Here is a 144,179-nt window from a genome sequence, read left to right on the forward strand (position 1 = left end):
CTTCAGTTGATCTCACTTTTGCCGCTGTCCTTCTTCCACCTGTCCCTTTCCCAGTGCTGAGTTTGCCCCTGTGTGTTCCATTAGCACAGGAACCTGGCCAGGTCTGATGACAGGCTGTCCTCCTCATTACAGCCTGCCAGGGGATGGGAATACACACTGAGCTCATCCCAAGACTGCCTGACTGGTGACAGCCACAGCATAGTCTCCACAGCAGCTCTTTCACCTTCAGTGCATGCCTCTGGCTTGCCCTTGATTCATTCAGCTTGTGTGCTTCTCTCTCCTTTCAGAAATAATCTTGAGTGATTATAATGTATCAACACAGAAATCAATTGGATTAGTCCAAAACCGCTGCCTCTGTAAATCTCACCTTTATCCCTCCACCTCAGTGCAGCATTTAAACATAGCAATCGCCGTCAGTACTTTTCCTCTGAGGCGAAGGTTGCCAGATTGGACCTCGTACATCAGGGCAAACTTTTCCTCCAACTGACAAGAAGGCGCTTGACTCTGTTATTGTTTATGAGGAGAAAGCTGGGGTCAAGTTCACAGGCTGGGAGAGAGACAGAGGGAAAGAGAGAGAGAAAGTCTGTTCCAACTCCAGCCCCATGAGAGACAGCATAACTCAGCCGTGTTTGTGCTTCCCTAATTCCTTTTGATTTAGCAGAAAATTGTGAGCTAAGCTGCACCGCACAAATATTCACCAGGGCTTAGTTTCTTTGCCTCACCTCGCGGCCTCTCACAGACCTGTATCCAGCCTTAGTCTGTGTGTTTGTGCCTGTTTCTGAACACATTTAAAGGTGTGTGTGTGTGTGTGTGTGTATGTGTGTGTGTTCCGTTCTGACAGAAGCCTAAGCAGAAATACAAATGTCTCTAAAAGGAGCTTAGCTTTAACAGCAGCTTTGGCATAAACACTAGAGCTGCTTTCACAAGCTTTTGATGAAATAGCATTTTGCGACAGCTATAGTTAATTCTAATAGTTTCAATTCCAATAGGGATTTTCCTGATTTGTTTACTTGTTTGTTAGTATTACTGGGTCAGCTGAATCAACTGTGGTATTGTTAATCCAATATTGCAAACTCCCTAGAGAAGTTCAAGCCTACGCTAATAAAAACAGTGTGAATTGGTGTCTAAGGAAAAAAAGGCAAGCAGTTGTTTTTGAGTTTGGGAAAGGTCTTTGGATACTTAAAAGTAGTTTTTAATCGCTCAGGAGCCATTTGAGGACAAAGGGAAATATCAGAGATTTGATGACGGATGATAGCGCTCTGCCAAGCCTGAAGGCAACCTGAAGACGCACACACACGCATGTGAAGAAAGGTAAGGATGGTTGCTCTCCAGAGACAATGTACAGTGTGTGTGTATGTGTGTGTGCGCATGCTTTATTCAAGGGCCGTCTCAGCACTCCCTCTCTTACACATGTGGTTCATATTTAAGCCATAGCGCTGTTCCACTGGACGATCTTGGCTCTGTTCTCCCAGTCCCACATTCCCTGCTTTTTTCTCTGACTTTCATTTCTGCTGCTTTGGGTGGTGCATGGCTGCAGGCATGACAAATATTTAAATAAGTGTTGTGTTAATAATGATAACTTAAACAATGGTACAGATAGACCTTCTCATATACAGCATATCTCTATCATGGATGGCGCACATTAATGCACAGCCCCAGGACAGGTGACATGAGGAGTGAATATGACAGAGTTGATTGCCATTTTTAATTACTGACGATAATAATAGATATGTTAGAAATAATCTAAAATTTACAATTGCATTTCCGACATAATAGAGCACGTTGAGGTCTCGCATCATCTGTTTATTTATTTATTTTTACATCTACATGATTGCATTTACAGTTTTTATACTAAGAATGAAAAAAAAACCCGCCCCCAAAAAAAAACAAAAAACAACTTTATAATATGAAAAACCACATTTTAGATGTGATTTAATTATCCAGTTTTACTGGGTTGTAAAATGACGGCGCCATCATCGGTTATCATAATTTCTGTCTGTGGTTACAGATGAACTCCTCACAATAGGACTGTGCCGACCTCAACGGCATCATCATCCTTCACTCCAGCAGCAACACACACACACACACACACACACACAGAAACACACCTCTCTCCATCCATCCCTCTTTAATAGCTCCTTCCTAGTCAAACTCTGTAACCCCTGCGTTTGCCCAATGGGCGAGAGGAGCTGTCAACAGGAGCCCTCCCTCATCTCCCTCTCCCCATCTCTCTCTCTCTCTCTCAGCTCTGACTCTGTCCGCAGCGCACTGATAAAGGACAGGACCCGTACGAGCATCCGACCCAGCACAGAGTCACAAAGCCGACAGAACTGCAGCGAGATTCGCGTGTGCTCTCCGGCTCCAGCTGTGATTCGGATCCTCCTTCTGCGTCTGAACAAGGCAAGAACAAGGATAGGTGTTTGGGGGACTGACTGGAGAGGCGAAACAGCCGACACTTGTTGCTCGTCTCGTCAGGTAAACCTCCTGTTGGCTGCCAGCAGTGCTGAATGCAGAGTCTGGTGCGCACATGGCACTGAAAACGCGCCCCTCACACTCCTGACAGTCGCGCTAAACGGAGCCACAGACTGGATAATGAGGCCTACCTGCTGAATGGGTGCTTAACCTAGTTCACATCAAACTTTGACTCTTTAAGTTTTGGGGGGTTTTTTTTCAGATTTTTTGTCCTTTGGAGGAAGGGGTGCTTCTAGTTAGTTGAAACCCTCCCCACAAAAAACAAAAAACGCAGAGCCATGCTGGGTTTAAACAGGATTCTGAGCCTCCGGACAGCCCGGATTCGGAGCTGTGGTTTGCCAGCCAGTCCCTCATCTCGGTCTCCTTCATGCCAAAGCGCCGGTGCCAGTTCGAGGATTTACTGTGCGTGTCTGTTGCTGCTGCTGCTGCTGACGCCTCGGGCAGACTCTTCATGGTGGTGAGTACCGTCCGCATCCATCACACCTACAGGCCTACCTGCCAGCCAGCAAAGTATACGGCAGCTCAATCTGTAGTCTGTATTTCCTTTAGAAAGAAAAGTTTAGGCTTAACTTAGTTTCGGTTGCTAAATAATAATAATAATGATAATAATAATAATACCATTATTATTGTTAGAATTAAATCAAGAGTCTTATTGTAAATGGAAAGTAAGAAAATGCCACACAATTTGAACTCTCACCATTGATCATTTGAAACTGAGCTGGGACTACTGCCTAGCTTTGGATCTTTCATTAGAGACTTTAGGGATTCAAACTGCCAACGAATTTAACTTATGGTGACCATTTTAATAACCACTTTCCAAAAGCGAAAGCAAAAACCGTTCCAATTAATTCGGTGCAGCGGTTTTCCAACAGCAGACAGACAAGGCCATGATGAAGGCTGAGGGTTTGTATCAGTTAATTTATTATCTCGGACTCGCATACAGCCGACGATGCTTTTCTCATCAATGTGGCTGCTGTGCGAGAGCTGCCGTTTTTAAACGTTATCTTTCTTGTTTTTATCCGTGCATTTTTGCTGCAAATAATCTATATGCACTTATTTAAAAAAAGAACAAAAAAGAACCTGATAGGCCATTATCTGTCACGAATGAGTGCATTGCCTGGTAATATTTATGAGAAAATGACAGCGAAGAAATGCATTTTCCTGTCATCATCATTTAATTTAGCCTATAAGTTGAAATGATCTACTCTTGACAGATTAAAAAACTGCAACATTAATAGTGTCACTAACTTAAATTACTGGTTGGTGAACGATATGTAAGCTTCTTTAGGATTTTATTTCTAAAAGCGCATTTTCTTCGTGTCAGATTGTTGGCCTGCCATATTGAGCAATAATAATAGAGCGATAAATGTAATTTATGTCGGCGCTGTTGGCTGAGCGCGTGTTCAGCTCAGCTGGAGCCTCCAGTCGACAAGGCAAAGCAGTCATTAATTCAGCAGGTACCACACACACACACACACACACACACACACACAGAAATTACTTTACTAAAATACCCCAAAACCAGCCATCTAGAGCATAGGTGAGGGGTGAGAAAATATCTCATAGCCTGCGCAATAACATACGTGAAAATGTCCATGTGTGTAAGTGTGTTTATAGGAGAAGTGTCTGTGTGTGGGCGGGCATTGGGGTGATGGAATGCCTAATAGTTTGTGTAGATTAAAAGCAGTTATGGGGAGGAGTGGGAGGAGTGTGTGTGTAGAGGCTTTAGCTGGGCATTATTGGCTTTGAGGGGAATTTAGTGCAGGAGATAGAATATATAACTGTTAATCAAAAGTGGTGATGTGAACAGATCTGGGCCTTTAACGCCCCAGAGGGGCTGTTAAAATGATTACAGGATGTTCCAGCCATTTGAGAAATGTGAAAAAAGCATGCATAAGATAATACAAATAAATTACAATACATTCATTTTCTAAATGTAAGCATTTTTATTTTGTGAGCTATAAAGAACACCCAGAGTTTCCGAGTATTTGTCAAAGGTAACAGAGTGGGAGTAATTAATGTGCAGATCTTTGCCATAACTTTGACCTGTGTATTGTTGTGTTCAATTTTAATTGATTATTTAAAAGTAAACTTGTTTTGATGAGCATTAATCGATGCATCTTTAGCAAATTTATCATAAAATCACCGAACTGAAGTGGAATGATTTCTTACTGATAATGCCAGTGTGAATGATTATTATCCTTTGTGTGTGTGTCTTGTATGATCTGTGTGATCTGGGTTCATGAAGATGACAGGGCAACAAAAGGCAAATGTAACATAGGAGGAGTGGCTGCGTCATCAGAAGTCAATAGGAGCCTTCCCTATTTGTCTCCCAGTTGCCTTTGCTCTGTGATTCACAGCAGAGTTGCGGGGCTTTACAGCGTGTTGTTTTAGACCTGTGGATAATGATTTATTATCCTATAAAGTCCTCTTGACTCTCAGATAGAGAGAGACACAGACAGAGGAAAATTAAGTGTGAATTGCTGCTCTGGCTCTTTGCTTTGATGAGCACTCTGTTCTTATTCCTCCTCTCTAATCCCACTCTGGGGAGCAGAGAGCCTCCAGTCTCCGTCGTCTTGCCCGGCCTCGTAAAACCCGACCACACAGCCACACGCTCCCTGACCTCCCCTCGCTGACCTGCCACAGCCCTGCAGCCCAAGAGCTGCAAGAGGTCTCATGCACATACACACACACACACACACATGCACAGCGGCACATAACGATTAGACTGTACTTTGGGCAAGCTCAACGCAGAATTTATCAAGGAAGGATACTGCAAGAGTTTGTGTTATTAGAGCGAGAAGAAAGAGTGGAAGAAGCGTACAGGAGAAGTGTGAGTAAGATGAGAATGAGAGCGAACAGGCAGAAGACAGAGGAGTTAAGTCAGTAAATGGGGTCTTAGTTTGACAGGGTTATTGGAGGCCCCAGACTCTGTGCTCTGATTTGTGACGACATGATTTCAACCATCCCATTGGGAAACATTTAAACACACATACACATGCAAGTCTTGTGGGGAGAGGTTAAGTGCTTATTTATTTGGAGAGCGGAGTAAATGGTTTCCACTCCCCTCCTTCTCACAAACCTTAAACTGTTAAGTGTAGTGAACTCTGACTCACAGAGGACAGTTACTGCAGCTCTCCTTCATGCCACTCACCACCTTTGAGTGTGTGTGTATCCACATGTGCATACACCTACTATATGAAGGCACCTGTGTGTGCTCATCAATTGCAGATGCCATCAATCACTGCTTGTGCTTTGTATTGCACATATGTATTCTTCTAAGTGAAGATTCAGTTCAAAATTTTCTGGTGTTTTGTTTTTTGCATGATCAGGTACATCGGCGCACTAGGGGCCCGTGTGATCTGCAACAACATCCCAGGCCTGGTGAACAAGCAGCGGCAACTGTGCCAGCGCCATCCAGACATCATGCAGGCCATCGGTGAGGGCACCAAGGAGTGGATCAGAGAGTGCCAGCACCAATTCAGACACCACCGCTGGAACTGCAGCACACTGGATCGTGACCACACGGTGTTTGGACGTGTCTTGCTTCGGAGTAAGTCCATGTGTGTGTCTAAATGTACGGCTGTCTGATTAGTGACTGTGTGATCAAAGGGTATAGATACTTAGCCTGAACCCGAGTCCCATCTGCTACTAATCTCTCTCCTCATTCTCACCCTTCTTCACTTTTACTGCTTTGTATCTCCCTTCTCTTTTCTGTCATTCTGCCCTTGCTCTGTTCTTTCTCTTTCCTTCTCATGCTCACGTATGCTGGCGCTCCGTGTTTATAGTCGCTAATGGACTGTTGCAATGCCTTACGCCTCGTCAATAAACATACAGGCTTCGAGGCATGGACTTGTCATCATTTTGTTTTCCCACTCCTGCCAGACCTCTCTGCTTTGCAACAGATTCATGCCTGTTACATGTGCACACAGACACTCATGTGTGCTAACATGCATATTTTCCAGCTGAGCTGTCTTTGTAGCCAGTGCATATACCCTTCCTCCTCTTGTAGAGGTTTATAACTGAAGACAGTCTGATACATGAATATAAATAACAGAGGGATAGGGGCTCTTCAGTAAAAACACCTGATAGCCAAACTACTTTGGTGTCTTGGGAGGAAGCTGTTTTTTGAATACACATTAAATGATAATTGTTCTGTAAGTTGTCTGTCACATAATATTTTGTGAAGATATTGCTGTAGCCAGTATGGACCATTAGTGATCCATTCTGAATGCAGAGCATGGATACAGTGATGCACCTGTGAGTCACTGTTGCATGCAGTGCAACTCTCTCGACGCTCCACATCTTCCCTCTTGACTTGGCAGCCTTTTGTGCTGCTTCATTCACAGCAGCTCACAGTAGTGTGTCTGAACTCAGGTTGCACAAAATAAAACGTGCGTCTGAACAGGCAGTACCTGACGTCACTGACTCTCCTTGGCTTGTTACTGTAACTCTTGCAGCTATCCTAAGCATGTGTGGGGGGCCAACAATGCATGGAAAAAAAGAAGCAGATATGGAGATAGAGGCTGTGTGTGTGCGTGGTGGAAAGGAATAAACAGTAAGGTAGATGTAAATATTTAGAGTGATATTCTCACTGTCAGACAAACATCGCAGGTTTGAAGGATGACCAGCAATGCCCTCCTCCATCCTCCCACACATACACCCCCTCAACAGCACCCACTGCCCCCTTCTGCTCTCCCCAGAGATGGAACGGGACATTCCAGTGAATACAGAGCAGGTTGGGTCACACAAGCTCTTCTGGCCCGGGTTCAGATACATTTGCAGAATGTATCTTGTGCCCCACCCGTAGTAATTTATAATCAGTAATATTTGAGTTAGTTTTGTGATGTTTTGAAGTTCTGGTATTTGAGTTGTTCCATTTCAGAAAACAAAATATTTCAGAGGGAAACATTGCTTCACTCATGTTTGTACGTGTTACATAGGACGGATTCAATTTCACAAATATTAATACATGAAAAGCATTAATATTTATCCTCGTCTACAGGTTATGGAACAGTTTGCCACAGCATTTAAACACTTGTTATAACTTGAGTTTGTGATCAAACCAAAACAAGTATTTGAGAGCATTGTTAGAAACAGAGAGAGTTCAGTGGACCCAAGAAACAAATCTCCTATGCACATTTTGTGAAAATGCAACTGCAAGCCAACCTAATATAAAACAAGATTTAAAGTCTAACATCCTGTTTACACAGGCTTCATGGCGAAAGCAGCGTGTCCGCAGCAAAGCAGATTTAGTCCTCTGTCAGTGTCTACGGAGGACTGAAGCTGAAGAGTTCAGTCACAGTGCTTCTACGTGGTCACCCATGTTTCAACGGCGCTTTTACACAGTTACATGTGTAGTGCAAATGAGACATGAGTCATTATGCAGCCAGTATAGGCAGCTGTGTTTTTGTCAAGCTTGGTAACAACAGATGCATGTGAGCCAGAGGATTAGAAAATGCCATTGAAACACATCCTAAAAAATGGTTTATCCTCTTGGGAACTGAGCTTGGGTACATTGAAAATTATGCAGAAATCTGCCTATTATATATAACACATTTTGTACGCAGAGGTAACATTTCTGCCAGAAGACTGTGTCTGAAGGAAAGCTCAATTTGGGTCCAGAAAAGAAAGAGTTAATCCTCTTAGGAGCATGAATATGCTTAGCGTAGGTAATCTTTAATTGATTATTTATTCAAGATTGAATTTTTTTGAGATGCTGAAGCTTTTTGTGTGAATGTCAAACAATTGGGTGGCTGGTGGCACAAAATAAAAAGGTTGCATGTTCATTGAAATCATCAGGATTTATGTTCTGAGAACCATGAATATATACAGCAAATTTAATATAAATTCAGCCAACAGTTTTTGAGATGATTTGTCATGTTTCAAAGCACTGGTTGGCATGGACAAGTTCTTCTGCCTCTTGCTGCTATGTTGTTGTTGTTGTTGTTTTTTTTTTAAGTAATTTCTTTTTTCTTTTTTGGGAGGGGGGGGGTTCTTTTTGCAGGATCCATGGAAATGGGTGTTGCAAAAAACAACTTTGACCAAATATTAATTCTCTATGTATCTTTGGCCACATAATAGATGAGTCTACATGAGTCATACTCTAAGCACCAAAGGAGACCAGAAAAGCACAGCAATGGTAGAAAATGCTGTCATGACATCATCCCGGCGCTGATTAATGGGGTATCACTGTGTCTGTAGTTAAACAATTTATGTGAGTAGAGGAGAGCCCCATAGCTAGGATTATTTCCATGATAATATTTAAACAGAGCTGTCCTATACTCCATATCAGGCCTGATATGCCCCCCATCAGCTACACCTTCACGTCCTGATGGCTCACACTCAGGCCTGGTCATGGCATTATCTGTATCTGTGTATTCATGTTAACATTTGGGCTGCACAGTTTTCAGTCTTTAGGTCTAATCTACTGTATTGCATTACTGCATCATGAGTAAGTTTTTTTTCTTTGCTTTTGTGCTTTCTTTCTCAGGCAGCCGTGAAGCAGCATTCGTTTATGCCATCTCCTCAGCAGGAGTGGTGTATGCGCTCACTCGGGCCTGTAGCCAGGGGGAGCTGAAGATGTGTAACTGCGACCCGCACAAGCGTGGACGGGCCAGCGATGACAGAGGAGAGTTTGACTGGGGTGGCTGTAGTGACAATATCAACTATGGGATAAAGTTTGCCAAATCCTTCATAGATGCCAAAGAGAGGACTGTCCGTGATGCACGGGCGCTCATGAACCTACACAATAACCGCTGTGGCAGAACAGTAAGTGTGCAATTACTGCAGCATCAGTTTTAACCAAATAATGAAAAAAGAAAAACATATGTTCTCACTTACAGTGGTATATCTGGCTGTGCAGACTTTTGTTTTATTATTAAGATTTGAACACTTTTACAACTGTTATTAATGTGCTAACTGTTTCTGGCAACATTATGTAGATAAAAATCATGGGCCCTTGTGTTATACTTATTTTTTCGATTGTGACTAAATCTCCCTACCCAAATCATGTAGTTGGAGCAAGTGAAATAGTGGAATATTCAGATTTAGGTGACCTATTAACTTGTTGGAACCAGACTGCCTCCACACGAGACATGACCAATCCGACAGCATTCCAAATTGAAATGTATTCTTTGAGCATTTTAAACCTGTCGCTATATATGTGAAAATCAAACTGCCTTTCTCAAGAAGGAAAAGATTAAAAAATATCATCTGTAATCATCGCTTCAGTTTAAAAATCATCAGTGTGTAAGCCTTAATCTGATCACTGACTTTGTAAAATGCAATTGCCTTGAAGGGTTAATTCATCACACAAGTGAAGCAACAGAGGCACCACGAGTTAACAAAAATTTACACGATTGCTGAGTCAAAAAAAGCTAGCAGGTCAGGAAAGTGGGGGGCACAGTTTTTAATGCAAAGCACCGACATATATTAAGATGGACGAAACGTCTCCTTTTCCTCCTACTATACAAAAATGAAGCCATGAAGATATCCCGGACACGATCACTGCCATCTTGTGCTGGTGACATCATCTGGAGCCAACAGTGGCGCAATAGAGATCGAGTTCCCAAACACCTGCCCATCCCATCTAGTAACATATAGGGAGCGGGGTTTATGATCTATACTGGAGCCAGCCACCAGGGGGCGATCAAGATATTTTGCGTTCAATTTTCGGAGCTCTCATGTCATCCATCTTTATATGCAGTCACTGGGACAAACTAGAGAAAGAGTTAACAATGTTAGCAGGCTAACCACAGTATCTAATAATCTGAATACGAAACGCGTGTCAAGAACTCACTCGCCATCCCAGCGAGGGTCAGTGGAATGTTGTTTGTGGTGCTTGCTGTGTTAAGGATACATTTGGAGAATTTGACAGAAACATCATGTCCATAAATACCATAATTTCCGGACTATAAGCCACTACTTTTTTCACGCGCTTTGAACCCTGCGGCTTAAACAATGATGCGGCTAATTTATAGATTTTGCCTCGAGACGAAAGTGACATTGAGAGCGACAACGAAAGAAAGACTGACAATTGGACACCTGCGGCTTATAGACAATTGCGGCCTATATATGTACAAGTTTTGTTTTCTTTTTAAATTTAGAGGGTGCGACTTATATTCAGGTGTGTTCAATAGTCCGGGTATTACGGTAGTGCCCCCATGTGTCCAAAGACTTCACCATAAACTGTTTCAATGGGGGCTGGTAGAACGTAGCTAATCAAACAAAAAATGTTTCACCTCTGTTATATCTGTCTATATCTGTCCGTGGCAGAAGAAAACAAAAATAATCTGCAAGACCGCATATCACTAAAGGTATATTAAGTGAGAAATATTCTTGAAATTTGGTTAAACCACACTTAAAGAAACCCACTTTTGCACTGCCTCATTTTTAGAATATGTAAATCTAAATTTCAAGACGGATAAAACACACAATCCTCACTTTTCTCTGTGCATTTAGGCTGTGAAGCGATTCATGAAGCTGGAATGTAAATGCCATGGCGTGAGTGGTTCTTGCACACTGCGGACATGTTGGATGGCCATGTCAGACTTCAGGAAGACTGGTGACTACCTGAGAAGGAAATACAATGGAGCCATCGAGGTGACGATGAATCAGGATGGGACAGGCTTTGCTGTCGCTAATAAAGCCTTCAGGAAGGCCACCAAGAATGACCTGGTGTACTTTGAGAACTCTCCAGATTACTGCCTCCAAGACAAATCAGCAGGTAAGACGGCAAAAAAGGAGAAAAGAAGAAAATGGTGGACTGGACTGAAAGATGCAGAGCGGCAGTTTCTCATGGATGTTGATGGATTGCCCTGACTGTGTTATGTTTTAGGGGTGCTATGTGTATGTTGTGTATATGTTCATGCATGACTAGTGTGTTTGTGTGTGTGAATGTCAGTGTGTGTGTGTGTGTGTGCAATGGTAGTCAGATAACGCAGCGGCCCTCCTGTGTGATGTCTGTGGAAGCTAATATCCTTGTACCCTGGGGACATGGTTGTTCTGTGACCACCTGACCTCTATCAGTCTCTGTCAACACACACACACACACACACACACACACACACACATACATATACACAAATCTATGCTCAAAAAGTGTTGATCAGCCGTTACACAATTCACCTAATCAGTGAGGACTGTTTCTGGTGGTTGATGGACGACACTGTCAAACAAATTTTTACAATATGTGACATCAACACTTCCATCGCACAGGAGCTTTTTCCAGTTCTTCCTCATCCTCACTCCTTTTGTCTACCTCTCACCCTGTCCCCTTGTCCATCCTCCCCCTCTTTCTCACCTTCCCAGTGGAATCCACAGCCTAGGGACACAAGCAGCTAATTTAAAAAAAAAAAAAAAAAATCACTTCTTTCTGTCTGTCACAGTCTCTCCCTCTCTGTCTGTCTGAACTAAGCGTAGCTGGAGGGCAGAGAGGGCCTCAGAGTGTGAGAGCCTGTCTGTCTGTCACGCTCCACTGTCCATTTAACCCTCACATACAGGCGCGCACACACACACACAAACACACACACACAGAGTGGCTTCAAAGGGAGCAGTGGCTTGGGAAAGGCAGTGTAACTATAGGCCACTCTACCAACACTGCATAGTTGTGTGTGTGGGTCTGTTGTTCTATGGGCAGCTTGTTGTGATAGGTAGCAGTTCAAACAGGGAGCTTCTCACACGAAACACCAGCACTAATCTCAGTGGGGATGACATTCACATAAGACATAGACAATATGCCACTGCATTAGGTAATAGCTGAACTGCTAAACTCACCAATACATTCAACAATGGACATTTGGACACATAACCCAACTTACTAAAGGTCCAGCCATGAAGCTTAACATGTTTACAGTATATTCACTCCATTTGTACAGACAGACACAGTGAATTTGATGCCCTGCTTAGTGTTTCTGTTTTAGCTGTCTCTAACGAACACCATTTTTGACCAGCAATTTGTCATGGATTAATGCCATCCTTACATCATGTTGTCAAACCGCCGACAACATGGCTGCTAACCATCACTCGCAGCTGCAAACAAAGTCCAACTAGTGAAACAGCAACTGATGTACACATCACATTAAGATTAGGGTTACGACTGAGGATCGCTAACCTTATTGTTTTCTCAATCAATTGTTTGGTCTATAAAGTGGCAGAAAACTGTCAGAAATGTCCCAGTTTCTTGAAGCTCAAGGTACCATCTTCAAATCACTTGTTTTGTCCAGCCAATAGTACAAAACAAAAGGAATACATTTTCAGCAAATCCCCATCACTGAGAAGCTAAAACTAGGTAGTAATTGGCTTTTGTGCTTGGGAAATTACTTTAGCTCTTTATCAATTATTAAAAGTGCAGATTAAACAACGAATGAAGTAACTAAACAATTAACCATGTAATCGTATCAGCTCTAGAAGGACTTTCTACAGAAATGAGACCACCAGTTATGTAAACTTTTGGCTTTTGTGAGCTAACTCTTTTGTACTTTTGCACAGGCTCCCTGGGCACAGCTGGGCGGGTCTGCAATAAGACTTCACGTGGCACAGATGGCTGTGAGGTCATGTGCTGTGGGCGGGGCTACGACACCACAAGAGTCAAGCAAATCACCAAGTGTGAGTGCAAGTTCAAATGGTGCTGCGCCGTGGAGTGTAAAGACTGTGAGGAAGCTGTGGACATACACACATGCAAAGCCCCCAAACGAGCTGAATGGTTGGACCAGACCTGAGGACACAGTCCATCCACTCCTTGTGATGCAAACCCCACCCCTTTCCCCTTTCCAGGACATCCTGTGGAACATGGCATTCTGGGAAAGTTTGTCTGAAAGTGCTCTGCGCCTCCGCCCTCCCCTACCCCCACTTCGGTTCATCATTGCATGGCTTTTCTACCTGTCTCTGTGAAAGCACTAGAATTCAGTACCCATCAATATGAATTAATACCCAATAAACCCTGCTTGCGCTTGGCCCTGAGACTGAGCTGCTGGGATCAGATGATCAACGGTGATACAAAAACACTTTGTGGTCCGAGTTGATTGGGCTTTTATCAAAGAATCGGTCCAGACAGCCTTTTTGCTAGCATGTGGTTCTGGGATAAGAACGATTTGCTGCTTTCATGATGCTTTAAAGACACATTTTTACATTAACTGAGCCTTCAAACATATCCAGTATTATTACAACAACATCATATACTCACATAATTTTCTTTCTTTGTTTTCGGGGAAATACACTTTTATCTACCAAAAACAAATACTTGGTTGGACTTTGGGAAGTAGCTTGACAAGTGCACTTTGAGAAGTGGACATCTAAGCGCAAGTTTGGCTCAGTGTGGCCAAACAGAAGTCCAGGCAGAGGACTAAAAGGGAGGACAGGGAGATGGACACAAGATGAATAATTGGATGGCTGCATCAATTGAACTTTGAATGCAACTGTTAAAAAAAAAAGAAAAAGAAAAAAGCTGTTTAAAGTGATTTATTTAAATTTTAAGTGTTGTTTCATTTCTCATCTGCGGATGGGACTGCACTACATTGGCTGACGCAAGGAGAGAGAAGAGCACTCCCATTATTATGATTATACAGTGTACTCTAGTTTTCAGCATGTAAGACGACAAACTGCCGCTGACAAGAGGATGAAGAAGAAGAAGGAGGAGGCCTGGATGGTCATACAGTCACACATAACCACAACATCGGACAGATTTCACCTCTCTGCTCTCCAGCTTGCTTGTATAACATTGTGTATATTGCCTTATCTAAACAGATGTTCATATGAAATATATGGTGCATTAGTATGACACCGGAATCTTTGTTTTTTGTTCAGACAGACATACTTAAAGGTTTAAGGCAAGAAAGAGATAGTGTTGACAGAGCAGAACCAATCACTGTGAACAAATAAAGGCCCTTTCAGACACAACATGATATTGGCACCACAGCGCTATGAAAACTGTTATTTCCAATGGCTTGCACTGCGTCATGATGGCTTTTTGCTGCATTGAGCACTGTGTTGAATACCTATGAGGCCAACAGTACCTAGGCAGTAAGCTGCGGCAAGACGGCAAAATGGTGGAAAGGCTATTATTGTGTGTGTCTGTATCCCCTGAATTGTACAATTCAAGTTTTTGCTCATATGAAAACAAGACCTCACGAGGAAATCCCTATAAATGTTGTCAACCAAGTAGGTATGTCAGGTGTGTTTAAACAGGTAGATTGTATGTGGGCAATATGTGCAGCCTACATGATAAACATATGACAGGACTCGTGCTAGCATATGTTTCTTCACATAGGATAGATGCATCTTTGTTGCTTGCAACAAGAAAATAACATATTGCGACTAGAAGTTTTGAGAACTCTGCAACTTTCCCGAACAGCTACTTAGATGGGTGCTGAACAGAGTCTAAAAGTGCCTTAAGTTCTGTTTTATTGTTGTCATAACCTGCCATGTTACTCCCATCACTCATATACATACATATAAATACTTATATTTATATGGATACACAGTTGCATCACCAGCATGAGCTGACAGACACGAGGGCAGTAATAATACAATCTATGTTAGTAACAAAGGCTGATTCAGTGTAAGTTGAGGTGGAGTGTGTTATATCAGTCAAGGGGAGGGAAGTGTTTGATTAAAGGCCCAACCTAAACCCCAACCCCTGTTGGCTTCATCCCACCCCTTGCTATGTGGAATTCCAGGTGGGTCCCAGACTAATGACTAGATGGCTGTAATTACCCGAGGCTGTTGATAGCTGGTGATTGGACATGGTCGTGCCACAGAGGACCTAGTGTGGGCTCCTGCTGGGACCACATTTAATCAAAGGCTTCTTGGCCGGCTTATCAAAGGGAATACTTTCCAGCAATCTTCTCTGCCTCAGCCCCCCTCCTTCTCTCCAGAGTCTCAGTCCAGTTCAGTCTCTGTTACATTAGAACCCAGAGACTCCAGATAATCTGAATTCAAAAGAATATTGCACGCAATCACAAACTTGAGACAAAAGCATTGCATAAGGGCAAGCTGCAAGGGTGCCTTTTTAGAAAAGTTCGAATGATACAGGGTTAATGTATTGCCTCTTTTCTCAGCAAACCTGCACTGTGTTGATGCCTGACATTTATTTTTTTCCAACCCTGCGTGCTGTGTTGGTCAATAAGCTCTGATGATAAGATCATCTCTCCTTGCTCAGTCTTAGAACAGGATGCAGCCATGTTCAGGTCTGATTGGACAGACCAAGTCCATGACACAGGAAATACAAGGCATCTGCCCTGGAGATACCTTAAAGCAGTAAGCAACTCAGATACAGCAGCTGAGATGAAAATACAAAGTGGCTCTCCGTAGTCTTTTCAGTCAGTACAATCTCTTTAATATCATACTTCTTTACAATAAAAGTTTTTAAGTATTAAGCCACTCATGGTTCACCTTTCAGTCTACCCAATCTCATCTTCCAAAAAAAGAGTCCACAACATCCTAAAAGTGGTCTTTTAATAGCCATGGGAGGCTCACATCGTTAGATAAGATAAGCTTTATTGTCCCACAGGGTAATATTATGAAGCAATTCCAGTCATGGAGACTATTCTAGTACCAGCTTCCTATGACCGATCTATCTGTGTCCTGGATGCCAGGCTGAGAGCATTCTTGCTGAAGAGTATCACAGGCAACCCATTAGTCTTCACAGCTCACAGGCAGCGCTGTTGGAGAAGGAGACTGTACTGACTCAGGGAACGGAAACGGCATCAAACAACAAAGAACGTCTAAAGCATGATTCCAGTTTATCACCACTCAGATACCTTTTTGTAAGGTTGTCTATCAGTTATATTGCCGATGACAGCATTGTATTCATCAAGTTAATGACTGAGATGTGGGAATGGGAGTGGCAACATTATCTGGCAGGGCAAGAAACACAAGCAATCAGACAATCATGCAAGTTTTAAACAGACTGCTGGGTGAGCTCAAGTTATTTGGAAAAGAAAACATTGACAAACAGTAAAAGTATTGGTCTGTAAACATTACTGACTGACTTTGTGGTCCATCTTTAACCTGCAGTACTTGTGGTAGTTGTGCATGTGCACAGTTTTTGTGTGCAATGAGGGATTATTATGTACTTACAGACATTACAGGTGTGTTAACCTATTTTTTTCTCCAAATAAAGTGGTTTAGATAATCTGTTGGCTTGTTCACAACCTCTCTAAAAGTCTTCTGTTCTCCATTCTAGCAATATCACCATGCTTTTTTGATCCCAGCAATTAACTTGGTGCTTATGATGTTATCATAACCAACAGAAACAATGGCCAAAGCTACAAAACAAGATCCAAATTGTAATAAATTAGTATTATCCTTTAATTCCACAACAAGGCCAAGTAATCTGACTGGAATCACTTCTCAAAGCAGAGCAGCTTTGTGGTAAAATCACAGACACAAGTACTTCAGATCAAACTGTGGTTCAGCTGAATTGAAAATTATTATTATTTTTTCATTTTTTAAGATATTTTGGAGACTTTTTATCTTTGTTGCATAAGTGAAGAGCCAGACAAGAAACAGATAAAGAAAGGGTTGTGACATGCAACAATGGTTGCTGACTAAAACTTAAATTATGAAATGACTAAATATGACCTTTTTTTTCCCATGACTAAGACTAGACGGCACAGTCACTGTGTGATGTCTATGACTATATTGGCATACAATATTGTCAACACAAAAAGGAGACTTAAATACAGTTAGTAAGTAAGTAAAGTAAAAACTTTATCAATTTTTTGGGGGGCATTTACATGTTTTGACAGAAAAGAAGAGACAAAATATTGTCTGTTGCCTTTTCAGTGCAGTAGTTCCATTTACGGTGCTGCAGGGGCCATATCAGGAATACCCTGGCAATACACAATGAGCAGTAGGGACTTGGTTTCAAGTCATTTTATCGCCTGTGCAGCTCTCATTGTTTTATAATAGCGTGTTGGCTCAAAATAAATCTGAAAACCAGAACATGTGCATAGACTAGAGATTTGAAGCACATTGAAAAACTGCATTCTTAATCATTAAACCAGTTTTTCATCACGTCATGTTAAGCTAAAAGCTTATGTGAAAGGCGTTTGACAGTTTTGGTTAGAATAGATTGAAATGTTCAAGACAAAAATGTCAAAAGTTTTCATACTAAAATAGGTGTCATTTATCATTGTCTTCGACTAAAGACGTTTAGTCAACTAAATGAGGTTAACTAAACTTGATAAAAAAGCTAAGAAGGACATTTGACACAGGACAAAGACTGAGAATGAATATAAAAAGTAGCTGATAAAATTAACAAAATCAAACTGATAACAGTTGCAACCACATGGCTACTATGGATCTGCAGTTTACTATATTTTAAATGGCCCGGGTTTTTAACACTTGTGTGACAAACTTGCCCACTGTCTCATGCTGCTGCAGTATCATTATATTTGCACACATAGCTGCAATCATTGATGAAAAAGCATCAGTTATTCTCATTTCTCTCTCTCCCTCTCTCGATACTGACAGTTATGTAGATTTATCAGCCTTACGTTCAGGGTGTATTGTGTCTCAGTCTGAGCTCTTGTTGCTAAATGACAAGAAGCCTGAGAATAGAGGATGAACTTCACTCTGACAGGATTGGGCCCAACATCCAGATGGTGTGAGAGCTGACTCTCACATCCACCTCCAGCATTGACTGAGCAATAGAAAATAAAGGAAGGGTGTGAGACAGTCAGTGAGTCCAGTGGATGTATGAGAGCAAGAGAGAAATGTCTAGGGTTACTTAGAGACCTGGCGGGAATGTTTATCAGCAGATCTTAATCTGAGCAGAAAGAACAGCCTTACTCACAATTCATCATCATTACCCGCTCCACCTGCCACTTCACGCTGACCATGTCCCTCCTGCTCCTAGCTGACAGAGCTCTCTCTCTGTGGGGAATCTAGCCAGAGACCCCAACAACAATCTCCCAACAACATTTACCTTGGGGTGGTCCGGGTGTCAGCCATACGATCTGTTTTGTACACATATTCACATTTACACACCTGCAGGCTAGGATGGGACCTCCTCAGTGTCCCCCGAGCTCACCTTTCACCTGTCTGGTAAAACTCTCAGTATGTTAGCGAGCCTTTCTACTCTGTCACTCACTGTTTTTGACCAAAAGGCGTGTGTGTGTGTGTGTGTGTGTGGTGGAATGAGTTTACCCCTCAGAGCTTTTAGAGCCTGGGTACTTCTTTCCCAAAGGCTGGAGGAACAGACTGGCAAGGTCAGGGGTCATAAAGTTTGGATGTAACAACAGAGAACCTTCAGCACTATGAACGACTGCCACTGATGTGTCGCCTGTTGACACCTCCGAAACATAAACGGCTTGATCGTGTAACTAAGCTCTTCTCTGGCTAGCCAGAAAAGAGGTGAGCTTATTCAGAAGAACACCTGCTCTGCCGGATTAAAATCTGGCCTACAGTGTAGCTGCCTATAGTGTCAACTCCTCCATTCATCTTTCATCCTTTCGCTCTGCCTCTATCTGATGGGGTGGGTGTCAGCCATTAGGTATTTGGTGCAGCTTTGTTGGGAACAGGTTCGGATTGGGAGGCTGTGGGAGCAGTAGGAGGTACAGATTTATTAAGGAGCTCAGACTAATATTTACATGACCTGCCAGGACCCGAGGAGTGTAGAGACACAGAGGGAGAGAAAGTGTGGGTATGAAGTGCAGTGCACTGTGCAGGGGATTACAGAACAAAACGCTTATCTCCTGAGACCTACAGCGAAAAATGTTCAGCCCACAACACCCACAACCCATTTCTCCCTGTCTCTAAACCTTCACTGGCTGCCCCCTTTGCCCTGTCATTTCCTATAATGGTTCACATTTTATAGTCATCACAGTGTACTATCACAGCAGCAACTGCAGTTCTCTTTTCTAAGTGACTCAAAATATTGGTCCAACAGGCAAGTGGCTGCCAAATCAATTCTTTGATCTGGCAAAGAATAAATCTGGAATTTTCCTAACGATTCCCCTTCATTGGCCGAGTAGTATTTTCAGCTCTCACCCACCGTTACATGTAAAACATTTCCGGTGGTTCTATAATTGCTCCAACTACTGACACGTACAACCACATGTAGGTTGACCTCAATGAATTTTCCATGGGTAAAAAGCTGGTGTGACCTGACACAGGACCAATTTGTCACCCATAATTTATCTGTGATATAACTCACTCACTGTTAGGCCAGAAGTCAACCTTAGCGCTGGATAGCAGAATATCCCGCAGGTTTGGCTTGCTGACAGCCACCGTGAGGGTTAAGGGATAAAGAGCGTCGGCGCTGACCCTGAGTCAGACATTTAGACGGTTAGTCCCAGTGAATTGTTCTCTGCACAAGGTGTAGGCCACCATGTGACAAGGTTTGTATATGCATGTGGCAGTGCGCGTGTGTTTATCTCCTGCCCTGTGTGGGAATCTACAGACACACCTCGCAAGGCACAAACAAGAGTGACCTGGAAAAATAGTCGAAATTCCACCAACATACCAGGGAATCTGGGGGTCTGGGCTGACAATACACACTGACACACACAGACAACGAGAGACAGAGGTGTGGGAAACAGGAGAGATACAGGGTCAGGGTCAAATTGTGTAGGCCTCACAGTGAGTGATACCAGCTGACACACACTGATGCTGACACTAACAGTGATACCATGGCTACCTGGGTGACATTGATGGATAGCGCAGAACCATCCAAGCACAATCAAACCAAAACTCAGCTTGTTCCTGTGATTTTTAATCAGCACATACTACAAAAAAGGGATGTCTCCTCAAACCTCTGTCACAGAGGAAAAAGTTCTGTGCACCATCCCTACCTTAAAGGGGCTGAATGAAAAATACAACAAGGCCATTACGTCTTAAGTGGCCAGTGGATGAAAGGTGAAAGCATCTAATGAAGTGCCTACCTGTTCTCAAATGTGTTCACAACTGCGTGTTTATTGTTGCTTCAAGTGGAGAAGATGTGTTTACCACATCATTGGAGTCAATGTCCCACTCCCAGTCTGCTAGACTCCTCACCTACTTTACTAACACAAACCACTAAAGATACACATAAAATCAGTCGTACAACAAATTCCAAACTCACACCACACACACAAACAAACACTCTCCATGTGGAATGTAGAAGACCGTCTTGTTTGTGTTTGGGGTGCAGCCACTTTCACCAATTTTCATTTTCCTGCTCATCTTCTCAGAATATATATGTAGAATATATTTTTTGTAATTCTTAATTGTGCCAGTGAAGAATTAGAAAAAAATTGGGATTATCTTTGTCTTTATATGTGTCCTTTCCCTGTCAGTGTGCTGGTGACTACAGCCCAGTACAGCAGAAACAAGCCTCCACACAACCCAAGAATGGGCTTCACCTTCTACCAGGACTGAGATAACTGATCAAGAGCAAGGACACAGTACAGTAGCCTCAGTCACTCAGTAAACACTGGTAAACAGAGCAAGCGGTCGGCATGAAATGGACGAATACTCCACACGAAACATTTACACAGAGCTGCCACAGGAACAATATCATTTCAGTTTTACAATAAAGTGCTGGTGTAACAAAAACACCAGAGGGGAAACTCATCTATCCTTCTCTCCATTCAGAGTTGTTTATGCTTGGGCCCCCCTACTTTCCGTAAAGAGATAATTCAATCAAGCATCGAAGAGCTTTCACACGGGCTTAACCCACTTTTAATGATAACAAAACCCAAATTTGGAGCCTGATGTCGTATATGTAGAGGTTGTTTTTTTTTATTTTCCTGCATTGTGTTTTCTGCACTTTCTTCATGCAGATATCACCTTACACTTTGAAACCTGAGGTAAGTTTCAAATGGGAAGCACAACACGAAAATTATGCAAAAGGTGAAGCAAACGTTTTCTATTTTAAAGTTATTTTTTTTACTGCAGATTCTACTGAATATCAAGGGGCCATAAAGACACTACAACAGGATAAAACAGGTAAAACAATTATGACACACTACACTAGATATGATACACTCCGCCTTGTCTTGGCAACGCGATGCTGTGTCCACCATCTCCTCCTCCTCCAGTACCTAAAGCCATCTACTCTACTGACTGTGTTTTAATGTTCCTCAGAGTGGAAAATGGCTCCTCTCATGCAGAGACTGGGAGCAGGTAACAGCACAAACGTCACTGTACCAGGTGTACATTAAAGAGCATACGTCCATCACTGGAACATTTGTAAATGAATATACGCATGCATGCACTGACACCAGGTACACACATACATATCCTGTATACAGTGTTATGCACACTGTATACAAACACTAAAACAAACTCAGATGCTTTTTAAAGGCTCTTCGTGATGAATACCTTGATATAAAGGTATAGTATGATGAAAAATTGATACAAGACACCTGGAAAAAGGTTTTCATCCTGGCTACCCAGTACTAATATGTATGTATGTATGTGTGTGTGTGTATGTATGTATGTGTTTTTGCATGTGTACACATGCAAAACATGGGCAGCATGATTTTTGTTCTCACTATATCTCCATTATTGGCTTGGAGCTCCATCTCTGTCAAGTGTTTGAACCGGGATAGTTTAGGGGAGAGTAAACAACAGTCTAATGTGTTTATCAAACACTAAAGCACACACCAACAGCTGTTTACCACACAGAGAGCCGAGCTGCGTACAACAACAACAGCACGAGGAACATGTAATCGGATGGAGGTATATAAGGGAAGGTGATGTTGATGGGGTTTGTGTCTTGCCTTGGTTATAGGAATCTGGCAATATGGCCACCCTGTATGGCAGGAAATCCAGCTGCTGAAACAAGCTGCCTCATCCTATATTTGAGCGTCAACAAGCGAGAGTGAGGGAGACAGAACCAAAACTGTTTATGCTAGAAAAGCCTCCCACTCCTGGGAAACAAATCAATAAACATAGTTCCACTTTACAGCAATACACCATCCCGGACTAAACTACAAGCAGTGACATACGTAGGAAACCTACAGAAACAGTTAACCACCGTGGATATACATGTAAGGATGTCATCACCAGGACAATTCACTGCTTTGTTATGGCAGACCAGTCCCACAGTTTTCACTAAAATCTAATCAGTTCATCACGAAATTCCCTCCAGGCACTGCTGAGATATTGCATTCATGAGAATGGGATGTACTGATGGAAGAAAAGCAAAAACTCAATGCCTACTGGCCAAGGCTGTCCCTGGGACGGAGACATAAACACAAGCAAGGGATCATTTAAAGGGATTATACTTAACACAAATATTAAAACAACGTATGAAACATGACTGTAAGTGAGGTGGTCATGAGGTCCATGACACAAGTAGATGTAATCCTGCAACTTCCTACTTGTCCTCACACATAAACAACAAGGAGAATCACAGCATGCAGTCTGATGTGTTTTGCCTGCTACACTGGATGGCTCTAGCATTACTTATTTCGATTTGCGCATTTTTACTGTCAACACTGTTTGAGCGTCTTGGCCAAATGCATATGTGTATCAAAATTCTCTGAAACAGATAATTAATTTCACATAGCACATCCATGTTTCCATGTTCCTTTGATCTCCAGGTCATGATCTGGAAAATAATTAAAAATACAAGATTTTTTAAAAAAAATATTTTGGCATTTTGGGAAATATGTTCTTTCCCTTTCTTGTTGAGAGTTAAATCAGAAGGTTGATACTGCTGTCAAGCCAGTATGGTGAATATGAAGCCAGCGTCAGCAGCTTGGTCGCTTAGCTTAGCTTAGCACCATGACTGGAAACAGAGGGAAACATCTAGTCTGTCTCCATCCAAAGGTTAACAAAATCCTACTACCAGTACCTCTAAAGTTCAGTAATTAACCCATTATATCTTGTTAACTGAAACCATACAGGAGTTTGAAATGACACATCATGGTCTTATGTTGGTTTGCTGCAGGGACTATTTCTTGGGTGGGTGTAGCAACTTCTGTGATTCTTGGCAACTTCATGGTGACAAGACCCCACTTTAAAGCATCTAATGTTTTTACACATTGGTTTTTGTTCAGATTAAACAAACAAGATGAAATAGCATTTGATGTGCTATTTAATCCTGTTTGTTTAATCTGATGTACTTGTTTTAGTGTTTGTATATAGTATGTGTGTGTGCATAGTGGAGCAGTGGACAGTTGCAGTATTTCAAACATGTATCTGAGTTTGTGTCATGGGCAGACCTCACGCATCGCTGCCGGCAGATATATTTTTTCATTATTGTTTCATCCTCATGTTAGACTTTATTGGAACTCTTATTTTTATTTTAGATAGCCTTTAGTAATTGAATGTAGTATGCGTGTATTATGAGTGCATAATGGAGTTTATGGAAGTCCATTTGCATTACCTCACCTTGAAGGGCAGGTCCATTATTTTGAGGTTTTTCAGAATCAGAATCAGAAATACTTTATTGATCCCTAGCAGAAATTGGGTTGTCACAGTTGCTCCAACCAAGATTAGAAGTCTAAAGGCCAAGGAGTAATAATAAAAATAGAAATAAGAGAATACTGTTCCAAGTTAACGTTTTCTGACGTGACTTGACGTTGCTAAATATAAACCACCTCGCTTGCCTGCGCCCTTGTGGCTTTGTGAGCCTCAGGTATGTGTATGTCTGAACATGGCGAGAGGCGCCATTTAAACACACATGGACACAGGGTCAGACCCGAGAGCAGGAAAAAGCATACATTTGGACTGTCCAGCAATGCTGCAGCAATGACTGTTTTTGTGCTTTTGAATGCAACCACCTCGAAACATTTAGAGTACAACATTGCACTGATTCACTGCTTTGTTCCCTCTCTCTATTCACTCTATGGCTTGCTCAACTGCTGCTGCTGTCAGTCTGTCTCCCTCAATGAGCCGGAGAGTAGCTTTGAATCGTGTTTGCACAAGCCACGATCGTAGCCAATTGCTAAGCAGCAAGCGTTCAGGATTCATGCCTCTCTTCCTGATTATGTGTCTTCACGGTCAACTCAGAATTTGCATTACCTTTAGTGGCAGCATCCGTTTTACTGTCAAAATCATCACCATCGCCATCAACTGTCTAGTCTTCACACACACACACGATCATTACCTTGAGTAGCATTCATCATGCAGCACCAACTGTAAGGAGGATGTGTGGTTGAGGGGGTCTACAGTGCAGGACGGAGCCAAGAAGAGAGAGGCCTCTCTGGTGTGAGCAGGGCAGGATGAATGTGGTGCTCAGCCCTCATCTGGATCCAGGAAAGAGTGAGATGCAAGGAGGCATGGTAGGAGATAAGTCCACTCCAGTGATCTCAATAGGATACTTCAGTACAGGCACAGCTCTCACCCTGAGCACTGTCTGTCTGCCTGTAATGACAGAGAGAGACAAGGAGAGAGGGACTTTGATAAAATCAGCTTGGATTGAGATTCTTAATGTGATCACAACTAAGTCCAACTAAAAACTACTTGCTTTAGTCAGTCATTACTGTCACTCTTTGTCTGGCTGGAATCAAATACACATTAACAAAGCACTGGTGTGATATCAGCATCTAAAAAAGGTAACGTCACAGTGTACGAGTGTTTGTGTGTGTGTGTGTGTGTGTGTGTATGCAGGCTGCAAGTACAGTGACAAAGACAGATTGGGTGTCTGAGAGGGACAGATAGCCTTACAGCCAACCTCCACTCACTCATTGAGTGAGATAAAGAGGAACACGAACACACACAGACACACACACAAACTCCTCCACTGGCATCCAACCAATCGTGTTGAGAAATAACTCAGACCTTAACATGGACAAATAGGTGTGGATAAGGCCTGCAACGGGTCTGCTGAAAATTGCCGATTCATCACAAATTTCAAACAAACAGATTAGGAGAAGACTGTTGTGGTACTGAAATGGACTTATAGGATTTGTCGGTGTATACACTCTGCCGTGCTCTGTGGGACCAGGGAGGGTATGCGAGTATGAGAGTGTGTGAGGGTGCCAACACAGTGACAGGCCATTCTTCTACACACAGGTTTTCAACAAGCTCTTATCTCTCCTCTGCTCTCTCCTCATCCATCCCCTTGTTCCTTCCTCTCCTGGACGAAATGCCCCTTTGATTAACATTTCCATCACAAATAGGCTTGTTGCATGCAGCCTATTTGTCAGAAAGGCAGTGTTATAATAGGCAAGAGCCTTTAAACAGATGCAGTGCATCGCCAGAAAACTGGGCACAAATAGAAAAGCAGTGTGGTGGCTTTGTGTTCGTGGGAGGGGTGTTACTGTGTTTCCTTGTGACCTCAGTGGCCCAGGCTGTCTGTCTATTAGAGCAGGGGCTATTAGACCATCAGAAAGTGGGAGCATCCCCTCTCAACATCGTGATAAGATCAAGGCATTCCGTCGGCCAGAGCGGTCATTACCCTGCTCCCTAGTCCATAATGTCCCTCCCATTAAAACACCCTGTTGTAATGGAAATCCAGCTGTGATCATTTAGGTAATTTCTTGGCCCTGCTGACTCTCTGGATCATTGACACGCACACACAAAAACACAGAATGCATCGACATGTCGTCTGATAAACAGTTGTACATGCACACTGCTGTTTGGGGCACTTGGTCTTTCTCACACGCACAAATATACATGCAGAAACAAGCTCTGCTGTCTGTGCGTGAGTCCGACTCATGTGGGGTCATGGCCGCCAGGACAGCGAGATGATCACGGAGTCACAGTTGAAGCAGCAGGACTCATAACAGAGTGTACAGTAAGACAAACCGGACAGCTGAGTCATCACGCAGTCTGACAGAATTCAGCTTCAAACACAAACATGGATAAGCAGAAAGATAGGAGGCTGACAGAAAGACACACACAAACAGACACACGCATAGCACTAACACTGATCAGAATAAACAAACACCTCTGGTTGTTGTGAAGATTTTTTGTCAAACACACTCATCCCCTCGTTCCCCTAATCTTCATTTCACCTATTCCGAACTTTCATCAGAGTCATCAGTAGACACCTCCTATGTTCAGATACAAATACACACAAACCTCACAACACAGCATAAAGACTTACCAAACTGTCTACTTCTGAACACTTAGTTTGATTGTATTTGGTGCAACGACAGTAAAATCTTGACACTTGAAATATGAGCTAAACCTACCTGAAGTAATACTATCATGATAACTATTATGGTAATTTTTCTCGCTTCATCGAATCCCCCTTACTTCTTACTGTTTAACATCACTAAGGCCATAAGATAAAGCAACTAACAACAACTAAGCTTATTTGACAGGCAGCATCTCTTTTTCTTTTATTTCCTGAGGCTTTTCTGAAGACATTCTTTACTTCATGTGACTGAATTTATTTCTCACTTTACAATTAAAACAGCAACCCATACTGGTCTCTTCATGTGTAGACAAAAATTTCACAAATATAACAAATATATTAACCCAAAACAAACTGAAATACTTATAGAATTATTGCACTGCTACCAAAATAAAGGGGCCAAGTCTGTCAAATCAAACATAATTTTATATACCACCTGTTGACACTGCAAACAAATTATCTCAATAATAAATTACAAAAGAGAAAGTGCAGGTTACTATAATGTACAGTAGCTAATGATAGACCTACCTACCAGACATTACTCAGAGTATTTTACAGCCACAAGTATCTACTTAAACAGGTTGGGCTAAACTAAGTCTGCGCTGCCCCCTAGTGACTAAAGTTTGAATTTAAGAAACTGAAACGTTAATCAAGTCAGCTGCTTCAGGGTCAAAGCGTTCCTGTGCTTTCACGCCCTTTCTCACAGGGGACTTAATCAAGAGTAAAACCTTTACTCTCCTTCTCATGTGGTCCATGTTGTGCCTGTGAGTCTCTCAGGAACCGAATTGTGAGTGACGCGTTTTGCGCCACCTCTTTAAAGTATGCCAGAAGTTGAGAATAATTAATTTTGGCGAAGATTTTGGTCATTACAGCTGTTCATTTCGTTCACGCATGCGCGAGAACACAACGTTCACTTTTGATGGAAAAACTAATCGAACGTAAATCGCAGAAGAAGCACGTGGAAACTCTACAAGCTGCGTCACATGCTGTTGCTAGGATACACTCAGCCTGGGAATCTGATTACCTTCAAATCAAAGCGTAACTCAAAAGTTTAAATCCACATTGTCAGCCTGGTTTCCCATGCCGCTACCTGTTCACCAAAAAGTAAGATAATCCAGCTTTACTGTGTATATTTGGGTTTGTTTATTTGACGTTTATTTCACATTTGTCGCCTCTCCATTTAAGCTAAACTAGTTTTGATAAGAGGAGGAGTGGAGGAGTGACTGCTTATTGCTTGCAGCAGTTAATTGATTAGCATAAGACTTATTTGTTAAGCACCTCTGAGTGTTTTGATGGAAGGTTTGACATTACATGTAACATGAGTGTGTAAAAAGCCAGAACCTCTGGGATCAAATAACTGATGAAATGCTAATGTCAGTACCAAGGTTTTAGGGATAATCACAGTATACTCATACTGCAGATAGTGGGTTGACAATCCCCTCTGTTTTTTTTGTACCATCAGGACCAAATGAGCTTTCTCTACAAACAGGAAGAGCAATCACAGATGTTGCCTGCAGTATGGCCTGCCAGCGCCAGGGACACAGTACCAGGAAGTTCTGGTTACCAGGATGGGCCACACCATACATCTGTTGCCGAAGTACAGGCTCAGCAGGCACGCCAAAAAATTGAAGCCCGTAAAACAGTGGCAAAATTATTCCAGCAATACAGGTAAGAAAGCCTTCCATTACAATTCTGAAGCTCAGACAGATTTAAAGTTGTATTCTGTGTAGATTTTGCTTCATATAGCCTGTTGTCCACCATAACAGGGATCAGCTAATCTCCAACAAATATGAGGTCACCGTGACATCAGATCCTGTGTCAACAGAAGAGAAGATCTGCCTCACTGTGTATGAAAATAAGGTGAGACTTACAAGCCATGATTTTTAAAGTCTAACCAGGATCCTGTTGAATATACACACTTTGTATGGTATTAACTCTTAATCGAGACCATTTTAATCCTATATAGTAAAATTTATCAAAGCAGGTTTTTTGATTGGTTCAAAAACATGACAAAAACAGTTATTTGTTTGTGTGGACATGCATTTTTTTCATGTCTGTAGTGATAATGCTGACAGTTTGCATATAACATATTTCCTGTCCAACAGAAAGTCATACATTTCACTGTGAAGAACTCTGGTGTCACAGCAGTTTATTTAACTTTTTGGTCCGCTGTCCTTGTAAAGAACATTTTCACTGTTAGAGACTGTCATGGAAACAATATCAAGACTATCAACAAACACACTCTTCAACCAGGTATGAGTCATGTGGCCCACCTACAAGACAGTCTATACAGTTTTCATTGGTTGTTGATATCGATACCAGTGACGAATGAGCCATTTCCAGTAATAGTCCATATCATGTACACCATTCTTGATTGTTGATTCACAAGGAGAAAGAATACAAACAGCACAAGCATAGTGGATAACCTACCTTGAATTGAGGATTTTGTAAAACCAAAAACAAAGGCTCATCTAATGTCCATAATATGTCAAGTATGTAAAAGAAATATGAAGAGGTAATTCAGCAAATTCAAATGAAACAGGAGGTGTCACTTGCTGGCCCTAAATAGTCAAAATTCTGAACAATTAAAATATTAAGTAATTAATATTTTCTATCCAGTTGTGACAAGTTATTCTTCATAACCCTCTTGCAAAATCCACCAGAAAGTCAGGTGTAAGGCAAAGTCTAGCATATATATAATATATATGCTATATATATAATATAAATCCTACATCTAGCATGTATAATAGAAAACAAAGATGGTTATTGTGATTTAATGTGTTTATATTTAATACATGACAAAAATCCAGTTATTAGAATCTCTCCAGTTTGGAAAAATTTGCTATTTTAATTCATTTTTCACAAAGCAACATTACTGCATATAACTAATTTCTTCATCTTTTTTATTTCTTCCTATGTCATTTCTAGGAGAGACATATGAAATCAAGGTCCATTTCCACTCTCTCCATGCAGGCTTCTATGAACAGTTATTAGTCTTTAATTTTGAAACATGCCAGCAGTTCTCAGATACCTTTGAGATCATGCGCCTCTTGGAGGTCATACATCTGACATCTCTTAGTGAAGAGCCCTCCCAAAAAGCCACAGACTCATTGTGCCAAAGTGTATTGTCTAACCTTAAGAAAGGGTAAGTAAATATCATGTAATAATTATGTTATCTATTATGCTGTACATCATTACTTAGTGAATTTACAGAAATTACCACGAAAGGCTGAATGATCATTTATACTGTCATCTGATTCCCCATTTTAATTTACATACTGCAGATTGCAAAGTGTATTGGTCATCTAAGTTAGTGTTGTCCTGTGTTCTGTCTTTGTTTTTCCACTCCTGTTTTAGAATGAGCCTACTAACTTCTGTCATTCCTTTGAAGAAATATGGGATACCCCATGGTATAAAATACAGTAAAGAAGACGTGTATGTATTTTCATGTGCACACACAGAGAAGGTGAACATAATTTGTACCAATTTACTGTATTAAATTAAACCAACACTGTGGCATATTGTATCATGCTTCAATGAGTCAAACATGAGATCACAGTATAGTATATAAGATTTTTACCGCTAAGAAAATTAAAATAAGTCTATCATTAAATAAAGATTCATCTTCAAAATAGTTTCATTTCACCCTGAGCAAGGAGTTGTTAACATTACATAAACAGCACTCTGCTGCTGTGATTGGAAAAATAAAATATAACCAGTTCTTTTCAGTATTTTTCATCTTTACAGCCATTTTAAATGTGACGGACAACCTTAATACAAAGACAAAAAGATCAGCATGTTAAGGTTACTAGTTTGTAGGGTACATATGCAAGATTCTGAACTTTGATGAGAAAATTTCAGGGTCAAGGTGTCCAGCACAAAGCTGACCTACTGTAAGTAAAATGCAAGGAAAATTCACCAACAAGCCATATGCTTTCAGTGCAGGAAACACAACATTAGTGGCCTAATGTTATAACTTCACACGTCTGCCATGGCTGTTTATGTATTAATCCAATTTTTTCAATTTTTCAATTTTCTCTTTAGGGACCTGCTGGGTCCTCTGAACTGGGAGAACTACTCCCAGAGGTTTCACATGCTGCTGCATCTGGAGGAGCACCAGCAGAAGACAAACATTGAGAAATACAATCAGGATAATGTGCCCCTGTTTGCATGCAAAAGCACCACTGACCTTGTAATTATGCAGGTGATGCTCCTCACTCAATAAGAAACCACTGTCACTGTGGAACTCTCACCTCAACAACTGAGAATGAAACAGTATGTTACACATAAAATTTTTGTGTCATCAGATTGCAGGTGTCTCTAAAAGTACAGTACTGAAGCCATCCGGGGTCCGTGTGCAGGTGGTTCCCTTGGTGGTTACCAACTTCGAACCTGTTCATTATTACACTGGATGGCTTCAACATGTGGAGGGGGAGCTGATCTACCTGCAGTTCGATAAAGAGTAAGAACAGATAATTGTCTGAAAAAAGTGGAAAATGGGATTTAATGATGAATCGACTTAGACTTTGACAGAAATTATTTTTTTGTTTGGTGGTATATCTGTCCATTTAAATTAAATATATATGTAGATATATCACTGTACTGCTGCAGAAATATATTAATCTAAATTATTGAGAGACAGATTTGTATAATAGCATGTGGTTCCAACTCTAGTGTTTTCCACTTGTTTTCATTTTGAAATTCTCTTGGTTCACAACTAGTCTAAGCTGCAAGTTTAATTTACAAGTTAAAGCTACTTTAAAGTTTAAGGCTTGACTGACATAGGTTCACACCTTTTGGGTTGTTGACTCTGTGGCCCTGGTAAATGTGAGGAAAAGTAAGATACATGTTTCAGTGACACCGACGAGCGGTTCTTCTCTTGGCAGGTGTGATTAAAAAGCAGGGGAAAGTAGTTGTCCTGTTATTTCAAGCACTGTTCAAATTTCAGATGGGGCATTAACAATGCCTCATGGTTTCAATGTTGTTTGAAGTTCACTATGTTTTTTTGTTTCTTACGCAATGTGCACCGGTTGAATTTGTTAAATTGTTCAACCCGTAATACCACAAATGATTGTGTGTGAATTTGAACGCAGTTTCCTGAGGTGTTTCAAGGAGGGCATGAGGGTCCGTGCTTTGTTTGCCATCAACCGCATAAGCCTACGACTTCAGCACAGAGCAGCAGTGCTGATATATGAGCACAGACTGAAGGAGGTGCTGTTCCCTACTGGACAACATTCTGTCAAGCATTCACATTTACACAGGTCAGAATAGCCCAAGGTCATCAGTACAGGGAAAACATTCAAAACGTGATACTCATACTTGAGTACTGTCTTAGTGAATCTGTGTTCTTTTTATCAAGTCTGTCCCTAAAATTCTGTATTCTCTGTGCATGTAAACACCAACTCCCCTAACTGCCACTTAACTGCACCTCTGTCCGTCTCTCATCAGCCTACCAGGGGTTGAGGGCAACCCAGAACAGTGCACAGCTGTTCATTACATTGTAGCTGGTACTGCAAAACCTGCCCCTTACCTGGTATTTGGTCCACCTGGCACAGGTGCTGTATAAGCATGTGTGAGTGTGTGTGTATGTGTGTGTGAATTCCCACTGGTGTCTGAGTGTTGATTTTATTTACATTCAGAATGTATTTTCACATGTGTTTGTCAGGCAAAACAGTGACTTTGGTGGAAGCCATCAAACAGATAGTGAAAACCCAGAATTCGTGCCACATACTGGCTTGCGCTCCTTCCAACAGCGCAGCTGATCATCTGTGTGAGAAGATTCTGGAAAAAAAGATTCGGGGAGTGTTTCGCTTGTATGCGTTCAGTTTCCCTGTGAGAAATATTTCCCCAAAAATAAAGGTCTGGGTTATTCTTGTTGGGTTTTTTTTTATTTTTCAACTTCCTTCCACACACAAATGCGGACACACAGCAGAACTGCTTCACCTACTTTTAGTAACACCTATCAATCTTTGATATCCTGTTGTTTTAAGTAAATCCTGATTGTATTATGTCCTGCCCCAACATCTATGTCTCGCTAGGGAAGTAATGAAATTAGTGAAGAAAGATGTTTAACTGTGTATGTAGTATTACTTAGTCTCGTTCAGTCTTATCAAATTCTTGCCTCTGCATATCTATGTACAGTGTATATGTGTTTGTGGATAAATGTATATATGTTCTTTGTTCCTTCCATAGCCACATTGCAACCTGGACATCAGTAACAACAACATTATTCTTCCTCCTAAAAAAGTGCTGTTGAGGTATAAGGTCATGGTAACCACCTTGATTACCGCTGGAAGGTACAGTAGCTAAAGCAATGAATTACTATTTGATTCTGAAATTCTATCATACTATTAAATTTACAACAAAAATACGTTGTAACGCTCGTTATCATTGATTATTTTGATGTGTCACAGCAGAAAGGTGTAATTAATACTATTGTAATAGAATTAATATAACTGTAATAGAATTTTGAGTGTACTACACCTTTAGACTTTGTGGAAATGAACTACAGTACCCTAATGTGACAAAAGATGCTGCTGTCCTCAGTGGGTTCCTTATCTGCTGCTTGAGCCGCTCACATGGACACTCAATGACCACTCATGCAGTCATTATTAGAGTGCTTTCTTTTGTAGGTACAAGCTGCAACTGTCTTCATTGCAAGAAGGTTCTTGAGCCTTCATGTCAAAAACCACTTGTTAATACAACTGTAATTCCCTTATCTAAATATTAAAATTCACACACTTTTTCTCTTTCCCTATCTTTTCAGGCTAGTGACAGCAGGGATTAATCCAAGTCATTTCACTTATATCTTTGTGGATGAGGCAGGCCAGGCTATAGAAACAGAGTGTGTCATTCCTTTAGCAGGTAGCAATTGCCAGGTGGCATTTTATTACTGTAGTCTTTACATATTTGATATTCTGTATAGCGTGTCCCTTAACATTGCTTTGTTTACCCCATAGGTTTAATGAAACCACACACATGTCAGGTAGTGCTGGCCGGAGACCCTAAACAGTTAGGCCCAGTCATCACATCCACATTAGCAGAGGAAAGTGGCCTGGGTGAGCACTGTGTTTTAAACAAAGGGTGTGATGTTTCTAAACAATCTAACAGTTACATCAACTGTTTGATGTAAGGTTTAACTAATGCAAAATCTGAAAATAACAGTGAAAGTTCAAGATCTATTGAGCTACTAAAAGATGTTGACCTTTCACCTAAATGCCAGCCAAATACTTATTATTGCTCTCACATCAGGAAGTTAGAAGACATTTGCTTTGCGCAGGTTTGTCCTTGTTGGAGCGTCTGATGAATAACATCGACCTTTACAAGTCACATGACGGGTTCAACAACCGCTTTATCACCAAATTACTGAGGAACTATAGGTGTGGTAATGGTGATGCATACATTTTGCTTTACGCCACTCTTTGGTATCTCTGTCCATTTGCCCATGAATCATCTAATCCTGTCCCTTGTTTGCATTTTTCCATGGTTTATTTTTCCTCTTTTCCTCTTACGCTTTCTCAGATCCCATCCTGCAATTCTGAAAATTCCCAATGAGCTCTTTTATAAAGGAGAACTTCAAGCATATGCAGATAAAAAGAGATGTAGTTCATTTTGCAAATGGGAACACCTGCCCAAAAAAGTAATGTAGTCAAGTACACATGCACACATTTTTTTTCTCTATCCCTCGCCATCTCATTCTCATTTCTCTTTCCATGTTTCAGGGTTTCCCTCTGATCTTCCATGGAGTGGCAGGTACTGATGAACGTGATGCCGACAGTCCCTCTGCTTACAACATGGCAGAGGTGGAGGTGATAAAGGAGTACTTAAAATCCCTTATTGACCATTTTCACAAAAATGACATGGCCACAATTGAACCAAGAGAAATTGGCATCATTACCCCATACAGAAAACAGGTATGTTATTTCGATAATCCAACAAAGGGCAAATAGGTTTTTGTCTGTTTGAATTGTGCCATGAATTACATGTGATCTTTGTTAGCTTAAAAGCACAGTTGCTGTTCCGTCCAAGAAATCAAATTCAGAATAAGAACATGTTTACAAAAATCAGGGAAGTCGATGAGGCAAAAACAATGTGTATACACAAACACACACACACACATTGTTTTTGCGCTGTTTCCAGTTAAGTAATTGTCAAAAAGGATGAATTAATTATCACCTATTTTATTTATGTTTTAGACAGTGTACCAATGTTTTCATAATATGGATTGTACTGTTGTGTACTGACAGGTGGAGAAAATCCAGAATGCCCTCAAGACTGATAAAGATCTCAAGAAGGAAAACCTGGAAAACATAGTGGTATGGAGATACAAAATTATGTCTAGTCTGTATTCTTTGCAAAACACTTTTGAGAGAGATTTTGGAACTGCATTAACGGACCTTGTTTGTGTTTTCATAGATTGGCTCAGTGGAGAATTTTCAGGGTAAAGAGTTTAGCGTGATTCTGTTGTCTACGGTGCGTAGCACTCCCAAACTGAGTGCAAGTAAGCAACAGTTCACTCTAGGCTTTGTTGATAATGAGAAGGTGAGAAACACTACACAAGCAAAAAGCACATTCTTATTTTAGATTTCTGAGAACCTTGTTGTTTATCATTTGTTTACATCCACACGAATTGAAATTATGTCATCAGAGGTTTAATGTGGCACTGACCAGAGCAAAATCCTTACTGATTGTCATTGGAGACCCCAGAATTTTGAAAACTGACAAAATCTGGAACAAGTAAGAATTTATGACCTCATCAGTCTAATTCTTGTTCTTCAGTGGAAAATGAGGGGTTGTACAAATACAAATCCTCTACATGCCTCATACACTGACCTCTCTTTTTAGATTTGTTAATTACTGCTACAAAGAAGGGGCTTACCGAGGTATTGCAGTCTCTGATGAAGAGGAAGAGGAAGAGGAAGATACACTCAATAATGTACACTCACAGAACCTCTGGTAATTTGCATATTCACACAGATTCACACACATTGCACTGTATGGCCTTCCTTTGTCTGAAAATAGTCTTGAAGACTAAGGGCTGTTTGGGTTCTTGGTCCACCTTTGATCTAGACACCATATGGGAGAGCAACAGCTGGACCCCTGTTAAAGGAACCGAAAGATGACACACACTCATCTTTAGCTCTGGTATTTAACATGGAAAAAGAATAAAGAACTGGATGAAAACTGAAAGCTAAGTGTGCAGTAACTAATATCGTTTTCACTCAGGTACATAAAGACAGATTAGACTAGATCAAATTAGATTATGAGTTTCCTATTAGACTGACGTCACTGGCTCACGAGGGGATGTTGGGTCTGTGATTTAAAGAGCATGGTCTAGATCTGCCCTACATGGAAAGAGCCATGAAATTACTTTTCTTCTGATTTGTTGCTAGATAAATAAAACTAACTTGACTTCACTTTGTATCATTCATATCCAACAAATCAACCAACATCATGAAATACACTTAAATTCATTTTCTGCATGCATAGAGATAAGCCTTATATTTTGTTACGACAGCCCTAATGTAAACAAGATTGTTTCACAAAAATACAGGCTAATTTTCAAACCTAAAAAGTTTGCCACCCAATCCATAGTCTGTTTTTAGGCCTCTGACTCATCACCTACACCTCTGATTTTTCTCAGAAATTTCCAAAAAAGTTCCATAAAAGCAGTGACATCCCCAATGCACACCCACTTCTCAAAAACATCATATATACATACTGAGATTGTGAAAGAGCAGTTAGAAGTACTGAATCAATATTGATCTGGACATATTTATTCTCAGTATCATCTGCCACCAGTCAGAAGATCAGGTGAGACATTCAACAGATTGTTTGCACTGACCACCTGGCTCTCAGCTGTACCCTTAAACATTCTACATAGCGTTTTTTAACTGATAATAATACAAACTATGCTTATAATCACTTATTTATGCTTGATTCCAAAGAGCATAAATATACACAGTTTGATTTGATCAACTTTGACTTCTCCACATGTGTCCTGATGATGAGCTGATGGTCACCAAAACTGTCTAATGAAGAAAAATACCTGTAAAGTCTGTATAACCTTACATTTACTCCTGTTGGTTTGTTTATAAAAATAAACACAAATAAGCACAACTGTACCAGAACTAAAATGCTACAATCTAAAGTTCCTCCTCCCCATTTTGGTGCAAACCAAATGAACCAAACTACAGGCGTGAAAGCAGTCTAAGACTATTACAGAACCAGCCTATTGTAACCATAAAAATACATCAAGATTTAGAGGATTTAAAAATCCTCTTACTATGAATGCATGGAGATACTACTAATTATTATTATTATACAGCAATAATGTAGCTATGACTCTCTCATACAGAAGGGGTTGTGGTTTCATCTAATGTGGGTTGGAAAAGAGAGGTGTGTTTTTACGTCTCACAGGAAAAGCTTTATACAGCCTAAATAACTCATCACGGTCACTGAATGAAACATCAAAATCATCAAGGGTGTTCTTAGCTCTGTTGTTATCCAAATTGTTTGCAGTTTCGCCATTGTCAGTTGGGTCAGTAGGGATTTTCTACCAAATTAACTCTAACTGTTAAATTTAATTTTGGGGGTTTTCTGGTGACACTCATTGTGGGAGTGCTTGGGTTGACTGCACCCTTGCCAGTGTTGGCGTTCCGCATCATCATTTCCTCCGAGCAAATCTGGTGTGAGCCAAAGAGACAAAACGTTTCCCCCTTGAATAACTTCGATCATATCAGTCTTTGATTATGGATAATAAGAAATTAACTTCATTCTACGAGACTGGTCTCAATTTTTTTGATTTTTTAAAGGAGACTTATCAAACATCCATCACAAACAGATTTCAACTTCATGAGATTTATGACCAAGAGTTCAGGACCAGGTGAGTTGTTCTTACTACTATATTTTATGCCATAGATCTTTGAAAACCACTGATACAGGATATTGCCAATGATTAATCAATCACATAAAGCAATGTAAAATGACCAAAGAATAATAATATTCAATGATTAGGCTTATTTTTATTTAGGCAGGAAAGGCAATGCGGTTCAAGGATGGTGTGAACTCTTTGAATGTGTTAGATGTCTCTGTTAAGACGCTTTTCAGGAAATAATGGAGGACCAAATTTGAAAAACATGCTAGTTGAAGCGTACGGATAAAAAAAATGATGTATTGTTGAGTCTAACTAAACAGCTGTGTTCTTTAAAGCAGCAACAATGTCTTTCAGACAACATGAGTGCTTTTCTCACTTCAGATCAGATGCTGTTCAGACATCATTTCTGTTTTATTGTAATCTGACGTTTTGGGAACAAAGTCTAATTTACACTGAACTATGAAAATATATATATTTTTATTTATTGAGCTGCACTGAAGATTTTGTTTCCTAAGATTTGTGCTTTCTGGCTCAAGCAAATTCACCTCCCGCAGTATGTTTGACAGTTTCCTAAATGTTTCTGTAAATATGTTTTTGTTTTTATTTTAGGAACCATGGGATCAAATCTCCCCACTTCAGATCAGTCCTCTACGGCCTGACAATGTTCGACATGATAACAACACAACAAGACAATATCTACTTCAAGGTATGCAGTTCCACATGCTATTTAGGGAAGTTTAGTATTTTTGGATTTCGAGATGTGCAACATTAGGTTTTCATTAGCTGTTTTATCGAGATCAGTGTCAAAGTAATGAGTCACTGTATTTCCCCTTCTGATGGCATGTCTGTTTGTCCCAACTGATGTCACCAGCTGTTTGTTTGTCAGTTGTGGTAAATAAGCGGAAATGCAAACTCATTTTTGTAGTGTGTTTTCTGGCTCCTGCATTGCATGTGACTCGTCTTGGTTTAGTTGCACAATATCCAGATAGATTATACAATATTACAATTTCAAAATAATAAATAAATAAAGTTGTCATGCAGATGAATCAAACAATTACTGTTACGGAAAGGCCCCTTTTTTAATCAATTGCTCTAAATTAAGTATTCATGTAGGCAAAAAATGTATTTCTGTATTTGTATAAACAAAAGTGAATACTGTATGTCATGATGTACACTAGCTTCATCAAAGAAAAAAAAAATCATAATGGAGGACACTCAGCTACTTGATAGTGAAGTTTCTAAAGGAGCTGTTTATGTGGGTCAGTGCCATTCAGACAGGCGTCATCAGCGAGAGCCTGCCAGTCCCAGGACAGTACAGGTCTTTGTCTCTGGAGAAGAAGCCGAAACAGCCCGGGGGAGACTGGCCAGGTTTTTGAAGGAAGAACTGAAGAAAAGCAGGTAACAGAGACCTCCTTTCCATAAGTCATTTCTCTGACCATGTTTGTTTTTAACTTTTAACTTTTGTTTGAGTGCTGCAGAAGGAGTCCGTCTGTACTGTGTGTGGCAGAAAGTATTTACTGCTGATATTATTCCAAGGTTGCCCTTCAGTATGGAAAGGCCATTTAAATGAAACAATCTTGTGAGAAGCCCTTATCTTTATGCTAACTCATAAATATGGAAAATCTCGCTATGGAGGCATAAGGAGGGATAAGACCTCATTATGAGTGCTGGTATTGTTTAAGCAGACAAGGATGAAAGTATTTTGGTCAGGAGTGTAACAGCTTTCACCTTTTTGTCACTGCTGGGAGAGCAAGGAGTAAAAAAATCAATGTTTAATGAAGTTTTTTTTAAATTAAGATATAAGCCCCTTATGCACACAAATAACTAATATGCCTTATTACGGAGATTTCTACGACGCAAGCATGTCTAAAGAGAAAATGGAGTGTGTTTTTGTTTTATAGTGTTGTGGTTTTTACCTTTACTAAGTTAAAGTTTCATTGTACAACTCAAATTGAAACTACTAGGAAAATCTCATTACCAAAGGTTCCAAAGGAAACTTCTGCACAAATCAGTGGCAGACGCAGACTCACAAAACACTTGAAGACTCAGAGATCTTCAGTCAGTGCTGGTTTATTTGGTTTATTTAAACACCCAAAAGGCAGCAACATTTATTGAGACTTGATATCAAGGTGAACAGGAAAGCAGTCATTGCTCTATTCTCAAAATCTGGTTACTGGGTCTCTGCTTGACGCGTGTTACCAGACATGGTTCACCACATTCAACCCCTTTCGGGTAATGCAGACTGGTGTTCTGCAGTATTGCTAGGTTCCAGCCAAACTTCCTGTCTTGTAATTGTCTTTGCTGCTTTTGCAGAACTCCACATCCTTCTCCTTTTATGGGTGTAATTCAGCACCCCTGCATTCATAAATGGTTAACAAAGCTCATTCAGGATATTTTCATTCAGCATATAACACTATATTGTGTTACATAATATCTAAATGATCACCCTAACACATTTATGCAACATTCGTCTAAAAGGAGTTTAGATCATCGAGATACTATATACTTCTGTATAATAACTAATGCATTTTTGCTGGTGATTGTTAGAGGATTATTGTAACCTCATAGAGAGTTAGAACCCTTTCACAGAGAATTATTTCTCCCTTCATCCTACAGAGCCCTTAATCTCTTTGTCTTTGAACTCAGAGTTCGAGGTTTCCTTGAACTTTAGATTTTTAATCAATTTTATGTGAGAGCTCTGCTGAGGAGTTAAGTTGTATCCAGCTGTAATCTCTGACGTGCAGGGAGAGATCTCTCAAAACCAGATTCCTTATTGATATAGTCAAACTCAGACATGGTAAGGCAAAAATAGTAGGAATTAGTTACCAGTCTTTGTTCTGTTGATATTCTGTTTGTGACAGCAGTTTGTTGTGGAAACCTCGAACATTAATGAAAAAAGGAGCCGCTGGAGACGTTGATGAAGTATTTAATGACACTTGGTCGAAAAGAAACGGCGTGGACTTAGAACTGATGTTACTCAGTGCATTGCCATGCCAGTTCTGAAGTCTCCCCAGTACTCTTCCAGTCTAGGTATATGTAAACTTTAGACATTAGTTGCATACCATCATTACAAGACCCTGCTGTCAGATATATCATTGTCTCCTGCTATGACACATGGTAAGATCATAATGCATAACTAGTCTATACACCATGACTGTTGGTACAACTGTGAGATATTGCCACCCAAACAGTGGAACGCACTTCTGAAGGGAATAGAGTGCATCTGTGAGCGATACAGATAACAGGGGAATGTTATTATTTCCTCTCACGGAGTTAGCCTTGATATGACCAGTTACAAAGAAACTAAGGCCTCCATAGGAGGAAGGAAGATATAATAATTCTCTATGAAAAGGTTATAACTCTATATGAGTTTACAATAATTCTCTAACAGTGATGACTTTGAGAACCATCTGTATGAGAACTAGAAGCATGTTGACTTTGCGTGTGTTCTTGAACTTTTGCAACACAGATTATAGTTGATTGTGATTTGGAACAGAACAGACATGACACTTCGGTTAATTGGGTTCATGCAGGTTAGAATTTTCACAATGACACTTTCCTTACACCTTCCTTAGCAAAACAATTATAACAAAAAGTGCATTTCTCCCTGAATACAGAATAAACAAAAGTAATTCAGTGGTAATCAACAAACAAAATGTCCTGCGGAGTTTAAGCCCACAAGAACAAGCTTAATTTAACTGTGTGATGTGGAGGGGGAAAAAAAAAAAATCAGATGAGACAGGAAATAGGGTCGTGTTCAATCTCATTTAGTCTTTAAAGTCACACACTAGTTGGTTGCCTTCACAACCTTATCTCTTTGCACCCACAGAGCTCAGCTCATCTCTGCCAAAAATGGCATCCGGATCAACTCTGACCCTCAGTTTGAGAATGGGAAACTTTGCTTGCTTGTGGAAGAATGCGAGGTATGATCGTTATGAAACTGCAGTGCTCTCTGATGATCATTTGCTGAATGAGATAAGCCGAAGAAGTGTAAAAACTTTTCTTTTCCTTTTTGAAACAGTGTTTGGTAAACCTGAAAGTGGAAAACTCTGGAACAAAGCCTGTGTATTTCACCTACTACACCCCACTGCACTGGCTGAAGTACTTCACTCTAAAGGATGAGAGCAAAGTGACTAAGACAAATCCTTTGTGTCTACATCCAGGTAATATGGTGATGCCATGTTTGCTCAACTGAACGAGAAATTATGAGCACTATAAACAAATATAAATACAATAAACATCATTACCTGTTATATTCTTTTCCCAGGTGACAGCTATGAGATCCAGGTTATTTTCCACTGCACTGTGGTTGGTTTCTATCCAACTACACTGGCCTTTGAGTTCAGACAAGACCTGCAGACCTCCGATGCGTTCTACATTGTACGCTTCATTGAGGCTCGGTGTATAACTGCCTTAGGACGGGAGCTGGCACCCACAGCACCCTACAAACCTCGCTCTCTCCCTGCCTGGATCCGTAAAGTTGATTACAAGATTGTGGATGGACAGCGACCTGAAGGGTATCACCATTTACTCAACACACTGTTGAACAAAATGCAGCAAATGTAAATACTGGAAAGGTGTACATCTCTGTGTGTATCAAACTTCTTCTGTATTGTCTCCTCTTACCAGACTGTCAAAAAGGGAGCTAGAGAATGCAGTTATGCTAAAAGAGTATCGCATGCCGGCATACATGAACTCGTTCATCAAATCACTGGAGAAGCCTACCTTCGTCTCTGATAAAAGGTAAATTCAGTTCAGTTTGATTTGATGTCCAGCAATAGTTCAGTAGTGAAAGGACACCACTGGTGTAATGATGATGGAAAGGGTAGCCTCACTGATGTGTTTTGCATGTAAGGGACAATGTCGAACAAAGTGTCAAATGGTTATTTACCAAAGAAAAAAAATTTAAAACCAATATTTTTTGTTGGATGTGTTTTGCAGTCAAAATTTAAAGTTTTTCCACAAGCTTCAAGTCTATAACTTTAAGTATAGTTGTTTATAGGGAATAGGGAATTTCTTAAAAAATGCAGAGTTACTGGAGTTATATCAAGGCAGGTTTACTTCTTCCAGCAAGGAGACAAGTCAGCACCGGTACAGAGTTGTCTGAAATCATGGCTAAATGCCTGAGTTTTTATAGAGGAAAATCTGAGCTGCTGTCATCACCCACGAAACTGCTCTTAGCCTCTGCCTATAAATAAAGTAGAAAGTTATATTGCGTTTAATCATGATGTTCTTTTAACACTGTATAACTGATACATTTTTCTAACAATAGTTAGAAAATGGTTTCCCTGGTAACTCCTCAGATTTGATTAATAGCTGAAACAATCATTATCATCCCATAAGGTTCTTATGCAGTGGAAACCCCATTAAAAAAGACAAACCTTAGATATGACCTGGCAGCGAGAGATATTTCCATTCTGCTCTGCTCATAGACCTTTTTGTCTCCGCTGTGAGCCAGAAAGCTAGTGTTATGCTAGCAAGATTCAAAGTCAATAACGTTGCGTACTGTTGACACAGAATCAATATAATTTGGCAGTATGTTTAACAACAAAACTGTCTAGCAGTCCAGCCATGTTACTGTCCCCAAAACAATATCTAGATTTTCAAGGTCATGTGCTTTACTTGTGGATTATCCACCCCACCCACATCGTTATGACTCCAGTATGGTAAATAAATGTTGCACTTGATTCCACCAATATTTACAAAAGAAAAAAAACAATCTGTACACAACATCCAGGCTGCAATTATATTGCACAGCAAAAAATAACTGGAAAAAGAATTCAGTAATTTAACATAAACAGTATAAAGGCCAAAAACAATTTGTAGAGGGTGAGCTAGCTAAAAAACAAAACAAACTGATATCACTGTCTATTTAATGCAATCACAATCTTTTTGAATGCAGGTACTTGTTTCCTATGTATTTATTCTTTCAGAATGCACATCCTCCCCTTTATCCTTGTATGCTCTGCACCCTCTATATGCTGTTGCTGCTGTAATACTGTAATTTTTTTAATTCATTAATTTAAGTTAATCCCAAGATGGGAAATTTCTTCTCTGCATTTAACCCATCACTGATTGAAACACACACATGCAACATGCAGTGAAACACACAGGAGCAGTGGGCTGCATCAAGCAGGGGTTAAGTGCCTTGCTCAAGGGCACATCAGCCAGCTAATGAGGGGTGGGGACATTATCACTCCACCACACTCAAATTTTTCCTGCCGTCCAGTGGGGGAACCGAACCAGCAACCTTCCGGTCATAAGTCGCTTTTCCAACCTCTAGGCCACGGCTGCCCAGTAATGAGACCAATAAAGGATTATCTTATCTAAATTGTGATTTTGAATTTTTTCAATTTTGAAACACCCATAGCCTGTAACCAGACCTGAAATAGCCTATAAATGTCAAGATATTGCATTATAGTACAAAGTTGTATGCACAGTAGAAGAGTAAGTTTTACAGTTTGTCTGCAATATCTCACCCAAAGAAGAGCCATGCAGAGTAAATCATCCAATCAGCTTGCCTGTCTGCTTAGCTACACATCACTCTGTTGGTTTGTTCATGGATATGCAAGAGTGAGGTTATGTGAGGTCCAGTAACAGGAGTAAGATGACATTAAATAGCTCTATGTTTTGCCTGTTTGTGGACAGCGGCAACATCAATCACTATCTACAGCATGTACACTGCCATACGATTTGTTTTTTTCCTTTGGTGTGTTCAGAAGGGCCTTGCTGGAAAGCCCCTTGAGCCGGAGTAACTACTCAGAGAAGTTTCATCTGCTGCTGTATCTGGAGGAGCAACAGATGGAGGTGGACATCAAGAAATACAACATCCCTAACAGTGAACAAGAAGTGGCCATCATGACCAGAGATCCAGTCAACAAGAAACTTCTCGTTCTGGAGGTTAATATGTGCTTATTCATTCACCCACAAAATCACTCCTTCCTTCACTTTTTTCATTCTCTCTCTCACATAGAGAATTTTGAAGGTAATTTGCATTGGCCGGCAATCTATACAGCATCTCTAGTGCTGGAGGAAATGTACAATTATTTTAACTAACAACATATTCACCTGCATATTCAGGGACATAAAAGTAATTCATACCTTTTTCACCTGCCAGGTACCTGGTGTGTCTGAGAACCGCCCGTCTGTACTACGAGGGGATGCACTGCTGGCGTATCCTGTGGGAGAAAAGACGATTAAGTATCGCGGCTACGTCCACAGTGTGCAGCTGAACAGTGTCAAACTCGGCTTCGGCCCAAAGTAAGCACATGGCTTCACATTAAGAAATAAAAATTTTGATTTCTTTGACTCATGTTTGTTAGAATATGAGATTCACAAACTCAATCAATTTGTTTGCAGATTGCTGGATCGCTTTGTAGATGGCATGAAGTTTAATATTGAGTTCACTATCAGCCGCCTGATTTTGCGTCTTCAGCACAGAGCAGCAGAGCTGGCACCTCAATACAGATTGGAAGATGTGCTGTTCCCTGCAGCACCCACCTCCTCTCAGCAAACTGAGCTTCCCCAACTCAGGTTAGACATGGTAGCAAATAAAATGTTTATAACTTTGGATAAATATTACAGCACAGAGGTCAGTGAAATTCCATCCTCTTCCTGTGATGTAAGTTATTGAGCTGCAGATCACATACACTAATCAGCTAAGTCTCGAATTATTGTTCTCCCAACAAACATGGAGAAAGTATTGGTTGAGCCAACTTATTTCAGTAGGAAGGCAACAAAAAACACAAAAATGTCATATTTGTGTTATGTCATGTTATTCCATGTCAGAAATGTGCCAGTTTCTTCAAACAATTCCCATGCACACAAGAAAATCATGTTTCAGTCTTAAAAAAGCATGAAAATTACACAGCCTCAATAACATTTTCCAGGATCTTAAAAAGGTTTCTTATCGAGTCTTTACAAGAAAAAACGTGTCAGTCTGTCATTTCTGAAACAAAACTAGTTACTTGTGTTACCCAATAAGATGATCTGAATGTGCATGTAAACATAACAGCTGTCTCTCTCTACCTGTGATCCTCTCTCTTCTTGTCCATAGGCTGTTTGACTCAAAGCTGGAGAAAAACACAGAGCAGTATCAGGCTGTACAACATATTGTGGCTGGCTCATCCAAACCTGCCCCCTACCTGCTGTTTGGCCCACCTGGAACAGGTACAGAAAGTACCAGCATATTACTCTGTCTTGGTCTTCACTGCTTAAGCAGGAAGGTTTGAACTGTTAACCAACCAATCCCTCACAAAGTCAAAGTTATTCAAATGGTTCTTTGTCTGTTCAGGCAAAACTGTGACTCTGGTGGAGGCCATCAAGCAGATAGAGAAGAACCAGGCCTCCTGCCACATCCTGGCCTGTGCTCCCTCCAACAGCGCTGCTGATCTGCTCTGCGAGAAGATACTGGACTCTATGGATCCTAAGGATAAGCCTAAAGTATACCGCATATACGCCAGCAGCAGGGAACCAAAATCTGTCCCCGACGGTCTCAAAGTGAGAAGCGTTTGTTTCAGATGTGAAGCACATCTTTGATGCAGGAAGCAACTTATATACATTCACTCTGTCATTCACAGTTGGATTATCTACCCCCATTCGCTTGCTTTCTCTCTGCAGTACTGCTGCACTTTTTGGTGCTTTACATGTTTTATGCTGTTGTGGGATTTTTGTTTAGATTTTGTACATGAACATTGTGGTTCTTTCACAGGCATGCTCTAACCTGGTCGGGGATTGTTATTTTTATCCTGCTAAAGAGAAGCTGATGGAGTATAGGATCATTGTCACCACCCTGCTAACTGCTGGAAGGTAGTGAAAAACAACATCAGAGCAGTTTGACTATCAAAAAAAGCTGCATTTCACTCTTACACAGTACAGTATTCAAATCCTGTCTGTTTTCTCTGCCAGTCAGAATACGACCAGTCAACTCTAATGAAGAAGTTCTGTGGCAATACTTGTATGTACTTTCTTATCTCTACAGGTTGGTCACAGGAGGCATCCCTGCAGGTCATTTCACTCACGTGTTTGTGGACGAGGCAGGACATGCTGTGGAGACTGAATGTTTAATTCCAGTGGCAGGTAACAAAAACAAACAGCAGTGAGTTTTCTGTGATTGTACTGAACTTGTTTTATGTGTTGGCTGATTTTTGTCATTCATGGAACAAAGGGCTGCTCCATCCAGAGTCGGGTCAAGTCGTTCTGGCTGGGGATCCCAAACAACTCGGACCCATCATCAGATCCCCTTTTGCACTAAAATACGGCATGGGCAAGTACAGACACGCTCACACACACCGTTTAAAACACTGTAATTTGAAGCAATGAGGATACTTTGTTCTGGAGTTAAAGGGCTCTGCTGTCTGCAGGAGTGTCCCTCTTGGAGCGCTTGATGAAGGATTTTCCTCTGTACCAGAAGAACGAGGGCGTGTTCAACAATCGCTTTGTCACAAAGCTGCTGCACAACTACAGGTGTGGCAGTAGAGACAGTTGTACTTCAACTCTTGAAAGAAACAATGTGTTTGATTTTCTACATCGTCTCTTCATCGTATTATTATTATCATTTATTGAATTTCCCTCGGGATCAATAAAGTATCTATCTGTCTATCAATTTTCATGTGTGTGTGCCCTGCTAAGGTCCCATCCTGCCATCCTGAAGATTCCTAACGAACTCTTCTACGATGGGGAGTTGCAGGTTTGCGCGGATGAAATTTTACGCAACTCCTGCCGCAATTGGAAATATCTCCCAAGGAAGGTAACAATTACAATGATAATTAACAATCTTTCAGCACACACAAACTGTACAGTGCATGTGAACAGAGAGTTTACAGACGTAACCCCGGTTCTCTGATAACACAAGTCAGGAATCCCACTACATGAACTCAGAAGCCCAGTGGCTGGCAGTCGTGAGGACTGCTTCAAGAAGAGGCACGTCCTCTCCCTATGAAAGTGGGTGATCTGCCTTGATTGGCAGGGTTGGGCCAGAGGCAGACAAAGTCAGTCAGTGAAAGGCTGACCCGAATCAACTTTAGTAAATATTTCTCTTTTCTTGTAGTTTTTTCCACCCCATAATGGCACAGTATTGAAAAGAATTTCTCTCAAACAATATACAAAAACCCTAAACATTTTCTTGAATAGTATGTATGTTCTGAAATATTAAATAGAGCTCACGTATCTCTCAGGGCTTCCCAGTGATCTTCCATGGGGTGGCTGGCGTCGATGAGCGAGAGGCCAGCAGTCCTTCGTTCTTCAATGTAGCAGAGGTGGAGGTGCTGATGAACTACGTCAGGAAACTGCTGCAGACACACGGCAAGAGGGGCCTGGCTACCATCTCACCTAAAGACATAGGCATCATCACTCCCTACAGGAAACAGGTTACAATTAATACAGTTTAAACACACAGGATACAGCATCTTAGTATTGTTGCAGATTACTCTAACACAAATGTACACAGGTAGAAGAGGAAACATGTTCATCTCAATTATATTAAAAGCTGCAAATGTTTTTTTTCTGGGTGTTGTACAGGTGCAGAAAATCTGTAAGGCCTTGGACAAAGTTGGGAAAGAGCTTAAAAACAAGGAAATGGACAGCCTTGAGGTAACTACACATTTCACACTTAAAGAATTGAAAAAACACAGCAGTGTCTTAAGTATATGAAGGAACATACATATGTGTGTGTGTGTGTGTGTGTGTCAGGTGGGTTCAGTGGAGGAATTCCAAGGTCAGGAGAGGAGGGTGATCATGGTGTCGACAGTGCGGAGCAGCCCCAATTATGCAGAGATAGACCAACAGTTCAACCTCGGCTTTGTCAAGAATGAGAAGGTAGATGACGCAAACACGTGCATGTGTGCTGTGTATGTACACACAAAACATCATTCTGACACACTCTTTTCTTGTCCAGAGATTCAACGTGTCTGTGACTCGAGCTAAAGCCCTGCTGATTGTGGTGGGAAACCCCAGAGTGCTGAACACAGATTCGACCTGGGCCCGGTATGTGTCAGCATATTATAACTGTATTCATTTAAATTCAAGAGAGCAGTCCCAGTTAACTTTGTCGTTTTGATCTCCCCACACTCCTGTCTGCAGCTTCATCCAGTACTGTAAGGATGAAGGAGGCTACACTGGTTTTACTGAAGCAGAGGAAGACGAGGACATGCAGTTGAGACTTGCTTCCCTCTACATCGCCACTGAGCCTAATGGTGAAATATATTATAATAAGTATCCCCTCAAAATGAAAATCTTGAATCAATGTTTGATTTCTTTATGGTTGTGTTTATTTCAGCAGTACCTGGACCTTGAGTGTAGGAGCAACCTGTGAGGGGAAGAAGAGCCCGCACTTCTGTCCTGAGCATCTGAAGGGATTCATTTTGCTTTTAGTGTGTAGTGTAATATTTCAGTTGTTGTTGTTTTTTTTCTAAACATTTGTAACAAGGACTTAATGGCACCTTTAAAAGGCATGAAGCCACTGTTCACATGTGATTTGTAGAATTTACTTACAGTGACAGCAACTGATGATGCATTTTCCATCAGCAAAATTAGACAAACTATGCAAGGACATGAATTTTTAAATGCATTTCTTAAAATAAAGACTGTGTTTTGCTTTTACTAAAAAAAAAAAAAACCAAGCTACGATTATGTAATATTTTAAAATACTTAACATGTTGTCTCTTCCACATATTAAACACCTTCCCCTTCTGTTTGTAAAGAGTCATACCAACATTCATTTTTCTCTTGTATAATGTCTTTAAAAGTATAGAGGCAATATCTGGGAAATAGGCCAAGCCTGCAACATTTGGATCCTGATGGATTTGCAGGCATTGGATTAAAGAAAGATCACCACAGCTGTAGCTTATGTTGGTGATAAGATCAATAAGGAGTCCATTATATACACTTAGATACAGGGTGTTCAAGGTGCTTTCACAATGAGGCCAATTAAGCTTTGCTCAAACAATGATACAGAAGCAAACATTAGCTGGATCAGAGGGCTGCCAGTAAGGCCATGAGGTGGTTTTGGTTTGAGTGCACATGACATCCGCTGACAACCGAGAAATAGGGAAATACTGACTCACTTTATGATTTACAATGATAATGTCGCGCAGGAAAGAGCTTTTAAATGCTCTTGGAGAATGTATAAAAACTACTTTGAATATTTTTATTTTACCTAGAAAAATGACTCTCCAAACTGTAGTTGAGTCAATAGATATTTCACTTTCTCTACAGCTGGCGAATTCCCCACACTTATTTGTCCTAAATCCAAACAATTGTTGGAATAATCACTAAGAAATGTATGATTTTAAGACTGCTGATGACTATAAACGTGAGGATACTAAGAAACAGGAGGGCTGTCTGTCAGACAGAAAATCTGCAGACGTTAGTCCTCTGTGGAAGTCTTGTTACAAAGCCTAAGAATAAATCATTTCCATGGGAAATGTGAGGATGAGTGATCCAGAGCTCTCAGCTTGCACTTAAGAACACCCAAATGTACTGATTTTCCAGGGTTAAGGTCTGTGATATGACAGACTTAGTCACCCGTCACACTGCTCATACGGACCAATGACACTGTGAAATCAGAGATACAGAAACAAGACTGATCCATTGAACAGACTCAGCCCCTTCAGTACTGAGTTGTTTATCAGTGATCCTCTGTTGCCAGTTAGCAGACCAGGAGCTGCTCTCAAGCCATTTTTCTGCAAGTTCAAGTCAAGTCTCAAGTCTTTTGAGGTCGTAATGAGTGTTCTGTAATCTGCTGCACGCTACTGGGTCTGCTGTGAACGATGCACCGGTATTTCATAAAAGTACATGCCTCATTTATGATCATCATTTCTTTTTCTTTTTTTTTTTTTATATTTGCATTAGGGCTTGATACAACGTAATGCAAACAACACAATATCCACATTTGATAGCACTGAAAGTAAGGAAGCTATAAAATAACAAATTTTTACTCCGAGGCTGCACAGACGTGATCATTATGTCGGTATGTGTTCAGTGAATTTTTTTTCTGTAATTGCACTGTATGCAGATTGAAAATTCAGATGAAAAATATCCGATTTTGTATGCCTCGGACTTTTTTGTTTTCGCCGTGGTATCAAAAAATATGAAGTAGGCTGCTGTTTAGACATAATAGTATTGTATCGAAATTTAACATTTTTATTGTGACAAACTTAATTTGCACACAGTATCAGCACCGATTGGTTTCTTCGTATAAGATCACTTTAAACTCGATATTACAGTGCAACATGAAATCATGCACAGCCACTGCGTCATGCGTAACGGTGCATCACAGGACCCCATATGCTTCCCATTTGCGTAGCACACACTAAAATGTATCATTCTATATAAAGATATGAAGGGAAGTTGGAACAAATAAAGCAAAGTGCTGTGAGAACATGGAACAGTCTTTAACAGTCCAGCGAGGAGCAGAGTAGGAGAAAATGCAGCTCTCTCTGAATCACCTGATGTGAATCCCTGTGACAGAGCGAGCCATGTAGAAAAATGGGAGATAAAAGCAAATGAACGAGCACAAAAAAGGCCAAGGAGCAAACTACAGTCAGCTCTCACTGGGAACAAGTGTGGCACACAAACAAGCACTCACCTTTTCAAAACACTCTGTAAACGCCAATCACGCCAAACACCTTGACCCCCTCAGCTACAAAGTTAGTAGTAAGCTAGCGTTACTGAGTTGATGCTAATCTCAACATGTTTGCTAACAATCAATCGGCGCTAATGTTAACCTTTCACTTTATGTGACTCACCTGCGGGTTCTGTTGCCGGATAAAGTTTGATGTGATCGATCAAGCATCTTTTATTGCAATACCGCAGATCTTGCATTTTTGCGATTCTTCAGTTTGGGTCCTCTGTTAAATAAAGTCCATGACAAGTGCCTCAGCAGCAGCAGCAGCAGCAGCAGGTGTGCGCGCCACGTTACAGCAGCGCCTGCTGCGACTGCGCGCACCTGACGCGTAATGAGCATGAGCATAAAAGATTGTTTGTTAAAGAATTTGTGTATGTGTTTATTATGTGAGGTTTAAGTCCATCTGGAGTCCAAGTCACAAACCCATGGATTCAGCAGACTGTTGGCGCTGAAGACATGACCTGAAGGTGCATGTACTGCGCGTCAGTGAGGTGTCCCAGGCTCCATTCTCGAGCCTGCTCTCTTTGTAAGGGAAAAGTTGCCATGCGACATGTGATTACGTGTTTTCATAAATATAATTACTTGTTTAAACATAATTACTTACTTACTGTAACGTGTTTGTTCAAAGATTCAACTTGCCTGTACTTGCAGTTTAGTGAACTCCTGTACTGTACATGAACTATCTTGTTTTACATGTACTATCTTGTTAAGAAACAATGCCGGTCCAACATATTATAAGCACACGCTGAAAAATGTCTGACTTGTGCACCAGAATATTGAAATCTCCTGGTATGACCAAAATATATATCATGATAATAATTTTAACAATATCGCCTGCAGCCCTACTAATTGTAACAGGCATTGTGGGATAAAACATCCATATATAACACACAGAAGGAATCCCTAGATGCAGGAGCTGAATACATCAACAAGCCAAAACCAGAGACAACACAAAAAAGTATGTAGGGAATCATATTAACTTATATATGACCATTCTTCTGCTATATCAGGCATATAATTGATAACATACGTGACATGTAACATAAATGCAAACGTGAATTCAAACATTTGTCTTTGTTACTATGATAAAAATACAATAACTATGAAAAAATGAATACTATCTGTAATGTGACATTAACAACACACAACAATTATTCCTCAAATTATTCTCTCTCCTTTCCCATTATGTAAAAAGCTCTGAAAATGTAGCAGTCTTACAACACAGAGCATGAAGCACAACTTTAATTTGTATGTGACAATTAACTTACAGTAATTAAGGACATTAGACAGTGTCACACCAGCTGTCAAACTTTTTTCTTTATACATTATTGTAAAGCAACAGTGCAGCACCGGATAAACGGTGTCTATTGAAAAAAAGAAAAACAACGTTAGCTAATATGAAAGTTACTTACATCACTGTCATATAATTGGCGCACGCCTGCCATTCACCGACCCATGAAAGCGTCTGCATGACGACGCCCGCACCCACGTAGCTTACATGGGCGGCAGTTTGTTTGTTGGTCAATGTAAACATCATGTTTCCACACAAGGATAACATTAAAACCGATTACAAAACGGATAATAAGCTAATAAGCTTTGCTGCGGCAGGCGTGCAGTAGTAATACCGTCATTCAGCGATGAAAGTCTGTATCTGAATTTCAGACGTGATTAACATTAAACAGTATCAAACATTACTTTTTGCGGGGGCCGATGCCCTGAAATAAAACCTTAGCATGGAAGTAGGTGAAGGGCTGGAAATGTCGTTAAGCGCTTGTAGAAAACTCTAACAACACACTTGGTTAGCTTACCTGCTGGGGTAAAACGGTCTTCAACTCCCGCTTCTGTCCAGAAAATGTTCAAACACCACACTCAAACCGCAGACCATGGTCGAAATAATTCAGTTCACATCCAACTTTGGCCACATTTGGTCAACTATTTTTTTGGGGGTGGGGGGTTCAGTAAAGAAAATGTCCACCATCACACGGCTCAGGTCAGCTCAGGTTCAGTAGAAGGTCCGTTAGGTCCAGTTCAAACTTGTTCAGACCACGGGTGCACGTGCACGTCAGTCATCTATGGGGTTTCCCGCTGGTTCCCAACTTAACTCAAAAAAATCTACTCAAAAGTTGATAATCTTTGTTGTGCTGTTTATAAAATCTTAGTTAGGACAACAATGAGAGAAATTTGCTGGGCAGACAAGTTTTTGTAAGTTGTAAATGGAAAACTTTATTTCTGAGTCAGTTTAATTTGAAAACTTGCTCTTAGGAGGCCTTTACTATCATTTTTTTGTAAAGGTAATTAGCTAACATATTAAAATGAATATTCACATTGTGTGTCGATTGCACACAGGTGATATCGCACATGATATGGTAACAACTGTTTAGTTCGCATATTTGAGATGATTTAGACAGTCGACTTCTCAGGCACGAAAATGAGGAGTTTGAAATCGATGTACGTTTCAATCATGTTGGCACAGCTGACAACAAAGGACTGGGGACAAAGAAAAAACACCTGTTAGGAACATTCCACAGGTAAACAGGTGAGACAAAAGCAGGAAACTCATTGGTGTATCAGTGGATGCTGCATTCCATTACGAGGAGGTCCCGTTTTCTCGAAAGGAACTGATGAGTCAAATATATCTGCTGTAGAACCAGTTCACTATCAGGTGATGCCAACAGATTGTGTTAATATAAACAGAAATGAGCAGGGTTTCACGAATGTCACTGCAATTACCGTCTCCATCACATACTACAGCTACTACAATAACAGTTGTGGCAGGGAGTTGTGTTGTGTTATAAGGACATGCATTATACAGTCTAAAATGTCACGTAGGCTACATGAAATATTAAGTTATGTAATGTTAACCTTAGTCAGCCCTAGTCGGGGTGGCTGACTCATCAAAATTAAATGTTTTAGTAGCGCTGCTGTTACTTGTTTGCAGTTTCGATTTGCTCGTTCGGCTTGACTTTGCCACTACTTTAAGTTTCGTTTCTCCGGGTTGATCGACTGTGTGGGTGCGCCTGATTTAAATGTCCGAGCTGGACTTTGTTTCGGTGTTGGAGCTCCGCTTCACTGAGAGACAGAGAGACACCGCCCACGTGGACTGTCTGGGTATGAAAGGTGAAGCACAGGGCCCGGCATTTCCTGTGAGATGCAAATATAAACCGAGTGTTGATGAGTATATTCATATTCAACCGAAAAACTCGGAGGTTTTATTAGTGAGCGACTTCCATCATATCAGCCTTCGATCAAAGTTAATATGAACGTCTCTTCACGCTGTCAGATTGGACTCGACTTCTTTGAGTTTTTGAGGGAGTCTGATCGAGCTTCCATCTCAGACAGGCTGACACTAAGAGATATTTATAACACCGAGTTCAGGAGTAGGTGAGTCGCTCTCCGGAGAGCTCCATTTTTGACAAAGGTTGGTGATGTTTCCGCAAATAGGCTTAATGTTGTTGTGTTGATTTTAGGAATGCCGGAAGCAAAGATCCAAACTTCGGTTCAGTTCTCTATGCCCTGAAGGTGTGCAACAAAGTAACGAGACGAAGGGACACAATTCGCTTCAACTCTACGGTATCCACCTCCACGCCTATTTCAGTCGTATTAATTTAATATTAAGCAAGGGTAATTGCATTTCACATCTTTTGTGGTGTAATAATCCAACAACCTTTGGCTTTCATCAGCTGTTAAATCGAGATCAGTATCTCTTTCATGCTCTGTTCCCTCCTCGATGGCATATTAATTAGGCCTCCAGCTAATAATATTCAAAAGTCTATTTTATGGCTTTGACTCCACTCTAATTTTTATTTGACTCTGCTTGGTTTATTTTATTTAGTGGCACAATCGTCAGATACAAGAGGATATAATATTTCCAAAGAATTTGAAACCTACAGTTGTCTCAAGGAAATTCAATCGAATGCAACTGGACTTAGTTATCTGTCTTTGAAGACGTTTCACCTCTCATCCAAGAGGCTTCATTAGTTCATGCTCGCTTGACTAGGCTGGGACTAGTCCAACTAGCTGGTGTGGAGACCCAGGTATTTAACCTCTGTGGAGGCATTCACATGACCAGTGGTGTCATAAGGGGCAGTCGTGGATCAGCGGTTAGGGTGTCGGACCCGTAACCGGTGGATCGCTGGTTCGATTCCCCGTCCCGGTGTCCATGGCTGAGGTACCCTTGAGCAAGGTACCCTGCTGCACGCGGTCGCCCACTGCCCCGGGTTTGCTGTGTGTGTGTGCACGTCACTTGGGTGGGTTAAATGCAGAGAACAAATTTCGTTGGAGTGAGTTCCCTCCAATGACAAAATATGTCACTTTCCTTCTTTCCATAAGCTCGTTTAGTGTTCCATTGTGACAAACGACAGTCGTTGAGACAGTCGTTGGGGATGGTAAAGTTGGTTTCGACTTCGTTACTGCTCTGTTGTGTTGTAACGAGTAACGAGTAACGAGTCACATGGGGTCCTTTGTGAATGGCAGTTTTCCTTAGAAGAGAAGGAAAACTGCCATCTAAACTACGGGTTAAAGTCCATCACACATCTGACTCCATTAAATAACTAAGTAGTTGCAAGTGAGGTTGGGATCCTCCTGAACTGGTGATCACATGCAAAAGTGATGCCACAGCTTGATAGTGGGGTGTTTGTTTTTGTTTTGATTTTTTTGGATCTGTTTGTTTAAAACTGACATGATGTGATCCCCTGCACAGGTCATAGCTCTTTATGTGGACCAGTGGCATTCAAACAGGGGCCATCAGCCAGAGGCTTCCCGGAGTGGAGCCGCGAGTCCCGGGACAGTGCAGGCCGTCGTCTCCGGAGATGAAGCAGTGACAGGGGTTAGAGCCAGGAGGAAACTGGCCAGTCTTCTGATGAAGAGACTGAAGACGGACAGGTAACAGAGCCCTCATGCTCACAAAAGCCTTTTATCTGTGTCAGATGCATTTAATAATTTTTGTTGTGAACTCAATAAATGAGAATTGCTTTCAAGTCAATAAGTAAAAATGAATTTAAAAGGCCACAATCAATAGTCAGAGGGTCCCTCGTTGGAGTCCAGGCTCACAACAACAGATTTTATTTCCGAGTGTGAGGTTATAAAATAAAAACATACATGAAAGAGTAAATTTGAAATTTGACTGTGATTTAATGGTTCTCCAAAAAATCATCCCACTTGGCTGCCTTTAACACAGCGTTTTTGTAACCTTTTCGCACCCACAGAGCTCAGTTCATCTCTGACAAAAATGGCATCCGGATCAACTCCGACCATCAGTTTGAGAATGGGAAACTTTGCTTGCTTGTGGACGAACACGAGGTATGATCGTTATGAAACTGCAGCGCTCTCTGATGATCATTTGCTGAATGAGATAAGCCGAAGAAGTGTGAAAACTTTTCTTTTCCTTTTTGAAACAGTGTTTGGTAAACCTGAAAGTGGAAAACTCTGGAACAAAGCCTGTGTATTTCACCTACTACACCCCACTGCACTGGCTGAAGTACTTCACTCTAAAGGATGAGAGCAAAGTGACTAAGACAAACCCTTTGTGTCTACATCCAGGTAATATGGTGATGCCATGTTTGCTCAGCTGAACGAGAAATTATGAGCACTATAAACAAATATAAATACAATAAACATCATTACCTGTTATATTCTTTTCCCAGGTGACAGCTATGAGATCCAGGTTATTTTCCACTGCACTGTGGTTGGTTTCTATCCAGCTACACTGGCCTTTGAGTTCAGACAAGACCTGCAGACCTCCACTGCATTCCACATTGTGCGCTTCATTGAGGCTCAGTGCATAACTGCCTTAGGACGGGAGCTGGCACCCATAGCACCCTACAAACCTCGCTCTCTCCCTGCCTGGACCCCTGAAGTTGATTACAATATTGTGGATGGACAGCCACCTGAAGGGTATCACCGTTCACTCAGCACACTGTTACATATGTAGAAAATGTAAAAATTGAAATGCTGTACATCTCTCTGTGATGTGTCCAACCCTTTCTATTTTCTGTTTTTCTTTTGGTACCAGACTGTCAGTGGTGCAGCTAAGAAATGAAGTTGAGCTGAAACCGTATCGAATGCCAGCATACATGAACCTACTTATCAATTCACTGAAGCAGCCTACCTTCATCCCTGATAAAAGGTAAATTCAGTCCAGTTTTTGATGTCCAGCTATTGTTCAGTAATGAAAGGACACCACTGGTGTAATGGCGATGGAAACGCTTCATCAACTTCATTGATGTGTTTTGCATGCGATTTTTATGAGTTTTATATGTATGTGTTATGTAGCCAGTTGATAGATGCAACTGCAAATACATTTTTGAGGGAAAGTCATGCCAACCAGATGACGTTTTTCATTTACGTAACAAGGAAATGTTGTTAATTAACGTATCTGGCACATTGCAAAAATGCTGATCTTGAAAGTTATCAGCAAAATCTTAATTGACAACGTATTTCATTTGTTTTCTGCCAAAGTATCGGACGTTGGAATACAGTGTCCACTTGTAGTAACTACAGCTGTATGACTTGGATCATGAGACATAACATGGCTATTAACATTTTACCCCAAAACATAAGCCTCTACTGGCCGGTTAGCAGTCAACGGTGATATATCATAAACAGAGTCAGTAAAATGGGTTTTCAGAGCTTCTATTCTATAGCATGTACACTGCCATACGATTTGTTTTTTTCCTTTGGTGTGTTCAGAAGGGCCTTGCTGGAAAGCCCCTTGAGCTGGAGTAACTACTCAGAGAAGTTTCATCTGCTGCTGTATCTGGAGGAGCAACAGATGGTGGTGGACATCAAAAGATACAACATCCCCAACAGTGAACAAGAAGTGGCCATCATGACCAGAGACCAAGTCAACAAGAAACTTCTCGTTCTGGAGGTTAATACCTGTCACTCCTTCATTCATGTTTTCATTTCTTCTCTCACTTAGAGAATTTTGAGGACAATTTGCAATGGCCAGCAAACTACATAGCATCTCTAGTGCTTGGACATATCATTAATACTCACCGTGAGCCCTGGTGGATCACCTGGTCGAGCATGCAATCCATGTGCGACGGCCTTGGTTCGATTCTGGCTTATGGCCCTGCCGTCCCATCTCTCCCCCTTTTCCCCCTGCACTTTATACTGTTTACATTAACTGTCCTAACTGCACTTTATGGCTGTCTCACACATTCCACACAGAACCGTGTTCTGGTCGGTGCTGCTCCTTTTGTATTTACTGTTTTCTCTTGCGCTGTGTATAGTCTTTGGGCAGTATGTATAATCTGTATCTAACTTCTCGTGTAGTTTATTGTAGTGTAGCAATTGGTCCCTGGAAGAACGTTATCTCATTTCACTGTTACTACTGTAAACAGCTGAAATGACAATTAAAAAAATCACCTGACCTGACTTCCTGTCAATTTTTATATGCTGTTCTGCCTAAATAAAGGGTAAAAGCCCAAAAATGATCGAAAAACAATTGACAAACATCACCATAGTGCAAAGAACAGTACTATTAGCTATATAAAGCAAACATTACAGATGACGTGAGTGTGTATGTCTCATTTAAAGGCAATTGTCAACGTTATAGATCAGTTTTTGAATATTACAATGATCCCTGGTGGTCAGATTGTTAAGAAAATAATTATTGTAAAACAAAAAAAAAACAAATGACGTCTGATAAATTTTAAATGATTTTGATTAACAATACAATATATTCACCTGCCAGGTACCTGGTGTGTCTGAGAACCGCCCGTCTGTGCTACGAGGGGATGCACTACTGGCGTATCCTGTGGGAGAAAAGACGATTAAGTATCGCGGCTATGTCCACAGCGTGCAGCTGGACAGTGTCAGACTTGGCTTCGGCTCACAGTAAGCATGTGGCTTCACATTAACATACAATCATTAACTCATTGACTTGTATGTTTGTCAAGATATGAGATTCACGCAGTTTTTCTGTGACTTCGTTTGCAGATTGCTGGATCGCTTTGTTGAAGGCATGAAATTTTGCGTTGAGTTCACTGTCAATCGTCTGACTTTGCGTCTTCAGCACAGAGCGGCAGAGCTGGCAGCTCAATACAGATTGGAAAATGTGCTGTTCCCTGCAGCACCCACCTCATCCTCGCAACAAACTGAACTTCCCCGACTCAGGTTAGACATGTTAGTATATGGATGTATATATCTAAAGATAATGTATATCTTAGCTGGGTATTTCACAGCACAGTGAGGTCAGTAAAATCTCTTCTTCTACATATGACTAAGTAATGTAAATCAATGAGCTACCCTCATGATCACACTAATCAGTGAAGGCTACGGGTAAGGTTTGATCTCTGATCCTCAATGCCGTTGATAGGCTGTTTGACTCAAAGCTGGAGAAAAACCCAGAGCAGTATCAGGCTGTACAACATATTGTGGCTGGCTCATCCAAACCTGCCCCCTACCTGGTGTTTGGCCCGCCTGGAACAGGTACAGCAAGTACCAGCATATTACTCTGTCTTGGTCTTCACTGCTTAAGCAGGAAGGTTTGAACTGTTATCCAACCAATCCCTCACAAAGTCAAATTTATTCAGATGGTTCTGGTATTCTGTCTGTTCAGGCAAAACTGTGACTCTGGTGGAGGCCATCAAGCAGATAGAGAAGAACCAGGCCTCCTGCCACATCCTGGCCTGTGCTCCCTCCAACAGCGCTGCTGATCTGCTCTGCAAGAAGATACTGGACCATGTGGATGAGCATAAAGTATACCGCATATACGCCAGCAGCAGGGAACCAAAATCTGTCCCCGACGGTCTCAAAGTGAGAAGCGTTTGTTTCAGATGTGAAGCACTTCTTTGATTCAGGAAGCAACTTATATACATTCACTCTGTCATTCACAGTTGGATTATCTACCCCCATTCGCTTGCTTTCTCTCTGCAGTACTGCTGCACTTTTTGGTGCTTTACATGTTTGATGCTGTTGTGGGATTTTTGTTTAGATTTTGTACATGAACATTGTGGTTCTTTCACAGGCATGCTCTAACCTGGTCGGGGATTGTTATGTTTATCCTGCTAAAGAGAAGCTGATGGAGTATAGGATCATTGTCACCACCCTGCTAACTGCTGGAAGGTAGTGAAAGAATACAGCAGAACAGTTTGACTATCAAAAAAAGCTGTATTTCACTCTTACACAGTACAGTATTCAAATCCTGTCTGTTTTCTCTGCCAGTCAGAATACGACCAGTCAACTCTAATGAAGAAGTTCTGTGGCAATACTTGTATGTACTTTCTTATCTCTACAGGTTGGTCACAGGAGGCATCCCTGCAGGTCATTTCACTCACGTGTTTGTGGACGAGGCAGGACATGCTGTGGAGACTGAGTGCTTAGTCCCACTGGCAGGTAACAAAAACAAACAGCAGTGAGTTTTCTGTGATTGTACTGAACTTGTTTTATGTGTTGGTTGATTTTTGTCATTCGTGGAACAAAGGGCTGCTTGATCCAGAGTCGGGTCAGGTCGTTCTGGCTGGGGATCCCAAACAACTCGGACCCATCCTCAGATCCCCTTTTGCACTAAAATACGGCATGGGCAAGTACAGACACGCTCACACACACCGTTTAAAACACTGTAATTTGAAGCAATGAGGATACTTTGTTCTGGAGTTAAAGGGCTCTGCTGTCTGCAGGAGTGTCCCTCTTGGAGCGCTTGATGAAGGATTTCCCTCTGTACCAGAAGAACGAGGGCATGTTCAACAATCGCTTTGTCACCAAACTGCTGCACAACTACAGGTGTGGCAGTAGAGACAGTTGTAGGTCAACTCTTGAAAGAAACGATGTGTTTGATTTTCTACATCGTCTCATTTTCATGTGTGTGTGCCCTGCTAAGGTCCCATCCTGCCATCCTGAAGATTCCCAATGAACTCTTCTACGATGGGGAGTTGCAGGTTTGCGCGGATGAAATTTTACGCAACTCCTACTGCTACTGGGAATACCTCCCAAGAAAGGTAACAATTACATTGATAATTAACAATTTTTCAGCACACACAAGCTGTACAGTGCATGTGAACAGAAAGTTTACAGACGTAACCCCGGTTCTCTGATAACACAAGTCAGGAATCCCACTAAATGAACTCAGAAGCCCAGTGGCTGGCAGTCGTGAGGACTGCTTCAAGAAGAGGCACGTCCTCTCCCTATGAAAGTGGGTGATCTGCCTTGATTGGCAGGGTTGGGCCAGAGGCAGACAAAGTCAACCTCTCAGTAGGGTGTAGGTGAGAAGCTACCAGGGGCTCAGCTGGGAGAATATGTTACATGCATTCTTCTTCATGTCCACACAGTGAAAGGCTGACCCAAATCAACTTTAGTAAATATTTCTCTTTTCTTGTAGTTTTTTCCACCCCATAATGGCACAGTATTGAAAAGAATTTCTCTCAAACATATACAAAAACCCTAAACATTTTCTTGAATAGTATGTATGTTCTGAAATATTAAATAGAGCTCACGTATCTCTCAGGGCTTCCCAGTGATCTTCCATGGGGTGGCTGGCGTCGATGAGCGAGAGGCCAGCAGTCCTTCATTCTTCAATGTAGCAGAGGTGGAGGTGCTGATGGACTACGTCAGGAAACTGCTGCAGACACACGGCAAGAGGGGCCTGGCTACCATCTCACCTGAAGACATAGGCATCATCGCCCCCTACAGGAAACAGGTTAGAATTAATACAGTTTAAACACACAGGATACAGAATCTTAGTATTGTTGCAGATTACTCTAACACAAATGTACACAGGTAGAAGAGGAAACATGTTCATCTCAATTATATTAAAAGCTGCAAATGTTTTTTTTCTGGGTGTCGCACAGGTGCAGAAAATCCGTAAGGCCTTGGACAAAGTTGGGAAAGAGCTTAAAATCAAGGAAATGGGCAGCCTTAAGGTAACTACACATTTCACACTTAAAGAATTGAAAAAACACAGCAGAAGTATTGTCTTAAGTATATGAAGGAACATACATCTGTGTGTGTGTGTGTGTGTGTGTGTGTGTGTGTCAGGTGGGTTCAGTGGAGGAGTTCCAAGGTCAGGAGAGGAGGGTGATCATGGTGTCGACAGTGCGGAGCAGCCCCAATTATGCAGAGATAGACCAACAGTTCAACCTCGGCTTTGTCAAGAATGAGAAGGTAGATGACGCAAACACGTGCATGTGTGCTGTGTATGTACACACAAAACATCATTCTGACACACTCTTTTCTTGTCCAGAGATTCAACGTGGCTGTGACTCGAGCTAAAGCCCTGCTGATTGTGGTGGGAAACCCCAGAGTGCTGAACACAGATTCGACCTGGGCCCGGTATGTGTCAGCATATTATAACTGTATTCATTTAAATTCAAGAGAGCAGTCCCAGTTAACTTTGTCGTCTGCTGTCTGCAGCTTCATCCAGTACAGTAAGGATGAAGGAGGCTACACCGGTTTCACTGAAGCAGAGGAAGACGAGGATGTGGTGATGAGACTCGCTTTTCTCTACATCAGCATTGATACCAAAGGTGACAGGCATATATATTTTCATTAGTATCCCACACATCTCACAATGAACATCAATGAATCAATCTTTGCTTTCCTTCTGTGAATATGTTTAGTGGAGACTGCTGAGAGTGCCATTCAGCAGTACCTGGACCCCGAGTGGAGGAGCGACCTGTGAGGCGAAGGAGAGCCCACACATCTGTCCTGAACACTTGAAGGGATTTGTTTTGTTTTTTTGTTAGGATATTGCACCAGATGCTTCAAACAAAAGGAGTTTGTTTTTATTTACATTACTCAAACTGTTTCTTCAAAAAAGGGCTTAATGGCACCTTTAAAGGTGCACAGCTACTATTCACAAGACAAAAATAACATTCCAAAATCTCTCTTTAAAGTCAGGTTCTTGTCTTTTTAATGTCAGCCATAAGAACTTGACCAACTTGACCATGAAGGACCAGGATTCATGTTTAAAACGGTTTGTCTTTGACTACCTCAGTTGACTGCACAAACATGATTTGGAGACTCAAATCCTCAACTTTAAATTAATTTATTATTGATATTCAAAATTCATTTTACCAAACAATAAATGTGAGTCTTGCCATTTAATTGATTTTTTTTTTTCTGCTGGCTCATTGCTCAGGTATTTTTAGGCTGATTTGTTGATTGATTGGACCAATTTTACAGGAGGGTTCTGTTTATGTATGGTACCCAATCTGTGTCACTATGACTCAATACAGCATTTTTATGGATATTAACTAAATAGAAGTCTATGGTCTGTTTTGAGTTTTGCTTGGTATTTTTGGAGTAAATAAAATATACGCTGAAATGAAACGGAAGTGTAGTAAATGTCCAAACTACAAACATGACCCAAACCAGAGCGGGAAATAGCTTGCATCATTTGCTATTTGTTGATTTGGTTGGATTTCAGTGGGGTTTCGCTGTAAAATGGTGATATATGGAAATAAAAATAGAAGCATTTGTTTCACTTTTGCCAAAACAGCCCAACCATAAATAAATAAATGGCAACCCAAACCGGACCAGTTAGGATCACGTAGTATTTCAAAAATACTTTATTGACGTTTGTCTCATCCAGACATTCAACACATCCCACTCCCGTTTGTAAAGCATCATCACAATCAACATTTTCTCTTGAATTATGGTGTTTGACATTACAGACATAAAGGCACTGTCCAGGAAATAGCCCAAGCCCAAACTTTGATCTCTATGTAGTAGAAAAAAAAGAAAGATCACCACAGTTGCTTATGATGGTGTTTACGATTGCTGTGGAGACCATTAAACACACTTCGATACAGTGTGTTCAGGGCTCTTTCATGACAGGACCTGATGTGTAATGAATCTTTTTTTTTCAAGCCATAACACAGAAGACACAGTGACTGTGTCAAAGCGTGGACTAAAGATTCTGTCAGCAACGAGAACACGCACCTGCCGAAAAATATTGAAGTTTAAATTGAGGTTGCAGCCACTGAGAAAGCTGACTATTGGGGCTTTTTATGCCAGTTCTGTTGCAAATTCTTGTGTAAATTTCCACTGAACAACCTTTATAACACACCAGTATCTTAAAAAAAAAAAAAAAATTACTAAAAAATATTTTAGCTTTAGGCCTTGATGCAGAATCATTGTTCCCATACATACACACCGTTTATCAGTTGGCCCCATTAAAATGTTATTTAAGGGCTACTCGAGGAAACTTTTGACTGGACAGTGGATACTGCACTCATTTTTTCCAATCTCACCTCAAGGAATGTCATGTGTCGTGTCAAATAAAGACCTTTAACACCTCACAAAGCCCCATTCTGAATCTGTCAATGGAGCTGCTGATCTGGCGAGTCAAACTGAGGTGACGGCACATTGTTAAAAACAAGATCTGAGTTGTCAGTTAAGCTGTTGGATTTTATTAAAACTTGTACAAAGAGAATGGGTCTTTAATCTGAATATCAATACGGCTGTATAGTGTGCAATGGAGTTTCACGAACCTGTAGATTACAGTGTGCACTTGTCCTCAGGTAATGCAGGACTTAGTGATGCGTATTGACTGCCTACTGGATCTGAATCAACAAAACAGAGTTCAGACAGCAGGCTTGTTTGGGGAAGGAGTTGGGTGACGTCATGGCAGAGGCAAGTCTGTGAGAGCCAGTGCGAGCATGACTGAGCGTATTGTGACCATGACAATAGATGACTGTCTCCAGTGCCAGTTTAAGCTATCGCCATGGAAGAGAGGCTGAGTGAGGTGAAGTCCAAAACCTCTCCACACAAATGATTGCTGCTGCTTCAGTTTATGTAGGTTTCAGTGGATTAAAGCAGTGCGAAACTCTAAATTTAGTCATTTTGTGTCAGAGGAAAAAGGGGAAAACAGGGCTCTGCTGATTCAGCACTTTGAATATTAAGGGTGTAAAATTGATAGTGAAATAGACTGATGGCAACTGCAGAAGATTGAGTGATACATGTTGGTTCAAGAGGAGCAGGGGTTCCATACTACTTTAAGCAAATTTAAAACCGTCTGCAACTTGCAGCCGTGACAGCAAGGCAGCCTGTGGGCATATGTGAGCTTCAAGACCCTTCTCTGTAAACAATAACACAGAGGCAGACGCATGATATATTTGTAAGGAATATGCACATATAAATACAAACATACATTCATATCGAAGGAAGGGGACAGGCCCATAACACAAACAAGCTGGTGAAGGAAAACAAAACACCAAATGATCAGAAAGAAAACTGACAGTGTGAGTAGCAGAGGTTTCTTTAAAAGAAAAAGAGAAAAAAAAGAGGCTGATTTGTTTTGCTTTTAAACAGGTGTGTCAGTCTTTCATATTCTTCGGTGGCATATCTGCATCTGTGAAGTATGTATAGTCCACGGAAGCAACTGATTTAAGGTTTCTCCAAGTGTAAGGGGCTGACTGGCCATCAAACTCCATCCCTTTACAGTAGCTGGCAGCCTCCCCTCTTCTTGCGCTTGCGGACCTGCAGCGCTGCTCTGGTAGCCATCTCAAACACCTCTCGCACGCCGTCCTTGGTCTTCGCAGAGCACTCCAGGTAGCCAAAGGCACTGATGCGGTTGGCCATGTCTCTGCCCTCCTCAGACTTCACCGGCTCCTGGGGGTTTAATGTACAAACAGCGAGTTAAAATAATGTCGCGTGTGTATAGATGTCAAAGAGAAAGATCAGATAGCACACACACCTGTTTCATCTTGGCCAGCTCCCTGCGTGTGTGTTCATCATTCCTGAGGTCTTTCTTGTTACCCACAAGAATAATAGGGACGTTGGGACAAAAGTGTTTCACTTCAGGCGTCCATTTCTCGGGAATGTTCTCTACAAGAATAAAAAAAACAAAAAAAAAAAACCCAACTCAAGCCACTGCACAGTAAATTCCAGACGTTTGTCCCTAAAAGGACAGCTGGGAGAGGCCTTGTCATTTCCCTTGTGACTGTACAGACATAAACACAGGGAGGTTACTGAGCCCCCTCCCTGATGCATGGGTGAGACTGCAAGCCAAAATCTGCGCTTTCTAGAAGGAGATGCTATGCTGCGATAAGAATATCTGTGGCGCCCCTCATATGAAAACACAGTGGGAGAAAGTCCCAGGGCTGGAGTCGATTAAACAAGACATATCTGTCATCAGTTGCATTTGGTTTTTGAGAACACTCACATCCTTGCCTGTAACACATACAATATTCCAGAAATATGATTTCATAATATTTGACCCCCACATAACAAGCTATCAGCTAGGTTACAGTCTGAATGAAACTGAAATTAAACCATAAGAGTCTCTATTAGGAGAGCACTGATCAGACTTAATCTTGGATACAAGTTGTTCAATCAATTTCTTATCGATTTAAATATGTACTTACTACTATATTTAATGTTGTAACTTCCAAATGATTTATTCAAATTGCTGCAGCTGAAAATCCGTCATGTGGGGAATTGCTCAATTTACAGACTAAAGTTACTAAACCAGAACAAGAGAGCAGACTAAGAGCTAACTGTTGTAATTTAATGATTCTCACAAAAAAAAAGAAAAACTCACAATCTGAATAAGCATTGCATTTTCATAAAGTGGGTCATTAATTGCATGAAGTCTGCATACTGGCAGCGAATGGGAAATTGTAATGAAAAATACATAAATTACCAGAGTGGAAAAACCTAACTGATTTTGGTGCAGTGACAGATGAGCCCTCCTTATGCTGGAAAATGTGGACATATAATGGAGCGTTAAGCAAAGTGAGCAGCAAGCCAACTTCTCTATTTTTTTTTTCCTCTTCTTTTTTGTGGGAGGAAGCTTTATTTAGTTTCCTATTAAGTTCTGTCGGAAGAAACATGAACTGGACTCCAGTTGCTCAAGTCGCCTCGAATCAATGGAGTCCAGAAGGTCAAAAATACAAAGATAATTTTAACATTACTTTAATTGGGTTTACAAACTTCTTTGGGACACTGAAACTATGCTGTGGGGACAGAGTTTTGCTTTTTAATTCCAGAAAAATTAATTCACTGGGAGATAGCGCTGAACTTAAATAATGCAGTTTTGCTAAGACAGCAGTTTGCATTCAGCCTTACCTAAACTGTCGGGGCTGTCTATGGAGAAGCACATGAGGATGACATCTGTGTCGGGGTACGAGAGAGGCCTCAGCCTGTCATAGTCTTCCTGACCTGCTGTGTCCCACAACGCTAACTCCACCTGAAACAGAGGAGGAAGAAGAACAAAACATGTAAGGTGGCTAAGATATTCAGCAGGATGAGGATGGGAAAAGTGGAGAGAGTCAAAAAAATATGGGCAACAGTAATGGCTGTTGAATAACTGGAAAGAGAAAGGAAAAAGAAGATTATAACAATTAATTCCTCTACCAGACCTAAAAAGCTACTCCCTAGAGTTGAGATGGCTCCCATAGGTGTTACTTAGGCTGTTAATCAAACTATTTGAAATCCCAGAGTGCTTGACCTGATCTAGATAAAACAAATGCCCAGCAAATAATCATCTGCGTGAGCTGTAGCACACACTACAATGCAGCACAAAAGCACCACACAGGAATGTCTTAAACACAGGGTACAAATGTGACTGCACCCATACATCATGAAACTTTGGAATGTAAAAATGTCCTCAATGGTCTCGTAGCTTTAACTGTAATCTTGACTTGCATCCATGTTGATTTAATTCTACAGAAACCTGATTCACATTACAGTCACAGCTTAAAAACTGTGCCAGAGACAGCTGAGAATTGGGTAAAAACAGTCGTAATTGTCCCCTGGAGAGCAACTACACAGTGTGTTAGCAGTTCATCTTGACTTTTCTGACGTCTCTCTTTAATCATGTTTTGCCAAGTCTTGTTTGCTGGCTGACACACTACTTACCTTGGCAAGACTGGCTAGCCAAGACTGTTGTCTGACTTTCCATACTATATGAGACAGTGGGCTGAGATGTACTACATCTTCTGTGTGAGGAAAGTCGGCAGCACCACAGCATGACAAACCTGAGCCCACATCTTCTGCTTCTGAACTCTTTTGCCACTAGGTGTCTCTTCAGAGTCTGATCTGTAGTTTATTCTACCACCAGGGTGCTCTTTACCACCTTCTTTTCTTTATTGTTGTTGTTTTCACTAATCAGTCAGTACTGTCCATGTGCAGTTCTGAGAAATGAGAAGGAAGCAAGATGGCTCACTCGTTGGCTACTGCCATGAACAGCTCTGGAATAAACGTATAAATGTTCAAATTAGAGGGTCATTAAGACTTCTGGGTGAGTGTATATATATATATCTCATGAGGGACATACATTGATATACAGTATACTTTATATGTAGTTTACACATTTTAACACATAGATATAGAAAAGCATAGCAGCAACATGCAGCAGCCGCCACTGAGGTTAACTGCTTTTCCGGTGCTGATGGTGGAAGCACAACCACCTTGTTTCCTCCTCACCTCTTGTGCGGTGACAGCTGTAACCACAACCAAATATAAATCAAAGGAAATTAGGTTGGGACCAGCTGCAAGTTCAACAGTGACTTAACTTAGGTAACATTTTACTACATCAGACAGTTTAAGTCTATACACCACAGTTGAGATGCATGGAGTAATAGTTAACTCTAGTATTATACAGTGCAGGAAACAGGAAAAGGAAATGGGACATTAGTCAAGATGTATAAGGAATGGGGAGCTCTACCACAGCAGGAAGGTGGGATTGATCCATTTCCTGTTGTTGGCTTGAGGAAGGTCTGCTGTTCTGGAACAACGAAAAGTCCCATGGTTTCGCTTACAATAAGCACTTATCCCACAAGCTCTGATGGCACGTGGTTCTCGACCACCGGGGCCAACAGGGTCACATGGGGCCAACACTACAGCAGCAGTGACAGTGTGTCACATAAACCTGCCTGATCTCAGGACTGTTTCTTATCATCAGCGGTGGGAGATATACTCACATTCTTCATTCTTCACTCAAGTAAAAGAACCACACAACAATGTAAAAGTACTCCATTACAGGTAAAAGTGCTGCATTTGAAATCCTGCTTAAGTAGAAGTGCAGAAGTATTATAACCAATATTTAATGACAGTATCAAGAGTAAAAAGCACTCATTCTGCAGTGAAATGTCCCATTATTGTAATTTTTAATACTGATGGAACAATGCATAAGCAGTATTTTACTGTAGTAGTTGGTCAAGTTTAACTATTTAATATTGGAAATGGGTAGAAATCTGTTTCAAATATTTTGACTTAAATGTTTGCTTTATTGTTTAAATAAAACCATTAGAAATGTTTAGAGGGAACATGTCTCTTTGCTGGAATATTTTTGCAATATAAAGTACCTGTTTGCCATCCACTTCAATGTCAGCGATGTAGTTTTCGAACACAGTGGGGACGTAGACCTCTGGGAACTGGTCCTTACTGAAGACGATGAGCAAACAGGTCTTCCCACATGCACCATCCCCAACTATCACCAACTTCTTCCTGATGGCTGCCATCTACAAACAGAAAACACTTTGGTTAGGCTGTATGTTGAGGACTGACATGCGTAAGAACGGCTGAGCAAGCAGCCAACTGGTGAGAAACAAGTTTTCTTCAAACAGAAGAGGGAGGTGAAACAATGAAACCAGAAACAGAGTGAGAAGGAGTGTGGAAAAAAAACGAAATGTCTGTTTCAGAGCCGCACCCTTTTCCTTTTCCTGTGTGTGAGGTGGAAAACAGGGTCGGTCTGAGTGTTCAGCACTGGTCTGGAAAAGCAGTGGGAGAGAAGGGAACAGGAGGGATAGTCGTCTCAGTGCTGGGAACGCTGCAGCCTCAGTGCTCTTCACACTGCTGCACGTCTGGACTCTATCACAACCGCGTTAAGGGTGATTCTCAGTTTGTCACTCCTACGTCCCCGTGGCCACGTGATCTCCAGCTTTAACTGGTTTTTGGTGACACCTCCTGCATAGCACTTAAATTTTCAATTTTCTCCCAGACTCTTTGCTTGTAATGCTGAAAGGTGTGTGTGTATGTGGATGAAATGACACGAACACATGCACACACACCCACACACACACACACACACACACACAGATCAATACCCATCTCCCAATCTCCCACAAGCTGACGATAATGGTGAGGAAGGCAGTAGGTCATGAGACAACATACTGGCTGCCTGCCAGCAGCAGCTTCCACCGATCTAAGACTGGAAAAAACCCAAAGATCTACACCTCTATAATCACACACACAGAGTTTCTTTAGAGAAGCTAACAATAGTTTTCTCTTAAATATGGCTGCCTTTCCCCATACACAGACTTTACTTTTTAACAGCTGACAAAGCATCTTTTAAATGTTTTTAATTGTTTAAGAGAACAACAGCGTACATGATCAAGCAGAGGACAGGCTCCCCTCTCCTCTCTGTCTGCTTGCTCTACTTGGGTCGACTGACAATCGCACATGCTCTGCAGAGAGGAAAGTCATTTTCTGCCTGCCTGTGGTGCAACCTCTCCCGTCTAATGCAGGCCTGCTTATGCTGTTGTTTTGTTGTCATTTGATAAAAGCACTTCTCTCGTCATCAGCAGCAGCAGCTGTTAGCATCAGCAAATATACTGATAACTCTTAAGGTAACTCGAACTTATGGACATAAACTGCTGGTTTCTCTGAGGGCAGCCTGGTGGCTCCTCTGTGGAAAGTGACCAATTCATTCCGTTATTAGAGAAAAACTCTGCAAGGTACAATGTGCCCTTTCTTTTGACGACAAGCCCTAAAAATAACCAAGGAGACTGAGGTGCTTGTGTATGTTCAAAAATGATATCTCCACCGCCTTCCTTTGATTCCCTCAGCTTTTACTGGCATCAGTTGTTTTCCTGTTCACCAACTGTAACAACAGCTACCATTTTCACCACGGAACTAAAAAGACAATTGTTCAGTTTGCTTTTCTGTCCCACGCATTGAATCAGGCCAGTGTGTTGTCAGTTCGTCTCTGGAGAGAGCCACCTGTTCTCTGTGATAGCAGGCTGCTGCTACTCCATACATCATACTGTCACTGCCAGAGGGAAAAGAGAGAGACACACACACACACACACACACACCCCTACTGTGCAGCCCCAGAAAGCTTCAGAAAATGGGTTCAGTCCTGTAAATCTTGTGCAAAATAATGCAGCTTACTGACGACAATAGCTCTCACAGCATGCATCCTGTGACAGTGGCAGCACACGGCGTTTAGTTTGGATAACGACCACTTCTCTTTGCATTAATGTGTGCACACTGTGCCAACACAAGGACAGGGACGGGAACTCCAAGGACTTCTTCCTAAATGATAGCTGACTGTAACATGTGCTCTGCTACCCTTAAAGTGGAGCATGAACTACTTCACTTTAACACTGACACAATATTTGGCTATATAATATTCATACAATATATAACTAACAATACAGTCCACATTTTAGTGAATTAATATGTAGTATAAAAATAAAGCAACTCCACTATTTATACATTAATTAAAGTAAAATTTGAGAATATGGCCACATAGCCTCCATCAGGCTGCCTCTCTACTAGAATTTGAAAGAAAATAACAAATCAAGAAATAAAAATTGCTCCCCCCAGCAATTTTTACAGTTTGTTTGATCAGTCAAAGATTTATTTACTGATTACATTGAGTTAGATGTTCAGTTCTACAAATGAACTAACTCTTGGGTAAGACTTTAACTGTGAGCGACTTGCAGGTGGCTCACAGTTAAGGCTTTCCACTGAACAGAACAGAGCAAAACTTTCTTTCACAAATCTGCAGGAAATCCTCGGTTCACCTCAACAACAGAGGATTTATTAGGTGAATAGCTGCACATGCTTCATGTGTTGCAGTGGATTTTCCCCATGTCATTTCTGTCCTCATTTGCCTTCCTCACTTCCTTTCTTTGATTCCTTTCAGAGACTTCCTGAGAAAATGGAAGAAGAAAGTGAAAGAAAATGACCAACAGGAAAGAGAACTGGAATTCACCCAATTTGTCATTTTATCCCCTCAGGTCTCTTTGGCTAAGTTTTATTAGCACAGGGAGGAGTCCAAAACAACCAGTCGCTCCTCTTCTTTTTGCTCAAGTCACACAACTCAGGACTCATTGCAGGACTTCCATGTTCATTTTAACAAGAGCCCCCCTCTCAGACAGGCTGTTTAACTGCGCAGGAGACTGCGTGTTCACACGTGTCTTAGAATGAATGATCCTATCTTGCACAATGTTTGTGCCTGTGGGGTAGCAAAGGACAAAGTCCTCATTCCTAGCACACACGGCACAGACACTTTTTTCTCCCTTGACTCAACTCTGCAGCTGTGACACATTAGCCACCACACTTGTTCATCAGACTGAGTTCCAGGATGGGCAGTAAGATAGAAACTTTTGCCTCTTAACCAGATTTTAAATCACATATATCAGTAAATTCAAGGATTCAACTGAATTCAATTGTATGTCTTTAAGATTTTAAAGTTATCCAAAGTCTGAAGGTGACTAAGAGTTCAAGATGACACCAACAGCCATCCACACAGTTACTATAGGTGTTTTACTCAGTAGACTGTGAACACATGAGCATGCTGACCATTTAAAAGCCCAGTGCATGTCCAGTTACAGTCTTGGTTTCTCATGCCTTGCTGTGCTCCTTTAAAAACAGTGGAACGACACAGACTGAACCACATGTGTATAACAGCTGATTCAATTAATGCAGCAGAACCACACCTTTAAACTGCTGCATTTGAACTTCAGCATTTTGTTTTCGTGTGGGAAGCTGTTCAACCTTCCTGTCACAAACAATGAGAGACATTTCCGTATTACAGACAACCTTAATATACAAAACACTACAGGAACTATACTAAAGTTCAAAAGGAAATAACTTCCTGACCTAAATGTTAAAGCTAATCATTAATACCTGGCTGAGGCTACGGTCAGAATGACTTTAGCCCTGCAAGAAAACATATTCCATTAAGCATTTGCTACATGAGGCCACTCAAACAAACAAACAAGCGTGGGTGACGACGCAGGACTTCTATGCAAACCTGGATGGACTTTTTCCACAAATCAACCTGATCATGTAGCAAGGCTCTGCTGTGTGACCAATTAAATACACGCAAGTGCACATTCCTGGATGATTACTCTGCAACACAAACAGAAATATTTCTGCTGTTTACCTCAGGGTGGCTGTAACGAAGGAAAACACAGTTGCTGCCACGTTAATCTTTCAGAGTTTAAAACCTTATCTGAGACTATTAGAAGCTGCTGTTCAGGTGTCTGAGAAGCCTTTGAATGAATTGATCTGTTAACTGGACTTCCTCTCACCAGCATCTGAAACAACAAACACCTGAAACCGAAGGCTGTTTTCCATCTGAACGATGCTAAGTGTTCTTGAGTGGTCGACTCAAACCCAGACCTGAATGCTGATGAAAATCTACAGAAAGATCTGAGGGTATCACTTCAGCTTCCCATTTAGTTTGACGGAGCAGAAAAGAAAATCAAATCAGAAATCAAAACTGCAATCAGTTCTTTTTTTAACTGTACTGAACAAATGGTCTGGATACATGAATATAGGAGATTCAGTTTCTTTACATTAAAGACAATCAACGTCTCTGACCTTGGCTAAAGACGTAGCCAGAGGTTGATGAATAAGGATGAAAAGGTAAAAACAGAATGAAAATAAGATAAACCAAGAGGATTTCAGCTGCTCAGCAGACCTCACCACAAATGAATAAATATGTCCTCCCCGACTTCCTTGGAAAGTGACGCAAACACTCCCTCATCAAATGTAAACTAGCTGTACACTTGCAGGTGACGTATGAACGAAACGCTGCTACGGCCAAATATTAATTGTGAGCAGTTATTGACACACTGATTGGTTAAAGGAGCACAATGCATCCCACACAACGATTAAGGACGGGTCACTGAGTGCTTACACACAACTCTGTGTGAGTGTGTAAAAATGTGGGAGGACGTAAACGATGAGGAATGTCTCACCCACTTTCAACACCCCTCACTCTTTTCTCCTAAACGCACAACATCCCTCACCCCCGTCTATCTCCGGGTTGAAGCGTTGAGTGCGGGATTACACATGAAGCTCACTCTGCCATAAAGAGTACATGTGTGCAAACATCAGAGTTTACACATTGTGCTGCAGCGGGCTGCCGTGTGTCACTTGAAGCACTCTCCAGCCTCGGGGGATCTGATAGGCTGTTTATGAGCCAGGGTCTATTCATTATGTGCTTTCATTGCGGTTTGCACTTAATGCATTTTAGTGAAGCTATCAAACTCTCTATCAAATAGGGTTGGGTATGTTTCTGGTTTTTCTTCTCTGGTTAAGCATATCAGCTTAAACAGGTATAATTTTATGCTAACTCCGTGAACCAGCATATGCACTTAAAACCTAGTGACTACCATCTTTTCTTAAGTTGCGCTATGCTGAAGTCTTGTTTTCTTTGCTGTACTGACATTAAATTTTAGAGGAAGGAAAGTTAAGGTGTATTCAAGTGAAATCATCGGAGTCGATTTATCAAACTTTGCACAGTATTGTACAACCTTTCAACGTATGCAATAGTACCCACCCCATTACACTGTGGAACAGATTATAATGTGGCTGTGCTTTCTTAATGGAGACCTGTTCAGTTGACACGTGTACTCATAATACTTTATTAATTTTAATGCAGACCTACATATAGTTAACTGTGCATGGTGTAGCTCTACAGTGTAGGGAAGAACAAAAGAAATATGTAATTTAAATACATACTAGATTAAAGTGAATTGGGAGCACAAAAAAAAGGATGCACTCAGAAGTTGTTGAAGCCAAACTCAAATTTGAAGCTGAAGCCAAACTCAAATTTTCAAGGCTAAAATCACACTTGAGACCAACAGTGAGACTCAGGATCCAGGCCAGGGAGGCGGCTAAAGTCAGAGAACCTAGCTGGAGCCCAAAATAGGACAGAGCCATAGAGACTCCCCCAGCCCAATTTATCACAGTGCACACAGCTCAGCTCAGAGGACGAAAGAGAGAAATATCACACAGAATTATCCTTTCATCCACCCCTGAGCCTCCAACTGCAGTACAAACGGACTGAAAAGTTGGGCGGACGAAGGAAAGCGAGGAAGGAGAGGCGTGCTGGTCAAAACTAGAGCACGAGTGTGTTGTAGAGCAAGTGGCAGAATATGGAGAAACTTAAAACACACCAAAGTACAGTAAGTCTTTGATTAATAATTCATGAGTACGAAATTTAAAAAATGGATAAATAAGTCATAGAGTGGATTGGGAATGGAACTAACCCAGATTTGTTTAGAAACCATGAACGTATTTTTCTTGCACTAACGAACACACCATCTTAGCTGGACTCTCTCTTACCCACTCATGACTTGTTCTTTTAGTTCCCACTCTTCTATCCATCCATCCTCCTCCAGGCTCTTGTTCTCCCTCTGTCCTCATCTCTCTCTCTCTCTCTCTCTCTCTCTCTCTCTGCCTGTGTTGCAGTGTGATGTCACCATCAGGGAGCTAATGTGCCGTATCCTTAGGGTGCTGCATTCCTGCTTTGCAAACCTCCCAGCGCAAATGAAAACGAAAGCTGACACGCACACACAGAAGCAGTCTGGATGGAGTCACCGCCTCCCAACACCTTGACGGTTTCTCTCATCTGATCGGTCCGTCTGCGTCCTATGAGTCTATGAGTTGAGACTTGTAAATAACTAAAGGCTGAAATGACCACAGCTCAGACAGAAACACTTTCTGCAACAGAAATGAGATGAACACCATAATATATAAAATTAAATATATTGGACACATTCAATTAATATCTTTAGCCCATCAAGCATTGAAGGTCATGATTCAGAACTACTAAAGATACCACATCAATAGAAGTTTAATTGAAAAGAAGAGACAAAAGACTTGATAAGAGCTTCGTTAGTATCTGAGCTTAATAAATCTGTTTGTTCTGCCAACAGGGAAATGGATCTGGGGGTGGGGAAACAGCTATCAGGACCCATCCCTCGGGGCTCTGCTGCTAATGTAACTCAGGAGAAAATGTTTAGCTTTGTCCTTTTAGGGACTTCCTGAAACTCGAAGCACCAGGGTCCAAACATGAAACTCTCCCAGAGATGAAATGCTTTCTCCAGAGGATTTTCTCGTCTGCTTGCTGCCTGTGCACCACACAGCCTACAGACTCTATTTTCCATGCGGATATGTTTATGTCGGTCACCGTCAGATGACTTGGAAACAGAAACAGTGAAGAGCCTAATCTCAGCACTTTCTTGTAGCCTGTGCGTGAAAGAGACCGCAGTCAAATTAGCTTTCAGTATGACACTGGCCTCCTTGGAAATCCCTGTTGATGGAAAGTTGTCCACACTAATCTCAGACAGGATACTGTGGAGCATTGTGTCTGAACGCCTCAGCTGATAAGCACCTATAGCCTAACAATAGAGTGAGTGTGAGCTGCAAGGATGGAAAAAAAAAAAAAAGACCTCAGACTGATCTGCTCTTCTGTCCTTGCACTACTTCCTAAATCTTCGCTTGGGAGAAGCTCTATAAGCACACTTCGTCGTCTCTGAAGCTCTGGCTTGCACGTACAACAGGCTAAAAGTACACTCACTGTAGGTCAGTGGTAGACTGCATGCTGAAGGGAACTAAATGAGGTGCTGCGCCAGGCTGAATTGGCCTCTGGCGATCCTAGCATACAGTATATGGAGCTTCTGATCCATAATAGTTTTCCATGAAACCTTTTGTGCTGACCTACTGGGTTGACCTCAATATGGCAAGAAAGAAAGAAAGAAAGAAAGAAAAAAAAGAGCCCACAAGCTAGAGATGGAAGATGTTTTATCATAATGTCAATTCTGTCCATAAGGCACCGTGTCTTGTTATTTTAACTTAGTTATATCAACATATTGAAGTGTATTGTAGGGATGTCCCAATCAAGCTTTTGTGGGCCTTTAATATTGAGTATCTGACAGAGGCTGATCTTATTTACCTAAATGTTGATTAAATATGTTTCTGGCATATTGAAACAACAGCTGTTTGTGCAGCAGCCATTTCTGTTTTACAAGCTACTTCATCCAACCAATCATCATAAACTCAATATATCTGACTAAACACAAGGACCCTTTAAAGGAGTTTTTCCTCCTGTTGTCCTTTCCCATCGCCAAGAACTTGCTCATTGCTGAGTCTGTCTGTACTAAAGAATAAACGAAAAAGTGTGGTCTGGATCTTCTCTATTTGGAACGAATCACGAGAACACGTTTGTTGTGATTTTGCGTTGTATCAATAAACTGAATTTAATGTTGGTCTCTGGGGATTAATGATGGGCATATTTCACCATTTACTGACTTTTAATACATCAAATGATTAATCGAGGTAATGATTTTAGATGTTTTCTGCATATCCTGTTGCGTTTGAATAGTCCTATCATATTGCTCCCGACAGAGCATATCTTTAATTTGAGCTTTCTTGTTTTTGCACTACATGCTCAGAAAACCTTGCAAAACATTTAACTAGATAATGCTTTAATCAGAGAAATTCAACTCCACCACTCCTTTCGAAAAAAAATGATTTTGGAAGGACCAGTAATACCACTGCGTTTCCGACCTAATACAGCCCACTTCGCACAGAGTGGTTCTGGATTACATCAGCAGAATGACAGTCCAAACTACACAGCAGACACCATGACTTCTGCTTTCAGACTGATGTAGTCTAGACTACGGACTTCCACAACAGCACTGATTTGTGTTGTGTGTTGTATTATGTGCGTGTGCCACTTCCACTACTGACCACTACCTGCAAACAGCTTGGTCAGCACCCAGATGTTCGGCTGCAATGACATCATTCTTGTAGTAGCCTCACAAACAATTTACATACAAGCATGCACACATACAGGCTGGGGAAGGTGTAGGAAAACATTTAAAGCACTCTTCTCCTGTATCTACGTGTCTGCGTGTGTGTTGCGTGACAGCGTGTAAACACAAATGGGAATAGTCCTGTTGATGATGCATGACGGGACTTTGCAGGGTTTGCTTCGGTTCAGGTCAGATACTGGCGGTTTTGTTGTGGAGAACAAGCCTGTGTGAGATATGAGGCTCTGCGCTACAGTAGCCGAGCAGCACAACAAGGGTGTGGTGACTCGGAGAGAGGAATTTCCTCGGTACAGACTTATGTTTTAACATTTATTCACAACAGGCAATGGGATTTGGGACCTCATAACTAAATGAAAAATAGAACTCACTCGGTAGTCTAAAAGTTATATACATATGTATTTTTTTATTTTATTTTGCTTGCCATTAAGTCCTGTCCAGATGAAAAACATCCGATACTACCAGCTCCCGTTTACTGGCCAAACAGGTTTCAGAAGAGAAAGAGGCGATAAAGTTTTTACAGTAAGTAGGATCCGCCCTGCCTGTCTCGTCAGCTGAAGTCCATATAATTAAATTACGCAGTGAAGTATAGTCTGCTACGGGCAAAGACGCGGATGAGTTTGTGTGATAGGAATGCTGATATGATCCACATCTTCGACAGAACACGTCTAGAAGGAACAACCTAAGAGTGCTCAGAGTTTATGGCACTTTCCTTTGGCGTTTGCGTTAACCTAACGTCGAAACACGTCATCCATTAAGCTGGAAAACTTCTTAACAAGTAACAGGTTTCAACTCGCCGAGGTGCTGCTGGTGTCTGAGCTTATTAACGTGTCTTCTGAGAGCGGTGGTCGTTTCAATTGTTTTCCTTTAAGCTTCAAACTCGCTTTAGAAAAGAAAACTCGAGGCGCTCTGCAATGAAGCAAAAGTAATTAAAAGCAGGATTTGTTGTCTTACCTTTCCCACAGGATGCTTTCAAATTGCAAAGACCTCCGTATTTCCCTCCCGCTGCGTCCTTTCCCTGGAAGCAGCTGTAATCAGAGTGAGGGGTCGAGTAAGCGGCCGAACTGTTCCTCACAAGACCCTCCCATAGTGGTGCTTTCAGGCTCCTTTAGGAAACGTAATTTTAACATTCAACATGCATTTTGCCTGCGAAGCTTAGTGGTAAAAGAACTGCAACTTCCAGTTTTATTTTAATTGGCGATTAAGCTAAAGATTAATATAAATCTACAGTTTTCTACAGTTTTAATCAGTTCCTTATTTCTTTATCCAACAAACAGCCTTGAACACAAGGATATTCTATTCAGTTTACTATCATTTATAAAGACGAAGAGTATCATATCCTCAAATGAGAACATTCAGCGAGGAAATGATCCTGATTTTTAGCTTGAAGAAATAATGTAAATCTTTATTTGATTATCAAAATAGCTGCTTATATATTTTGTGTTGATTGATTAAGCACATTTTAGCTCTTGTAGCAACCACAACAAAACTGAGAGAGAGATACACACTCAGATGTGTATACTCATACTCAGATACACATAACAATATTCCTTTAGAACGCTGATTTTGTAATTGGAAAAATTCCCGACTGTACCTAAATGCAGCACCGTGTTTGATATTCCAGCGCCTGCATGCTATTGGTTGAGAAGATTTAACCGCTACAGGTCCCCTCCCCTTTACGGTTAGAGAATAATGACATCATATATATTAAGAGGTTTTCTGTCATTTAAATTTTTAACAAGAGTTGGATTTTCTGTATCATTGTTTCAGTTTTATTCAGTGTTTTGCAAAATATGTGACAAATACTTCTTCTTCCCATTATTATACTTATTATTGTTATTCCTCTTTGTGTAAGGAAATGGACTTTGACCCAAAGTGCTTTTCTCCCACAGTGCTCCAGGAAATCACACAACAGGGATTTGAGCTTTTTAACATACCATTCTCTCAGTGAGATTGTAACTCTATTCAGCCAAGAATGCAGTACATTGTAATGACACAACTGCTCCAGGATAAGAAGAATCATAACCAAGGCGTACAGTAGGCTCATTATTAACTCACAGTAGCCAATTATAAGTACTCACAACTCTTATCAATATACAATTCTTTTAAAGTCAAATCAGGAAGTTTTATCGCAGCCACAGAAAAACACCTACTGGCAAAATTCTAGTGCAGTGGTTTCACCTCTCACGGGGGGGAAAAAACAGAGTCCAAACAAAGACGTAGCCGTTAAAAGCCTTGAAGCACAAGCTTCCACGACAAACTGGATATTTTTTATGTCTCTCTATCCTGGCTCTCTGACAGTAATTTGGACAGTTCTCTGCAGTTTCCATGGTAATACCCACATACTGTAGTCTCAGATAAAACGGTGCACAGTGGCACCTCCCAGTCCCATAGATTACTGATGCTATTTCTGTAAACTGTCTGGGAGGGGGAGCTGCTGGTTGATGTGCATTGACTGGAGAAAGATGAGTGTTTGAAGTGCAGCCCGAGTTCAGAGAAAACTTAACCAGGCATGGGACTTTAGAACTATACTCTCTGTAGTTCTCCCTCTGTCCATAAAGTGCTATTCTGACACTACGCTACATGGTGCATCAGCTGATTCATTAAAATTAGATGGCTCGGTTGTTTAGACACATGGAAACTTCAAATATTTACTTGAATCAGTGCACACACAGTTTTTGAGATTTTTAGGCCTGATGAAATGAGTTCATTTCAGTGCAACTATATAAGTCAGTGGATTTTCTTGCAGAGGTGAACTAAATTTGTACATTAACAAATGACTAAATAATTCAGGATAATTCATCATGACAGTGCTTGGAAACCTGACCCAATATTCAGAGGAAGCTATCATTTTAGCTGTGTTCTAGTTTGAAATACTCTAAAAAATACATTTTCTTAAGTCTGTGTAATCGCTATGTCACCGAGCTTCTCATGCTGCCTTTGTCGCAAGGAGGCGTGAAGGAATTTGAGCGTACCACTTTGTGATTCTTCTCATGAGAGAAGCAGAAATCCAAAGATTTTGATGATTAATTTTTTCTTCTTTTTTTTTCTTTTTTCACAAAACTGTGCTGGCAGCATCTGTAGGCCGTCACGAGTTAAGCACTGAATATGGTTGCAGTACCTTAAGTTATTGCCAACAGCAGCGTGGACCAAGATGAGATGATATTTACAGCATTTTGCACCACTGAGTCAAGCACATTCAGCAAAGTGCACCAGCTCCAAATGGAAGTGAGGTCAAAGATCTTCTGGATCTACAGTACAGAGAAGCAGTTATCACATAACAGTTTAAAATCTCTTCTTAAAATCTTTTATTTTAAGAAAATCTTCTTATTAATATTGTGGTTAGAGGTAGCCGTGATTGACTGAGGACCAGTCCAGGGTGTACCCTGCCTCTTGCCCGTCTGGCAGCTGAGAAAGGCTCCAGCCGCCCGGGACCTGGAATGGATAAAGCAGTATAGAAAATGGATGGATGGATATTAGAGTTAGTTTCATCACCACCCACTTGATCCCTCTGGCTGGGGATTCAGCTGTCATAGGAACAGCACAGTCGTATGGTTACAAGATGAATGATGATGCTTTTCACCCTTGAAAATCAACCAGAACTACACCATGAACAAACCCCCCTTTTTAGCTCTCAAGAGTGCAACCATTATAACATTATATATAATGTATACAATTAATGTTAAGTAGTACATGTGAGAAGGTAATCCATGGTAGACAAGATTATTATACTGTATAAATGGATTACAAGACAGTAGATAAACTGGTAATCTGTGAGTATTGTCTGGGGTAATGTAACACACGCTTTTGTCTTATCAACCAAAAAATGAATTGCAGAGTTGTGCTGTATAGAAGTCAACAGCATTATACAGTGTACTGCTGGGTTTAAAGGCTATGCTGGCAGCTGTGGCCTAGATGTTGGAGAGGTGGCTTGTGACCAGAGGGTCATTGGTTTGATTCCATTCCATTCGATCCCCCCAGAGCAGTAGGGAAAAACTTAGGCGTGAACGTGAAGTGATTAATTTAAGTGCCCCCCCTCACATAGTAGTGACTGATGTGCCCTTGAGCAAGGCACTTAACCCCCCCCAACTGCTCCCCGGGTGCCTGATATGGCAGCCCACTGCAGTGTGTTTCACTGCATGTTGCATGTGTGGGTTCAACCTGTGATGGATTAAATGTCGAATGCAGAGAAGAAATTCATCGTATGTAAAGTTAAAAGGTTCAACACTGTGTCACAGTGCCTGGTGTGGCATACAAGGCTTTTGAAAAAAATGATGTGGATGATATTGATTCACAAGCTGAAGAAGCACCAACATGAAACGGTGCAGCAGAACCGGTTTCTCTCATTCAGTCTTTCATTCAGCTTCGGAATCAACAACTTTTCTTGACAAATAAGTTTTTATTCCTCTACCTGAAAGTGTCATCATGGTACACACATATAATCACGTACAGTATAACCATGGATCAGTGAACATAGAAACCGAGAGAACAAGCTCAAGGCTGCGGTGAACTATTGAGTCACCCATCATGTCCCTGGGGAGGTTAACCCATGAGAGTGGAGGTGCACAGTATGTCCTCACTTCACTTTCATTCTTCTGCAGCTAAGATGTGATGCCACAGTGACACTTAGTGGAGATACACACAAAGTACAACCTGCATGCAGGGTTAAAGACAAGAAAAGAGAAACAGTCAATACTGCATTCATTAGAGATGAAACATCCACAAGCTGTAAGAACAAACATCTGATGTCTGAATTAACAGAACAGATTTTTATAGAGTTTCTTTTTTTCTTTTTAAAGACAGCATTAACGTGATGATAACAATCAGGCTCATGGGTTAGCAGATCACAGAACACAGAACATGCAAATGGCTGTCATCACTATAGCAATACGAGTCAACATAGCGATGTTCACATAAGATTTGTCCCAGAGGTAGGATGTAAACAGTAAACAAAACGGTGCACAAGAGAAGGAGGCGCCGCCAAACATTACAGAAAACGACCTGTTCGACAGATAGCAGATGTTCCAGTTCAACACCACATGACTGAGGCCAACATGGCTCTTTATTTAGCTGATTAAGACACTGAGGTCCAGTGTATCAAGCGCTGAACTGAGGTCCAAGAGAATTCAAACAGAGTACACACCGCAGACATCTGCAAGCAAAGAAATTTACAGGGAGGCTTTTTTTCATCAAAGACAAAGTCTTTGATAAAAATGGATAGATATGGGTACTTGACTATGGGTCTAAAATTAATTAGAACAAAAGGTCAACAGCGACAGGAGTGTTGAAGTGCTGCAGTGATTGGCAGATTCAGTGATTAGTTAATTGACAGAAAGTGAACTGAATGGCCACCGTTTTGATTACTGACAAAGCAAAGACTCACTGGTCTCAGCTTCTCAAGTGTGAATACTTCCTGGTTTTCTTTGTCTTTCATGATACTTAACAGAATATCTTTAGGGATTAAAATGTTTCTGGAAATATCAAGTAAAGAGCCAAAGAAAACAATGTATGAGGACAAGAGTTTATCAGTGGATACCAAACAAGAGAAAAACAACTCTTGATGTATTGTCTCTGGTGTTTCAGATTGAGATTTTCACATTTCACAGCAACAGAAACTGATTTGTTTCCCTTCAGGCCTATCAGTCTATCAGGTGTGCTTTCAACATCAATGATCAAACACTTGCAAATGTAAATTCAGCAGCTTTTTAGGAGAGCAACTTTTTCACTATGTGCTATCAACATACAATTATTATCTTTGTTTATGTTATTATTATACCTGTTTGCAAATAGTTGCTGTTTGTTGTTGTTTGCAAATTGCCCTGTGTTCTGCTTGCTTACTTTTATAAGCTGCTAATTTCAATCTCCCTGAGGGAGTCATTCCAAAGGGATCAATAAAGTGAAGTTTAAGTCTACCACTCTTGGCCAAATTCAAAGTGCATGCAAGTATGACCACTAGAGGGCCCTAAAATCACATGAATCTTAACACCGCTACCCTTCTGCTTTTCTTTCTTCATGATTGCATAATAATTCTTTTTGTGTGTGTGTAAGTTGTTTTAAGAAACTAATTTTACCAGTACTGACATCCCATGGACCACCTCTGCCTTCTGTTCATGCTCATTCAGCCCTTTAGTAGATACGTTTAGGATTGTTAAACTAGGCCAAAACCAAATAAAAAGAACCATATTTCTCCACAAGATGACATTTATAACCACCGACTGCGTCTGCCTCCTCCCACTCACGCTTGGAGCTGATTTTTCTTCAAAATAGTGCTATTAGTAGCAGAGAATGTGGGCTCACTGGTTTTCTCCTCTCCAAAGTGTCTTTTATCTTGGCTCCCTCTGGTGTCTTTTTCCTCAGTAAGCCGGAGTCAGTCGAGTAAAAGACACTACTGGGAACGCAGAAAGAGTGAGTGATAAAAATTCCCCCTGCTGCCTCTCATATAAAATGCTCCCAAATTGCAGCCAATGGCCGGCATGGATTATCATTAATCATCTGTAGGTGTTGTCAACAGTGGAAAATGAGGAGGTCAGAGGAAAGAAGTGAGAGGAAAGGGGGAAGCAGGTGGGAAAGGAAGGGTGAGGGAGGGGTGAGACGGATGAATCAATGCAGTGTAGTCCCACTGGCAGAGTATACAAACGGAGTGAATTGCTTTCAGTGGCCGTGCTTTGCACAGTGATGCCTCTGTGGGGTTACAGACACACATCTGTATGGATGAGATGTCGTCTGACTATCAGGCAATTTAAACTTATAGGAATGTGAATCTGGGCTGGACAGACTTTTGTTTAGCAGACCATGTTCACAAGGACTTTAAAAACAATTGCCTCCTTCTTGTAAGGCTTTACAGAGATGAGCAAGCCCACGAAAACGTAAAAACCAGGAATTGAAGAGACAGTAAAAGTTTAATCCCATTTCACTTGGGCCGAATATGCAGCTGTGCTGCTCAAGTGTGTAAAGCCAAAGGCATGCATCTGTGCTTGTGTTTGTGTCAGACCCTCTAATCCAGCTTATATACACAGAGCCACAGTGCAGAAGCGTGCTGGATGCAGGGATGGGTTAAGGGCACAATGTCAGCTAATACTTTTTAACGCAAGTGGAAGAACAGTCTTTAAACCTAATGAAACTATATGTCTCTATCTCTCTTTTGCTTTGTGATTCTCTGCTCTTTCTCTCTTAACTGTACAATGGTACAATACCAACCTGGCAAATCCATTCCCAGAAAACTTTCCTCTTCAGCTTCCAAATAGAGCCTTTTCTGTCTGATCCCACCCCGATAAGAACTAAAGCTGTTTACGAGATTTAGAGAAGTGAAGAGAGATGGAGGGGAGGGGGGGGGGCTGTAAGAGGAAAAGACAAAAACTGAGAGTGAGAGAGGATTAAAAAACAAAGACAGAAGGAGCGACAGATATCCCTGAACCGGTAGCCTGGAACAACATAATCCTGGATTTTTATGGCTGTTGTTTTTCCTGAAAAGCTTTTGGATTATGAGAGGCTGTTGCATTATAACGCCTGTATCTCCTTGTGCTCAGGAGATTATAAACGTGACCCCATGGCCCTGCTGCTCAGATGAATGGAGCTGAGAGGTCAAGCCACCGGGAGTGAGACAGGGAGAAAGAATGGGAGGAGGGAGTTTTGAGTCTTTCGAATTTTGTCTGTTTTTTCAGACATTTTCTCCTTATTGCCACTTCACTAAAACCCATTAACAAATAGAGTTTTTAGTTGCACTGTCCAAGCCAGAATGCCACGTGTACCTGTGCCAGCATCTTCACCACTTCACCACTGAATATTTTAAAAAGCCATGGAAACACATCTCGTGTGCCCTCTCTGGTTGCACTGAGAGCTTTCCAGCTGGTGTGTGTGTGTGTCATCCTCCAAGTATGGGATAACTGACTCCATCACTCATGGATATCTGATAAGTTAAAAGATCATCCTCTTCTTGCTCCAGTGCAGGCCATGGGTGACAAAATAGACACACATTAGCGTTTCCTACAGGTTAAGTTTGGTCAAATAAGATAGCACTTACAATAAAAGAAAACCAAGATTGACTAAGATTAGCGTCAAAAATGAAAACTCTTTGAAATTATGTCATTAATTCCAGAACCTAAGAAACAATGTTGTTTTACACCTGCAGAGGACAGTCTATTCCTTCAGAGGTGTCCCTGTCCCTGCACTTCTGTTCACTCTACAACCTGACAAAAATGTAAGGAAGTGACATTTTGAGAACAGAACATCAAGTAGCGACACATTTCTCGTCATTTCCTCCTTGCTGTGTTTATCAAAGTCAACTGGATGTGAGGATGCTGCTGTCATGAATGTCCTCAAGCCTGTGTGTGTGAGCACTGAACCAGTGAGTTTGTATTTGAAAAAAAGGATTTGTGGAGTGGCTGCCACTTAGTCCTTTGACACCATTAGAGTAGATAACAGGGGAAGACAATTACATCATCAATTCAACATATGAACTGTATTAAATGACATCATACACTGAGATCTGACTTTTGTCTTCAGTGGGAAAGGATACAAATGGGGTTCATCCCCAGGTCATATGTCTCTGCTGCAGTCAGGGGCTCCAGCTCCGTTCTGAAGTAGCATCCTCCATCTTTCTCTCCAGGATCTCCGGGTGCTGCCATACCAGCTTGAAAATGTTGTAACTCTCTCTGTCTATGCTAATTTTGAGTGCAAGGTTCAACAACAGCCTACGGTCACATGTTAGCATCTCGTGGATTTCGAAGGGGAAAAAGGCTCAGAAAAAGAAGCTTGTTTTCGTAGTTTGACCAGCAGACGGGGGTGGACAGGGACAGAGACAAATGCGTCCAATTATGCAGTACAGGTGTGTTAGAGGGCTAGAGGTGATAATTAAGTTTGAATATCTCCCACCAGTTTTTCTTTTAAGTGCCAATTAATGATCAGCATAGAGTGGAAAACATTCTGTATTAAAATGTAAATCCAAAATTATTCAGGCCACATGATTAACAGTGGGGCTATCCCTCCTCTTTCAGTGCTGTGAGATAATTCAGCTCACTGTCATGTACTGAAAGTGACATTTAAAGTGAAAGAATTAGACTGAAAGGAGATCAGTGTAAGGTGTGTCTAGGATGCCTGTAATGTCATTTTAATGGAGCTAACTGTAATGTAGTTACCATTAATGAGAGTCTCAAGCAAGGGCTCATCTAGCTTTCATACTGCGATGCAAGGCCATCAATTAGCAATGAGGGCGGGGACTGGTCTTTCAAGCTCCTCATAACTCTGAAGGAATTAGTCCGTTTGAACATTTACATCTTTGGGTGAGAGAAAGAGAGACACAGACAAGAAGAGAGGGAGCTGAGTCGGGAGGTTGCACCCTGCTGCTATCTGAGATAGAGTGTTCTTTGCCAAGGGCAGCTCTGTCTTTCAACTTAACTTACAGTCTCTGATAAGTGATCTACTGTAACTTTTCTCTTTTTTTTTTAACACCATAACTCACATTATTCTGAGTTCTAAAAAGCACTGCTTGAGTACAAAAAAGGCTTTTTCAGCTGTTTCACTTTTATAAATGAATGCAGAGATGTCCAGATTAGGGGAACTTTCAGGAAATGCCTTTTAGGATTTCCTGTTAGTCAGCAGATGTTGAAATTTAATCAAGGGTTTCACAGAATAAGAAACACAAACCATCATTCTTGTGCTGCCTGTGATGAGTGACCGCTCTTCATATATACACACATGCACATGTACAGCATGTCCCTTACATTCCCTGAGGGTTGTGATTAGTCATCCCTGAATTCCAGTGAAAAAGAAGGAGCGTGACTGACAGACAGAAGGAGACACAGAGAAAGACAGCAGGGAGTGCAACAGCAAACGTTAGTGAGGCGAGGGTTAGCAAGAACAGAGGAGCTGCCATCCAAATGGATAACACAACAAGCAACAAGCAACAACAACAGTGACAGCTACACCTTCCAGCTGCTGTCTTTCATATGCTAATGCTGGTATTACTGCCTGCCAATGCAACACAGAAGAAAATAGGTGTGTGTGTGTGTGAATGTTTATTCCAAATAAAGCGATGCACCCACTCTGAGCCACACGGTGTTGGTAATAAGAGTCGTCTGGCAAGGCTTTGAAACACACGCACATGTTCACACATAACACTGTGTGTAAAGCTTTCATCTTCACTTTGATGTTTTTACATGAAAATCAAATGTTATGCCATATTGCACTGGGCAAGTTTAGTGATGCCGGTTTGAATATACTGTGACAGTTGGCAACAAATCCCACAAAAAGGACCAAAACCAACAATTAACTGATCTTACTAACAAGTGTTGCCTGTAGTTTCTTCCTTTGACCTTCATTGTTGCTCAAAAACTATTTAAAAAAAACCTTCAATGAGCCAGAATATCTGCAAATGCTGACATGTTCCTTCATTACAATGAAAAATGGCACTGTTATATATTTTGCATCAGTCCCACATGTACTGTTTGACTACTGTGAACACTCAGTCATGCACCGAGTCCATGACTTAAAATTGTTCCATACCGAATAAACAATCCACACCTGCTTGACTGATACTCGCAACAGAAACTTCTGCAAGTTGTGAATGCAGCACTGACATATCACCACCCTGTAAGCTGATATGGTGAACTTATTTCTCACGCATCCAGCATTTATGGAGCAACATTATCACTCATCTTGAGTCATGTTTCTGACCACCTAGCAAATTTAAGTCCAATATTCACTCTGTTTTAGCTCTCCTTTTAGAACTCTACCAACTCCTGAGGGTAACATCTGGCTCTTTAGCTGCTGAATGCTCCACTATGTTGACCAGCGAGTCACTAACTGTATCTGTCTGCTGTTAACAGACCATAAACAGCAATGGAAGAATGTACTAATTTGTAGCCTGTAAATCCAAAGGAGCTAAAATTTGTGACAAAATTCGTAAAGCCAAGGGAATGAGAATTCTTGGAAGGTTCATGATTTTTAGCAACCCCTTTGATAATGTCACATTGTTTTCACATTTTCACTTGCTACAGTTGTCATGAAAACACAGATTATAGCCACTTCAAATGATTAGCTTCTCAGCAGCGACCAATCAGCTAAGAGCTGAGGAAGTCGTAAAGCGCTGAGAGAGATTGAGTGCAATTGTGTTTTTGGTCTTTTCACAGGATTTGAGGAGAAACCATGATAATAGCAGTCTCAACCTTCAAAACGTAACAAATAATTTGAGGTTTTTGCATTTGACAGTTGCCCCGTGGTACACTGACAACACACTACCAACACGCATTAACAGCTTTGATTATTATGTGTATATGCAGGATCATGTGGAAAACTCCTCATGGCTATAAGGGTTACTTCATAGTCCAGCGAGATTTGTCTCCATTTCAGATGTTATGTTGAACTAATTTTCCCATTAACTTCAGTTATGGGAGCAAATGTGTGTCAAATGACTATTTTGTGCTGCTCTTGTAATACGTCCATGTGCATGTTTGTGTGTGTGCTAGCATGTGCTGCTCCATGTGTACACAACATGCCTTTCCAAGGCTGTCATATGGTGCATAAAGCTTCCCTCGGTGGGGATTGACTATCTATACTGTGACAGAAATGCACCAATGACTTTGATTGGCACATGTTTAAATCCCTCTCTGTGTCACTGGGAGGCCACCAGAGTGTGTGTGTGTATGTGTGTGTGGGGGAGGATGTATGTGTGCAAATGCCACAGATCCCAAAGGAATTAGGTTGATTTTTGAGGTCTTCCAAGCAGCCCTGGGATCTTGCATGCATGTGTGTCTCTATTTGTTATCTTGTGGTCCACATGCTGAGTTTAACTGTGCTGCCAGAGAACAGTGCAGGAGACAAATCCCACGGCTAGGTTATCCATGATTCACCCACATTACTGGAGCAAGAGAGAGAGAGAGAGAGAAAGATTTGGTATATTAAGAAGATAATGTGGAGGGATCAAAGAATGAGAAATGAAAACTGGTAGGTTGGTGAAAAACGAGAAGAAAAGTGTAAAGGAGGAGAGGAGACCGCTGAAGACTCGAAAAGGACGACGGAGAATAGAGAAGAGCTCAGTAATCTGAACTCTTTGTCAGAGTAACAGATTAGCTCACTGGGTGAAATGATATATGACTGGCACCAGGCCTCCTCACATGCACACGCACACAATCACACCCCCCACTATGGATCAATTACCCTGCCATCCATGTGTGCAACCATACATCATCACCTCGATTACATCTCAAACACACACACACACACACACACACACACACACTCTGGCACCCGCATGCTGACTCCTGCATGTAGCGTACACACACAGCAAGAAGTTGAAATGTACTTTGTTTCATTGAGTAGGCAGTATTTGTGTGTCTAGTGTTTTACCACTGAGTTTTTCTACTTCTGGGGCCTTAATACTTATTACTGTCTGTTTCCCTTGCAGCCAGAGGAGGAACTGTGCACTCACACACATACGTGCATCACACAAATGTTCACACCCCAGAGCCAGTGGGGCTGCTTCCTCAAATGAACTGCCCTGGTCAGAGTGACTGAGTCCAGACAAAGTCATCTGTTGTGAGCAAACTTCTTTTGGCAGCTCAAGTCATTTCAAGCAGTGGAAGAGACCGAGACACGCACACACTCTCTCTCTCTCACACACACACACAGACAGGTCAGTTTGGAGAGGCATGGTGTCGATCATCTCTCTGCTCATGTTGGTGTCTACTGGGAAATGCCCATAGCTCAGCTAAAGTGAGTTCAATTTAATTTGAACTTCACAGGACTGAGAGAGAGAGAGAGAGAGACCCGGAGAAAGAGAAAGAGATGTATGGGTAAGTCACTTCTCTGACATCTTTGGTCCAGTATAGGAGACTAAACAGCAAAAGCACACACAAGATATAATAGAAAGTTTAGAGTCAACCATGAAAGTCACTAAAAGACACTAAAAGAACTACAGGACGAACATTAGAAGGCCCGTGGTGTTGACGGCATCCTAAATGAAATGATAAAATTCACAGAACTCAAATTCCAGTTGGTTCTACTAAAAACTGTTTCGTCCTTAGAAGAAGAAGAAGAATAGAAGAAGAATCACTTTATTGACAGCATATATATTTTTACATACACACACTGAATTTGTCTTCTGCATTTGACCCATCCTTAGTTGAACACACACATGCAACACCCGGCAAATTACATGCAGTGAAACACACACAGGAGCAGTGGGCAGCATCAAGCGCCCGGGGAGCATATTGGGGGTTAAGTGCCTTGCTCAAGGGCACATCAGCCAGCTAATGGAGGGGGGGAACAATTTTTTCGCATTAATCACTCCACCACATCCAAAATTTTCCTGCCCGTCCAGTGGGGGAATTGAACCAGTGACCCACCGATCACAAGCCACTTCTCCAACCTCTAGGCCACGGCTTCCCCAATCTCGCTATTTGGAAACAAGGTCAAACAACACCTGTCTAATCATCAGCACTATTGGTCACTACAACTGAGCCATGAACTACCTGAGAGACATGACGTGAAGGTCTCTTCACGCCATGAAAGGGGACGTCACGTTGGACATCCTAATTCAAATCTGACTTGATATAACGGACAAACACTACCCACAGATAACAACCAGCCGAAAGACCAGGTTAACAGCAAGACACTTCCACGTCAAATACAGTCATGTGCAAACACAGCAGCAACATTGGTTAAGCTGTTGTGACTGGAAAAACATGTGACTGATCTAACAGCCACCTGGAAGACTGCAAAAGGTGAGTGTATCCCTGCACTGACCGTGTGCACTGTGCTGATGTCTGTACATAAGAAATACAGAACAAATATCTTCAAATGTATTCATTTATTTTAAAAAAAAAGGTTGCAGTATTTATATAGTTCTCACATATGTGCATTTATATTATTTATTCCAGTCTACATTTTTCTATTGTTTTTTTTTTTTTTTTACATATTTGCATATTTATGTTTCTTACAGCATAAGAACAATTCTTCTGTTTAAGTAGGCTACTTGTTTTTTTGTTTTATTTCAAACTTGCTTTGGCAACACAAACAGCTATCTCCCATGCCAACAAAGCCCCTCTGAACTGAGCTGAAATTGAATTGAGAGAGGGAGACAGAGAGACAGAGAGGTGAAGGGGGACGGAGTGTGAGAGCCAATATTGTTTCGTCCTTCCTGAAGTGACACAAACATTTCAGACTTTCCCCGTGTCCGCCTCTCTCCACACCCTCCCGAGAGGCACTGCTGATGCATCTGGACTTGTGTGACTGTGCATACGTGTGTGTGTGTGTGTGTATATATATATGTGTGTGTGTGTGTGTGTGTGTGGGTATGACTACTTTCAGGGGCACATTTCATACTCAAGGCCAGTTTACTAAGGACGGCTGGTGCAACTGAGATAAAAGCTGTGTCCCCTGTTGAAACAGCTAATTTTTGGGTTAGTGCTTAAGATTCAATAATTTCCCCCAAAATAAGTAAATGTGTGTGTGTGTGTGTGTATGTGTGTGCTGATGCATTAGTCCATCCCTCTCTCTGTTTGCCTACCAGTCGATGCTGACAAGAGACGACTAATATCATATATCCAGCAGGTCTCGGCGCAGCCCATATGGTCTTCTTCACATTACTGTACAGTATCATTTACGTTTATTTCATGCGCCTCCCTAGTCGGTTTTTCCCTCGTGCGGCCGCTAGGGAGCGCTGCTCCACTTCACAGCTGACAGTCAAACAGCGCTTTCCATCTTCAAAGCGGACAGACAGGAGCGCAACAACAGTCTGCCTGACTCCCCGACCGCATCGCATCTCCGTCCTGCCACACTGGGCTACTTTCTCATCGCTCCCCTTAAAAACGGATAAAGTAGGGATTCCCGGAGCAAAACAGGTTTAAACTGGATAATTCCTCCATGTTGGTATGTTATGTCCTAATAAACAAAGTTGCCTGTCTCACCCGCTGAGCAAGAGAGACGAGCAGCGGAACTTTCAGGGGAGCCTTTCTTGCACCGGAGTAACCGCGGGGGCAGCGCGCTGGTCATAACCCAGGAGGTCACATCTACCGTCTGGCTCTGTGTCCCTCTAGCCCGGCTGCGGGGGTGGATGGTATGGTATAACTTTTCGGCTCCAGTCGAAGCTGCGCGGCCGGTGTGAGAGAGGAGCCGTTTAATGGTGCCGGAGAGGGGATGCGAGCCTCTCCTCCGTCTCGGATAGCGGAGCGGCTATGAGGAGAGAGGTTCACCTGCTGGGCTAACAGAACAAGAGCACACTGCACCAACAGGTACGGATCACTGGACAGCTTTACGCCTGCACACAACAGCCTGGCGCATCCCACGGCTTTGATGCGTTCTTTTGTTAACTGCATGCAAAGTGAGGGCAATAAAAAAGTAAACTGGTGGCACTCCCGTCACGCATAAACATGATTGTATAACAGTTCAGCGGTCATCTCGTCTTTGGAAACCATTTACGCACTGAATGGATTATCACCTGGTCCATTTTAGGGAATAGACGAGGATTTGATTTTATGATTTTATGAAGGCACCAGTTATGTAAAAAGGTGGCTCATGGTGAGAGCCCATCAGCCTGCGCTGGTATGGCATTAGTTTTATTATCACGGTAGTGATTTTATAGCAAAGACAAATGATTGCGGTTGTTTCAGGTGTTGCACAGCCTATATAGGCTTGCATCTTCCTCCTCCTCCTCCTCTCTCTCTCTCTCTCTCACACACACACACACACACACACACACACACAGGTCTGAGCTGTGCGTATATGCGCATATGGCGCCGGGTTCAGAGCAGTGGCAAACATCGGTCTTACTTCTTGTTAATTAACTGTGAAGGCTGTGATATGTCCAGAGGTGCTGAATGATACATGTGTTCTAAGCGTATTTCACAGAGAAAGAACAGATAAGGAACCTTCTCTTCTCTCTGTCTTCAATGCGAAAACAGTTGCACTTTGTCTTTACACGACAGGTGCAGAACGTGGACTGCTTTTACACATTAAAAATGGGAACATGTGTACGGAGCATGTAGGGAAAGTCATCAACTATGAAACCAGTGGTGGGCGTCTTCTGGATCGCCTGATGTACTGTAGGTGGTGATGCATACCATGACCTTTATTGGTGACAGTAGTGCATCAGTTTGGTAGCAGAGGAGATGCTGCGAGGTGCTGAACGTGCTGGAGTGGCTGCTTTTACCTCTGGATCTGCTAACATACACTATTAGAGGTAACAATCATGTCTGTTTCTGGTCTTTTCATAACTTTGAGTTGTTCATAAATCCTTGTGTGTGCGCGCACAAGATGAATTTGATTGAAACAAAGATGGTCATTCCAACTGTGGAAATATTTTATGACTGTTACTCTCCCTGCGTGTCCACGAGTCTCCATAAAGAACACAGATGAGACGATGCAGAGTGAAGGGGGGTTACAGAAAATAAGGAGGAAGGGAACTGATGGTGAGACATGATTGACAGGAGACAGAAAGATGCAGGAAGAAGGATTAGATGTTATGGGGAGATGCAGGAAAGAAACAAATGAAAGGCTGCTCATTAGTGGACTGGTTTTGAAATGTGTTTTTAATATGGCCGCAGGGTGATGAATACCGCCAGGAAATGTTGTGACGTCACCAGTTTATTCAGTGAACAACGCTTTCGGCTTCCTGCTCACATTACGAATCACGGCTACGTAGATGTGACAAAGAGAGGAGACGGAGCACTAAAAATCGCAACAGTTTGTACGCGTTTATGTAACTATGTAATAACAAATCAACTTTTGTGCCGCACCATTCAGCAAACATTTAGTAACTGCAGCCTCCCTTCAGCGACAGGCTGCACACTCGCTCAAATGAATAAAACACAGCCGTACTTTTTTTCATGCTACTTAAACATGAATTGCCATGTTGGCTGTCCCCTTCAAAACGTGGCAAACGATTTAACTGAAGTAACACGAGAAACAGAGAGGATGACGTGGTAAAGAGAGCAGATTTGTATGTGTTTATACTTCAGGAAGGACAAAACAACACTGTCTCTCACTCTCCCTCCCCCATCACCTCTCCGGCTCTCTGCCTCCCTCTCTCAGTTCCTGAAGCTTTAGACTTTTGGACAGAGTTTGAGGTCCAGGTTCTAGGTTAGATTAGAAAAGACTGCATTTTGTCAAAGATGGTCTTCTCCAGCATGAAAGCACAAAGGAATGTGACTACTCCATTAGTCATGCTGACAAAGTCACGTTGTTGGGTAGTGGTCCTCACAAGGATAACCGGAACAGTTTGTATTCAATCTGAACTTAACTTTGTACCTTTTTTTTAAAAAAAGATAATCTTTGCTGTTTTATGCCTTTATTACATGGGGGAAACAGGAGAGACAAGGATGGGACAGGGATGCCTCAGCATATGTTTGCTTTGGAAAATTAATGACTGTGTGAAGAGCTATGTAGAATACTATACTGCTCTGCAAACCAGCCGAGTACTCAAGGTATCCTTTTACAGCTCTTTTCCATTTGTAATGTTATTCTCCGCATTTCAAAATTTGATTACTCTTAACCCCCCTCCCCCAAAACACACACACACACACACACACACACACACACACACACACACACACACACACACACACACACACACACACACACAAGCAATGCACTTGATTTAATGGAGGAGACTGCAGGCCACCAGACTTCAAATTGGACCATTTTACTCTGCCTCCCTTTAGCATCTTGACCAACATACACACAAATAAACACACATACACAGACACACACACACAGGGTCAAACTCAAAAATACAGCAGTTTCATGTGTCCATATCCCACAACTTCTTTTTGTCTTTTCTGTGCACCTTTAACACACATTCCCTCTTCTGGCATTTCTCTCACTCACTTCCTTTATCCTTCTCTTCTATCAATAAGCCTTTTGGGCCAAGGGAATAAAGTCAGAGCTTCTGTCCAGAGAGACAGGAAGAGAGGGGCAGAGAGAGAGAGACAGAAAGACAGACAAGAGGGAGAGAGACAGACAGACAAAGACAAAGAGAGCAACCAGAAAGAAATAAAATGTACAGCGTGTGTCCTATACAAGGTGATCTCTTTTTCATTTCCCACCTCCTGTAGCTGTGCGTGATGACAGGAGAATAGGAGAGAATGAAAAAGGAAGTACAAGAATGAGAAAGAGGAACAAGAGAGACAGAGACATAGAGGGAGAGAAAGAGAGAGGAAAACAAAGAAAGCAAGCTACAGGGGATAAATAAAAATAAATAAAAAGCATGTGTCCTATAAAAGGTGTTCTGTATTTCATTGGCCATCTCCAGTAGCTGTGTGTGGTGTGCTGAGGCCCAGGGGGGGACCAGTAGCCACTCTAAATGTGTGTAACCCACATAAAGAAATTGTTTCTGGGAGATCAGACCCCGTAAATTCATTCCTAGCCGCCAGCCCTGTTCTTATCCCACCTCCCAAAGGTGAGCTATAACATCCAAACACATATATTCTTTTTTTTAGATTCTTTCTCTCTGCACACACACACACACACACACACACACACGCTCTTTTCTTCCAGACATGCACACATCCCGATACCTTCCCTCCTCCACAGTACACACATCTTTCAACAGAATCTGACTGCACACAGACATATATACACACACACACGCATATTTTTACACATTTTTTTCCCCACGTACACGCAAACATACACACGTTGTTTTGCCTCCCAAACGGCTTGTGTGGGACAGTAACGGTGACAGCTACAACAACATCAGTACCTGCTGAGGAACAGCAGAGCGTCAGCGAGAAACAGCAGCAGATGCTGCGCTCACAGCTCCAGGATTACCTGAGCCTGAGCAAACTCCATTACTGCCTCTATTACCCAGGTATACACAGCCCAGGAAAAAGCACTTTGCAGAACCACTGTTTACCCAGGACCTCTGTGCTCCACACTCTGTGTCCCCTGACTGCAGAGCAAGGAAGAGTTGAAGACCAGAGGGAAACAAGAGAAGCTGCAGGAGGGGAAAACATGAAGTTCTTATCTTTGAGTGACTGTCTTTCTCACAGCCAGTGCAGTGTGCAGTGCTGAAACAATTACTTGTCTAATTTAGCAGTCAGATGAGAGAAAATTAATAATTAATCAATTAGTCCCATTGCCAGAAAATTAATGACAACAATTTTGAAAACAGAGCAATCATTTAGACTCATTAGAGCTTAACCGTCAAACCATCCACACAGCAGGGGTGGAATTTCTTTTCTGTGGGGGCCGATGTTATATTTAACATTTAAACAGTGCAAGGAGTCAACATAAATATGCAACATGTGCATGAAGATGAAACAACTGCAAAACAGTGTACAAGAGAGTAAAGAGTTCAACAATATGAAACTTATAGGTAATTTATAAACCGAAAGCGCAAAAGAAATTCTGGTTCTTGCTTCTCAAATATGAGGATTTACTGAATTTATACATTTAATATCACAGAAAATTGAATATTATCTTGTATTTAACTACTCATCGGACAAAAAAAGCAATTTTGGGAGATTTTGTGGACTAAGTAATTAATTAACAATCAAAATAATCTGTGGATGCAGCCATAAATTAACTGTTTATGTTATTCAACAAGCAGAAATGACAAACTTCTGCTGGTTACTGCCGTGATGTGTTCGTCTGAACATGTTTGAGATTTTTTTTTTTTTTTTAAACACACTGTCACACATCATGGTGAACTCAATGAAATCCCAACAGTTTTGTTAACTCAGTAATTAGTCAGGTAATTAATCAAATACAACAAGAAATCTCGTTACAGCTTCTCAATTATGAAGATTTGCTGCCTTTTCTGTTATCATATCATACATGAGTATTATATCATTATACACTGAGCATCTTGGGGGTTTGGGCAACTAAGTGGACAAAACAAGCAGATGACGGGGGAATACTGTGTGGCTGTGCTCTCCTCCTTTGACGAATGAGGGTGTGTGATAGGACAACAATGAGTGATGCTCTGCGTGTGTGTGTGCATGTGTACATGAGTGTTTTTCCACGGCTATATGTGGTTGTAGTGCCGGCAGTACAATTGCTGAATGGCACTGTACTGCACAAGTGGATGGGCAGAAGGTTAATCAGGGAGAGAATAAGAGAGAGCATGAGTGTGTGATTCTGCATATGAACACGCGCTGTAAGAACCAGGGTGTGTGTGTGTGTGTGTGTGTGTGTGTGTCTGAAGTGAGTGATGAACTGCCATGTATTTGAGTAGAAAGCCATCCATCACCCTCATCATTGACTCTGGGGTCCTGTCATTACATGTTTCCCTTCATTTACACTGTTAATGGCCATCTCTCTGGACCAAACTCGGCTGTGCTGTCTCATTGTTGGTCTTTCACTCTCAAATTTAAAACTTCATTTGAGAAACAAAGGTGGACGTTTGATTCACGTGGTTCAGTTCAAACATGCGCGGTCACCGATTATGTGCTTCATTTTATTTCTGCCCTGAGCTAAGCAATCAAACGCCCGTCAGCATGTACATCAGCTCATAAAGCCGTGATGTTCTTCACTGATTCTGGCTGTTTTCATTTCAGCAGTATGTTAAGTCTGGTCAAATATTAGATTCAGTTTGGTTCAATACTCGGCCTGTTCGAGTAGTATTTGTAAGGTTAGGTTAACGGACATGTATTTATATATTCAGTTCACATTCTTTTAATACATTTTTAACCAGGAAGTAAGGCACAGCGCATCTTGTCTGAGCTGAGCCGGGTAGTTTCAGGAGCTCCACTCCCAAAAGCTACCGATCCTGTCAGTGACATTTGGGGATTCATTATAGTTAATTCATTGGAAATTTGTTATAAGACATTTCTTTGCACATGTACTGACTGCCTCCTGTTTCCACGTTTACTGTCATGACCACAATCACGAGCAGCACAGCTAAAGCAGGTTGTAAAAGGTTTACGATGTAAGTACAAACAATTCGGAATTTCCCAGAAAAGATGACAAGTGGTTTCATATTATGTAGTGTGCGATAATAAAGAGAAAAGTAATCATTGTAAAATAAAATCGAACAGTAGAGCATATAGTGTATTAACTGAATGCCACGTCAGAACCATAAACTGTGCTGCACTGAGCTCTTTGTAATTTCTCTTTCACGGGACACGCAAATGGAGAACCGCATGTACGCATGTTCATGTGATGCTGTGTGGTCTCTCAACCTCAAGCCCATCTCTTCAATGATAGATGCTATCTGTACACACTACCTACACTCAACACATACTGACACAGGCTGGCTGTGAGTGTGTTTGCTTTATGTTTTCCTCCTGTCCAGTCCCTTGCCCTTTATTACCCTGATGATAGTTGAAATCTCCTCCTAAATATCAGTAAACCACATAGCGTTAAAGACGTGTTTTACTTTAGTTGAAAAACAAAAGAATTTGTGTTGTAAGGAGTTGTTGGGTTGTCATCAGAACTGCAAAACCTGCACACTCACTGATGCATAACTGCCAGCGTTTCAGATTGTGGTGGGTGCTGCAGCACAGCGGTAACTATATTCATCGTGTGCAGATTAACTACTATTATTTTTGCTAGCAGTTTGATCTGTTGATTTTGGCATGGCCGTAGCTTCTGCTAATGAGTTTAAACTGACAGGACCGTCCACCAGTGTGTGGGCTGGGACGTTGTATCACTTTCAGCTGCAGTTATGAACAGACCAACACAGGCTCTGTAGCTTTGGCAGCGTCAGGGCTGACTCATTATGGCTGATGGCAAAGAGGAGCTGCTCGCCAGAAGTCAGAGCTACACCACACATACAACCCTTCGGCTCCGGCAGCTTTCTTCATCAACAACTACTAGACGGCGATCGCTGTGGTCATTAGGCAGACATAATTAGGCTCGGCCTTGTGTTGCCGCGCATGTGTCCCATCTCCGCTCCCCTGAGGCGTGTTTGTGTGAGTCTCGTCCCGGTCATTCCTTTTGCGATGGTGAGGAGTGAGAAAACGAAGGAAGTAAATGACATCCCAAAGGCTGTGACACAGGAAACTGGAGACACCCCCCGTGTCTGATGAGCTGAGCCACTGTTGATGGAGTATAATGAGAGTAGTAAACTCACACCCTCATTCTTTTCTTTCCTTTTATAACTCTTTCTTGGGGTGTGTAGCTCTGGGCTTATCTGGCTGTGTTTATCTGTGTATGCCCTTTTATCTTGTAGTCTTTGATTATGTTCTTATAAGTGGGACCACTAGCTATTTTACGGCTGCCTCATTAGGTTGTCAGGCAAGCCCACAGCAAATGCAATTATATCTAATTATGCAATTATGAATTCAATATGAAGCTCTATATTCTGTAGATTGGTGTGTTTGAGCTGGGGCAGATACACAGCAGTAATTAGTGCATTAGTGCAGTTTTGTGGGTGGTGGTGGTGGTGTGTGAGCTCTCCATTCAGCAGCTCAGCATCTTACTTCATCCTGTCTCGTTTCTCACAAGAAGGATCCCCGAGAAAACAAAAAAAAAACAAAACCTTGGACTCTGACAAAAAAAAAAAAGTATATAAATTGAAGCAACTAAATTTAACATTAACGCTAAATTTAATATCATTCACGGCTTTTCATTAAAAGAATAAAAGGTTGTCTTCACTTGGCTGTCATGTTCTGCCTGAAGCTTACTGCTTCTGTTATGGCAAAGTTGACATGCAAGAGTGCAAATAACATATGCTTTATAATAATAATAATGAAGCAGAAACCGTCGCCAGTTTAGCCTGCATTTCTAACTGACTATAGACAGCTTCTTTTTTTGTCGTACTGCTGCCATGTGACTGGACCAGTGGAGCTGGAGGGGGCTGATATTGCGGTATATAGCATATACATGTATGTTGGTCCTGGCAGCTGTATCACAGCTAGATGTAAACAATAAGAAGTTGTAGCTTTAAGTACTCCAACGCACCCCCCTCATACTCATAAGTCAAATATCAGACCTAATGTATTGCTGAATAGAGTGACTGAAAGTCTTGGCTGCTCAGCCAATCAGACGTAACTTCCATTGTAAGCCACTGGCTTGTATTAGAACAAGGATCAGGAGGAAGCTGCTTATTTTAAACATTTATTACCAATAAACTAATAATGTGGTGCTAATAAACTAGCACCTCACGTGCGTCCTCCATGAGCCAGCTGTCACTGGTATCAACACCGCATTTTGAGAAGCGCAAGTCATGCTCTTTAGTCACCCGCAAGTTTGCCACATTGGCTTCAACCACACATGACACTGTATGCTCAGCAAGAGAGAGAACACCTTGTTGAGAAGCTCAAGAGGGTAGGACTCTTTCTTCTTATCAATGCACTTCAACCTTCCGGCACAGTCGATGCTTTTCTGTTTTTCTGCGAGACACCAGCATTTCAATAGCTGAGATATAAAAAAAAAACAACCCAGTGGTAGAGGGGAATGAACTACAGTAGGTGGTGCGCTTCAGTGTGTCATGTTTCTCTACAGATCCTATTGAGGAAAGCAGGCGAGGCTGCTAGGCTCCCAGTGTGTGTGTGAGACAGGGCTGACAGTAATACAAGCAGTATCTGCACCCCCTCCCCCCCGGGATCACATCCTTAAGACGGTTTCTCTTACTAATCCCCTCCTAATATGACTAATATTATGACACTGCCATTAGCCACAGCACTGTGAGGGCACACGGGGAGGACTTTATAGCCACGCACATGTGCACAAACAGTAATCATAGCATTTGGCTAAGTTTTAATCACTCTTAACATGTGCAATGTTTTCATAGAAACAAACAGCTGTTTCAGTGCTCCGTGTGTGACTGAACAACTATGTAGCTTTTTCAGTTGCTGTTTTGTCATCTTAAACATCCAGTGCTGGTTTGGTCAATTCTTCAGAAAACCATTGGGTGGACAGATAACGATATCCTTATATTTCTGCCAGCAGTCACAGTTGTTCATTACAGGAATGTGCTGCTGAGCTGGACTTAGCCATAGCTCCCAAGGCCTAGCAGACAAAGATATGTGTCACTGCCTACAGACAACACAGCTTGATCAACAAATGGTGTGAGACAAGAAGCAGCAGTGACTGCAAAAACATGTTATCTACTGTAGGACCTGTAAACATCAGCAGTATCTATTTAACACCAAAGATAATGTTACAGTAAGTCAAGAGGATTTTGCTCATAATCATGGTAATTTTTTAAAAGTATTTTTGTGTGATTAAATAATAAAAAAAGGGCTCACAGGTCCTTCTTGTGAATAGATAACACAACATTCTCTCAGTTCAAGCCGGGATAAGACTCGGGCTGTGTGGGAGAGATAGAGAGAGGCTCTGAATGCAGAACAAGAATTCTAATTTTAAAGCCATGAATTACCAAAAGACTGCTTTCAATTTGATTGAATCTAACTTTATTAGCATTCTGCCTGCCTTTATGTGATGAGGCTGAGCCGGCCTTGTGTCCTCTCCCAGGCTGCAGCTGTGGCAGAGAAGGGCACAAAGAGGAGCTTAATTTGTGATGCTGATGGCTTTAGGGCTTTTGGTCACAAGGAATTACATTGTCAATTATTTTTTTGTCAATATGTTTACTCCATGTTTTTTTTTTTTTTAGCTCTTATCTCTCAAACAGACTTTTTGGCTTTGACCTATAAAGCATGTCTGGACAATTATGTGAAAACAAGGCAGCAGTAAAGTTAAACTTTTAGCCATGCTAGCGGCTCTATAGATGGCAATGTTGGTCTGTTGCTCCACCACTTTGATAAAGACTGGGCTGTCTCAACAACTGATGGAAAGCTTGTACAGACATTCATGGTGTCCAGAGGATGAATCCTAATGACTTTGGTGGTCCACTGACTTTCCCTATAGAATGAGTCATGAGTTTGACACTTTTGATTCTCAGTGTAATAATTTGATTTCCTTATTTTGTTATTTCATTCTTTTTTTTTCATTGATACAAAACTAATGACATTCCTATCAGCCACAGCAGCACTTTGTTTAGTGCTAACTTCTGTCGCAAATGCTAACATAATAAAATGCTAAACTAAGATGGTGAACCTGGTAAACGTGATACCTGCTAAACACCAGCATGCTTGCACGCCACTGTTAGCACACTTGTGTCAGCTTTCAGCTCAAAGCACCACTGTGCTAAGGTTCAACAATCACGCATTTGTTCTCTGTAAAAACTGTTCTCACACTGAATGGTGGGAATTTTCATACCTGTGACCACACTAATGAGGCCCCTAAAGGCCTTCAGACCCCCCTTTGAGCTGTCCTGTGTCACCCAGACTGCACCTGATGCAGCAGGGAGCTGTCTGGGGTGCTGTGCAAACCAGTGAGGGAGCTGTCCGCGGTGCTGCAGGGATGGCATGCACATAGGAACGAATGCCAAAAAAAAGGCTCTGCTGCTTTAAGGACATATCTGTTCAGAGACTTCTCAGCATGGAGAGATGGTGATCTTAAGAATCTTCTTGACATAACCTGGTCCTTCGTCTCACCCCCAAAGGTGTTGGGAAAGGAGGAGAAAATGCAGTGAGGCATGGTGCGGAGAAAATCCATCTGACCTGGAGCTGTTTGTTCATGGGGAGAAAGAGGAGAAGGGAGGGCAGCAGGTCATTGAAGAGGAATAGCATCGGCTAAAAAAAACCCAAAAAACTAAAAGGAACGCTTGAAAGTGAGCACATGGAGGAAAAACAAAAGACTGCACTGTGTGCTTTCTCTCTGAGTTTCATACTGTATAATTACTTGCAGACTGGATGAAAATGGAACTTTTTTTTTTTGGAAAGCTCAACTCTCTTTGTGCCATTCAAATTCAATTTCAACTTTAAAGCATCCTGTTTAAATATTAAACGACACCTCTCCAACTTTCTCTCTCTCTCTCTATCTGTGCGAATGTGTGTGTGCTTGCTAGTGCAAGTGAATGCGTATGTGCATGCATGTGTGAACTTGAACCTCATTAATAGATGATAACCCAGACTGGACAGAGCTGTGCTAATGCACTTGTTGTCCATCCCTCTTTTTCTTGTTGCTCCCATGCCATCTCTCTCAAATCAACCACAACTTCTGTGGGCTTGGGAGAATTGTGAAGACTGAAATGGGAGTTGGGCATAGGGTTGATATGAGGATCCTGTGTGTGTGTGTGTGTGTGTGTGTGTGTGGGTTGTGTGTTTGTGTTTGCGTGCAGGGTAAGCCTAGGGGTAAGCTTTTAGAGGTCTGAGCAGAAGGGTGTGAGTGAGAAGGAGAGGACAGATTTGAGCAGTTATCTCTCCCAGCAGACCTCCTGTCCTGCCTGCCCACATATCCACAAACACACACACACATATTCAGATAGACACACACACACACACTGTTCCCATCTGTAATCATGTTTAGCATGGCTCTCTCTCACACACACACACACACACATACACAGTCCAGTCTGAATGGACTATCACAAACTCGGGCTGCTCTGTATTTGTTGTGCAGCAACAACAAAATCTCCCCACTGTACCTCCTATTGCTCACCAGAAACAAACCCTGAGCTGCATGCAGAAAGAACACTGCCCGAGATTGTGGGGTTGATGCTATTTTTACAGCCGAAGTGATGAGGGCTGTGCTGAAAGAGAGCTCAGCTCCAATCCCCTCCCATATACTTTAATTAGAATGCTTGCAGTTCTTGCTGTCTCACCTGTCTCTTTGTTACCACAAATGAATACATGTTAGGGAGATACAAGTAAATGGATGGATAAATTGAACGAGAACACAATTTGCACTTTGTGGCAGATTTGCAACAAAAAGGTGTTTCCAGGATGTCCGTGACAGTGTATATATGTGTGTGTGTGTGTGTGTGTGTGTGTGTGTGTGTGTGTGTGTGTGTGTGTGTGTGTGAGTGAGAGAGTGAGAGAAAGAGAGAGAAAAGGAGAGAGTATGTTGGATTCGAAGTAGAAATCAATGCAGAGAATATAGTGGCAATTACTACAGCAGCCTGCAAGTGAACCTAGTGGAACAAACTAACTAATACATGAATACGTAAGCACAGTGAAATGGAGATGTGTATGCGTGTATATTTTATGTGTGCGTGTGTGTGTGTGTGTGTTGACTGGTCTGTAGATCTTGGACGGTCCTTTGCTGTGCCAGCCAATTAACGAAGTGTGTAAACCGAGCTCATTAAAGAAACAGAGCATTGGCCACACACTAACAAACACTTTCATACACACATGCACGGGCACACGCATACACCCACACACACACACACAGAGACTCAGTATCAAACTGGACTCTTTTCTGTTTAAAGTATACCACGCATAAAAAGTGAAAACCTTTTTTCCTTTTTACCTTCCACTCCACAGGTATTGTCTGCTTTGTCATGGTTGTGTGTATGTCCCTTTTGGGGCCCATGTGTATGTCTCTGTGTAAGCCTGTTTGGACAAGCTGTAAAAGATTGATTTAGAGTTTGTTGCTTTGAACCAACTGCCAAGTGCTGCCTCACGAACCCTCCGTGTTGAGAGAACAAAAGCTCTTCAAGGTCCCCACCTACAAACCATTCCTCTCTCTTTCTGTCTGTCTTCCTCTTTCCATGACTCGCTGCCTCTTGGCTTCTTTCTTTTTGTCCCACTCTCATCTATTTCAATCTGGCTTCTCTATTTTTCTGACTCTGCCCTTCCATTTTCAAGTGGTGGATGAGTGCAGCACAAATACAAGCTCTTCGTTTGCTAAATGTTGAGTCATGGAAATGCTGCTTTGTTGGTATTTTGAGCGAGACTGTGAAAAATAAGCAGCCAGGAGACTTAGGTGAAATATTTTCTCTTATTCTGCTTAACAGCCATGATTCATGGAACTACATGGCCTATTATTAGTCACCCAAATGAGGGAAGCAGAAAAGAGAGAGAAAACAGAGGTGTGACTGGATCAGACGGTGCAGGTTGTGCTTTTCCCTCAGGGTCTGGGTGCTGATATTGATGCTCGTCTCTCCAGTTTCGGCACCCCACGTGTCTGAATATAAATCAACTCAATTTAGTTTAATTAAATTGAATGTGAATTAGTGCCATGAATGTTAATGACGAGTGTTTCTCAAGCTTCAAAATAAGATTTCATTTGTAGTTGTTCTGTACTGAATATTCAGGTTGGAACACTGAAACATAGGCATTTCATAGCCAAATTAAACATAAAAAAGATTTTAAGCTGATGGCTTATGAAATGTAAATATTTGCTTCATATCATCATAAACTGAATACTTTTGAAGTATTGTTTGTTGGTCAAAATTATATTTTAAGACAAAAGTTTCAGCTCTCAGTAATTTGTAATATTTGAAGCATAAAAAATATCAATTGTTCAACTGTGAAATAATATTTCATTAATAAATAATCAAATACATTGTTGCAGCATTAACTGAACTGTTTTTAGCATTTTGTGAGGTGCGTCTGTGGGTGCTCTCAGTGGAGGAAGTTAATGTGATTCTCACTGTTTTCAAACAACACAACAGACTGTTATGTTCATGTTATGCATTTGCTCGATGGCATGCTGTGTTACTTCCTGTGTTCTTGTTGACCAGCAGAAATGTAAAGGGCTTACACACAAACAAACAGATACACAAGAGCTGTGAGTTGATACAGAATATAGATGCATGATTCAGTTACACCTCTTGCAAAGTGATACGTGTGTGTGTGGTGAAGGGGGGGTGGGGGCATAGTGTGGCTCTGTGTGTATATTGTTGGGTTTTTTTTGTGTGTGTTTGTACAAAGGCTGATAATGTGCTGAGCGAAGGATTTGGAAGATGGGGAATTGGAGCTGCTGTGTCCAAATTTTGTCACAGATTCCGGTTGGTTATGCAATCCAGCGTTGCCAGTTACACCTTTGATACAAAATATGATCCTCTTTATTATTCTGCAAAACTAAGAAACACATTTTGTTTCTTTTCATCAGCCTCCCTTTAGAGCTAAGCCACACACAGCTGATCTCATTCCACATCTCAGAGACATGAAACAATTCTGCAGCACACATTTATGACAAAGAAGTGGACAGTCAAGCCACAATGCTAAGTCCTCATCCAACAGATGGGAGATTTAACTACAGGCCACATGTGATATTGCTGAAGGGGAATCTAAGAATTGTGTCGTTTTGAAAACCCTGACTACAAAATGGTAATCAAAGACCCAAGAGCAAATCCTCCCCTGAGGCAAACATTCATGTATTCACAAACACTTATGCAGCAGTATAGCCTGCGGGCCATCCACGACTCTTACGGTACCCAGCACACAGCAGGGCTGATCAGGGGAATACAGCAGATGATTTTTCTGCAAGAGAAGGAGGTTCAGATATAGGCTACATGCCCTATGCACTTCCATCCATCCATCCATCCATCCATCCATATTGACCCTCTGCAACATGACAGTAGGAGTTGCCAGATTGGAGGGCTGCAGGGCTTGGTGTGATGCCAGTAGAGACAGGTGGTGGGAATCTGTTTGAGATTAAACTGCTTGGTGACCAGCTACCCGGTTCACCCGGGCCAGAACAGACGTGGCACCCCTGGCTGATTGACCCATGAAGCAGGTGTCATGGGTACGGGTGGCAGGTCAAAGCTCGCCCTGATCTCCCTCTTCCAGGAGAAGAGGGGGAGCTGTGGAAGTGGGAGGTCGTTTGGTGATGCTGCCTGATGACTAACGCCTAACATAATCCCATGCCACATCAAAGCAACTTTCCAGATTTAAGACTTACTGCCGTCCTATTGCCAGACAGGGAGACAATGGACAATTCGGCATAATCCTGGATTACATTCAGTCGCATGTTTTTGATACTGAGTCAAAACAACTTTTTAAATTCCTCTGAAATCAAAAATAGATATTCAAGGGTTTTTTTCCCTTGTGCTGAACTTCACCTATAAACCAGTGTCTGACAAAAATGTTGTCTATAGTTATTCTTAATGTTGTTTTAGAGTTGAGCGTAACGTACATTCAGAACTATTGGTTATTGTAAATGCTAGTCAGTAGCCGTGACGAGTCCCTCCCTAGCTGCCTGTTTCTAAAGGAAACATGTAATTATATGGAATCAAATAACACTCTGCTAGCCATTTCATGGGAACTTTGAAATGTTTCATTTCTACAACAGCCTTGCAAGGTTACTATAGTAGGATGGTTAGGGTATGGCAGAAGGAATAGTTCTTTGTTGAACAGTAAACAAATGTTCACTGAACAAATGTCTGCATGTCTTTTAAGTAAATATGTAGCTACAGCCAGCAGATGGTTAACTTACCATAAAACGATTAAAAAGATTAGAAATAAAATAACAGCTAGACTGACTCTGACACTAATAAATTCCACATCCAGCACCTCTAATACTAACTCATGTCATGTCAAAACTGAAGTGTAAAAATGCTATTTTTTTGTCATTTCACCTTTAAGTATCAACAAGACAACAACATTCTATAAAGACACTAAGCCTGACAATTAGCCTAAAAGACAGATATGACAGTGGTATCAGTCATCTTCACCTCCACTTCTTGGCAAGAAAGTGAATAAGAACATTTCTGGGAATGTTGAACTATTCTTAAACGTTGGCACTGGATGTAATGACACTACAAAAATAGCGAGTGCTTCTGGTCATTGCTGTATGTTACTTAACAACAGAAGTTTGTTGACGTGAAACAGCTCCAACGGCATAAAGCCACTTTTCATAGCAGCTCGTGGTGTGTCTTTCAGTCAGAGAGTAGTGTATCCGTAGCTTCACCACTTATGAAGAGTAGCTTGTACTTTTCTAGCAGCAGTTTCAAAGACTGCAGCTTCACCAACATTGGACATTAATATAAATTCAAACCAGAGATACACAGAACAGTCTGGTGAATATGCTGGTAATCAGAAAGTGTCATAACATTTTAAGCTTTTGCTAATATTGTCTCACGGGCACAAAGCTCTGTTCAGAAAAATTGGAATCTGAATAGGTGTTCTTGGAAAGAAAGAGCCGGGAACCTACTTTTCTTTGTAGCTAATAGGTTTTCGTTCAAGGACTCTCCATTTGTCCTACTGCTCGGTCTCTTTCCTCTCCCTCTGTCTTGATTCTGCTCTTGTGTGCAGTATCAAAACTATGCAAGTCACTGGGGAGCTGTAGACCTTTACCTGCTCTGGTCTGGCTGTGTTAAAGGTCAGATATGAGAGGATCCCGTACACTGGTCTCAGATGTCAACACCGCCTGCCTTCCACAGCATGGATTAAGAGGCAAGGAGACGATGGCTGCCAGGAAATCACTTGCCCTCCATCCTGTCAGTAACAGTCTGTGTCTCTGTCAGGGGTGGTGTGTGTGTGTGTGTGTGTGTGTGGTGAAAGAGAGAGAGAGAGAGAGCAGCATCTGCATGTGTGTTTTTAATATCAATATCCCACTGATCCTCCTCTCCCTGCTGTGTGTTTCTGCACTTCTCTGATTGCCAGATGTGTTTATAGGGTGTGTATGTGTGTGTGGGTAGATTTATGTTTGTGTAAGAGTGTGTGTGAGGACCAGGTGTATGTCTGAGTATCTCGCTCGCTGTGAGAGATTTCTGTGTTGACAGGGCTGATGCTGTTTATTTTGGCAATATGCTGTCAGGGGCGGTGGGACACTGGCTGAGTGAGTGTGAGTGTGTGTGTGTGTGTGCGTGCATGCAGAAGGATTTTCACTGCCAGTGGGATGGTGTGTGTGTGTGCCGAGTTGTACATCTGAATTGCTGTCACACCCAGAAGACAGCAGTCTGTAATCAGTCATAATCATGCATGCACTGTACATGTATGTGTGTTATTCTATAACTTCAACAGGAATCAAGTTTAATTATGGACCTTCCCACACACACGCACACACACACACACATCAAGATGATAAGATCACAAATTCTCTTATGCTGAGTAAAAATCCTCCAAACTTTATCCAAATGCTTTTTGTCCGCTGGATAACAGACTGTTCCTGTTATTCTCATACGTTCTCTATCACTTAATTGTTTGTACGCTGGTACTTCTGATGAGAGATCGCACCCTACAGCTAACTACAGCTGCTAGACTGTAAAACCAGTGAGGAGACAAATGCAATGCTATCATTTATGGGTACCGCAGGGAATTTCTTTAGGTGTCTGGTGTAATCCTTGAGTCCTTTGGCAAAAGTACAGCACATATGGTGTTTAAAAAAATATTAAATAAAAGTCCTTTAACTAATTCCCTCTTCTGGTAGGGTCCACCTTAATTCAAACAAATTGTCAGATAGTAATGCAATAATACATAAAGCAAAAAGTGACACATAGGGATGGTGTTGTGAGGATGTAACAATACTGGTACTTATTGATAGTCTTATTGCTACAATGTTCTATAATTTGGTGCAAAAAATACAAATGTAGTTATCTCTGGTTGTCAAGTCTTTCCCACATCTGTGACTTTTTGTTCTTCAAATTATCAGTTGAAGTTCTGCATAGTTCCAGTGTCCTGCAGGCTAAACCCTCTGAACTATAATTTATATATTTATATATCTCAGGATTCATTAGCAACAGTTCTTACTTTGTGTTTTATGTTAACTAACATTGGTGATGATGAGCCATTCTCTCCCTCTCTTTCTCTCTTCTCTGTATTTCTGTAACACACATCTGCATGCAGCAGATAATGTCCAAAGGTTTCCAACCTGGCGTGAAAAACAACTCAGAATAAAACAGCTTATACGATTGACAAAAAAAGTGAACTGTTTGAAGTCTGGCTCAAAATGTAGGGCTGTTTGGCGCAGGGGATCTCAGCTGTAAGCCTTTGATGAAACATAATTGTGGCCTACAACAAAACCTAAGAACTAACTAGCTGCTTCAAACTGCTACACATATCATCACACAAATACAGTGTTAAACTAGTGTAACTGTTAAGTGTATCTCAGTCTGTAAACAGACTACAAAGATATCTATAGGCAAAACACTCAATGTTTTAAACATTCTGGAAATCAGTCCATGCAAATTTGATTAAAAAGGTGTGACAATAAATATTTGAGTAAGAGGGGTTGTGCACGTCAAGTGTGAAGATGAATAACATGAATACGTTACGGATCAGGGGATTAACGCATTTCAAATAGCCTGTGATGTTTGAGAATTATAGAATTATTTGTTCATCCAGTCTGAAAATGACAACACAGTCTCTTACAAGAGGTGTCATACTGCCGTGTACTAATGTATTCACCGACCAAGGAGAGGAGAGACCAGAAAGTGGATTTCATTACATTTGAGTTGGCTTGTTTTTGGTATAGGTCATTTTCTGTAATCAGTATTTGCTTACCTCTGCGTGTGTGTGTGTTAACAACTTGTTTGAATCTGAGTGACACACGTCAAACGTCTGAACTGTGGAGTCGAGAGGCTGTCATGAGAACACAGAAGGAAGAGGAGGGGGGACAGAGGAATGAAGTGAAGGTAGAGAGGGGGAAAAAAAAAACATATAGCGAGAGAAATCCCATGTGAGAAAGCAGCCTGTTCATTAGCGACATGGGAATGTGTGTGCGTGTGTGTGTGTGTGTGCACATGGATCAGCAGGATGCTAACTGGGACACATTTCCCAGAATGAAGCAAAGGCAGATATTGAAAAGAATCTTCTCATCTCAGTATTTTTCTTGCCACTTTTTTACCTCTGCATGAACTGCTCTGTGTGATGTAGCATCCTCAGCATATCAGCATGCAGATCTACCTCACTGCTACTGAAGCGCTGCGTTGCTTTAATGCAAGCGCTTATGTACTTTGAGTTACTATGCTACATCACTGGCTTGTCAATTAGACCATTTCTCAAGTGTTTCAATCTACGGAAATAAACTGCTTGGTGAAAGGGGCTAACTCAACTGCAACCTTGCAGCCATTTGCCAAAATGTCTCTTTTTTTCACACTGAATATTACTTTGTATTTGCTGAACCCCCCCTCCTTGTTTTCAATTTTTCTAAGCCAGCAATTGCTTTATCCATCCCCAGGCAGAATGCCTCTGCTGCCTCTGGACAGGACTTCCAAAAGAATAACTGTTATATATTCATAAGACAGACATACTTCCCTCTGACTGTTCCAAACTGCATTCATGTTCTTGGCTGTGCGTGCTTCAGCGATGGGTTATAAGTTGAAGATTCAATTAGACCCAAAGAGGGGAATCACAAGCAGAGAAACACAGGGACGACTGTGTGTGTATGTGTGTGTGTGTGTGTGTGTGTGTGTGTGTCTGATAATGCGAGGCGGGGATGTGCTCCATTTGAAGAGAGCAGACTTTTTGTGATCACAAGTCTGATAAGAATTGTGGGAAACCACACTCACAACAAGCCACCCTGGAATACCAACTAGACACACACTTTTTGTCCGTCTTTCTTGCTGACACACACACACACATAGATGCATACACCCTCAGACTCACACTGAAAGGCATCCACACACGTGGCAGGAGCAATAACCATGTTTTCTCTTCTAGTAGACGTAGCCCTGATTAGATGCCTCACCTTGACAATGTAAATGTTTTTTGCTGAACATATGGAAACAGAGTCTGCATGTAGACGTATGTGGATGGATGGCTGTGTGTGTGTTCGTGTGTGTTGTCTTTCAGAGATTGCAAAATGTAACAGTCACCTCACTAATGGTGAAAACTCTATACACGTTCTGATGGGACACAAACACTAAAAATAATAGAAATATGAAAAATAATAATAACCTTTTACATTTTTCAATTTTTTCAATCCTGCACAGCATGATGAGAACTTGGCTTAAAAGAGGTGTTTGAGTGTGTATGTGTGTGTTTGGCTCAGTCCAGAGAGCAGCTCACTCTGCTCACACAAAATTGCAAAATATAGATAAGTATATGCATTCACTATCTTTTTATTGGGTGGTAACGTCTTGTTTAATTTTTCACAAACAGACCTAGAGTAAATAAGGTTTTCAGGTCACAGTTATGTCCATGAGACGCAGATTAAAATGAGAGTGAAACTGTTGTGGTCTAGACACAGGGTGAGTGTCAAAGAAAACTTCCATCCATTTTCTATACCGCTTATCCGTCACAGTCGCGGGGGAGCTGGAGCCTATCCCAGCTGACTATGGGCGAGAGGCAGGGTACACCCTGGACTGGTCGCCAGTCAATCGCAGGGCCAACACACAAAGACAGACAACCACACACTCTCACACTCACACCTAGGGGCAATGTAGAGTAGCCAATTAACCTGATGTGCATGTTTTTGGTATTGTGGGAGGAAGCCAGAGAACCTGGAGAAAACCCACGCAGGCACAGGGAGAACATGCAAACTCCACATAGAAGGGCCCAGACCGGGATTCGAACCTGGAACCCTCTTGCTATGAGGTGACAGTGCTAACCACTGCACCACTGTGCTGCTGGATATTATGGGTTTTATCCAGATGCCAAAAATGAGCCTAAAGATGAAAGTCAAAGTCAGCATGCCTGTGCTTGGTGCAACAACATCACAGCATAACTTTAACCACTCTTGTGGAAGGTTTTGGTTAGCAGCCATAGAGAACAGAGAGGTGGAGTACATGGGACTGAATCAAATTCATGGAAAAGAGATGGTAAGATGTAACATTCGCTCAGTGGGTGGTCATGCTGCGCCATCAGAAACACCTCTAAACCCACAGCAGGATACTGTTTGTAGAGATTCTTTTTATAAGATATTAGTTGTGATAGTAAGCTAGTTAAAATTGCCTTAATTACACTGCGGGTCACTCATGGTGTTGAACCTGAGCTTTGTAACAAGTTTCAGCAATTTTCCTATTTTGGTCAACTTCTCAGAGCATAATTCGTGGCTGCAGCAGGCAGCTGTTTTCTGAAAACCCTCTGTCCACCACCTGCTTGGCACTAAATGGCTCACAAACAAAGTTAGCTACCGGTGAATGAAGACAATGGAGCATTTAGCAGCTGAAGACCCTAAAATTTCCCTCAGGAGTTGCTTGCCTCAATAGTCTGTGTTATCTGTGTTACACAGAGTTTGTGTCTACACTGTTTATATTACTTACCCATCACCTACATTTGTTTTACCTGTATAGGAATAAAAAAGTCAGACTCCAAACATACCTCAGAATGGAGTAATGACAGCCTGACATGAGGTTGCTTGACACCTGGATATGCTTGTACAGATTGAAGACCCAGCATCACCAAACAGTTGTAAGATGCTGCGAAATAAACTAAGGTTAACTTGAGGCTAAACCAAGCTAGCATTACAGCCAGTGTGTATGTGAAATTAGACCTGGTAGCATGTAACTGACATTAAAGATCAAAGTAAGCACTCTGCAGAAACTGAGATAAACTGTGTGTTGTAATCAGTAACACTAACCGAAAACAGAATTAAATCACACAGATTCATCAGGTGGCCAGAAACACGAGTGCAAACAAATTACTGTTGGAAATCTAAATAGGCAACTGTTTCTAACAAGTTTATCACCTTAAAGTCAGCAACTGTCAGTTTAAGAAAGAGCCTGTTTAGGTGGATAAAAGCATTACACTAGTATGAGAGCTACATTTTGCAATATATAAATTCTAGTCTGAACAAAGCTTCAGAATGGTTTGGACCAGTTTCAAGACCTTCATGTTTGACTGTTTTCTTTGAGCGAAACAGAAACAAAGAGACATAATTTCACCCACTAGGAAAACTAAACTCTGTTGGTCCGTCTGTCTGCTTCTGATTCTTGCCAGCACAGCTGCTGATCCGCCTGCCCCAGTGGCTTCAGTTCTCCATTATTATCTCCGGTGGAAGGATGTGTGTTGAAGTCAATAGCTCATCCTGATCTGCTGGCAATAACTTGTGATGGGAGTTTTGGTGTGTGTGTGTGTGTGTGTGTGCGTGTGAGTGAATGATTGTGTGTGCCAAAACTCCACATCTGCCCGACTAACTGAGCATCCTGCTGAGTCAAATTTGCTGTGACAGGATGTATAGTGGTTAGATGTTTAGATACTAACCCACATGAGGCTGAGCAGAAATGGTATTGGCCTATTTAGGGTGAGGACAAAAGCACCATGTCCCCCATTCACGCACACAAGCACACAGCTATAAATATTCTAATTGGACTGGCTTCTTTTATTTTTTTGTTACTGCAGACCACAATAAATAATATACAGGACAGTGGTTCTGTGTGCCGATCTGCATGTGTGTCTGAGTGTGTGTGTGTGTGTGTGTGTGTAACTGGAGCCCATCTGTTGTCGTGTATGCTGATATGGCAACTGCATCTGTGGGGAGCTGACTAGCACATTAAGAAAGAACACACACACACACACACACACACACACACACACACAGAACCTGCACATACTGGACAGCTAACAGTTCATTTGACACTGTAATTACAGCCAGTGATCATGGATCTATTCATCAGCCCTCTTCCTCAGGGCGTCGACTGACCTCCAACAATATCACCATGAGACAGAGGGAGGGAGGGAGGAGAAGATGAGGGATGAAGGATGTAGGGGAAAGAGAAGCTGGGTGGAGGTATGGAGGGGAAAAAAAGGGCAGGTGAAAAAATAATAGGCTGCACGGAAATATGGGAGAGAGTTGATGTGGGGTGATATAGAGATTGACAGGGTACATGTTTATGGGCCTGGAGGTGTGTTTGTTGGATTGATTCATTCATGAGGCTGCCCATGTGTGTGCGTGTGTGCGTGTGTGTGTGTATGTGTATGCATGCGCAGTGTGTCCAGGCAGTTCACTTTCCACCACAAACTCATGTGTTGACCTTAGCTGCTTCACTGTTGCACAGTTAGGATGAGTTATACACCATTACTGCTCTGCTGCTATCTGTGGCTGCTGGATAGCAAACACAACACGCACATGTACACACACACTTACACACACACAGGTACACACAACCTGTATGAAAACAGCATGCATAAGTTATGTGCACCAGGCTGTGTGTTGAAATAGGAAAGCAATGAGGAGTAATGTGGGGAGGAGAGACAAAGAAAAGAAAGAGGGTGAAGTTTGAGTAATGCATGAGGCCCTCTGCTTTATTCTCTTTGTTGCCTTTTGTTACCAAGAAATGTAGTGAACATCGCTGGAAGACCTCATTATGTACTGTACTATCGGCACACCTGGATACATGCATGTGTGCATTCATGCACACACAAACACCTGCACTAACAAGCATCCAACACCCCGAGTTACTGGCATCATCGCTTACATAGTAATAGCTATCTGTGGAGATAATTTTGAAATTCATTTGTTGTTTTTCATTTAACATTGTTTTTCAGCAGTATTATATTCACATATTCCTAATGTAATTCATTGTATTAAATGTAATTTCTGTTGTCATGCTCATGCACAACAAGAGTCATGTTACTATAGAGACAAGGACTTCATGCTGTTTCTTCTGTAGAGATAACTAGAACTAAAACTACAACTCCATTTTTGTACTTCTCAGAAGCATTTCCAGCTTATTGTTTGTCTTCCAGTGTGTGTTTATCTGTACAGCTCCTGTACCAGACACACACAGAACCAAAGTGCTCTTCATTAAGGCCTGTTCACATTCAGGAAAACTAAATACATTCACAGCGACCCACCTCTTTAGTGTCACGATTCATCGTCTACACTTGACTGGAGTGTATTATCATATTATATGTAACGTTCTTTGCAAATGTCTCAGTGTCCCAGTGCTTTTTGTTATTTAACATTTATACTGAGCGTATACACACACTGGAACATGAACACATGGAGATGTATGAATTTTAAAAACATACCTGTCATATCCCTAACTTACACTGTGCTACATAGTTTTGGGGACCGTCAGCAAAACCGTTTTTGACTAATGGTGCGTGTGGCTTTGTGTGTGCGGATGTCAGCCTAAGCTTGATACACATGGGTCTACTGGGACCACCCAAGCAGATGCTTCATTTACAAAATTATGCATTTAGGGCAGAGAAATAGGTCTGAACCGGGGGAGTTTAGGGGAGTCTACAGAATGAGACCAGAGAGGACTGAAGCCATCAGCGAGGTGTCCCGTTGTGATCTCTGCATTGTTCTTTAGCCCTGTGTGTTATTTTGTCAGAGAATTAGACAAAAAGCTGCACTTAGGGCCGTCATGATATCAGCTCACCTTCACCTTTGTTTGTAGTGTTTTCTCGCTTTTTGGCAAACGAATTACACTCAAAGTATGAGTGGAGGGAGGTGGAGGGAGAGTATGTAACCATGGCAGCACAAAAAGAACAATTACACTTGTTGAATAGAGGAAAGCCAACCAGATGAACTAATAAAAGAAAACTCCACAAGGCCTAAAATCTGCAATATTTAATTTTCTGATGATCACGGTTATCATCAATTGTGGTATGTTGTGACAACCCCCTGCTGCCCCAATGCCCTTTTACCACGTCTCAGGCTCTGCCACATCAGTCATTACTTCCTGTCTCTTATCTACTCACTGATCAGCTCGTTCGCTCTATCCCCACTCAAACTTTCTCTCTAAAATGAAAAAATACAAAAACAACAGGAAACATGGATTGTTGACTCCTCTGATATACCGTTATTCCATTGCTTTTTATTACTCTCAACTTTTCTTTATTTATTTCTACACAAACTATAACCAGCAGCGTTGGTATTCTGACACACATGGATGAACCCTGTTGTGGCTGAAGTTTTTCCTGCTCAGACTGAGTGTTCTTGAGGCTCCCAACTGGCAGCAGCTTCGCTTGCAAACCAACACGAATGATTTTAAACAAAATATTGCTTGCGAGGCTGCTGCGCTGAGTGCTCACTGTGTGCTTTTAAGCCTGTGTGCATATGTTTCCTCAGTGGCAGGTGTTGGTTTCAGAGCATCCAAGAGTGTTTGTCTTTCTTATAGGCCACTTCAATTCGTAATCTCCAGCGAGTAACATGAGAGCTTTTCTCTAAATGGGCCATATGTGTCTGATGACACATATCGTCATACATCACTGAAATATAAATGCAAATAGAAATAACTCACTGAATCCACGGTAACATAATGCAGTATATTTTTATCACATTTTTTTTCTCATAAAAAGTGTCCCAGAACATGTACAGTATATTACTATTTGCTCGATCAATAGTTCAGTCAAAAAACCACAGAGGTGGAAATTGATGAATGACTCAGTTCCCTTTGTCATCACTGACTTCATATATAGTTTGTTCATTTTTCCATCATCGATGTTCATTGTCGTTCTGCACATCATTCAGTCTGTCGCTGTGGCATTCAGTTCAGTACAAATCTAACCATAACACACTGTACATGAGGTGAATAAATCCCCAGCCCTTTTATTTACGAGACTTTCGTTGTCTCGTAATTAACTCTTACAATCAAAAAGTATTGGAGTCCAAAGTAATGTTCTAATTCTAGGATAGTAAAGTCAAAATGATATAAAACAGAGAAAAACAGACCTAAGTGGGAACAAGAGAATATTTGGTGTTTTTGCTTGAAAACTGATTTCAAATCAGTTAGTCAACTGATCGGTCAAATTCCAATAAGAGGTAGTACAAGCAGAAAAGAGGGAGAGAGAGAGAGAGAGAGAGAGAGAGAGAGAGAAATGGAAGGGGAGGAGAGACACAGTCTAAATATACCAGCTGAGGGCGGTGGAGAGGCCGGCCCTCTGCAAACCACAGTGTGATGAAAAATTAAGATGGAAGGCACAGGAGAATGGAGAGCACAGAGAGGAGGAGAGGGGGGGGAGGAGAGAGAGAAAGTGCTTTTACTGCCGGTCACTTTAACCTGTCTGTCTGACAGATGGACAGAGGAAATCAGACTACGATTATAGTGCGCTGGAAAAGTAGAACCCGCTTTCTTCCTGCACTAGCTCCACCCTTTTCCAGTCTGCACTACTTTCACAGACTGAGGCTCAGTCGTTCCTTATTGTTTTATACCCTTGGATGAGACCCATACTGAATTTCCTCAATTTCTAATGTTGCTTGTTCAGCAACCATGTCAGTTCTTTGTAATAAAAACCTTTACTTTCATCTGTTTTCTCACTTTGCACAACCACCTCTACACATTTGGCAACACAGGCTAATAGTATTGGATGGATTTCCAGTTTGCTCATCTCACACTCTCCCAGCCAAGATGCCACAATGTCAAAAAACCTGCATCGGAATTGAATTAAAGAAGCCATTTCTCCCCCTTGAATTATATTTTGGAACGTGCTCTCTCATGCCTGACGCTATCCTCTCTCAGGGACAACACAGTGCAGGCCATTTGCATTTTGCTTTAATATATTTCCTAAATTCCAAAGCTTCAACAGATCCCCCACTTTGCATTTGTTTATTTAGTTCAAAGTGGGGTTTTTTTTTCTGTTATTGCCCAAGAACCTTGCAGAAAACTGAAGTGTAGTCAAAATGTGATAGATAAATATGAAAGTGTTGTGCTGTGTATTCTATGGAGGGAAGGACTTTGATGTTATTTTTGCAGTGTTAAGCCAGCTTATAGCTGTAGTGTAGCCCGCGCCTGTAGGTGAGGGCTGGCAGCTCCCTTTTTCTTCTATTGTCTGGTGCTGTCGGACTTGTGGGTGATAGAAAGGCTCAGACAACATAACTTCGTTTACCACCTGGATCTGCACTGTCAGCAGACACACTGCGACGACATGTTGTCTGTGTGGTGTGTGTGTGTGTGTGTGTGCCGCGCGTGCGTGCTTTGTTTGTGTTTGACCTGAGGATGTTTTAGGGGCGGCTGTGTCGTGTGTGGACGATGGATTTGTAGTGACATCAGGATCGTACCTCGCGGTGCAGCGAGTTCTCCAGGTTAGCACGGCGAGCGGCAGCCAGAGACAGAGCAAAAGAGGAGGGAGATAGATGGAGTGTGACACCTTGGGGTCGAATCAAGCTTTCGGGATGTGTTGGGGACACAAATGTAGCAGCAGCAGCAGGCAAAAGCTGATTTGAAAGATGGGGATGTCATTTCTGTGCACTCTGCTGAAGTCATAGAATACAGTTAACTAGTGAAAGAGTGATAAGAGGCACTGGAATGAAGGAAGAAAGGGCCAAAAGCTTCCCACTCGTCTTTTTTTCTCTCTGTTCCTTCCATTTTCCTCCCTGTTTCCCCCCAGCACACACACACACACATACGCGCACACACAATGTTGAGTTTCCACAATGCTTGTTAAATTGGAGGCTTAATTTGGAGCTGCAGGCTTTCACCACAGGTCACATGGAGCGAATTTATCCACAAAGGCCAAACTTTGGATTTCATTAATGAAAACACACACTCATGTACACGCGCACACACACACACACACACTCCTAGCAGAATCAGGGAGGCCTAATCAAGCTGAAATCTCCCGTGGTTGCAATTAGGTTTGGAGAGTCCTAACTCTGGCTTCAAAACAAACCCTTCCACTAAGTCACGGGAATATAGAGATTTCTTCTGACAAACCATCATACAATTGTGTTTCATCCATTCACATTCATTCATCTTCTGCTGTGTGCTGACTTAGTCATCACACATTTGTATTGCCTCAGCCGCAAGTAGCAGAAGTACAACACACCTGCTAGCTGTCATGATATAATACGTAAAATACGTTCAAGTTATCCAAGGTTTTGACCATAAAAAATATTTAGAGAGAGTTTAGCACAGTCATGTTATATCTGAACAGTAAACTCACAAAGGATGAGTGGCTATGGACAGGCAACTTTAACCTTGCTTAAAAAGTATTTCCAAGTTCAGAAACTGATGCATCAGTAGGGTTGGGTAGATGTCTGGTTTTGCTGGTTCTGTCCGGTGTACACGCTTAAACCAGTTTGATCAACCTGACTGAACTGACATTTGACAGATGCAGGCATGGAATGCTAGCAGCTAGTTATCAGGAGCCCCGAAGCCAATTCGCTCAGCATTACCGGGTGCTGCCTCTTGTGATGTACTCAAGAGTTGTACACACAGTGCTGCTATACTACTTCGACTCACATTCACCATGCAACTAAAAACAAATCAGCATAAGGCAGCAGGGTATTTTCCCTGGGCTCAGGTTGGTTGACAGGATTTTTCCAGCTCCAGTTAAACATATTTTGATAAAGTAATCCTTTATGTTATTCCAAAATACTAATTTTATAGTGAAAATATTGAGTACAAACTACAATCAATTGTTGTCCAAATTCTCCCTCCATGCCCTCTTCGGAGCCTTTGTTTGTTCCCCTCTGCTTCATCCTTTTCCCACTGTCTTTTCTTCCTTTACTGCGCCTCTATGAACTCGTCTCCTTACCTTTCATCTTCCCTTTCTATCATCTCTGAGTCCTTTCCGTTCCTCTTTGTTGCCTCTTGACAATATCAAACCACATCTTCCATTTTCTTTTGATACAGTGACTTTGAATTGCTCAACAAGCTATTGAGAGCATCCTGATGACCTTAGCCAGGGTGCCACTCCACAGGATAGTCATCTCACTGTTAAATTATCAGAATGAATAAGATCCACAATTGTTGTTCCCAATTCATAGTCATACAAATTTATGGTTAACTTATATATATGTGAGTGAGGACACACACACACACCGCTAATTTCACCGCTAACTGGTGCAGAATTCTTTCCTCAAGCTTAATGACAAAATTGCACAGTAACAAAATACAATAGTATAATAAGACGAAACAGTACTTGGTAGGTTTTAGAATACTTTCATGTCTATAACTTTGTACATTGTTCTAATCCAGCTCATGTTCACAAACAAACCTTTTACAAACAAACCATGAGGGGTAAACATGTTACAAGGATACGAGGGATGCAGGAGTTTTTACTGTCATTACAACTATGTATGTGTAGTACATAGAGCACTGAAACAACGTTCCTCCAGGGTGCTACATGAAGGAGTACACATATTGAGTATAAAAAAATAAAAAACAGATACAAAAAGCAAAAAATACACCCACTAGCAAATACGAAGACTAGACAAACAGTGTAGAGTGAACCGTGTGACATTAAAGTGACAGTATGGTTAATAAAATGATGGTATTGATAATAAAGTGATAGTATGGGAGTTAAAGTGAGTGGCGTGCTGGTAAGTTTTTTGATTGTGTGCATGTGAGTGTGTGTGAGTGTATGTGTGTACTTGTGTCAGTCCTGTCTCTGGGTGCTGAAGTTATACAGGCTGACAGGTAACTTGTTGATTGGACAGTTTTGACTAACCAATTGAACTAAAATAACTATGGGGTATTCCTGTGTGATAACCACATTACAGGTTTGTTTTAAGAGAACCAATCAGGTAAGGCATGACTGCAAGTCAACATGGTCTTTACTGCAGCAATGCAGACACAGATTAAAACCATTTCCTAATATTAAAAAACACCAATTCCTCCAGTTTTTTCTTGACAAGAAATAAAATAGTACCACTATATATCTTCTGATAACAAAATCACTTCATGTTAATTGCCCCAGTAACTGATGTAGAGAGTACAGTCATCCAATTTTCCAAATGGCGGATATCTCAGGCAATGGAAACTCCTTGAATATTAATGCATTTCCACTACATCTTTCTCCTTGACCGCTGGGAGATCAACCAGAGCTCATATGCCCATGAGATGTCTGTTCGGTTTTAGCTAAGATGCATACAAACACACACGTCCACGTGCACACGCACGCAAATACAGATTGGAGATATAGAGGGGAAGCTGATCAGCTGCATGGAGCGGGGAGGGCATTCCAATGGGACTAATTAAAGGGATGGAACAGACTGCATAACTCATCTGAGACCACCACTCTTTCTCCAGCTCTGTCTCTTTCTCCTCTCGCTCTTCCTTTCTCTTTTGCTCCTCTGTGTTCAGCTAATGAAAACTACATCATCCAGGGTTAGAGGATCCAATGCCGCCTTCTTACGGGTGGATATGATCTGAGGAGTTTTGGTGTCTACCATTAGGCTGTGACAGTATGGATTTTTTCTTACTGCGGTGAAAAAGAAGTGTATCCCCACAGTTCAGTGGTTCACACCCAAAGCGCCTCCTGCCATGGGCTCCTACATGGGGTCATATCCATTTCAGAAGCTTTACAATCCAGCCTTGAACTGCAGTGTGTTTTTGGAGACTTTGTAAAACAAATAAATGATGATAAATCCCACACTGAATGTCTTCTCTGATTATTAATCCGTTTTTCTATGTTGGAAACAGTTACTGTTGTTCGTCGTCCAAAGTCAATCCAGCGATGCCTTTGATGACTGACTCAGTCTGTTTTTGAGTCTGTTGGCTGATCATGTGGTGTTATTGAAGTTATGCGAAGTGTCCTACGCCAACAAGCATCAGAGTTTGGGGGTCTCATCAGCTGGTGTCAACTGTGTGTCTTCACCGTCAGCACTTAGAAAGTTAGAAAACTGTCAAACTTGTCTAACTAGATGTTCTGTGTCCTCGGTTTGGCTTTGAGTGGCTATGTTTGCTCTCGAGATAATCTGTCCTTTGTGCTTCACATTGGTTTTAATAACCAACATGGTCTCGGACATGAGACACAATGGTTTTGAGCTGCCCCCGGGAAGACCGAACATTAAGAATCTGTCCATTCTTGATTAAAAGCTCTTTTTTTGCTTTTTTCCCCCTGTCTACTTTTCTTTTTAGAGCATGATGTGTGAAATTACTTTTCTCTAACTCACTTATTTCTGACTGACTGTATGTCCCTGTCTTTGCCCTGTGTGTACATCTATCTCACTCTCTGACTGGACCCGATTTGATTGGCTGAGTACCATCACATAAACCAGTCTGGTCCATTAGGGCTGTAAAGCTGCACTGGTTAAAACAGAAATGCTCTGCCAAAACGTCATAATTATCAATAGTTTAACTATTCAACCGCATTTAGCCATTTTAATCACAAGGTGGATGTCATCCCTCGTCATCCCCCTTCAAATTGTCTAATGACCATTGGACATGCGCAAAAGAAATCCCCTCATGTGTTTAATGGATTGTCGCTCCCCTTCACACATGAAGCTTAAGTGAAAAGTCAGCTGTAAGGAAAGCACAGCCCAGACTTGCAAAATACTTACAGGTGATCATAATGTTAAGATCTGGGTTTTAAGTCTGATGATTGACTTTTCTGCATGGAGACATTATCATTGAGGAGAGAATCGAGATGGATATAAGAATCGATTTCCCCCGCCCCTCCCGGGTTGTTTGTGAGTTTGCGTGTGTGTAACCGTGTCACCGTTGGGTGCTGAGTTTGATACTGATTGAGAGTCAGGCTGTTTAGATGCTATTGATGAGAACCCCATGTTCCTTGGCAGTCAGGCACACACACACACATGCGCACACACACAGCTCCCCGCTTCTTTATCTCTCTCTCTCTCTCTCTCTCTCTCTCTCTTTTCCTGCTCCTTTCTGAATCCATTTCTATATTACACACCCACTCATTCTGCGGCAGACAGACCAAACAAGCAGCCAAAATGAAGTGGCACTGCATCATCACAAACACTGCTGTGTGTCTAAATGAGCTGGAGAGGAAGCAGGCAGCGTCTGTGCTTTGCTTCCTAATTATTTACTACAAGCAGAGCATAGGTGTGGACAGGAAGAAAGGGCTAAGAGGGGAAGGGAGGGCGGTGGACTAAAGGAGACAGAGAAAGAGATGAATGGGAGAAAGGACGAAAACAGACAATAAATTGTATATGTGTATGATACTCTGTGTGTGTGTGTGTGAGAGAGAGAGAGATGCCCTCTAACCAGAGAAAGCCTTGGCTCAGCCTGTCTGGCTTTGCAGCTTCTCTCAGCTTGAGAAATGCCTGGCTGCATAGCCAGATGAGTCACACACCGAGCTCAGAACTCAAGCCAGGGCTCACCACAGACACACACACTCCCTCATGGCAAAGCACTGACACACACATGCACACAGATGTATGCCCGAATACATGTGCACAACTGAACACGTCAGCACAGACCCCAACCAGGTGTGTGTGTAATCTAATCTGCACTGAGATAATCTGCACAGACCCTCAAACAAACCTGGAAAGTTTGCTTTGTTTTACTTGTATCATCACAAATCTGCTCAAAAGCATTTCACAAGATTCTTTCATTTTTTCTGCTCTACACATTCGCTGGCTTACTTACAAAAGTAAAGCAACTCCCATGAAAACAGCAACTCCAGTGTTTAAGTGTTAGTAAATTACATTCACAGTCACTTTGTTGATTATGCTCCCAGTCTACAGTGTTCATTGTAATGACAGTTCCTTGCCTGTTTCAAGAAGAAATGGAGTAATGCTGCACTTTATACCAGAAAAACTCCAAATCTTTCTCCAGTCTGGGTAAAAGCTCCCTTGCCGAGAAATATAAAGACAAAATCAACACTTGGAGGTGTGGAGAGTCTGGAGTAGGAAAAAGAGCAAGGGTATACAAGCAAGAGTAGAAGTGGCAGCTAACGGAGTTGAAATGTTCTTCCTCAGATTCACGCACCTCCTGTTTATTTTCATGTCAGCACGATGAAAATGGTTGTATCTTACTCTCATATGTTTGCTTTTGTTTTGTGTGCCTCCTGCAGTTATTTATTCACATGCTCACAAACCGATATGTATGTATGTACGTATGCAAGCCTACTCACAAATCAGAGTTGGTGGAGAAAGTTTCTGCTGCTCAGTGCTCAGAATATAAAGTGCTTTAAGCATATGCATTCATGCTCACCGCGTCAATGTAAACACCTGTCAGCATTTGGACAGGCACACACACACACACACACACACACACACACACACACAACAAGAGGTGTTGCGTGTTTAGAGTATTTATTCATTGCTGTTTGCCTACTAGAACAGTATTGGAAATAAATATTAAAAAACACATTATTAAAACTACACGGCTGAATGATCAAAAAGAAAAAACCAAAAACACAATTTTTGGTTGTTTTGTATTCTATTAAACTTGCATTTGTTTGTAACAAAGTTTTCATTATTGTGTTTTTGGAAGAGTTTATTGTCTTCTTTGTGTGTGACTGTTCTCAGCAGACACTGGCCAGACCTGAGTAGGCGGTAACAGCTTTGGACTGCTTTGCTTTGGATTACAATACTCTATTTGCAAGCAACCAAATTTACAAATGCTTACAGTTAATCACTGGATGGTGACAATGTAGACTGTATTAAATTGGCTCATTACTGTTTCTGATATTGTTTTCCTGCTTCCTTCCAAGATACAGACCAAATCTACAAGTAGTGGTAGTCTGCAAGCTTCTGTCTTTCATCCCTTGTCTCTCCCTCTCTGTCACTCACCATTTCCCCATCTGTTTGAATGTATTTGCTGTAAACAATAATTTCCCTGCACAAATATTGTTTTCTTCGGCAGGGCAAACAGGGACTGTAGGTTATATGCGCATGTTGGCTGTGTCTGTATGTTTTACAGTTATCTTGGAAAGTTGTCTAATTTTCTGCCTGTGTGCTTTAACAAGAGTCTACTGTCGTGCTGTGCTGTGAGTCTGTGTTAGCTAAATGCTAACATGCTCAGGCATGCAGTCTTAAACCAAAGACAACAACTAAAATTTTTATCTGCTGGTAGTGCTTTGTGAAAAGTTAAGGATCACTAAGAGCATTACATTTCACTCTGAAGGGAACAGGAGTGTGAGGCCCAAATTTCATGGCAATCCATCAAATAGTTGTGAAGATATTTCACTCAAAACTGCAAATCTGGACCTCATAGAGGTACTAAAGACAGTGGATCAGGAAAGTTATTAAAAGCCGTCATCTGGGAATCCCAATTGTGTGAACAAAATGCTGTCCCTCGCCAAGTGGGAGATATGGAGATATTTCATTTGACCTGCTGTGGTTGTGTCTGACAAGTCACCCAAGTCATTAGGATTTATCTTCTGGGGACGATGAATGTTTGCATAAACCTTCATGGCAATGCATTTAATAGTCATTGTGGTATTTCAGTCTGGATTGACACATGCACATTGCCATCCTGGGGTAGTATATCCTCATTTACATAGCAGCAGTTGAAAAACCTAATGAAGGTTACAGTATATTGTATTCCCACTCTACGTGCTTTCTCTAACAGAGTATGTTTGTTTCTGTTTCTTTTGGGCAGAATGCGGGAACGAGGTCCGTGCATTTGTGGAGTAGGTGTATGGAGTCTGCTGCTGTCCCTCTGTCTGGCCTCCCTCACACAAGCACACAGGAGCCACACAGGTAGGTAGATGTGTGTTTATGTCCATTCATGTGTGTATGTGGTGTATATGTGCGTGTGCACAGTACATATTCCTGTCACTTGGTCAGTGTCTGTGTTCAGCATTTATTGTATTGGATCTGTTGTTGATTACCTCTTCAGGCAGCCTCTGCAGCCAATTTCTTTTCACATGTTGTAAAGTTGGAGCGAATAGGCCATGTGCTACCCGAGGGAATGCAGAGGTTGGATTCACAATGAAATACGGGACCACAGAGGCTGGTTGCCAAGAAGAACACACAAAAAGTTTTTTAATAAGAGGAAGGGGAACACAAGTAATCCAACAAGAAATGTCTTCTCAGTTCAGGGGCTTTCACGTCTTTGCAGTCCCATCATAGTGGGGTAACGCTTCAGAATGCCTGTAGGTTACAGCATAGACAGCAAGCAGTGAGCTTTATGGATTAGAAATCCCTGGATGTGTGATATCCGTCTCATGTGGGCCAAGTGGCTGAGTCACTAGCATGATTGAGCCCTGAGGTCTCTTACTACTTTCCAGTTCATTTCTCATGTGAAGGTTAGGTGTCTTTGCCCCTGTGGTTCACGATGATCAGCTGTGTGTGACACGGACAAATAACCCACCTCCATCTCATTTTATTGGTTGTAGTAGCTACCATCCAGTACAACAAACCAATAAGTTCTACATATATGGAACTGAAACTCAGTGTACACCTGTGCAATCAATAATAACATTGTGTAATTTAGCTGACCAGCTTTTAAAATACACTTGTTATTGCAGGGCTCTTTTACTGGATTGTATGTGGCAGCTCAGTGTACAGTTATTTTAATCTAATTTTTGATGGTTGTTGTTTTTAGTGTTGTGTTAATGGAATAAATGGAAAAAAACAAAAAACATTTATTTGTATTTAGAGTGCTTTGCATTATTTTTGAAGGTATTTGTTCATAAGAAAAAGAATTAAATTGTTGATAATAGCACAAGATGGAAAGTTAAGATGTCACCAAAAGTAATACAATTTATCCTAAATTTAATGGTAACCTATTCAGTAGCTTTAGAGATATTTCACACTGATGGCAACGAAATAAAGACATTTAAGGGACTTCTCCTTCTGGTGGAAAGGATCCTTTTTCTGAGAAGGAGTTGGAATTTTATCTGTTGTGGAATCATTATTCATTAAACTATCCTATAAATAAAATAGAAATTTGTTCCATATTATGATATTGGGCATGGAAGAAAAATGAGTCTGTCTATTGATAAATAAAAACAAAACTCCAAATGTTGTCTACATAAACCCCAAATAGCAACTGAAGCCACATTCAAGTGTGCACATAAACAATAAAGAGGGAGATCTTTGGAGCTCCAGAGGTTTTGAGGTTCCTCTGCCATTTTGACAGGGGTTGATGCCAGTGTTACAGATATAATCACTAAGACAAAGAATGAAAGAAAGAGAGAGAAAAAGAAAGAAAGAAACAGTTTTATTTCAAACTGCTTCTCCAGATTTGTGGAGGAAGAAAATAAGGCAAACCAGGGACGTGACTAACATATTAAAAAACATATCTGACCAAAATAAGTAATTGACATGACAAAGTCACCGAAGGATAAAACCATGATGGACAGTGATGGCTTAAAAATGTTAAGCTCTGCCTTTGGCTTCCATGCCGTGATAAAGTGCCGAGCAACAGCTGCCCTTCATTTGAAGTGGTTGTCGTTGTTTGTCATTGTGGTTACCTCATGTCTAACATCCGTGATGCTAAAGACATTTCTACAGCAGTCAGTGTATTGCATATCTAAACATCCGTCTTGTATTAGCGGATGACTGAAAGAGGAAAATTATGTTGGAGTCTTTTCTTTATTTCTTTTATAGGAATGTCATGTTTTCAACAAATAGCAGACCTGTCCTTTGGCCTTCTATGTAGTGTGTGTGTGGTGGAGTGATTAATGCGATAAAAAAAAACGCCCCCCCTCCCATTAGCTGGCTGATGTGCCCTTGAGCAAGGCACTTAACCCCCCAATATGCTCCCCGGGCGCTTGATGCTGCCCACTGCTCCTGTGTGTGTTTCACTGCATATAATTTGCCGGGTGTTGCATGTGTGTGTTCAACTAAGGATGGGATAAATGCAGTAGTAAAATTCAGTATGTGTGTATGTAAAAATATATATATACTGCCAATAAAAGTTGAACAATTGACTTCTTCTTCTTCTTAACTAAAAAAAAAATCCCATAATGAAACAACAATATATGGTTCTTTGTTTAGGTGTAAGTGTTTGTACGATATCTGTGTATCCCCGCTAGAAAATGGCTGCTTTGAACTACTTCTGTGCGTGTGTCATCTATGGCAGTGTGTAAGATTGACTCTGCTCTTCTCAGGCTGCCAGCCATTCTTGACAGGGCAAGGGCGAATATTTTCAGAAATGCGAGGATGGTGAAAAGACACAGAGAAAGGAAGGAGATGCGCTCTTATTGTGGAGCATCACTGGGCTTTCAGTGAAGTGCTGAGGTCTGCACAAAGCCACGAAAACACTAAAGAACCCCGGGTGAGAGAGATGAATAGCGAAGTCATAAGATAAGATAAAACTTCAGAAGCTGCAGCTTTGTGTCGTTGAAGATTTTGTCTTGGCTATTTTATCGTACTATACTCTGAAATAGTCTAAGTAATGGTGGTGTTGGTATTTTAGCTTGACACTGTCATAAGAGTGTGTATGTCTGTGTGGGAATGTGTACCATCTGTGTGCTCCCGTTAATGGATGATTGATTGTGGAGTAAGTTGTAATCAGGGAGTTACAGCGTTATCCAGTTGCAGGTTGTCTGAGTGGGAAAAAACAGACGAGTAATCAGATAATTAGTGATAGAATGCCTTAGGTCACTTCAAGGTTGACGTTCTTACACACACACACACACATATATGGTGGGATGTCAAGAAAATTTGTGTATGATATTACCGGGCTGAGGGAATGATTGGAGGGCGTGATGGTTGCTGCAATTACATCCTGCACTGCTCTCTTCTTTCACATAACTCAACTGTAGCTGAGATTATACCAAAGACATGTTGTGTGTACGCCTGTCTGGCTTTTTTATCTCTCAGGCCAGAGCAGAAAAAGATGCTTCTCCTTTGCCATCGGTGCTTCTCCATCTGTTAAACCATCCATCCTCCTGTCTCTTTCTGTTATCCACATGCTTTATTATGCACATCCCAACAGAACTGTGTGAAAGTTCCAGGCTTTATACCCAGACCACAGAGCCCTAACACTCTTAGTTGACTACAGATCTCCTGCAATGAAGAGCTCTTAGTCGTACACAAAGTCCAGGCCTTGGTTACACGTCTCAGTGGCTTTGCCAATAGTCTTGGAGAAACAGCTTGGTTTGGATTTTGAAGTAAAGCGGAACGGCGATTATGCTGATCACTTCGCCACACACTGTTGAGTCATTGATTCTCAGTCTATAGGCTGCAATCACTGTACATCGCCACTGATTACGGGCTACTAAGAATTTAACTTACTCTGAAAGGTGCTTGGTCTGCCAGAAAGGGGAAACAGAGATGTGAGGACAAAGATGTATAGGGATGCTCAGATGCATGTGTTAAACCACTCTCACACAAGCTCAGGACATGTGCATTCAGTCAGGCACGCAGACAGGCCTGCAGTAAATGCACACGGAAAGACACACACAAACACATGCACACACACCTACATGCATGCTCACTCAAAGAGGTTCTCTAATGTGATGTGCAGAGACAGGCTGTCTCCCCTGCTTAGAGGTTGCTCCACGCTGGAGCTGCACTCCATGTTTGGCGTACAGCACGGCTCCATATGGCTTGTGAAAAATTCAACCTGAACATTAGAAATGTGAAATTTTTTATGCTAACAAACATCCCAGGATTTCCTACCACTCTGGTCAAAAGTTGGAGAAAGTGTGTTTATTTTAGTTGAGAAAGACCAAGTCATTGAAATCAACAAATTATAATGAATGAGAAAGATAATCAAGATTGTAATTTATTGTCATTCAGACTCTTGCAATACTTTATGAAGAAACCAGTCCTGTATGGCTCGCAACTGAGTTCATATTGCAGCGTATGAATTCTGTTGAATGCAATGTTAAGCGTTAATGCAGGAAGTAGCATGAGTGTAGAGTTCACAGTGGTGGATAAGCGTGTTGCTGTGATTGGCCGACAAGTTAAGAACAAAGCTTCCGATTGGTGGACAGACTCAATCAAGGCATCATGAGATTGCCAGTAGTCGGCTAAGAACCACAATAGCAACATTATGGTTTCTAAAAACTGGAAATGGAAAAATAATCAGGAAAGACATTCAGTGCTGGATTTATCATGATGGATTTTCTTCCAAAAAGATGCTGCAGTTCAAGAACGGATTACAAAGCTTCAGAGAGCAATACGATCACACCACAGTCCACAGTTCAAACAACAAGAACAACAAAAAGTCTCTCATTTCGCTTTCTAGACATATTAAACATCTGTAACATTATGTCATTAAAAATTCTATATCTTTTAAATCAACTGAAATTTAACCTTTTAACATGAATCTGTTCTGATGTATCGTCCAGCAATGACTGTACGTGACCCCCCCAAAAGGCACCTGCAAAAGGTCTATTCTGAGACAGCCAAATCCATAACATCTCTGTGTGTGCTTGTGTGTGTGTGTGTGTTTAAAAAAGGCTTAGACACTGTGCATGTTGGCACTACACACCTTTTCTTCTCAAATGCATATGAGTGAATTCTATTTTTTTAAACATTATTTTATTACTATTTACTAAACCTGAGAGTTTGTTGCCTTGTGACAATATGAAGAACAGCGATGGCTATACACACACTGAAACGGTTTAGATAAACAAATAGAACAGAAATTGCCTTCACTGAGAAGTTGGAAAAGGGAATCTGTATTGAACTGCGTATTTATGATGTACTGCAGCAGTTCTCAAAGCGGGTGCTTGGCCCATCCTCAAGGCACCTCAGGGCAAGATCTGTTCATTTCATTGATCATTTGTTGTGCACTTTTAATAGCATTTCACCACATTAAAAAGGCAATATTCAGCCTATAATAACAATATTTTATGTAACGTTTTCATAAACACACAAGAACTAAGGAATAACAAAACAAGACTGCCAGATTAAGAACATAGTCAGATATACAAACCGTGTCACCCTTCTGCTGTACAGTGGTGGATAAAAGAACATTTTCTCAAGTACTGCACTGAGGTTCAGTTTTGAGATATGGTTTTATCTAAATAACTGTTTGAAACCAAAGGATATTTCATTAAAAAAAGCAAAAATTAGTGAAAAGTCAAAAAAAAAAAAAAAGATTTATGTAATAGAACTCTTTCCAAAATCATAAATCAGTTCACAATCACTGCAGTTTTATCTTGCAACCTTTTGGAGGGGATCCAACAACTGGGGCGGACACCCTTTTTGTTATTATTATTATTGTTTAGTTAAAACTTTGTCTATGTTGACCACCACAACAGTGACATGCTGTATGAACACTGATACATCAGTATTAACAATCTACTAATGTCATTTATTTTAAATATATCAGTCACTGGGGACAGCACTTTTATTATTGATATTTTAGGTACATTTTATGAATGATACTTTGTACTTTTACTTACACAGTGTTTGAAATGCAGAATTAACTTGGAGTATTGTTACACTGTTGTATTACTACTCTTAATTTTACTAAATGAGAAGAAGTTTCATAAGGAATGATATATTGAACACTTAAAAGTACTTTTCCAGTTAGTCTAAACACATTTTTAGTCGAGGCAGGTCATGATATGTTTAAAAATTAAAATGTTGCTCATAGCAAAATATTTCTCATCACCAAATTAGAATTACAATACATTTTGTCATCATGATTTCCACTGCAGACAACATGATCTTTGTCCCACTGCCTTACAGCCTTACAACAAAGATACCTGTTAATTATGATCCGTGCATTTGTTCATCATTACGGGTGTTATATAGCCTCTGGCTCTCCCTGTCTTCTTTTCTCCCTTGCTGCACTCAAATTGGTGTTGACAAATTCCAAGGAACTGAATTTGCATATACTAACCTTCGCCAATCAGTGTGTCCTTGGTAACGCATGTGTTGTTTTAACCATGATGTATTCAGTTATGAAGGTGCCAGGAGTGTATCTGATAACTGGCTACAGGCACTCTGGCCTTTTGCGGTCTATCACAGGATAATCGTCTGCGTTTATTCCTGCTCAGACATGATTCCACTGCATATTCAGGGGATGTGGAAATGAGAAATACATTTTTTAATGTCTGCATTGCAAACTGCCTGTTTGCTGAACTACTGAACAAGAGGGTCACAAAGCAGTCAAAATGGCTTTTCTACCAGGGGGGAAGTGTGTTTATAGCTGTTATTTTCCACCAAGTGCAGAAAATGAATATCTATGAAAGTAGAAAGGTGGTGCCAGACAGCGAGATGCACTCTGCTGGGAGGCAGAGTGATTCATGACCAATGCCTGAAGAACCAGGTCGACAAACAAACAAAAGCGGACTGTGAGGGTGTGATCAGGTTACTAAGGACCAGCCGTGCGCTGTGAATATATCTAACTATGTAAATGTGTCTTCTACTGTTGCCAGTTGTTTAATTGTTTTTCGGGAATTTTAGGGTGATTCTACGGGATAAATGGGTTCACCCCATATCTCAAGTTCAACAATCTAAAAATGTAATATCGTGTCATGGGAATATGGTCATGGTTATATTTCGTATTGTTTAGGAATCCATGATCGTACAACAGATGTTTTCATGAAAGATAATGATCAAGACTATCAGAAGTACAGCAAAAATACTGTCTTCCATGTTCATCGTCCTACTTTAACGTGTGCATGCAAAACATAAAATGTGACTGACTGACTGTGACCGTCATTTGGTTTGCAGGTAACTGGTGATGAAGATATGAAGATGTGATATTTTGAGATATTTCACAAGACGGCGGTGCTAGATAAAAAGCTATGGGTGACTTGTAGAGAGTCGGGATCCTTGGTTCATTCATCCTGATGAACGATCATCTTTACCAGATGTCACTTCAATTGATATATACAGACATTTCACCGCAAAATAAAAATGTCAAAAGTCAAGAAACCCTCAAGTTGAGTTAGTCATATATAAGTTAAATTTCAGTCTGGACCATCATGGTGGACCAACGTAGCATCTAACACATCTTAAAATGTCTTCTTATCAAATGAAAATGTAGAGACGAGAAGTTCTGTAAAGCTACCATCAGGTCAAACGATAGTGAAAGAATCAAACTCAGAAACCCACCACAACAATGTTTTCTTGAAAAACACAACAGCAGAGACCCTAAGAAAGATCCCAAGGAAGATGCAGATGCTTTTACCTTTAACTCTGAGTTAAAGATAAAAGCATTTACTGTGTGTGTCTGGGCATTATGGTCGCTGTCTGCCGATGTGTTTGTTCTAATTGGTGTAAATGGAAAGTTTCCACTGGTTGAATGGTGAGATTACCTCATTGGGGCCCTCTTATTGCATTCATTAGTGCTAATCGTTACCTGTTAGCTCACCAGCCAACCCGCACAGGGCCAGCCTGGTACATCTGTATGGTTTCTTAAGCAAAACTAAAGCCTCTATTGACTCTTTGCCTTTGGTTAAGCCACTGTGTGGAACTTGGATGGCAGCAGTGCAGATTAACATTCTGGCAACAGACTAATGGGAGACATGTTTAAAGCGGTAATGACTAATTAAGCTTGATTTTAGTTTTCACAAGTCATAAAGTAATTCACTTTCCATTAAATCCATGAGTCTTTTGGTCTTTGAGTTTCCAAATCTCACTTCGTGCGCCATTCCTCTCTTTTGCCCTCTGTTTCATATTCTCTCCTTCCTCCTCTTCCCAACTTTTACTTTATTTCACAGCTATTAAACCAGGAAATTTCAATCAGGTAGCACAGCGTGAATTTCTGCAGGGGCAGGAGAGAAACAGTGAACTTTTATTTAATGCAGCCGTTCTTTCTTTTCTCCTCTCCACCTCCATCTCGTCTGTCTTTTCTTCCACAGCTGAACTCAACCTTGGCTCTTTATAGTTTATGATTCAATTTCCAATTTGTCCTCTAGAAGTATTTGCCTGGTGGGCGGCGTAGTGGTTTTGTTCTTATATGTTTGTACAATACTCGCCTTTGGTATTCATGGAAACACAGTCTTTCGGATACATGCATTTGAATTTCCAATTCTGTGTCTGCAATTCTGTTGGCTTTATTTTACATGAAAGTCACACTGAGATAGAAATCGCTCTTTCAAGTAACCTCTTGGCAATCAAGGAGAGATGCTCTGAAATATGTATAACCAGCACATACCATTTCCTTTTATTAGAATCAAGGATTACCAGAGGAGCTTACTCTGGCTTTTTAAGGTTGCTGGTTAATCACACCCCCTCAGACAGAAAACTATACGTTGAAGTATTGGAGTCGTCCTTAGTCTATCAAGGAATATAAATATATTCCTCACTGTGCAAATGACAGGGAGTATTAACTTCCACAGAAGAATACAAAAATGAGAAGGATTACGCTAAAATCTCTAAAAGAAAAAAAGTAAGTCTAACAGCCATGTTAGATGCTTTTCCCAAAGTTGCAAATTGAGTACATAATGCCTGGTTTTAAATTTATTGTCTCATAGTCCTGAACGGTATGTGACTGTGGTTGCTTGCCTTTTTATTAGCGTTACTATTATAATTTAAAAAATGGTGGAAGGTCATTCCTTTCATATTCACACCCTCAGGCAGTCAAAAATAATCACTATTATTGAAGTAAACTGTTTCATATTTAAGAGTATCTATTTATCTGCTTAGGTTATCTTGTGGTCATCTCTTCTTAACGTTCGCTTGCCTTCTTATTAAACTCTGGTGAAAGTCACATCCAACCCGACAAAGCTTCCCACACGGCCCAAAGAATATTAATGAATCATCCAACATCACTCACCAGTGGGAGGGCCCAGTCTGTCCTGACAGTGATGGTTCATACTTCCCCTGTTTTACAGATTGAGATTATTCTCCTACTCCATCCTCATTACTAGGCTAATCAGGCTTAAATAAATGTATTCCTTGTATTCAAAGGACCGACCTCATGCTGTATGCTTAGAAAAATTCTAACCCTTGGGCAAATGTAGTTTGTAGCCTGACTGATACTGGATTTTTGAGGCTGCTAATCAAAAGTGTAAAAATCTGGAAATGAGCTACAGAAATTTTTTTTAATGCAAACACAATACAAAAACAAACTATCTTGATAATGTATGCACAGCGTATTGGCTTAAATCTGTACGAACATGTATTTCACCATATATGTGCCTTGATGCCACTCCTACAGATAAATTTAGATTGAAATTCACCTCATCCCACTTAATGTGGCCTGTGACAAGAAACCAAAGCACAAAGAGTACTTAACACAGAGAATTTCTGAAGGTACTGAAGGTACTTTTGTTTGCTATTTATATAGATGACACCAGTGAAATACACGACTCCTCAAATGTTACTGTGTAATTTGCAAACACTCGAGCTCTAAGCATACCAAAGTGCCCTGCTTTGCCTCCTTGGGGTATATTTTCGCCCCACTTTCCTTCCTTTCATTCCCCATGCACACAGTTTCTGATTTATGTTGTCAAGATATTCTCCAAATGGCCAGATGTTTGGTAAGGAAACAAATGGCTGGATGTTACCTTTTGAACCTTTTAGATATTTGAGACAGAGGCCAGAATCTATCCAAACATTTTGTTTTCTCAGCCATGTGTATATTTGTAACCAAGAATGATTTGGACAGATTAATGCTATTACATTGTGTATCATATGTTTTTTACCAATAGCTTCTTTGGTAACATGATTGTGGTTGATTCTGTTGGCTGACTCTAAAGTAGAAAAGCCTTTTTCCAGAGTTTTCCCAGTTGATCTGGCACACTTGAAGCAACGTGAATAATGAATGGAACATACTTATCCTATATGGGAGCTTTGTATATGTGGTCACGGAAAATGTGGCCAGTTTTCTCAAACAATCATTCATCAGGAACAGAAGTGTTTCCATTAGGTTCATGCAATGATAATGGACTTGCACTGTTAGCAAGCAGCCACTAATGCTGGGGAAATTTGTAAAATAGAAAAGGTTAATTTTGGAAAAAAACTGTAGTCGTTTGTATGTGTGGCAGAAACACAATGAAGTAGCCAACTGAGAACAATAGTAGAACCAAAAACCGAATATACAGCTTGATATCAACTTGGCACTGTGAACAATCTCAGCGTGCAGTCTCAGATGTAATTCTATTTTGGTCGCTCTAATGCTAATGTTGACACAGTAAACATTACGCCTATGACTGTGCTACTGTGTGCGTGCACTGTGGAAAGCAGCGTTAGTATTCTTTATAGCAGCTGCAGAGCCATGCACTGATGGATGGGGTGCTCTTTACTTTACTGATGTTCTGTGATCAATGCTGATGCAAGGAGAGTGTGTGTGTGTGTGTGTGTGTGTGTATGTGTGTGTGTGTGTGTCTTTGGGGGGTGGGGGGTGAGACAGAGAGAGAGAGAGAGAGAGAGAGAGAGAGAGAGAGAGAGGGAATCTGCTGCCTCTGCAAATCTCTCTCTCATTCACTCTCTCACCGTCTCCAGTCTTTTTGCATTAATCCTCTCCTCTCTCGTTGAGTTTCCCACTCTGTTGATCCTGCCAGTATCTGCATATGCTACACTCTCGCCAACATCATCGCCTTAACAGATATGACACAATGTTTCCTTGCATAGCATATGCTGCACAGGGCGACTTTCAGCAGATTACTAGATTCTAGGTTAAGCACAGAAAGTTGGTTATGTGGAAAAGTGTGTGTGTGTGTGTGTTTGTTCATGTACAGCCCCATTCCAGCACAGGCCTTTAAAGAGGACACAAACATGTTTGTCTAAATGTCCAGCCTGGCCTCTCATGTTGCCTAAATGTGGTTAAGAGGCTTTTATTTTTAGTCTTTTGCTGTTGTGAGTTAAATAAAACAGCAGTAATGCAGCTTCACTAATCCTCTCACACAACTAATCCTAGCAGAACACCACTGTAAATACTCTGTGGGCTGCATTAAAGCACAAATCACTCAATCCCTCACTGAGTGTTTTATGCTTATTTTGGTTCAGATTAATAGAAATTCTTCAATTTTTCATCTATGAGAGAGATGTCCCGGAAATAACTGGGCTTGCTCTTGGACTTTTAATATTTTCTGTGTGGGCTTTGTATGTGTGTGTGTATTTGAGCTTTGCACTGAAATGTGCTTGAGTCATAGTGCTCACTGGGAAAATCAATACAAGACTCTGCTTGCTTGAGATGACCTGTGCTAGAGCTTCACTGTGCTCTTCACACACAAAGGTCATGACACTGCAGCTGCCAGTCAACTGAATATTGCGTTGGCAGCTTTAAACTGTATGATGTATCATCAAGGAAGTGGATGAGGATTTCCGTCTGCACTTTTACCCACTGGTTTGAGTGTTGTTTTGTGTTGTGGTGAACCTAAATCAACTGTATCATCTCCTTTCCTTTGTGTGGTACACGGGCCTCTCTCCACCAGCTTCTTCATTGTTATTCCACTTGCCAAACAAATTCTCCACCAAAATAACAAAGCAGTGTGAATTTCTCCTCGACTCAGCGACATCTGGGCTCAGGTTGGGTTGTGTGCCAACAAAATGTAATTACAAGGACATGTTAACCGCAAGGTAACCCAATTAATCAGAAAATGTCTCCTTGATAATTAAGAAAAATGTTGCCTCTTCAATATTTTAATCAACGAATTGCTCTTGTGGAATTTAAATTAAAGATCACTTCAAATGATTAAAAAATCACTTCCTCTGGCAAAACCTGCCAAGATGATTTTTTGCTTTTAAATGCTGCTCACAAATAACGAAAATCTTGTGATCTAACAACACCGATAATGTTTTATGCGTAAATAAGATGTAGCTTGGGGAAGAGGAAGGATAAACATGCTGGAACTTACGTACACACAGATAAATATGTGCACAGTGTGGCTCAGAACTTTACTTAGATCTCTTGAAGCAATGTTTGCAGATTGTACAATTAAAAAATTGTACTATTGAAACATAATACAAATGTTGTTAAGTAAACTCAAGAAATTGCATTGTATATCAAATAAACAAGCATTTTTTTTTCTTCTCAAAACAAAACTCTACCACTGAGTTCTTTAATATCTCCCCCGGAGGTTGTGAAGTGAATTATACAAGCTGCCTCAAGCAAATACAGGATATTTGCTGCGCTGCCACAACTGTGATGTGATTTCCTTTAACAAAAAAAGAACAAAATGTTTCCATCCTCCAACGTTGTGAGACTGTGAAAGCCAAAGGGAGATGTAAAAAGGAAAACCGCTTGGGCCACAACCTGCCTCTTTGAAAGGCTGTGCACATCCACACAGGTGTTTTCAGCCGCTCTGCTCACCGGCCCTCGGCTCAGGTTAATGTTGGGCGGAGCGCTGCTGCAATTACAAAGCTGTCCCACTATGAAGTGCAACAGAAGAGTCAGGGAGATGTCAGTCGAGGGCTAAATGTTCTTTTAACTGGTTATCAATCAGCGTCTATATGACCTACACAAGCAAACAAGACCATTAGGGAGAAGATGGGCTATTTCTATATAGTTATTCTTAATCCTTGACTGACGAGCGTTGGACACCCGCCACAGCTGATTCTGAAAAGCTAGAACTATTTCTTGTGGTGGAATTCAGGTGTATCACAGTCTGAGGACAGAAACTGAGGTGTTTTCTGGTGTCTCACGGTGCGGCAGCCGATCTATCTGTAATACAGCCGGCTTTTTATGTGACATTTCATGTTGGCTGTGCTGCAAGCTGTAACATACTATTGGTTTATTATTACAAAGACAAAACTTCACTATGGAAGGTCAATAACTTTAGCTTTAGCTCAACAAAATCAGAATTACTGGGCAGCTGAATCTGTTAGCTGGGAAATGACATGCAACCTAACATGGCGTATGAAGGGCACAGAAACAAAGTTGTTTTCGCTATCGTGATGCTAGAAGTATCCTACAGTATTGCTTTATGTATGCAGGGTCGAGTACCCGGAGAAAACCCTAAGCAGGCACAGGGAGAACAACCACACTCACATAGGGGCCGTCTTGAACCGTCTTGCTATGAGGCAAGAGCGCTAACCACCGCATCACCATGCAGCCCTCCAAACAGCTCTGCTTAATAATAGTATTAAAATATCTGTACATATATGGACCCCTAATAAAGTCCATAAACCATCTTGTGTCATTGTGTAATCAAAAGATGAACAAGCAATATGTAGAAGACAGACGCCTGACTGAGGTACAACATGGCACTGAGCACACAGTGGGTCCTCCTCTTCACTCATTGTTTTCAGTGTGATTTTGAAAGTTGCAGCAGACAGATTTTACTTTTATCCTGGTCAACTATGGTGGCTGTTCAGTTTCCTTCCCACAAAGTCCTAACACAGACCAGTCATTCCTCCAACACAAATTCTCCCTTTCTCATACCATTTACAGTCAGAGCAGGCTATGCTTTTTAATTTTCTCTCCCACTTGTTTTTTATTCCCTCTCTTTGCCTTCGTCTCCCCTCCCTCACTCTTCTCATCTTTCCACCTCTGGCTCTGCTGCCAGCCAGCCTGAGACACACCAGGGTTTCCCTTTCATTTGGTAGTGAGGGATGGGATGAGAGACCGAGAGAGGCAAGAGAGAAGAGGAGGGGAAGGATGTAATGATCTGTCCTGATGAATGCAGTTAGAGAAAGTGCTGACGCAATGAAAGAGAGGCTTTAAGAGGACATGGGCGTAACGCACCAATCACAGAGCTCATCAGATTGGCCGCCAATGCTTAATGGCCAATGAAGGTGTTTGAAATATGGACTAAGCATTTTTATTAAAGAAATGTTTTTAATAATTTATAAGTACAGAAATAATTGTCTTTTACCATGTCACAGCATAATTAGGGATTAGCATTCAGTTGTTTGTTGGGTTCTTTTGTTGTTGCTGTCAGGTATCAACATAAAAGATTTAAGAGCTTATCTTTTTTAGGAGGATTATACAGTGATGCTCGGGTATTTGCAAGAAGAGATCTTAAATTAGTTTTATTATTGTGCTCAATCTGTACAGGACTGTGCAAACAATAGGAACAGAAAGGAGCAGGGACTCCATACAATGTACTAGCACAGCAATACTACTGTTTATTGATTCTTAAGAGGGTGACTGAACATGTACCACAACTTTTATGCATATTTTAAGCCTAAGAGGGGCACTCATTTTTCTCATGTAAGCAGCCAAGTAGAATTAGTTGTGAGAACGTTCAAATATAAAAAAATGAAAATGTATCAAAATGCTGATGTATCAAAGCTAGAGTGTATGTATTTTAGAAGCATTTTTGTTACAGGTGTATAAAATCTCTTAAGATCCTGACAGCCCACATGAGCAGCACAGCTAATGTGTTTCTACGGAGGCGCATCATCTAGACATCTGGTGTCTTGCCTATTTTTTCTGCAGTGGAAATGGGTCTGAAATTGTTCTGTGGAAAGTCATATCAATATCATACCAGTGTTTCACTAGGGTTTTAATGTGTATATCAGCACAATTTGTCAAATAAATGAAAAAATGTCAAACATCAGGTGAAGGGCAGTATATATTTATTCAAACTCTCTCGCTCTCTGTCTCTGTAAAAGCATGACGGAAAGTCCTGTCATCATCATTATTGATTTTTATCACAGACAAATCCCATGAAGAAGGATAGAGCTGGCTGTGGCGGAGCTGCAGCAGTCAAATTGTCCGTGTGGACACGCCTGCCAACCGCAGCAGTTCAGCGAAGAAGCATGTGTGTTTGGGCCATAACTTGCGGGGAGCACAATGGTTCATAGCTAGTTTGAAAACAAAGGGATGGAAACATTTCATTCAGAAAGTAATATCAAATTAGATGATATAACAAGTCTAATAGCACCAACTGAACATGACTTTTTCAGTTCTGTTCCTTGAAAGGTCAAAACTATGAAAAAGTGGTAACTGGTGCAAATTTGCAGGACAAAATTCACCCCAGTTCAAATGTACAACAATGCAGCAAGCAAATTAGTTTGGCCTTAGTGAGGAGATCCATGGACTGCAATGATACAACTGAAATGAGTTTATCTTTATCCAAAATGTCACAGTGATTCATTTTGGCGACATGGAGACCTTATGGTGATCAGACGGTGGTGACAACGAAGCATTGACCAATAAGAATTAAATCTGTTGTCAGGAGACTGAGACATTTCATTGTCTATCACTTATTATTATTCATCTGTGAGTCTACAAGCATAAGACTGGTACAATGTGTCTGCATGTTGGTGGATTAACACAGAATGTGACTTTGCAATGACAGTTTTCATTTTAGTCCTGACCAATGTATCATCTGTCGTCCCACATACCTGTGCTTACAGACAAAGAAATTTAATCACCACACTTTATGCATTGTTTCACCGATTAACAACAGACTAAAACAACATCCCCAAAAATAATTTAACTCCTTAATCTCTAATTTCCTCATCTCTAGTAAACATTCAAAAGGCAGCATCCAGGCTCTGCATGGTGTGCTCCGAGTTGACTGCTGGTGTGTGGTGTAACATATGGGACTGTCCAGCCTTTCACAGAGAGTAAACAGCGTGATAGCAAGCCATTTATCTAGATCTGTGAAACGACACCACTACAACAGAGTGACGTAAACAACAACCATAAGTCACACACAGACACGCACTCACACACACAGACACGCAGCGACTTGTTAAAGTGAAATACGCAGAGCTTGACGTTTACGAGTGTCCGTCCTTATTTCTTTGACAAGAAGAGAATTCAGACTGAATGAAATCATCATCAACATGGCTGCTGTGCTATAGATCCTCTCCTCTCCACTCTGTTTGCTGACTGACAGAAGAGAAAACTGTGGTGACGGTGGTGGTGTGTGTGTGTGTGTGTGTGTGTGTGTGTGTGTGTGTGTGTGTGTGTGGGAGGGGGGGGGGTATGTGTTTGGACTGAACACAAACATTGTGTTTCTGTCTCTATACTGCTCTGTCCAAATTGACACAGAGAAGTAGAAAGGGAGACAGAGAGTCACAGAAACAAAGAGAGAGACACCAGCGTCAGTCAGAGGAATGAGAAGAAGCCGGCATGGCTCTGAGCTCCCCCACAACAAGGCGCATTAGAAACTGCTGTAGGAGGTGCGAAAAATACAAAGCAAATTCTCCTGTGCACTGGATTGGTTTCTAGCTTCAGAGAGACTGAAAGGGGAAAGAGGGAGACGGAAATACTGATGAGTAAGGAGACCTGGGCACTCCCCAAGGACTCATGAAAAGTCACCTCTGGTCAGCAGCTCACAATTAACACAGGGTTTAAAACATGAGGGCTTCACACACACACACAGCAGAAACAAGCACATATGCACAACCACAGGTTAATGGCTGCGTGGTAATCCTATGTTAATAGATCGGAGCATATTAACAATTTATATCCAATTCACTGCCCTAATATCTTGCCTGAAGCACAAATGTTTTTTGTTTTTTTTTTGTTTTTTGTTGGGGGGGGGGGGGTACAAGACAAGTGGCACAAGCTGTTCTTATACCAGTGAGGATGACTGGGGTGGGTGCCGGTGGAGGGAGCGTGTTGAAGAAGGAGAGGTGCAGCAGGCGGCTTGTCACATCTTTAATAACACAATTGTCACCTGGTTAGGATGACAGAGAGCCAGACATGACTGAAGTGAAAGGAGATCAGAAAGAGATGTTGCGAGCATCTGATAATGCTGAGGAGGTTTTTGTTTTCTGTGCTGGCTGGCGAGCGCATTTGAATGAGCTGGGAGATTTTTGGCAAGGCACATTTTCTGACAGGGATGATCCCCTGCGTGTGGACCTCCATGGTGTTTTGTTTTTCTTTTCAAACCTAAATTCTGATGCTCCAGATTGCAATGTTTCTCCCTCTCTCTTTCACTATTTATTTTGTCACAATGTGAGCAGGAACTGCTGCTGTGAGCAAACACTTTCCAATTGTGGTCACTCACTCGCTCAGGGATGCTGAGCTGAGGTAGTGTGTGTGATAGGACTGCATGCGTGAGTGTGATGGAGAGCACCTTTGGCATGCAGTCGGGTATTTTGTGAAGCACACTCAATTTTTGTGGTCAATGCTATAATTTTGACTGACTTTCTCATTTCTATCAGCACCCACATCTCACTGCAATACGACTTTATTTGTGATAGTTTTGCTGCAGATATTTAAAAAAAAAATCTGTTGGGTCAATAATACAATTCATTTCACTCTTTTAATAGTCTTTATGATGAGGCTGCTCTCCTAAAATGAACAAGAGCAGCCGTTTTAAATTGTAGGTAGCAACACATATTTAAGGAACACGACTTCAAATGAATGGTAATACTTTTCCCCTCTTTTCCACTGCTGGTCTCAAGGGTTGTGATAACAAGGAGGGACATCAGTGTCTGAGAGGAGTCAAACTCCTTAGAAGGTTGCCATTGATTAGTCTAGTCACACACACACACACACAGGGAGGGACAGAACATAAACAACAAAGTTCTTCTACTTCTAACTTGTGTATCTTTACCTATTTCTCAACAAAAGAGAGAGAAAAA

The 144,179-nt window shown here is 41.3% G+C and overlaps 4 protein-coding genes and 1 long non-coding RNA gene across 16 annotated transcripts in view; 3 read left to right on the forward strand and 2 right to left on the reverse strand.

Moving 5' to 3' along the window:
- The first annotated feature begins 901 nt into the window (after positions 1-901).
- On the forward strand, positions 902-16,680 carry LOC124062966 (protein Wnt-2b-A). Of its 2 annotated transcripts, XM_046396121.1 has the most exons (6): positions 902-1,311; positions 2,247-2,929; positions 5,805-6,025; positions 8,966-9,243; positions 10,936-11,200; positions 12,964-16,680. In XM_046396121.1, exons 2-6 carry the CDS (start codon positions 2,751-2,753, stop codon positions 13,191-13,193), a joined length of 1,173 nt encoding a protein of 390 aa, XP_046252077.1. In that variant the 5' UTR covers positions 902-1,311; positions 2,247-2,750; the 3' UTR covers positions 13,194-16,680. The 2 variants fall into 2 exon arrangements, with proteins under 2 accessions (XP_046252077.1, XP_046252078.1); XM_046396122.1 differs by lacking the exon at positions 902-1,311 and having other exon boundaries at positions 2,201-2,929.
- A 6,221-nt stretch (positions 16,681-22,901) lies between these two features.
- LOC124062990 lies at positions 22,902-51,835 on the reverse strand. Of its 6 annotated transcripts, none has more exons than XR_006844026.1 (5): positions 51,116-51,835; positions 47,535-47,724; positions 44,472-44,548; positions 41,618-41,880; positions 39,425-39,725 (listed from the first exon to the last, which is right to left on the reverse strand). It is a non-coding gene; the product is annotated as an uncharacterized LOC124062990 (long non-coding RNA). The 6 variants fall into 6 exon arrangements; XR_006844025.1 differs by having other exon boundaries at positions 41,618-41,909; XR_006844024.1 differs by having other exon boundaries at positions 41,618-42,558.
- On the forward strand, positions 27,181-63,264 carry LOC124062945 (putative helicase mov-10-B.1). Of its 6 annotated transcripts, none has more exons than XM_046396074.1 (43): positions 27,181-27,598; positions 27,957-28,162; positions 28,261-28,354; positions 28,600-28,747; positions 29,423-29,639; positions 29,852-29,929; positions 30,539-30,698; positions 30,802-30,956; positions 31,588-31,755; positions 31,943-32,049; positions 32,160-32,353; positions 32,687-32,790; positions 33,261-33,358; positions 33,454-33,552; positions 33,774-33,873; positions 34,016-34,133; positions 34,216-34,407; positions 34,741-34,809; positions 34,910-35,035; positions 35,142-35,230; positions 35,339-35,449; positions 37,980-38,076; positions 38,635-38,768; positions 41,200-41,293; positions 41,392-41,533; positions 41,638-41,887; positions 42,000-42,113; positions 44,090-44,270; positions 44,488-44,630; positions 44,730-44,903; positions 45,427-45,539; positions 45,664-45,869; positions 46,081-46,178; positions 46,351-46,448; positions 46,537-46,635; positions 46,733-46,835; positions 47,001-47,118; positions 47,546-47,737; positions 47,889-47,960; positions 61,972-62,097; positions 62,177-62,265; positions 62,347-62,459; positions 62,553-63,264. In XM_046396074.1, the coding sequence occupies exons 1-43, from the start codon at positions 27,575-27,577 to the stop codon at positions 62,612-62,614; spliced, it is 5,475 nt and encodes a 1,824-aa protein (XP_046252030.1). In that variant the 5' UTR covers positions 27,181-27,574; the 3' UTR covers positions 62,615-63,264. The 6 variants fall into 6 exon arrangements, with proteins under 6 accessions (XP_046252030.1, XP_046252032.1, XP_046252033.1 ...); XM_046396076.1 differs by lacking the exons at positions 61,972-62,097; positions 62,177-62,265; positions 62,347-62,459; positions 62,553-63,264 and adding exons at positions 48,060-48,185; positions 48,265-48,353; positions 48,450-48,562; positions 48,646-49,045 and having other exon boundaries at positions 27,182-27,598; XM_046396077.1 differs by lacking the exons at positions 61,972-62,097; positions 62,177-62,265; positions 62,347-62,459; positions 62,553-63,264 and adding exons at positions 48,060-48,185; positions 48,265-48,353; positions 48,450-48,562; positions 48,649-49,045 and having other exon boundaries at positions 27,182-27,598.
- A 210-nt stretch (positions 63,265-63,474) lies between these two features.
- LOC124062982 (rho-related GTP-binding protein RhoA-D) lies at positions 63,475-78,842 on the reverse strand. The gene is made up of 5 exons (XM_046396148.1): positions 78,693-78,842; positions 69,246-69,401; positions 67,006-67,126; positions 65,633-65,763; positions 63,475-65,547 (listed from the first exon to the last, which is right to left on the reverse strand). Exons 2-5 carry the CDS (start codon positions 69,399-69,401, stop codon positions 65,374-65,376), a joined length of 582 nt encoding a protein of 193 aa, XP_046252104.1. The 5' UTR covers positions 78,693-78,842; the 3' UTR covers positions 63,475-65,373.
- Positions 78,843-92,402: 13,560 nt separating this feature from the next.
- Positions 92,403-144,179, forward strand: part of LOC124063434 (chemokine-like protein TAFA-2) — a 68,760-nt gene continuing 16,983 nt past the window's right edge. Inside the window, exons 1-2 of the mRNA XM_046397101.1 lie at positions 92,403-92,965; positions 126,481-126,581. Of these exons, the coding sequence (XP_046253057.1) occupies positions 126,482-126,581 (100 nt within the window). The 5' untranslated portion in view covers positions 92,403-92,965; position 126,481. The remainder of the gene's footprint in view (positions 92,966-126,480; positions 126,582-144,179) is intronic.

The sequence above is a fragment of the Scatophagus argus genome, chromosome 8 (genome assembly GCF_020382885.2).
Source record: "Scatophagus argus isolate fScaArg1 chromosome 8, fScaArg1.pri, whole genome shotgun sequence".
In the NCBI taxonomy this organism is placed as follows: Eukaryota; Metazoa; Chordata; class Actinopteri; family Scatophagidae; genus Scatophagus; species Scatophagus argus.

Bases quoted from the DNA above. Each gene is read 5' to 3' on its own strand.
- LOC124062945 (XM_046396074.1), top strand. From the start codon at position 27,575: ATGCCGCTACCTGTTCACCAAAAA. The intron at 46,449-46,536 runs GTAACAAAAACA...CATGGAACAAAG, and splicing joins ATGTTTAATTCCAGTGGCAG to GGCTGCTCCATCCAGAGTCG. The intron at 62,460-62,552 runs GTGACAGGCATA...GAATATGTTTAG, and splicing joins CATCAGCATTGATACCAAAG to TGGAGACTGCTGAGAGTGCC.
- LOC124062982 (XM_046396148.1), bottom strand. From the start codon at position 69,401: ATGGCAGCCATCAGGAAGAAGTTGGTGATAGTTGGGGATGGTGCATGT. The intron at 67,127-69,245 runs GTACTTTATATT...CCTCTGTTTCAG, and splicing joins TTGAAGTGGATGGCAAACAG to GTGGAGTTAGCGTTGTGGGA. The intron at 65,548-65,632 runs GTGTGTGTGCTA...TTAAACCCCCAG, and splicing joins AGCTGGCCAAGATGAAACAG to GAGCCGGTGAAGTCTGAGGA.
- LOC124062966 (XM_046396121.1), top strand. From the start codon at position 2,751: ATGCTGGGTTTAAACAGGATTCTGAGCCTCCGGACAGCCCGGATTCGG. The intron at 2,930-5,804 runs GTGAGTACCGTC...TTGCATGATCAG, and splicing joins CGGGCAGACTCTTCATGGTG to GTACATCGGCGCACTAGGGG. The intron at 11,201-12,963 runs GTAAGACGGCAA...ACTTTTGCACAG, and splicing joins CCTCCAAGACAAATCAGCAG to GCTCCCTGGGCACAGCTGGG.